At 38.5% G+C, this 115,885-nt stretch overlaps 11 protein-coding genes across 21 annotated transcripts in view; 1 reads left to right on the forward strand and 10 right to left on the reverse strand.

The window, feature by feature from the left end:
* Positions 1-1,677, reverse strand: part of ppp1r14aa (protein phosphatase 1, regulatory (inhibitor) subunit 14Aa) — a 4,063-nt gene extending 2,386 nt beyond the window's left edge. Inside the window, exon 1 of one of the 2 annotated variants that reach the window (XM_039650072.2) lies at positions 1,341-1,677. In XM_039650072.2, the coding sequence (XP_039506006.1) occupies positions 1,341-1,577 (237 nt within the window). In that variant the 5' untranslated portion in view covers positions 1,578-1,677. The remainder of the gene's footprint in view (positions 1-1,340) is intronic. The other variant, XM_039650073.2, reaches the window with a different exon arrangement.
* Positions 1,678-2,282: 605 nt separating this feature from the next.
* dlb (deltaB) lies at positions 2,283-7,384 on the reverse strand. The gene is made up of 7 exons (XM_039650071.2): positions 6,919-7,384; positions 6,488-6,727; positions 6,065-6,131; positions 5,679-5,936; positions 4,933-5,294; positions 4,336-4,552; positions 2,283-3,727 (listed from the first exon to the last, which is right to left on the reverse strand). Exons 1-7 carry the CDS (start codon positions 6,967-6,969, stop codon positions 3,075-3,077), a joined length of 1,848 nt encoding a protein of 615 aa, XP_039506005.1. The 5' UTR covers positions 6,970-7,384; the 3' UTR covers positions 2,283-3,074.
* An 8,935-nt stretch (positions 7,385-16,319) lies between these two features.
* Positions 16,320-21,198, reverse strand: LOC120461816 (uncharacterized). Its single transcript, XM_039650111.2, has 4 exons — positions 21,067-21,198; positions 18,777-18,948; positions 18,129-18,602; positions 16,320-17,122 (listed from the first exon to the last, which is right to left on the reverse strand). Exons 2-4 carry the CDS (start codon positions 18,904-18,906, stop codon positions 16,680-16,682), a joined length of 1,047 nt encoding a protein of 348 aa, XP_039506045.1. The 5' UTR covers positions 18,907-18,948; positions 21,067-21,198; the 3' UTR covers positions 16,320-16,679.
* A 304-nt stretch (positions 21,199-21,502) lies between these two features.
* capns1a (calpain, small subunit 1 a) lies at positions 21,503-29,988 on the reverse strand. 2 transcript variants are annotated; one of them, XM_089130250.1, is made up of 11 exons: positions 29,916-29,988; positions 29,107-29,177; positions 27,428-27,464; positions 26,119-26,211; positions 25,976-26,033; positions 25,828-25,892; positions 25,035-25,103; positions 24,713-24,791; positions 22,777-22,893; positions 22,115-22,173; positions 21,503-21,981 (listed from the first exon to the last, which is right to left on the reverse strand). In XM_089130250.1, the coding sequence occupies exons 2-11, from the start codon at positions 29,151-29,153 to the stop codon at positions 21,955-21,957; spliced, it is 651 nt and encodes a 216-aa protein (XP_088986376.1). In that variant the 5' UTR covers positions 29,154-29,177; positions 29,916-29,988; the 3' UTR covers positions 21,503-21,954. The 2 variants fall into 2 exon arrangements, with proteins under 2 accessions (XP_088986376.1, XP_039506029.1); XM_039650095.2 differs by having other exon boundaries at positions 29,107-29,181; positions 29,916-29,982.
* Positions 29,139-33,430, reverse strand: alkbh6 (alkB homolog 6, nucleotide demethylase). 2 transcript variants are annotated; one of them, XR_016168333.1, is made up of 8 exons: positions 33,137-33,430; positions 32,974-33,042; positions 32,807-32,867; positions 31,106-31,257; positions 30,920-31,018; positions 30,523-30,833; positions 29,916-29,996; positions 29,139-29,181 (listed from the first exon to the last, which is right to left on the reverse strand). XR_016168333.1 is itself a non-coding variant. In XM_039650093.2 (6 exons), exons 1-6 carry the CDS (start codon positions 33,188-33,190, stop codon positions 30,564-30,566), a joined length of 705 nt encoding a protein of 234 aa, XP_039506027.1. In that variant the 5' UTR covers positions 33,191-33,430; the 3' UTR covers positions 30,414-30,563. The 2 variants fall into 2 exon arrangements, 1 of the variants encoding a protein (XP_039506027.1); XM_039650093.2 differs by lacking the exons at positions 29,139-29,181; positions 29,916-29,996 and having other exon boundaries at positions 30,414-30,833.
* A 12,661-nt stretch (positions 33,431-46,091) lies between these two features.
* On the reverse strand, positions 46,092-63,314 carry nova1 (NOVA alternative splicing regulator 1). Of its 2 annotated transcripts, none has more exons than XM_039650060.2 (4): positions 62,642-63,314; positions 55,461-55,604; positions 48,146-48,312; positions 46,092-47,281 (listed from the first exon to the last, which is right to left on the reverse strand). In XM_039650060.2, exons 1-4 carry the CDS (start codon positions 62,796-62,798, stop codon positions 46,262-46,264), a joined length of 1,488 nt encoding a protein of 495 aa, XP_039505994.1. In that variant the 5' UTR covers positions 62,799-63,314; the 3' UTR covers positions 46,092-46,261. The 2 variants fall into 2 exon arrangements, with proteins under 2 accessions (XP_039505994.1, XP_039505995.1); XM_039650061.2 differs by lacking the exon at positions 62,642-63,314 and adding an exon at positions 59,328-59,725.
* A 2,019-nt stretch (positions 63,315-65,333) lies between these two features.
* Positions 65,334-77,194, reverse strand: micu2 (mitochondrial calcium uptake 2). Its single transcript, XM_039650089.2, has 12 exons — positions 76,959-77,194; positions 73,729-73,864; positions 73,126-73,157; positions 72,894-72,969; positions 72,710-72,757; positions 69,895-69,977; positions 69,427-69,480; positions 69,221-69,315; positions 67,039-67,210; positions 65,973-66,081; positions 65,690-65,847; positions 65,334-65,487 (listed from the first exon to the last, which is right to left on the reverse strand). The coding sequence occupies exons 1-12, from the start codon at positions 77,154-77,156 to the stop codon at positions 65,386-65,388; spliced, it is 1,263 nt and encodes a 420-aa protein (XP_039506023.1). The 5' UTR covers positions 77,157-77,194; the 3' UTR covers positions 65,334-65,385.
* A 1,121-nt stretch (positions 77,195-78,315) lies between these two features.
* Positions 78,316-101,316, reverse strand: taf1 (TAF1 RNA polymerase II, TATA box binding protein (TBP)-associated factor). 5 transcript variants are annotated; one of them, XM_039649983.2, is made up of 41 exons: positions 101,015-101,316; positions 100,494-100,608; positions 99,973-100,096; positions 99,745-99,861; positions 99,541-99,663; positions 99,193-99,434; positions 98,599-98,820; positions 98,216-98,497; positions 96,354-96,540; positions 96,104-96,211; positions 95,858-96,025; positions 95,099-95,226; positions 94,895-95,002; positions 94,453-94,626; positions 94,139-94,312; positions 93,845-93,949; positions 93,484-93,684; positions 93,138-93,279; positions 91,843-91,973; positions 91,679-91,759; positions 91,432-91,581; positions 91,201-91,320; positions 90,849-91,024; positions 89,964-90,190; positions 88,861-89,068; positions 88,499-88,664; positions 88,157-88,368; positions 87,493-87,601; positions 87,258-87,356; positions 87,007-87,184; positions 86,851-86,918; positions 86,650-86,772; positions 84,823-84,915; positions 84,628-84,712; positions 84,453-84,520; positions 84,256-84,372; positions 83,703-83,807; positions 82,611-82,709; positions 81,025-81,238; positions 80,781-80,931; positions 78,316-78,756 (listed from the first exon to the last, which is right to left on the reverse strand). In XM_039649983.2, exons 2-41 carry the CDS (start codon positions 100,605-100,607, stop codon positions 78,519-78,521), a joined length of 5,937 nt encoding a protein of 1,978 aa, XP_039505917.1. In that variant the 5' UTR covers position 100,608; positions 101,015-101,316; the 3' UTR covers positions 78,316-78,518. The 5 variants fall into 5 exon arrangements, with proteins under 5 accessions (XP_039505917.1, XP_088986377.1, XP_039505916.1 ...); XM_089130251.1 differs by having other exon boundaries at positions 83,703-83,768; positions 96,354-96,543; XM_039649982.2 differs by having other exon boundaries at positions 96,354-96,543.
* Positions 101,317-104,967: 3,651 nt separating this feature from the next.
* Positions 104,968-108,112, reverse strand: rhogc (ras homolog gene family, member Gc). Of its 2 annotated transcripts, none has more exons than XM_089130252.1 (3): positions 107,778-108,112; positions 106,427-106,607; positions 104,968-106,096 (listed from the first exon to the last, which is right to left on the reverse strand). In XM_089130252.1, the coding sequence occupies exon 3, from the start codon at positions 106,071-106,073 to the stop codon at positions 105,498-105,500; it is 576 nt and encodes a 191-aa protein (XP_088986378.1). In that variant the 5' UTR covers positions 106,074-106,096; positions 106,427-106,607; positions 107,778-108,112; the 3' UTR covers positions 104,968-105,497. The 2 variants fall into 2 exon arrangements, with proteins under 2 accessions (XP_088986378.1, XP_039506046.1); XM_039650112.2 differs by lacking the exon at positions 107,778-108,112 and adding an exon at positions 106,687-106,753.
* Positions 108,113-108,197: 85 nt separating this feature from the next.
* On the forward strand, positions 108,198-110,650 carry LOC120461644 (uncharacterized). The gene is made up of 8 exons (XM_039649851.2): positions 108,198-108,327; positions 108,435-108,540; positions 108,625-108,789; positions 109,016-109,067; positions 109,306-109,382; positions 109,730-109,783; positions 109,936-110,077; positions 110,292-110,650. Exons 1-8 carry the CDS (start codon positions 108,252-108,254, stop codon positions 110,391-110,393), a joined length of 774 nt encoding a protein of 257 aa, XP_039505785.1. The 5' UTR covers positions 108,198-108,251; the 3' UTR covers positions 110,394-110,650.
* A 1,490-nt stretch (positions 110,651-112,140) lies between these two features.
* igbp1 (immunoglobulin (CD79A) binding protein 1) lies at positions 112,141-115,387 on the reverse strand. 2 transcript variants are annotated; one of them, XM_039650152.2, is made up of 6 exons: positions 115,100-115,387; positions 114,330-114,644; positions 113,688-113,883; positions 113,478-113,554; positions 113,290-113,399; positions 112,141-113,041 (listed from the first exon to the last, which is right to left on the reverse strand). In XM_039650152.2, exons 1-6 carry the CDS (start codon positions 115,312-115,314, stop codon positions 112,896-112,898), a joined length of 1,059 nt encoding a protein of 352 aa, XP_039506086.1. In that variant the 5' UTR covers positions 115,315-115,387; the 3' UTR covers positions 112,141-112,895. The 2 variants fall into 2 exon arrangements, with proteins under 2 accessions (XP_039506086.1, XP_039506085.1); XM_039650151.2 differs by having other exon boundaries at positions 112,141-113,044; positions 115,100-115,386.
* Positions 115,388-115,885: the final 498 nt, after the last annotated feature.

The raw sequence follows: 115,885 nt of genomic DNA on the forward strand, positions 1-115,885 counted from the left end.
AAGTAGTAGGCATATGAGAAGCTTAAAACATATAGGCATAGGCCAAGCTGTAAATCTGACATTATAGACATGAAGTCCAATGTAAGACGACATGTAGCTCCAACAATTATAGTATAACAATTATGGCACCGCTGCACTGAACCTCATTTGTTTATTCCACTTCATATCTCCACTGCCTATTATGTCTTATTGTTCCTCAACTTTTCAGCAGCCTACAGTTTCAGTATCAGAATATCTTCAGTCTGAATATTACAAAATCTCAGTGGGAAACTTTTGCGTACACAAAGCAAAAGAACAAATCGAGATAACAGATCGCATAACACAATTCCCGAGAGACATCTCTGTCGTCTCTTACTGTGGGTCCAGGTCTCACAACACACACAGCTTATGTTTAAACTTCCTGCCTGTTGCTGCCGAAGATGGTTTCTCAGGGGTGCCCATGTAAGGTAGCGATAAAACCAAGTTATCCCCTTCTCTAAATGAGGGAGAAAAGGAAGCTCCAGAAGTACCTCCAGAGGCCTGCTCCTCCTCACCTTTTATGGACAGACAACTTATCTTACTTATCTAACATTATCCAACTAAATTAATATTTTTTTTTCACAACACACTTATATTAACAAAGGCTGTTGTTTATAGAAATGAACAAAGTCTCTTCTCAGTCCATTTAAAGGTGCATGAGGAGATAATTGCATACGATCGGATCTGCCTTATACAACCTAATAAAACTGGCTTTAAATATGTATACGCATTTTGTTGGATCTTTGATTGATTGCTTTTGTTTCTCTTGTAGCAAAAGTAGAGCAGTAGCGTAGGATAAAAGCATCTACTAAATGCAAAAAGTGAAATGGAAACATAACATTTTCATTTGGGAAAATGCAAATACGAACAGATAACACAGAACAGTGTTGTCAACATAATCAAAATGAAAATATTTAATGCTGAAGCAGCCTTTCATTTACATTGAGTTGTGTAAAATATTTCAGAAGTATCTTGTTCTTATTATTTTGGTGCTTCTTCTTTCTGAATTCATGTTTATGGACAAAATAGTTAACTGTATACACTACTACTGCATTCAATGGTGCAAAAATCAACACACCTGATTACAATAAGAAACCTGAATTTAAAAGTAGCCTACAAAGTAGGTGAATATGCGTTTTTTTTTTAAACTGACATCAGAGTGTAAAAGTTTGTGGTCAACTTCTTAGAGAAGGAACTGTTACACATTCAACACAAGTCAAACATTTCAAAATAACGCATATGAGGCAGCAGAGTTTGGAAATGCATGTGCGACGCCCTCGTTCACTTTTCCATCAAAATAGACTTATTTTTTCAGAACTTACCAACTTGTAGTTTCCAGCGTCAACACTGCACCTGTGAGGATGAGCATGGACACTCACCTGGCCCTCAAACAGCCTCTCGAGCCCTTCATCGATCCATTTCTCCACGTCCAGTCTTTTCTGAAGCTGTTTGCGGTTGTATTTTACTGTAACGCGCGATTGACGCTTATGCATGTTCAACCCGTGCTCTGGACCAGTGTCTGAATCCGAGGAATGAACGGTATGCATCTCCTCAGCCATGTTTGCATGCGCCTACGGTCTGTGCTTGTCTATGAATGAGCAACAGAGCTAGTGGACAGAACAGAAGCTGGACGCTGAGTGGCGCGCGCTCTCAACTTGATTGGTGGTAACGTCAGACGTTGTGGATTTATGGGGTAGGCCTACATTTAATGTTGTAATATATATAATTAATGTAAACCCCCAGAAGAAAAGTTTAAAAACGAAATTACAGTTTTTTAATTGCTTTTAGGCCTACTCACAATTTCTCAAAAAACTACACGCAAGACCACAAAACACCACTCTTGCAAAATAAAACCCTTCATTCAAAACTATAACTCTTCTAATCTAAAAAATGCTCCTTTTGAACAGAAAGTCTGCACACAACCCATCAAATGATTAACAATAGGTTGAATGCAGATAAAGTGGGCTGTTTCAGGTACATGAGTGAATGGTTTCTTTCTCAAATACCACTTTAAGTGCAAGCAATTCAAATCAAACATTGTAGAAAGAATTGAACAAATGAGTTGTTTTTTCTCATATAATTTACTTCATTTCATTAAAATAACAATACAAAATAAATTAACATAAAATCTTTACAAAGATAAGACAATGATTGAAAGCAAAAGTACAAAAATGCAAAATAGAAACTTAGGCGTAAACTTAGGTTTAAATTAATAGGACACATCTGGCAAAAGAAATAAACATTCATTAGACAAACCCCATTGAAAAATCTGATTTTATGTCATTTAACATAAGAACCACTGACACATATTTCCCCATATAATTCAAGGGAAAAAAATACACTGCTTAATACACAATACAAAACTGGAGCAAAATCTTCCCATTTGGTCTTAAGAATATCGTTTGATATTCCTGACTGTGTTCGTTTTGCTTTCTCTTATTTATACCTTTTTTATTATTATTAAACCTGTTGCTGGTAACATCCTGACAAATGAACAAAGGTGATACTCTCACCCTTATGCAATAAAAAAAGAGTTATTGTTTTCATCAGTCTCATACAGAGCCAAGAGTTTGACAAGAAAGCACCTGACTTCAATGCTCTTCAGTTTAACTGACTTCTTTCTCTTTCAATAGAGGTATTTTCTTACTTAGTTCTCTTTGTATAGAGCTATTTTTCACTTTTTTATCTTTGTATAAAGATATGAGTTCTCTTCATATAGAGATCTAAGTCTGTTTCAGCTTTCAACTCTTGTGTCTGTCTTCATATGGAAACAGATTCACAGAGCCCAGCACACAGTAGTGTGAGTGTTTCTTTTAGTTTTTGGTTTGCAGAGTCTTCCACCTTTACAGATGGCAAAGGTCCAATCCCTTATTCAGACATTCTTCATTCATTCATTCATTCATTCATTCATTTATAAAAATTAAGACAAAAGCAAGTGCTACATCCAAATTCTCATCCCTGCATATGAGTTTGTTTGTCCATGTAAATGCTCATGTGTCTACATCAGTGTATGCATTGTGTTTGGGCATTTACACACATGTACATGTGGATGTGTCTCATCTAAGCCCTCCTCCAGCACTCCACAGAAAGTCCTGCCCAGCAGGCAGTGTGTGAGAGGCGGCCAATGAGATACGGCTCTCAGTGTTGCTGGGTTTCACCTGACTGAAATCTCGATCATAGGGATAGTGCTGCCTGTCGAAATTATTCACTGTCTCCAAATCATTAAACACAGAATCGCACAGCTGCTGTCTGCGCAGTCTATGCCTCCTCCTCCTGATCACCACCAGTCCCACACACACTCCCAAAAACACAGCCAGCACACCTAACACACATGACACCGCCACAGCCGAAGGCGAGGTCCGCCCAACCCGGGGGGCCATCATCTCCAGACCTCCCTGCACAGGAAACTCACAGGTTGAGCCCATGAACCCAGGCACACACTGACACACAGGCCCTGAGAAGTGTGTGTAGCACGTTCCCCCATTAAGGCATGGGTTCATGAGACAAGCGTCTGCTCTGAGGCTGCAGTTTTTACCCATAAAACCTAGTGTACAGGTGCAGGTGTAGTCATTAATGCCATCTTGGCAGGTTCCGGCATTTTGACATGGATAGCGGGCACAGTCGTCAATGTTTGTCTCACAGCGAGAGCCGGTGAAACCAGGGCGGCAGCGACACAGAGCACTAGCACCCAGATCTACACACTCACCACCTACAACAAAAGAGAGAGGAGGTTACATATGAGTAGGTGTAGAATAACTGTAACAGTAGCACATGTGCATGTGTGTGGTTGCATAAAAATGTCTAGAAATATGCACTTTTCTATACAATGAAAGTGAATGAAGACCACAGCTGTCAAGTGAATTAAATGTAAAAAAAAATGTGTTCTATGTGTTCAGAAGACTTAAGGCTCTTGCCCACTGAGTCCCACTGCGTTTTTTCATATTCGTGATTCGGTGGCTCTGAATTGTCAAAACACAATTCAAACACCATTGAAACTGCTTGCTACGGACGCGAAAAATGCAGAAAATCGAACACGAGCTGATTTATTTTTTATGACGGATGAAAGTTTGGAGGCAGTGTGCAAGCTGATTGACACAACGTGAGGTCATGTGAGGGTGAGGGCCTTTAGTCATGTGATTTGTCATATTTAAAAAAAAAAAAACTTTTTTGAGCATGAGATTCTGTAGTTGACATCCACTTTCATTGTATGAATGTATTTCATTAGCATTCTTCAAAACTTCTTTTGTGTTCCACAAATAAAAGATGTTTTGTTCATAATTCTGTTATTGTATTTTTTCAATCAACACAAAAACTCACCATTGGCACAAGGTTTGTGGCTGCAGCGGTCCAGTCTTTTCTCACAGTTGGAGCCGGTAAAGGCTGGGGGGCAGCGGCAGACGTAGCCACCGGTGAATTTCTCCTCACATGTCCCTCCATTAAAGCAGGGGTCATCAGCGCATGTCATCGCAATAATTTCACAGTTCTTCCCATAGAATCCCTGAGGACATGTGCAGGAGTAATCGTTCTCCAAATCCTGCAAGGAAAAATAGCTGTTAAATCATCTTCACAATCCATTGATCTGAGCATATTTATTTATCCTAAATCACATGCAAATAGTTTGGAATTTTTTTACCGTTATTTATTTATTTAGCCTTTATTAATTGTCTTTTTAAATAAAATGCATTAACTCCAAACTAAGAGTTTAAATGTTTGTTTTTGAACAGAAATGTAACATGCTGGATATTGCAAATTGCATGTGACGTAAAATGTGATGATAGATAGATAGATAGATAGATAGATAGATAGATAGATAGATAGATAGATAGATAGATAGATAGATAGATAGATAGATAGATAGATAGATAGATAGATAGATAGATAGATAGATAGATAGATAGGTGAGCTTAGACTTACGTTACAACTGCCACCATTCTTGCAAGGGTTGCAGTCACACTCGTTAATCTCCAGCTCACAGTTTGTGCCCCCATATCCTGGCCGGCAGGTGCAAGTGTAGCTGCCCTGTCCAGTGTTGGTGCAGGTGGCACCATTAGCGCAGGGTTTGTGGTTGGTGCAGTAGTTGAGGTCCTGGTTACAAAAGAGGCCTCCCCATCCCTCCTTACACACACACTGCCACGGCTGCGAGCAGGTCCCATGCAGGCATCCTGGGTAATGCACACACTCGCTGCAGGACGGCCCCTGCCATCCCAGACGACACTTACACTCTCTGGGTGACTCGCAGTAACCGTGCCGCTCGCTGCAGTCCGAAGAGCAGATGGCTGTGGGGGGAGACAGAGAAGGGGGGTAAGCACACCACACCACACACACACCACGCCCCCCGGAGAGGGCAGATGAATGGGTGTGTTAAGTGTAGGGGCCAGCAGCTGGTGAGCTGACAGAGGTAATGAACCCTTTTGTATTTTGAGCTATGGCAAGCGTGCACACACACACACACACAGAACGACCCTCTAGCATGTATCTGTTGGGTTTCTTTGTTATACTGAACAAAAGAAGTGCAGAAGCTCTGAAGGAGCAGCTCAACTTCCATCAGACACACACAATAGGACATAAATACAGTGATCAAGGCAGAAATAGGACTGCTTCTTTAGGACCCAGACTGAACAGACTTCTGACAATCTGACACACACACATAGGCAACTCACGATCGGAGCAGTAGTCTCCCTGCCATCCCTCTTGGCATTCCTTATTCCCGCTCTCGTCGCAGGTGTAGTGTCCCAGTGTGTCATCACGGGGACGGCAGTAATCCGAACATGCCTCACCGTAGTAAAACTCATCACAGAAAACGTGATACGAGTAACGAAGCTCGCTCTGATCACCGAAATGAACATCTTGAGACCAGTCTTCCCCAACCGCCAAACGCCTTCGTGTTGCTAAACGACTGATCAGGTTGTTTTGATTCTCTGTTGGGGGAAATTCAAGGAAAATTGAAGCTTGAAAAAGCAGTGAATTAGTTCATTGAATAAATAAAAACTCGTATGCATCATAAGATCTTTGGTTTGTGCTGAGTTTCTGAAACAGAGCCACTCACCTGTGTAATCATGATGCTCTTTGGGAGACTCTGCATTCCATGCCTCAATAATAAGAGAAAATGTCCCCTGAAAAGAACAAGAAGTTATTCCAGATCCAAGGAAAACTTTCTTCGCTCAAACTGTGAAGCTAACAATCTTTATGTCTTTCTTTCATTTTTATTTTATTTTTTTCTCTCTCTTTTTTTACTATTATAGACCAATTTGTTACATTTTCAGACTTTTGCATGGTCTTGTCTTTTGCACTTAGGGCTATTTAAATGTTTAGTTATACTTAAGGGAACCTGATTAAAAATAATAATTTTGCAGTAGCCTAAAGCAAAACTAATGTAGCCTAGCCTATGCATCATTTGTCGTATTAGTTATTTTTTCAGATCAGCTTAATAATTAAGCAATGAAGTTTGCTATTGCTGGTGTTACTTTACCGGCCACTTGAAGTGGAAAGGCACCCGGATGGCTGCGCTGCTGGCTATGGAGCTCTGGTCCGCTCGCAGGACACTCGTTTGACCGGTTCCGAAGGTGCACGGAGGCTCGGCGGAGATGACGTCCTCGGAATGCTTGAGACAAATCCTGAAAAAGATGTTGCAGTCTCGTGTCCTCCTGCACAAGCGCCGTGTCGTACTGAACGAGTGAACTTTCAATTCAAATACACCCGATGAATCCACCTGTTCAAGAACAGAGAAACCATAGGCTATATCGGACTTCTACACATTTTAATAATAAAAAATAAAATAATAATAATAAAAAAACAGTGCTGCATTACCTAGGAGACAAATATTCATAGGCCTAAAGGCACATTTAAGAGAAAATGAAAATATGAATGAAGTATAGGCAAAGCCTTTTACTGGCTCCTTACCAACTGGAAAAGCGACACAGACAGCAGGCAGTACAAAGACAGATGCGCCATCTCGCTTAGTTAATCCTAAACTTTATTACAATAAAACGCACGTATCTTCATCCGAAGTTTTAAAGTGTTTGAAGCTAAAGAAGAAGAAAAAACAGTCAGATGTCCTGGTAAGAAATCTTTGGCACGTCCATGAAAGTCCACTGTGTTTTCAGAGGAAAAGCGCACTCGTCGTCTCCGTTCTTCTGCGCGTGCGGTTTAACTTCATTGAATGTCTTGATGAATGGGACGCCGTTATATAAGTCTTGCCCCCCCTTCACGTGACGTCAGAGGGGACATCTGCCAAAATATTGGCCTGATTATTGATCTGCTGCTGCGTGTGGCAGTTGTGTTGATGGAGTTGAAGGGTTGGGGTTGAGCTAACCACACTGCTGTAGCCTATATCATTTATTCTTTTTCAATAAAGTGATGTTGGGCAGATGTGCACAGGAGTTCTCAAGTACGAAAACTTGTTTTATAGCTAATAAATCTATATATATATATATATATATATATATATAGGCCTATATATATATATATATATATATATATATATATATATATGTGGCTCCTTTTTTGAGAAATAATACAAGTAAATTCAGCAAATATATAGGCGCGCTTGCGACTTTCAGAATTAGTTTAGCCTATTTATTCGCACAAGGCTACTTGAATTATAAATGAAAACATCTGTGATATAGTGATTTAGATTAGTTTGTTTACTTAAAGTTTGTCCAAGCACATTGAAAGCAAATGCTACTAAGCCTATTCGTTAAACCAAAAAAGGCTTTATGCGGGCCTTTTTAATTAGGATAGCCTATCTTCATAATGCGAGCAGTAGCCTAATAATAAAGGAAGTTTGTGTGAAACTAAAACTTATAGGCTATAGGACAAGAGTCCTAAATCTCTGCAAATATTTTGACAAATCTTCTGACATTGAAAAAAAGGTTTCTTATTAGGCTATTTTTTATATCAATTGGCTAGCCTATACTGAACATAAATTAAGATTTTTTTTAAATATTTTTTTTTATCTTTTATTAAAAATATTAGCCTATGCCATTTAGTAAAAATATATTTTCCACTAGGCCTATAGCCTAGCCTACTGTTGTTTCCACAGTAGGCCTAGTACTGTATAGACTGTGTGGTCGATCTGGCGCGTGCGGGCAGTGGGAGGCCATGCGTGTTTGTTTGTTTGTTTGTTTGTGTTAGTCAAAAGTGTGTGCGTGTGTGTAGGCCTACTACCTGGTAAACACGTTAGGACCAGACTAAGGATAATAGATGATATGTTTAACCTTTTTAAAGCCTTTTTTACCTTTTCTTATAAATCGTAAGTGATGATTTTTTAAAATGTAAAAATGCAGAACGTTTTCTGTGATGTTGATATAGTAGGCTAGGAGATAGAATAGGCCTATTCAGTTTGTACAGTAGGCTATAAATCATTATAAACCTATAGATTGTCCTCATAATGACAGCAATACCGTGTGTGTGTGTCTTTTGTTGTGCAGTAGGCCTATGCAGAGACGCGCAGGCTGCTCTGTCTGGAGGATGGGTGGGGAAATATCATGATGACGCTTTTGTGTGGGTCAACTCCAACAGCTGTATGTTAACATGCGGCACATGGTCACTTTGTCCACCAAAAACCGCCCGAACTCACCCAACCGGCATCTGTTGCGGTCGGTAAACACTTGCAGCCGTTTCACTCATATAACGTAGGCCTCATAGCCTAATATTTTATTAGGCTACATGCCTTTAAATTATTTTCCAAAGTAGGCCTATGCCTAGGTAGGTCTACTACATGATTAATATAAAATAAATTAACATTGAATAGTAAAGAATAATAGGCTACCTACAGGCTTATGTAATTTAGTGTTATGCGAACTGAATGGTTTTCTTTTTTATAGCCTATTAATTTATAGACGAATCCGGCGAAACTACCGGAAGTAAGCGGGGCGCCATTACTGAGCTGTTGCTGGGTAGCGTTGCGCCATTGCCTCCTATTGTTTTAGTTGCAACTTGCGTCCACTGGAATAAACAGCCCGCGATTTACGACTGTCACTAACGTTACAACGTTATCCCTTGTATAATGTCGAGTGGGTAAACAGTTTTCGTTATAAATTGTTTCAATGGTGGCAGTAAAATTTCAATTTTGAAGAGAAAACACTGTGAATACCCCGGGTCGACTGCCCCTGTCTGGTGCCGTACGGTTTACAGATTTCCTGGGCGAGTACAAGACGTGGACATTCGCGTATAATAACAATTATTTAATGACATAAGTAAAAAAAAATATAATAAATATGTGATATAGTGATCAGCAAAATCTCCTCTCTTGCTATTTTTTCTATTAAATTAACATGCTATTGTCATTAAATGGCTTTCCTGAGCTAAATGTAACGTTATGTGACATAATTGTTCTCCCGCTGTTATATTTACCTCTTTCCATGGTTTAAAAACACTAATTGGTCGATATTATGTATACTTTCTAGCTGTAACGTTACCTTACCCTTGCCTGTTGCAATGTGAAAATGAGATAAATAATGGACACAAATGAAAAACATGAATTTGTTTATTTGATTTCATTCATTTATTTATTTATTGTTGCCAAATGGACAGATCTTTTTATAGTTTCCTCGTTAGCAAACGTTAGCCTAGCTAGCTTGCCAAGCTATTTTCATAAATAACGTTAATCTGTAAGATCGTTTGTACCTTCATCTGTGACTGGAGGCCACTGCAGTCACAGATCAAACCAACAAGTCATTCTGCCTGGCTGTAGCTGTCATCGAGGGTGAGTTCGCGTTATCACCGAGGTTTGTTTACATACCGGTGCATATGTCTATATGCCTGTGTAACAGCTCAGTAATGGCGTCGCCACAAGATGGCAGCCTACACAGAACGCTCGTCGGATTCGTCTATAGACGAGAAGAGCAGAAAGTTGTGACGTGTGGTTGCTTTTGTGGTCGTTCTCGCTCACGAGCTGTTGTTATGGTAATGAGTGACGCGTGCCTCAGAATCCTTTCATTAAGCCATAACCACAATGCATCACTTTTAATGTCCTTTAAAAGACCTCATAAATATTGTCTCCAAGACCGCAGATATAGACTAAGCGTAAATAAATCTTGAAAGTGTGTCAAGACAACAGTCAGGAAATATTAACTTGACACTGTAATCTAACAAAATCACTTCATTAAACCAGCTGATTGTCCCCAGCATCACTGACAGGAATCATAAGTTATCAAGTTTAAACAAAGATATTTTATGCCACACAATGTGTTCTACATTTGTATTGACAGAGATAAACACTGTTGTTGTGGGTAAGAGGACAGATGACCAGGGAAAAACAACTAGCATAGTTGCATGCAAGCTTGAGACATGGTCATGTCAATGATATTCTGCACTTGATAGGCTAAGGCTAGTATACAAAACACTTTTCATTAGCCTATGCCATGGTCAAGGAAAGGAACGTAGTATCTAACTTGAAGTATACTCAAGCTGTTGTCGATGAGCAAAAACATAAGCAAAAGAGCAATTCAACTATTAAATATACCTTCCAACATAATGTGCTGTTAGTCACTGTAGAGAAAACACTTGTGCTGAAAAAGCATACAAAAGTATCCATTTTGTGTGTTTTTTAACTACAGTAAAACAACTAAAAACAACAAAAATGTAATTAGTAACTGTTGCTGCTAGGCATGCAAGATGGTTTAATCCTTAAACGAAAGCTTTGCGAGTGCTAACATGTTAAAGTTCAGTTAAAAGCAACTGATCCATGGCATGGTCTGTGCTAAAGGCTGTTAGCTAGATTTAGGTTTTTGAGAGCCCTGACATCTGCACAGAGAGAGAAAGAGAAGCACTTAGCCTGTATAAAGAGAGAATCTCATTATAGCATTCACATGTAGCTGAAAAGGGTAAAGAAGGCCATAAAACAGCAAACACGTTAATCAGACAACAGTGAAATGAAAAAAGTTTTGTTTAACAGTTAGGCCTAGTATTCCATCAAAACAATACTTAAAACTTAAAGGGATAGTTCACCTAAAAAAAGAAAACTCTGGTCATTACTCATTTACTCACCCCTGAGTTGCTTATTGTTATTTGTTTGTTTTTTTATGCCTATATAATGGAAGTCAATGGTCACCAATACTGTTTGGTTCCCTTTACATTATTCAAAATATCTTCTTTTTGTGTTCAGCAGAAGAAAAAGTCATGCAGGTATTTTGTTAAATAATGAGAAAATTGAATGAAATCATAAATCTGTGTTAAGTATATATTAGTGATCATTTCTGATTATTTTCACCATGCAAATGTTGCCGTTTCATAATTAATGGCAAGTAATTGAGGGGCATGTTTTGGGTAACACTTTACAATAAGGTTCATTAGTTAACATTAGTTAACTACATTAGTTAGCATGAACTAATAATGAACAGCACTTATACAGCATTTATTAATCTTTGTAAAGGTTAATTTCAATATTTACTAATACTTTATTAAAATCTTGTTAACATTAGTTAATGCGCTGTGAACTAACATGAACAAACAATGAACAGCTTTATTATCATTAACTAACATCAACGAAGATTAACAAATACTGTAACAAATGTATTGCTCATGGTTAGTTCATGTTAGTTAATACGTTAACTAATGTTAAATAATGAACCTTATTGTAAAGTGTTACCATGTCTTTGTCATATGTCTCAAGAAACAGTGACTAATCAAAATATGCATTATAATATCATAATGCAAATGTTTCTTGAACCTAATTTAATAGTAAGGTATCTGTTAATCTTGTTTTCCGAGTAGAGAATGGTTGTGTGTTTGCAGTGAATTATTGCATGTGTGTGTGAGTGTGTTGACTCATTGTCTGTGTGCTGCTGATGCAGATGGGCAATGACTGATTTGTGTCTTGTAAAATGGGTGTTGGGGGTTGGTGGTCCCTTGAGGTGAGACACAAGCGTGGCAGGAGCATGGGAACCCTAGAACACCCTTCACTCCACATGCATATATACATATTTATTAGCCCACATCCAGACACCTCAAATCTCACATATGTGCAATCAAACAGGCCTGCAAAAAGGGACATACAAAAAGACTTCCCTCTCAGTCATTTGTAGTCATTGTCCAATACCTCAAGCGCTATTGTTTCCATCTCAATTAAGATGATTTCTTTTATTAATTAGTTAATCTAAATGATCTTGCACATTCATACAACTTCAAACAGGCTGTCTTGTCAGACTTGAGGTATTTGACTGTACACACATACAACTGCTGCACACATTCATTCATTCACTTACTCACATCGCCATATCCTTATTCGAGCATAGATGACACCCGACCCAGGATTTCCACACACGTCATGACATCTGCTCGCCCTGGAGACCAGTCCCATAGGACACACACACACACACACACCAACATTAGTGACCCACACCAGACCAGCATCCCTAAGACACACACTCTCTAACTGCATCTGTTGAGCCTTGAGCCTTTTGGGACGGCAGACTGGCGTCACACACACACACACACACACATGCATATACACACGCGTCCAAAATCATCTGGCCTCGAGGAAAGTACAGACCTCTGCCTAAAGGTCAAACTATGTTAATGTGTGTAGGATCGGAGCTGCTGTGTGTGTGTATGCATGTGCAGCTGCTGCTTTAATGTGAAAATGACAGCAATAATCTCACAGAAACAGATCACACTGGAAAACACATTAAAACAGAGCATGGTCTTGTGGTCAATGGAAGTCCTCATGGGAGATTCACTTTTGAGTCTGGCCTGGTTCATGTTCTCAACTTATTCCCTTGTCTCCCTTTCTATATCTGGGCCCATCAAAAAGAAAAAAAAAATGTAATTTTATTTTACAAACCATACATTAATAATTATTTAATATTTATTTCTAGCATTTAATGTTTTATTCAAAGGTGCAGACATCTCATTCAGATTAAAATAATAAGTATTATAATTTTATTAACATACAACATAAACCTAGGTGAAAGTGAAAAAAAATATATATATTAATAATAAGTGTAAGACATTACATGTCAGAACAGGTGCAGAGAACACACCGCAACTACACAGCCACACGCCTGGCTCCTGCAGTTGAATAGGGGGGATTGACACCATGAAGCTCTGAGGAGGAAAACAGGGCCTCACTGCAGAGCTAGCGTTATGTTATTAGAGAACCCAGAGTGACAGATGTAGGATAAAAGAGAGGGCAGGAGAATCAGCAGGGGTGAAAGAAAGAGATGAAAAGGTGAAGAGGTCAGCAGAACGACAGAGGAAGGGGAGGAAAGACAGAGTTGTACTTGAAAAAAGAAGGATCGATAAATCTATCCGCTGTTGCTTCACAGTCTGCTTCTTTTGTTCCAGATGGCAGCTGATGTGTGGCAGGTTCAGAGAAACCACATCCAAATACATATACACTACCGGTAAGATTTAAAAAGAAAAACTCTTATGCTCACTGCATATATGAAGAGTTCAGATGCAAAAGCCTCTAAATGCCATTTGAAATTTTCTTCTTTAATGATGATTTTTGTCGAACTTGTACATTTAAGTTGAGTGATTTCACTTAAATGGCAATGATAATTACCTATTAATTGTAATTTAAGTGAAATTACTGAACTTAAATATACAAGATCGACAAAAATCATCATTAAAGAAGAAAATTTCAAATGGCATTTAGAGGCTTTTGCATCTGAACTCTTCATATCTGAACAGAAATAAAGTAAAAATAGTCAAATTGTTGCATAGAATTTTAATAAAAAATCTAATAAGTGTTTTCTATTTTTTTATATTTTAAATGTTCAGCATCATTACTCATCTTAAGTCACATGATGAAATCATTTTATTATGTTGATTTGCTACTTATTATCAACGATTAAAATAGTTGTACTGATTAATATTTTTTGTGGAAACAAATTTCTAGAAATCTATATTTAAATCTATTTTTCTTTGATAAATAAAGTTCAAAAGAACAGCATTTATTTGAAATGGGAATCATAAATGTCTTTACTACCACCTTCTCACCAAAGTAAATCTCTTTCTGACCATACATTTTTGAACGGTAGTGTATACATACACAAAATCTCGAAAACGGTTATTTACTCCTAGTTCATTGTTTTGTTTTCCTTCCCTCGACCAAAAAATCGAGACCAGCTTTAACATGAACATAAAATTAAAAATCAAGTAATCTATCTTATCTATCTGCCAAATAACAAAATAAAAGCAAGACAACTAAACCCGTTTTCAAATAACCAAATGTTAAAAAAACCCTGCAGGTTAATGTAACCTAAACCAAAGACAAAAGCTGATATCGTGTATCTGGTACGACGACCGGTGAAGATGGCTAATGTGATAAATGACTGATACAGACATATTCACAATCTGCAGACAGCCACAATAAAGTACTTTTTTCTTCAGCAGAGGTCTCTAAACCACACAATAGGGCTACCAGCTGCCGTCTTACACATGCGCAAAGCATTCCCCAACCACAGCTACATCAGCACACACACACACACAGGCAGCTGTTTAAGCAGAGCTCTTCAGCTCTGGAGAATCAGAGAACAATACTTGAGCTCTAAACACTCCTGTCTGAAACTTAGTGAGAAGCTAAGTGTCCATGCCAGTATCTCAGTAAAAGCACGGGCATAAACATGCACGTGCGGAACATAATATCAGCAGAACATGACATAAAACAATAGTCTAACCATTCAGTTAAAATTTATTGAAATATCAGGCTCACTTATGGAGCGGATTTCATTAAAAAACCAAACATACACACATGAAACTCGCACTGCTGGAAAACCCAATGATTTTGAAGAAACACATGCAGTAAAATTATCATCAGAGGAATACACTGCGTGAAAATTAAAATATACACTGCCCCCTAGTGACAAGACAACATCATTAACTTGAAATATGAGCTTGAAGTAAGACAATTGGTTCCTGAAAATGTACATTTGTCCCACTTCTTTTTAAATCAGTGAACACAGCATAAAAAAATAAATTGAAAAGTTCCACTGGAAAAGAATGTCATATTAGACAAAATAAGAGACCTATTTTAATGAGATTCAGATGCCTTCTTTTATACCGTATACTGGTCTCCAAGCTCAGTTGTCCCTGAACACCATTAAATGTGACTACAAGTTAAAAACAGTTAATATTACAGAAGCATCATCACTCTCATAGCTGTAATAAATATGAACGTACGTGAAACACGCTCCTTACAGCAGCATTCAGATGATAAACTTGCAACAAATAAAATAGAAGTCAATGCTCACTAAAACTGTTAGCAACATTCTTAAAAATACCTTTATGAAGAAATAAAGACATAAGATTGGAAAGACATGAAGGTGTAAGTAAATGACAGAATTTTTGTGTAAACTACATAGACGTTGCATAAAACCATGTAATTTACACATTTTAAAATTAGGTCCTGTGATGTTAATCTCAAAATTTCCTATCTGACTATGTTGTGAATGAAGAAAAAAAAAGTAATAATTTGTTGCGGAAGATCATATTATATTACTGTAGGCAAATCATGGGGTTCATGGGGAAATCTCAGTCAAAATAAGATACAGGCCGGTGTTACTATTTTAATTCATTTTATAACTGTATTATTTATCTTTACCTTTTATAACTGCTTGAATTCCCCCTGCTTTTATTTTGTGTCTGTTTTCTATGTAAAGCTATATGACTTGCTATACTGTGATTATTAATATTCCTTTCTATGTAAAGCTTTTGAATAACTGTTTGAATTTTCGTAGCTTTTATTTTGCGATTAACTCCTCTATATAGCCCCTTTCACACAGAGATTCCAGAAAATACACGGATAATGTGACCCAGCATTTGTCCCGGGATTGTTTGATTTCGGTTCATTCACACTGCCAGTGATTTCCCGGGATCTGTGAGTACGTTCACGCACAACCCGTAAAAATCCCGGGAAGACACATGACGTCAGGATGAGACGTATAACGGACGCGTCGAAAACATGTACAGGCTCATACCGTTCCACAAAGCTGGTGAACGATCTCAGCTTCAGTGCGGATAGTGAGGAGCTCCTGGTCTCTGCTTCGCTCCAGTTTGCAGGTATTTGTTCGTCCTTTCTTTGTTGATGACGAACACAAACTTTCTTCTAAGAGCAACAGAGTCGCGCGATGGCACGAGTGTCATCACTATGACACACCCTTTACGGCATTGGTCCTGGCTTTTGTTCACACAGCGCGCGTTCCGGGACTGATCCCGGCAATGTTACTAGGTCCCCAACCCGGGATCAGTCCCGGTATCAATCCCGGGTCGTGTTTGCGTTCACACAGAAGGCGTTCTGGCAATTTCCCGGGATCAACTCGCTGTGTGAAAGGGGCTTATGTAAAGCACTTTGAATTGCTATATAGTGTATGAAATGTGCTGTAGAAATAAACTTGCCTTGGCTTGCGTAGGCACATATAAAATCTCTTTCGTGCACGGTTTCAGCTAACATTTTTGGAGTGGTCGCACTCACATTTTTTCACTTCACTATAAACAAAAACCCTAAGTGTGCCCTATTAGAGAGACCAGATACAAAAGCATCTTCTCAAACCGTTGTCTTTGTCCTTGCACTAAATCACAGTATTTTGACATCTTGACATTGCGCCCTCTAATGGTCACCAACGTTCCAGTGAAACATTGACTACTGACTGCAGTTTATCAACAACGGGTCAAGCTCTGATGCTTGTTGGACATCATCTGAACGCTAAACACACATTTCACAACGCAGGTTTGCCGTTGACCCTTTCGTGTAGTATCGTTAGCGCGCCGGAGGCAAATTCTCGCATCACCTGCACGGTATCCCTCTGTATCTGCAATGATTCGCGCGCAAACTCCTGTTGCGTCTCCGCTAGCTGCTGCACGGACTCTGCAAGAAGCTCAAGTGAGCGTGAGACCGTGGCCAGAAGAGCGTTAGTGGTGTGCTGCTCCTGCACGCTAAGGCTTGCGTTGTGTGCTAATTGCTCACGTGAACTGTCTGGCTCCGCCCCAGAGAAAGACGAGGGTCTTTTAGCAGAGGCGGTGGCTGTGGAGGAGACGTGTCCAATATTGCCTCTAGTTGCAACTCCGTCCTCCTCAGAGTAAGAGTTACTGACGGATGCCATAGAGGATGATGGGAAGAGGTCACGGTTGTCTTCATCTGAGTCTAAGTGGGATTCAGGATCTGTAATCAAACAAGTAAACAGTCATATCATAAGTTAAACATATCATCACAGGTTTACGATACACCATTTTTTTTTCTTGAACACATGACATTTTACACAAATTGTTTTGGGACATTCAGACATTTCACACAGACATTAAATTTACAACTTGGTTGGAACTACTTTATTGTTTCTTAAGGCTTAAGCCTGGTCTCAGACTGAAATGCAAGTTTGTTTTAACTGAGAGCAACTTGTACTTATAATTCTTAAAATATGTCAGTGCCATTGTTTTTATCTCATAATTCAAACAAGTAATGTTTTTTTTCAAAAGCAGTTTAAAATTATTTTATATATATTTTTAAAGATATTAATACTTATTCTCTCAAGATGCATTAAATTGATCAAAAGCTACAGTAAAGACATTTACAATGTTACAAAAATTTGTATCCCAAAATAAATGCTGTTCTTTTGAACTTTTTGTTTCCCAAAGATGTCTGGAAAAAAATGCATCATAGTTTCCACAAAAATATTAAGGAACACAAAGGTTTACATTAATAACACTAATAAATGTTTCTTGAGCAGCAAATCATCATATTATAATAATTTCCTAAGCATCATGTGACACTGAAGACTGGATAATGATGTAATGATGTAAAATCAGTAATGATGCTGAAAATTCAGCTTTGCCTCACATGAATAAATTAATTTTTTGTAACATATTAAAATAGAACTGTCTAATTTTAAAGTTATTCTAAATTGTGATATTATTTCACAATATTACTATTTTTACTGTATTTCTGAGCAAATGCATCATTAGAGAGCTTAAGGAACTACTTTAAAAAAACATTGAAAAATCTTTACTGACCCCAAACATTTGAACAGTAGGTTTTTAAAACATAGCATCTATCTTTATAGTGCATTGAAGTGAACCTTTACAAAAATGGATCCCTATTGTGTAAAAAAAAAAAACACACAGTGCAGTGCTAAATCTAATGAAAATTCTTATGGTATTTTCAGTTTGTTTACCTCCAGCTTTGGATCCGTCGTACTGCATCTCACTAGCGCCACCATCTCCGCTTGTAGTAGCAGGCATTCCTCCCACATCCATTCCTCTGGTTGGGGAACTGTTGACCGACCCCATTCCCACAAACCCCCCATCCTCCTCTTCCTCATCCTCACACACAGGCTCTTGTTCATCACCATGACTGCGAGATCTGGACCTCTGTGTAGCTTCCCATGGTTTCTTGTCCAGTTCAAGTATGGACTCCACAATGACTTCCATCGGGGACAGTTCAATATTGGACCGTGCCAGTCTCAGGGATACCGTAGCACCAGTCCGCAGAGCAGCCACTTTGCGCTTTGTGTCGCATTTGAGGTCGGACCATTTCTTGATCACCTCCATGATCTCTCTGTCACACTCTCCAATCTCATTAACACGCGCCGTGATCTCGGCCCATTTCCTGCGCTTCACGTCAGAGGGAATGCCTGCGTTAAACTTGCCTATGCACAGACACAGGAAAGTATGGGAACATTTATTTTTATGTACAGTTTACCCATGTTATAGGGACATGAAACACAACTGGTGGTTGTCTAATCTGAGCAAACTCATGTAGTTTATAACAGACTGCAAACTTGCTAAGGAAGGTTTTGCCTGTCAAACGGAGGTAAACTCACCCACAACTATGTGGCGATTCTTCCGCACCTCGTCTAGCAGGATGTGCACTTCACTGAAGGAGAAACGTGCTTTTCTCCTCTTGAAGCGCACCATATTGTCTTGTTTGAGGTAGAGCGAAGACACGGACATCTTCGCGGCAGAACGCTTCACTCAGTCCAATTAGGGGGGAGTCTGTAAAGTGTAGAAATTACCATTAAAAAAAAACAATAAGTAATTATTTTGATTTGAATCCGATTAAAAACGTAATTTGTCATTTAGAAATATTTGTTTATACAGAAGCCTGCCATTTAATTAACTTTTATTGCAGCAATATTTGAGTCAAAATGGGCTGCATAAAAGAACTGTTAGATTAATCTGTTCACACAGACGTTTGGGTGAAACCTCCTTAGCTTCTTTCTGTTTCTCACAAAATGTGTATATCCTTGTCACTTAATGAGGCAACCATCAGAAATGAAAATATTTTTATTATAAATATGGACAAATGTTGCATTAATTTCAATAAATGAAGTGGTTTGAAGAGCAGCTATGCTAATTTTCGATTTCCTGTTTCTACCTCAGGATACACAGAATGCAAAAATTTCAGATGACAGCAACACTTGTGAAAGTATTTATAATGCCAACTTCAGATCAACATAGAAAACTGTTAGATATTATCCTCATATTGTAATCATTACAAGCACATGCTGTAATTGCTGCCTAAAAATTTCTTAAACTGAATACATTTTTGCTAAACTGAATACATGATGTCAACTAACCACATAACCTGTATAATCTTATTAGTTGTATATTACAGCCATATGGACTTTATTTAGGCACACTCATCTCTGGCTGATAACAGAATCCTTCAAAATTGTAACACTGAAACAAGCATTTTCTGTAAAGCTGATTTGAAATAATACGTACTGTGAAAAGAGGTATAAAAACTTGAATTCATTTGTAGCTCCATCTATTAGGGTAAGTGCATCTATTAAAGGGATAGTTCACTTTGAAATTAATTTTTAGTTGGTTTTAGCTTACCTCAAGCACATCCAAGATGTAGGTGTCTTTGTTTCCACAGTAGTTTCAATTTTGATATTTTTAGGTCAAACCTTTCATGTCTATCAGTTATTTGGACTTCTCTGTGCATTCTCTTTGAGGTGGTGACCATAGACCTCCATTATATGACTGATAGACACAAATGGTTTGACCTAAAAATATCAAATTTGAAACTACTGTGGAAACAAAGACACTTACATCTTGGATGCCCTTGAGGTAAGCTAAAACATACAAAAATTTATTTCAAAGTGAACAATCCCTTTAAGCTCACCAAAATCTAAGTCTAGTTTTTTTCCTAGACATTGACATGAAAAAGAATTTGTTAAAATGCAATTAATTATTTGATAATTAGTTGATGTACATTTCAGAATATAAAGTCAGAAGTCTGGCATGGACTTAATTAAATATGGAAAGAGGGCTAACTTTCTGTTAGGAAATTGTTGCAAAATATAGACATTTTTGTTTTTCTAAAAGCTCAATACATAATTTTATTAATATGAAGATTTGTGGTCTTGTTTTAGGGATAATTGCATAATTCTGCTCATTTAAATTGTACATTCAAGTAAAATAATTATGTTGATCACCTCTGATTAATGACAAAGTGGAAAGGTTGCCATTTTAAAAACTACTGTCAGGCAAGGTTATGAGGCATGAGACAAAAGACGTCTCGCATACCACGTCAGCGTCACCGTGAGTACGATTTTAATTTACATGCATTGCTCAGATCAACAAATCACTTGATTTTCAATTTTCAACAAGATGATCTTAACTAACAACAGACGATGGATGTCCCGGAAGGAAGAGCAACTAAACGCCGGCTCATTCATTCATCCAGCTATTACCTCCAGAGGAAAGAGCGCATGTTTCCATCGAGGTGTAGTAGCTAGAACTGTAGTTACACAAACACATTAACGTTACCATCACGCGTTCTCTCTCTTTGTGCCGCGAAGAAGCGCCATCGTGTTATTAACGCAACTGAATTAAACCAAACGCATATCCCCAAGCAGCACACAACTGTTGTAAAATGATAAACAGAATATCATTGTTATCATAACGAAACAAAACGCTTGAATGCGGAAGGACATTTGGCCCCCATTTTCTTATCCTACAATCATCACTGACTAGCTGTTTAAGCTAACGTTAGCTATTTTACACGATATATGCGATCACATTCACTTTAACGATCAGTTTGTAAACTCCAGGAAAGCCGTAGGCGTATAAGGTACTTTAAGACTACAAAAGTTTGGAAAATACCTCAGAATGGTGAAATGTAATCAATATTTTGCGTTGCGTCCAGATATCCAGAAACTTCGTAGAAAGCTGCGTATGCGCTGCGCAAGCGCACTTTCCAGCCTGTTCTCCGTGGCGTGGATGGGTGCAGTTACCAGGTCGGACCACTCCTATATCAGTGGCGCTAGTGCTCACCTAACAGTTTCAGCACACACGCTTTAGTTTAGTTTAGCTAAAGCTGACGGCCATAGATATCCATATCTATGCTGACGGTAATGTCCTCCTATTAGCTAACATTTTCGCGTTTTATGAATACGTTTATGCTTCAATTATAGTAATTGGAGTTAACACGCCAGATTCATACATAGTATATAGAAACATAGAAAATATTACTGCATCAAAACATACACCAATGATGGTGGAATTAATCAATAAACAAACTGATGAAGAAAACACAAAGTTTATCACTATATTTTTTTATTCAATGTAAAATTTTATTTGACACCAGATTTTCATGATAAATTCATGGCAATATTTTTATCCCTTGAATCCCCCATTGAATTCATGCAAAATTGGCACCAACTGACAACATCAATATGTAAAACAGTTTTGCATATTTGTGGATGAACCTAAACCCTTCATAAAGGCATATTTGTTCATTTTGACACTTGCTTATAATTTTCTTTCTTTGGTTAGTAATAAAAATAAAATAAAATTGTACAAATAAAACGATAGAGAAAGAGAATGGCATAGTTGAGTGACACTCATAACTCCAGAGGTTGAAAAGCTCCATGCTGGCATTTCTCTAGAATTAGTGCTATAGTGTGTGAAAAACAAGAGAGGGAGCAGTGTAAAGCATAAAGTCATTATTGCATATAACTGATTTGACGTCATCGCAGAGCTTCACATCACTCAGGAGTACATTGTCAGCTGCAGCCACTGTGAACAGAAATAATTTCATTTATAATTATAATATATTACAGAACCTTTTATCCCAAGTAAATTTGATACTATTTTTAAGAGAATGTAAGTTCAATGTCATTAAGTTGTAAAGATGTCAAATTTCTCTTACCTCCTGAATATTGACCTTGATTGTGCCATCATTGTCTTTGTCAAGAGTCTTGAAGGCGCCTGAAGTCAACAACAAAAAACACAGATAAGTATCTTTAACACATTATTAAATAAATAATCTATTTGTTCTGTATAAAATGACTGACACATAGCTTAAAGGGCTTATATAATAAAAAAAAATGCAAACACTAACTATCTGTAACTTTTAGATACCGAGTAAAATAAAACAGCTATTTACTAAGTCAGCTAAAAAATCGTATTTCAAACTTGTTTGCTCTGAGACATCATCTATTATAGATGATCTTAATGTATGTATATATATATATATATATACTGAAGGAATTAACAAAATGGCTTGGCACCACTTGACTTCAAAGCGGACATGTACTAAAGGACACAAAATAACAATAAGAGTAAACACTAAATTTGCCTTGTAGCTGTCATTTATTTAACAACTACTAAACAAAGCCATCTTTCAGAATAGGGAAAACAAGATTAAGTCAGTGTTTACATTTCCAGATCATGTTACTCCCTTGTTTCCTGATTTCCTGTACTCACTCTACTCTGTATACTGTACTCCTAAAGCTATTAAACACTAAGAAAGAAACTATTTCACTCAGCTAAAACCATTTAAAAAGTATTTTTCTTTTATCATCAACTTACGGCACATAGCATCCAGTCTCACAAGGCAGCCGATGTAATTGTCAAAATCCATGTTTCCATTCTCATCGCTATACCTGCGAATAAGCATCTGAAAGAGTTGCTCATTCAATGGGAAACCTAATGGAGACACAAGAGAGATTTTACAGTGGATGAACATACGGTTTAAATGTGAACAGCAGCACAATGCATATATATTAAAGGACAAGTTTGCCAGTTTTTATCCAGTTTCATGTCAGTAGTATATGAAGTGTACTCTTCCATGTTACTAACAACCTAATCTGCTGGTTTATTTGAACGAAAAAGCAGAGTTCTGACAGCTCCAGGGCTATAGTTAAAACTATAGATCGTACTTCGACATTTTGTATTGCTGCTCACGGATGGTCTCGTCGAACCCAGAACGTTGTGGCTGTTGAAGTTTAATGGGAATACCACAGCCCTATTCTCGGTTTTATATAGTAATGTAGCACCATTTTTTTCTACTTCATAGACAGCAAAGTTTTTATTAAAAAACAATCTTGTCAGTGGTGAATTACACCATTAACCTCACTGAAAACAGAGCTATTGTGCCAGCCTTGTTTAGGGACCAGTTCCCACTGGAATGAAACTAGCACAGGACTAATATTGGCCAAGGTCATTATGCACAGCTGCACTACTTCCTGAACTTAAGCCAGCTCCTTGTTTCCTGTCTGCCATTATTGGCCAAACTTGATTAATTCAGGTGTGCCTGATTATTGTTGCCGCGACTGCTGAGGTCAGGCACACCTGGATTAATCAATTTGTCCAAGCAGACAGGAAACAAGGAGCTGGCTTACTTATACTACGCCCTAAAAGTATGTACTCTTTTTGTGAGGAAAAAGTATATACTTTTGAGTGTGTAGCAAAAGAGTAGGCAAGCTTTGGGACGTACTATCACGTCATCTTTAACGGACAGCTTTGTCGCGTGCTGCGTGCATCCTGTCACCGTAAACTGCCCTGTCAATCATCTTGTCACAGATTTAATAGTTCGTCAGGTTAGATACTGATAATTAATCACTCAAAGCTCTTTATCTAAACCTCTCTACACAACCGCGGGGACTCGCGTGTCCTCCGTATCGACTACGTGTCTGTAGTTTAACACTTTCTACTCGTGTTTGTAGTTCTAACCGAATCCTCGTCCAACGCACAATGGTTTGTGGGCAATATCAGCCGTTAGAGTGTGCATCGATCTACACTTCGGATTCTGACCGGAAAAAGTAGACCATCCGGGTATCTTTGAAACACTCATTTCAACATACTACGATTTGGGACGTACTAATACTATTTTCGAATACTATTTAGGACGGATAGTATGCGAATTGGGACGCAGGGAATTGCAAGCAGTCTTATATTTAGGGTTGGGTATCGTTTGAATTTGAACGATTCTGATTCCGATTCCGATTTCTTGTTTCGATTCCGGCTCCTAACAATTCTCGATTCTGATTCTTTTAAGAGGCAGGGTCAAAAAAGTTTAGCTAACCTTGCTAACCAACGGTCTTTCTGAAGGAAATAATCCTTTCTGAAGGAAATACTCGTTCTGTCACAAATACTCCTTTTGTCACAAATTTTGCATTTTGCCGAGATTTCGTTATTTTTAGAAAAGTGAAGCCACACTTTGGACCGCCGACGTAAGCTACTCATGTTCGACTCGCGCGGTTATGCCAAGACTTCCGGTAGACGCTTCTTCGTAGGTGTTGTTCAGCGGTTTCTTCTTCCGCTCGGCGGACTGTGAATATCGAAACTAGGAATCGAAATTTTAACTTTTGAACGATTCCGGGAAAAACGAAAAGTTAGTCCCGATTCCAATCGATACTCGATTCTCGATACCCAACCCTATTATAATCAATAAAACGTACATCCGGAACCCCTAAAGAATCCATTAAATGGGTTTTGTTGATGTAAATCCATAATGTGTGTTTACCTGCAGCTTTGAAGGCACCTGGAAGCTCATCTGCTCCAATAGTTCCTGAGCGATCCCTGTCATAATCCTTATAAACTGCCTATAAAACAGAGAGTAGCTTAGTTGTGTTAACTTTGTTGTCTTATTTTTTGTTAACTGTCTCAATTTTTTATTCTTAATGCAGAGTTTCATTTTCTATACATATATAAGAAAACATGTAAATTCAATCAGCAATACAAATAGATCAAACACAACAACATACAAATATACAGCTTAGTTAAATCAAATCTGGTTTAAAATCAAAAAGACAAATCTTCAAGCTGTTGTTACATTCTCTACTCACCTGCCATTTCTTGATGTTGTTCCAGAGGTGTTTAAACTCATGGAAGCCCAATTTACCTGTGCTGTCACTCTAGAGCACAATGTCAAGATCAAACAGCATTTAAAATCAGCCACAAAGAATAAAAAAAAAAAAATGGTATTGGTTGTCGGAGCCGATAGTCTCGTGGGCAGCACACAAACATGTTGTATGGTTGTACTTCAGGCAACCCGAATTCAACTTTTGTTTTGGTGGCGCGGCTGACTTCTATTGAGAACGCCAGAGCCTGAGCACTAGTTCTCCATTAGTTTATGATCCGTTCAACAGTCATGTCTAATACGTTATTAGATACTGTTATACAAAGAAAGTAGACAGTATATGGAAAAAGTATTAGTGTTTGCCATGTGGTTGATGTCCAGTATCGCTAGCTGAGCAGAAGTACATTATCTTGTTTTGCTTGGTTCAAAATTGCATTGGATTTTCTCCTAAGCGTCAAAGTTAAGAGGGCCATCTACCACCGTTTTCCATGTTTGTACATTACTTTTTTTTTTAAAGGTCGTGTGCTGGTGTTTGGTGTGTTCTTGCCGATTAGCGTACGCTTACTTCACTGGCAGTTGCTATTATGCTGGGTTAGACCCTACTCTGAAAGTAGGAGCTAATTTAGTTCCAAAAGGAGTTCCTAGAACTAAAATCATTCCTAGTCCCTGTGATGAACACACCAAAAAGCGGGTACTTCCCCTTAATTTTGCTTCCTGTCTACCCTGAATAAAATAAAATTGAATAAAAGCAATTGTTCAGATCAAACTAGGAAGGATACATCCATGACAGCCACCATACTTCTACATGACTCGATGGTGAAGCCATCTGTCTTCAGATCAGCATCTGCAATAACATACAGGGCAGAGGGAATCAGTATTACACAGCAGCAAACATCAGACACACACAGACCCAAACATACCACTCACGTTTGGAGATGATTCTGTTGAGGATGTTCATCAGTTCATTGGGGCTTACTTCCATGTCCTGAAACAAAAGGACATTGTTACAACAGCCAGTGTTTATTGTATGTAAAGGTGTATATATGAATATTTGCTTGTGTAATACTAACATCGCCAGCGAGCTGCTGGAACACTTTCCGGAACTGCTTCTCTTCCTCGGACTCGTTGACCTCAGCATAAGCCAGCGGTCTGCGGGGCGGGGGCTGGGGAAGGATCTCAATAGTATCAGCATCTCCAATGCAAATATGCCTTAAAATTACTAAAATATTTTAAATTGTTATATATAGCCTATTATATTGCTCTAGAATGGTCCTAATATAGAACTCTCCATCATTCATGTTTTAACTAAGCTACCAGATACACAATGTACAGTGTATTTTATGATATAGACAACACTTTGATTAATTTTTAGCAGTTGGAGTTTACCAAAGCATTTTGGATTTACCAAAACATAAAAAAGCATTTGACAAAGAATAAATCATATTGGATATAGCTCTTCAAAAGTCTAAAAGTTTTTTTTAAGTTTTTCTAGCCCAGTTTTCCAGGAAGCAACGTAAATAGGTGATGCCATAATGTTTTGGGAAATGGAAAAACAGATCTTTTGATTCAATTTGATTCAAACATAGGCCTAATAAAAGAAAGGTTAAAAAAAATAAAATAAAAATTAATTTAAATCAGTACTTTATTTGACAGTATGTGCACTTAGAAGGAAACTTCATGGGTTAATGTTAGATTTAGGGGTAGCTTCAGGGTTAGTACCTAGTTACCCAGTTATTGCAATTACTAGTAAGTACATAGTATGTTCACGGGGAACAGGACTGTAAAATAAAGTGCTACAATTAAATCTAATTATGAATACATAAATGTAGTAATTACTAATATAATTATAACTAATAAATTATTCAAACAAACAATAGCTATTATTAATATACGATTATGCATATTAATAATTAATTTTTCTCAATTTGTCTATTGCCCTATAATCTGTTCCCCGACAAAACATTTCATTTTTTAATCATTATTGTCCGTAATTGCCAAACTGAATATATATCTAATATTAATATAATATGTATTTTTATGTACTTTAAATTATGTATCTACATTTTTACTAAAGGATTATTTAATCGATTTGTTTTTTTTTTCCAATTAATTTATCAATTTCTTAGTTAATTGATGTATTAATTAACCAAATGATTGAGTGCCACAATTGAGTCCCAAATATATTATTGCTTTCCATTTAAAATTCACTTTTCAAAGACTGTAGAAAATAATACAGATTTTTTTTATTATTATTGAGTGTACACATCAAAAAAGGGCACTACACTACACAACACTGCAGGATTCTTTCTATTGGCTCTTTTTTGAAACCGATCAGAGACACTTCAGAATAACGTCACACTGAGAGCTCCTGTTACTCACAGGATCAGAAGGCACAAACTGGCCGGGGTCGATGTTGCTGTGGAAACAGGATGAGAAGGCATAATTATGATTTCTAATCAACAACACATTCACAAGAAGTCACAGCTGTATAAGTACTCTTTGATACAGTATTGCCATTACAGTATTATTACAGGGTTCCTACAAGTTTCTTCAAGTTAAATTCAAGTCTTTGTAAAAAAATTAATACCTATTTCACGTCCCTACCAGCAAAGAAAAACAAAATCCTTGAACTGGTGTATTTATTTTTCAATTGTGGAATGGTTACAAGATGACAAGCCAAGCAGGTGTGAAAAAAAAAACCCAAAACATTTCAGTAGGCCACAAGAAAGTTTGCCGAACAACTTTAAGTTGTTTTTTAACATCAGCTAGCTACTTGTTACATGCTGGGAATATGGGCAACTGAGACACCCCTGAACAATAAACACCAAAAATAACATGGTTGACAAATGAAACCTTTGAGGGAAAATACAATATGGAGAAGTTACATACAGCACAATTTTTAAGACCCAGACATAAAAATTCAAGTCTTTTTAAGGTATTATTTCCTAATGAATAAATTCAATGCTTTTAAGGCTTTTTAAGATCCCGCAGGAACCCTGTATTAATAAACAAATAATACTACCACGACAGCAGTACTACTGATCCAAATTCTAAAAAAAATAAGATAGAGGATGCAGAACGGTCTGTTTATTTAACATATATTACTGCAAAGTTACAAGACTGTGTACTTATTATAGTTTATAAAGGAATGAACAATCCCACAAAACACTTTAATGAATTAAAATAAATAAATATATATGCTTTTCAGAGTGAGGTACATCATGTATTTCTCCATTTTTTTATACAGTGTATATATATGTTTAATAATCACAAAAAAAAAAAATCATAATTATTATTTTAAATTATCAGTACATTTTGAAATGGTCAAAAACAGAGGGAATGTGTCCTATAAAGACTTTTTTTTTTTAAATTCTGTTCACGGTTTGAGTTGGTTTTTGTAAACCCAAATATGACCAGTTGACCACCCAAGATGTCACATTTTTCAATCTGCAATCAAAATAAATTTTCAGCTCCTTTTTAAAATAATTTTTATTTTCCAAGCAGATGCTTGTGAGCCGCTCTTGTCATTGCAATTGGTATCTGTGGCCCATCTTATCTGGCATTGTAGCTTTGTGAAAGGGCTGTAGAAGAATCTGTCTGTTTATTTTTGATCAAACCCATCCAGATTTTGTTTTTGTTTTTTGAAAATGTAAATGTTTGGTTATTTTAAGCAGTGTTTCTCATCTTCAGCCACCTACCAGAATGTTTTAGGCGTGATGTGATAACAGTGTTAAAAATCAGGGGTATTTAATTTTATAATTGTATGAGTTAAATTTGACATGCATTTTGTAAACTTTCCATCAAAAAATCAATTTCCTTCAGTACTTGAACAAAATGTGTTTCAAAGCACTAATAGGGAAGCTATAAATATGAGCTTGGTCTGTTTTTAAGATAATGTATAATGATATAGTTGTGTTTTCATTTTTAGGATTTTTGTTTTTTCCTGTCTTTGTAGTTTGAAGCATAATAACAATAATAAAGTGAGATTCCAGCCTCAGAGCCTGGTTTACGTAGAGATGAAACGGAGATGGCAGGTTTGTAGTGAAATTTTGCCTCACCTGACCACATCAATAATGCCTCCAAGGAATTTCTTGGCTAGGAACATTTTGTGGCACAAATGGTTCACTCACTTCCTGACAGGAAGAAGAGAGCAAGAATAACGTCTCTGAATTGTTATACATTACATTATAGTCACTAACACAACCACACCAAACTTAAATACATTAGTATACACACATTAAGAATAGCAACACAAATTACATTAAAAAGCACGTTTGTTGAAAGTTTTCACAGACATATGAGCTCACAGGGGGTTTTGTGAATGTCAATCACACAATGCTAAAACAACTGCGAACACACCCACTACAAGTATGTCCTCCATCTATCCACCACCCTAATTAAACCGCAAGAGGAAAAAAAATGTATCAAGCGAAGTATGTTTAAAACGACGTAAAAATAGAGTTTAGATGCAGTCCAGGGGCGTTTTCATCTTGGCAAATTGGATGAAATACGGACGATACGTTTATCGTCTATTCTAATTCTAACGTTAGTGTTTTTTACGTCAGCAGAAAAAACTTATCCCTGTTACAATATACTTTAGTCCTTTACTTTAAAAAATAAGGTAGTTACTTTAAAAAATAAGGCTTGGCAATAAAATAATAATCAAGCATGATTGTGTTTTTAGATGCTCAAACTAATTAGGAAGCTTGTAAAACATGCTAGCACGCTAAACAAGCTAACGTTAGCTGGCATGTATCTGCATTAATCAAGTAAAACCCGCAAATGACTTACATTTACTGGGCAACGTTTTTGCTAGTAAACGTGTATTTTTAGTTAGCTGTTAAGTGCGTAGAAAGAATACACTTACCAGAAAAGAGCGAATGCTGTAAATGTAAACTGTCGCCTGTCACACTGCAGTTCAGTTCGCATCTGACAGGATACGCGGATTCTAAAATAAGTTACGCAAACAGCGTAAATGTTAGCGTGAAAACCAGTCTATGGTGAATTTAACACAACCCACATTCCAAAAGAGCGAAACGCAAACATCGTAGAGAAAGACCATCCCACATTTCCAAGAATTTAAGGAGGGTAAGGCGCAACACTTGAGTGACTAGTTCTAGTTTGCAGGTCAGACGGGTACAGGATTATTCAATGAGAGTAAAATACTACAACAGTTAGAAAATACAGCAATAAACCTCATTTATTTAGTTGTAAAATAGCCATTTGTTTATCTTTTCACTGAAAATGGTCAATGCAGATGTGTTGTACAAGATTAGACAACCCTGTAGGCCTTTCAGGCTTCAGAGGACAAATATTTCAAAGCCAAGGCTGCAGCATAAATGGCACCCAGTAAGATATCCTTATAGACACCTACTAATGCTTTGCATGCCATGGACAATAATATATTATAAGTTGTAGTCACTTTTGTGTATTGCATTTACACACTTTACTTTAAGGGTGTAAAAATGAATAACCTGTTTGTCTAGTTCAAAGTTCAGCCAAGTCTTTGTATGTGTCACTTCTTGCCAAGCAACAGATTGGCCCGGACGACTTTGGGAACGTGACGGATTGTCAGGGAGACTCTGGTGCTTCGGGGCAGGGTGTTGCCCACATGATCACTTGTTGAAGAGATATTTACCACATGTTCTGACAAAATATCCTCAGAAACTCCTTGAATACCATGCAGGTAACACTTGTACATATCATCCTGGAGAATCAGCAGACTTTTTCGTTCTACCAACAGCGATAGTATGTAGCGGCTTTTTTCTGTTTGAGGAACTTCAGACTGCAGGGAGAGGAAGATACCATTAAGAGACTGCTGTTTGATAGTTAGTTTAGATTGTTTGTTTGTGTGAGTCTGTCGGCTGGTACCTGAGTCTCACAAACAGGCTTGTAGAAATCTAGAATCGTATGAGAACCCAGACTGATAGTTGTTACTGTGGGGTGATACAGTGGTCCATCCACATGAGGCTGAGGGACAGAAGGTTGAAATGAAAAAGGGTGGGCTAAAAATGATAACTACAGGAAATTAAAAAGAAATCCATTCGCTCTCCTTACCATAATTCCTTCCCCAGGCTTGTATTCATTTACGAGCACATGATTAGCTGCCTTTCCAGCAAAAGCACCAAGAGCAGATATTTTTTCTGTGTACTTAAGCAGCCAATCAGGGAGCTTTTCCGTGAGCATTCCTTTGGGATTTGGCAATCCACCTGTAAGAGAAAGAAAAAAAAAGATAATTTTTTATAAATATATTCCATAATTTTTTTGATGTCATTTTTTTTTTGCAATATCAAGGTGTTCAGTTTTATTTTGATTTTAGAAAATAAACGTGATTGCTCTCCTCACAAATCATCAGTTTCTTGTTTTTCACTGGCATGTCAAGTCAAGTGCACATTTATTGTCATTCTATATTATAGGCATACATTGAAACGAGATGGCATTTGTTCAGGACCATGGTGCAACACACAATAAATACACATATACACAATAAATAAATAATACACACACACACACATATATATAAAATAAATAGATAGACTGAATATGACTATACATTGTAAAAATGGACTATGATTATTTTATGGCATAGCAGCACAAGTATAGCAGCAAAACTAGTAAAGTGACTGATGCAGCTACATCATGTAAGTGGAGTTTGCAGTAGTACTGAAGCTGCGTTCCAGGGCTGCGTTTTTGAGCACGTAAATCACGATTTCAAACCACAACTCACGACTTTGTAGCGTTCCAGGCCAGTCACGCCAAACTAACTGAGTGCAAGGAATTGTGGTAGCTAGATGTAAAGCAACCAGTAAAGGACCTTATGCACATTTGTAATAATTAGTTTTGCTACTGTTGTTTTGTACGGTTGTGCGGGCTATGTGACATCACTTTAGAGCTCGTAACTGGGAGTACAACGGTCTAGTATGAGTTCACGGGTGGGAAGAACATCTAAACGTAAGAATAACTTTTACACTGTAATATGCAAGTAAAATTTTACTGGACTGAAGCAACTTGTTTACTTGAGTGCCAATACATAATGTTTTAGAAAAATTTTCAAATATATCAAATAAGATACTACTGTTCTTTTTTAGGCATGTTTGTTATCTCTCAATCATCATCATATTGTATTCCCTTATAGGTTTGTCCCCCACAATTTTAACTACAGAGCTGTAAAATAAAAAATAAGCATTTAAATATCATCTTAATAAGACATATTTTTGGGATATATATAGACCATTTCACAAGATGTAAACAACACCGGTCCAGAAGCACTTCCTGTTTCAGTTTTTTTAACACTACATAAAAGCTGGGATAAAATAAAACCAACAGAACATATAAAACTGAATCAAAAAGTTAAACAAACATCTTTAAGATTTTTTCTTTACATGTGAAATAAAGAAAACAGTTACAAACTGAAACAGGAAGTTTTTCTGGACCAGTGTTGTTTACATCTTGTGAAATGGTCTATAGTAAGTGACAACTGATATTAATATGTGTTTTATGTAGTAGTCTGCTATTCTGATGTAAAAATCTCATTGATTTACATTACAATCAATCAGAATTTGATCTTAGTTTTTGGACATACAAATAACATCTGCACCAAATTGCATAGTTTGGGCATCTGAAGAAAACTGACTCCATATTATCTCTATATCATACTATATAAGAGTCACATAAGCACTTATATATAATCTACAGGTTCAATAAAACTGTCCCATTAAAAAGTGAGTATGTAGCGTGTGTCAAACAGCCTGTACTGACCCCAGTTCTGTAGTCTCCTTCCTGACAACTGTGTCCACTTGGGCTTGGGAGCTCTGTATACCTTACAAAAGAGAGACAGGCCAGAGTGTAAACTGACGTGTTATGTAGGTGTAGAAAGTAACGTTAGGATTGTAGGCAGTCCAAACCATTTAAAAGTCCTAACTTACCTGCTGCAACAGATACTCCTCCTCAGTCTCCGTTATAAAGTTTGGGATATAATAAATAGTTGGAGGAGCCTAAATATCAACATTGAGTAAAATATTAAGTAAAAAACAATAATGTGTTCATTTAAACATTACATTCATGACAAATCGCAACGCGTAACGTTACCTCTTTCACAATGAATTTGCCCAGGTCAGTAGCAATGTTACATGGATTTGCCATCGTTCTTGTGGATATTTAACCATCGCAGATTTATTGGCAATGCAAGCAAATGACTGTCATTACACGAATATCCAAACAAACGTTCTTCAAAATCAACTACGTCTAAACATTAAGACATGATGTAAAACATGAAAAAAATCCATTAATGTTTACAGTGGATCTAAGTTTTAAATCACTGAACTGTTGCTGAATGAGCCATAGGAATGAGCACAGGATGTATGAAGTTCCCTCGCGTACTCTCGTGACTAAAACACGTGACTTCACTGTCGCCGCCTGGAGGTTCGGAGCAGTAGTGCGCATTCCGAGGAGGGCGCTGTGACCATTGAAATGAATCGCCAAGAATGAAGGCTACGCAGAAAGCATAAATCTTCTCTATAGAAGACCATGATGTTTTAGTGAAGGAAGTACACGACAGCTCCAAGACACTAAAGACAAAAATTATATATTTTTATTTACTAAAACAAATCAGAATCAGAAAGAGCTTTATTAAGAGTGCTTGCACACACAATATTTTTTTCTGGGTACTGTAGCTTCCAGAGCACAAATTAAAAAACAACAGGAAACATAATAATATAAATTCTAAGAATAAAAATAGTATAAAGTCACATTTGGGTTTAGTCAGAATAATACTGTACATAGGCCTACTATGAACATATTTACAGTATTTTTAATAGTATGAATACATATAAATATCACATGACTTTAGAAGACTTTGCACTAAACAGTGGGAGTGTTCAGAACTGTTCAGAAGGGAAATGCCCTGAAGAAACTGTTCCTGTGCCGAGATGTTCTTGTGGCCAGTGATATGAGTCGTAGTCTTGACTCAGTTCAAATAGGTTGTGGCCAGGGTGAGAGGAGTCTGTGATGATTTTAGCTGCCCTCTTCCTCTCTCTGGAAGAGTACAGGTCCTTGAGGGTGGGCAGGGGAGTACCAATAATCCTCTCCGCAGTCCTGACTGTCTGTTGTCTGCCTGAACCAAACCAGACAGTGATGGAAGTGCATAAAACAGACTCAATGACGGCTGAGTGGAACAGAACCAGCAGTTTTGATTTTAAATAAAACCATTTTAAATACATTCATTAATAAAATTAAATAGCCAGCAGAGATGTTTTGCTTGTAAGTAAAGTGATAAAAGGATCATTAAACATGTGTGTTTGTAACTAAAGACACTATACCTTTCTCCCCCATTCCAGCTGAAATACCCCCTCCTTCTTTATCGCTTTTTTCCTCTCTTTTTCTCCCAACTCCCAATTTGAGCCTGCAGTGCTGCAGCTCTGGTTTCCATGGCAACGGCAGAGCAAGAGCCACATCTTGAATCAGCCATGGTTTCCTTCATTAATAGTTATTGATCAGGTGTGATAATGCTAACAACATCAACTCCAGGAGCACTGCATAAGCCTTCATCACTCTTGACCACTGCAAGCGAAGAGAGGAACAGACCAGCATGTAAATGGGAAAACCGGCCACTGCAGTGTGTGCTGCATAAACTGAGCGAGACCAACAACTGTGAAACACATCATAAAAATCTGAAGCATAATAAACATCATGTAGCGCCTACTCCTTGTCTTTTACCCAAGTCCATTGGTGTTTTTAACGGATTGTGTTGCTCAGAGCTTCATGCAGCATCATAGAAATGCTTACAGTACACGACTGTTCTGATGTTATGAACCATTATGGTTGAATGTTGTAACGTACTTACTTGGTTGTAGTATTGCGGTTTTTGGGGAGTTATGGGTTGCCAGGGTTACGCAGAAATAGTGATGAATTCGTGACAGGAATACGCCTGCGTTCTTATGACATGCACACTCTCCTCAAAGCCACGCTCCACACAAAGTTGTCGCCTTGACAACATGATTTAATGATGAGATCCTCCCCTACAACTATCTTTGAAAAACAGACACATCTATAGGAGAAAGCAGCAAAGCTATAGTAATCCCACAGATTATATCCCTCTCCTATGATCTGGCGAGACGCTGCCATTTGAAATGGGGAAGGCTCGAATGTATTGCTCACATTTTTCCATAACGGTCTGTTTTCATGCAATTCTGATGTCCTTGAATGTCAGTAAAGGTGACAGAGCATTACATTTGTTTATTTAAATAAATTGCATTTACAGCTGAGCTCTCAATATGAAACTGGACCGTTATGGCACTAATGTAATAAATAATAAATTTCCTATTATTATTGTGGTCTTAGATGCTTAATCGATGTTGCATAACAATATTTTATTACTCACAAATATTTAATAATGATGTCTTTGAGATTTGAAGATGCTGTACACTGTAAAAAATATTGTTGGTTATGGTTTAACTTTAAAAAAATAAGTAAGGCTGCCTTAAAATTTTAAGTTCATTGAAATGGAAAAAATTGAGTTAATACAATGAAGGAGATTGATTTAATCATCAGAACCACAAAAAATATTTAAGTTGATTTGACAAAAGAATAAATGTGTTTACAAATGATGAAAATATTTTTTTACAGTCTGTAAAAACAAAATTGCTGCAAAATGATTTTTTTAAATACAATCAACTTGGACGTTTAAGTCATTTCAACTTAATATAGGCTACAATAAATTGACTTAAAAATGTGTTAAATCTTGTATAACTTGTACTTTAACGAATCATTACCGTGCACCTCTCATGTTAAAACCATTTCAACTTTTTAAAAAACCTCATCCCAAAATAAATTGCATTTTTTCCCCATTTTCTGACCACGTCTGTCGTTTTTCAAAGCAAAAACACATTCTGTGACAGAGCCCTAATGCTGCACTGAGAATGGTTGCTGCTACAACGTACACACTTTATATCCCAATGTGTGTAATGAAGTACTGACATAAAATAGTATGTGACATGTTCAGTATTGACTGAGATGTGTAAAAAAAATGTAAATGTTTTGTACTGGCAATAATCACGTCTTATCTGCAATGCTGCCAATATTCTGGGCCCTCTTTATTTGTGTTTGTGTAAGCATATGTGGAACAGTGGTACATTTTAAAAACTGCCACAATGCAGACAGCACACTGAATTAAGGCGAGAGTGTGAGTGCTTGGAAAAGGGATCATATATACCCTCAAAGGCTTTACCCATCAGAGCTTTGGAGGGTTCAACACTTTTTAAAGTCATCTTAGTGACCCCATATTGGCTGCCATGATTGTTCTCCCTTCGAGGTGCCCTATAAGGCATCATTTATGGCGTTTGTAATGGCTGCAAGAGAGACTGATAAAGAGAGACACAATAAGACTGTATATGACAGATGGTTGTGGTTGATGGTTAGAATCAACATAATGATAATTTGCTGCTGTTTCCAGTTTCCAAAAATCATAGAATTTTTTTTTTTTATAAAAAATTCTTAACACAGATATGCAGAATGAAAATAATTCATCTTCTTGAACAAAACACACCTTGACACCTAACCAATTAACAGTCTTCCAATACAACAGGTTTTGAAATATCAACAAGTTTAAAAATTCATGTCTGCAAAACATTACACTCTCTAGGCCACTTTTCTGTCTCAGATAGCAGATGCCTGATTTATCGGGTGAATAAGACATGATTTTAATGAGGGATTGTGTGCAGAGAAAAGATGTACTTGTCTCCTGTGGGACCTATGAAGTCATTGTACAAGACATTGTAAAATAACACATCGGTATATGTGAGTTTGAGCCCTCACACTTTGGCATTAAGGATACCAACCCTTTACATTCGTTTTGTCTGCATCATTGACATTTCTTCATGTAGAAAAATATTGAATTAACAGTGCATGTCTTATCACACAAAAAAAAAATGTTGCTGTGAGAGCAACTGTCGCTTATCTAAAAGTATTAATGACTGAAGTCTAAAGTTCTGAAGGACTGGAAACACTGGGATCCTTAACTAAATTTCATCATGACAAAGAACACATCATACATTGGATTTAATAAGTTGTCATGAGCCTTGTGCAAAGAAAATGAGCTCTTGGGTCTGTTGTAATGAAATGTGCCTCTACTAAACACCAAAAAAAGAAAAGAAAAAAAATTGATTTTATGACCCACAGAGTTAGTAGGCTACCTCTGGGCCTCTAAATTAAGTTTAGTTGTCCATCCCACTAGATGCCAATTGCCTATGCCTATTTGGTTAGTAGCCTAACTAACTATGATAATAATTATTATAAAAAAATGCAGCATACAGCAGTTATAAAAGTCATTAATTCAAGTCTTAACTGATAAAACCTTAAAGAAAAAGAAAGAAATCAGGATTCCATTACATGAGAGTATAGATGTTACAACTTCTTGCTGATTTGTACTCGCCTTTCGCCAAGATAAGCACAAACTAAGACGTAGCTTTACAGTAACCTATACGCTTTTCCATCCATTTTAGCTTCTTTCCATATGGTGGTGTGACTCCCCTTCTGTCCGGCATTAATGGCTGCAGTTTACTTGGCGTGTCAGCCCACACGACGGCTGCAACTATACTGTGGTCTCCCCAGTCTCCCCACCTCTACATCCCTCCTGCTGCTGAGGTTGCTCCTTCCTAGTTCACATGTGACCTAACCACAATGTCTCCGCAACCCAACCATATACACGCCAACCTGTTTGACTAAGGCTGTCGAGTCTCACTGTCTTCTTTAAAGCAGGTTCAGTGTCAACGGTTCCTTTATGGCAAAGCCTACCACCTATCGCAAAACACAATATCTGCCCAAACACCAACCCTCATTCACACAATATACACAGGAACGTAATACCTGTAGTTGGAATGCAAACTATACAAATAAACCAATACACTCTTCGAGTTTTTTTTAGGAATTCTACTAGCGTGGCGGCCTGTACACACACTGTCAGAAAAAAAGGTACAAAAGCTGTCACTGGGGCGGTACCTTTTCAAAAAGGTACACTTTTGTACCTAAAGGGTGCATATTGGTACCATAATTGTACAAATATGTACCATGAAGGTACCAATATGCACCCTTAAGTGTACCATGAAGGTACCAATATGCACCCTTTAGGTACAAAATTGTACCTTTTGAAAAGGTACCGGCCCAGTGACAGCTTTCGTACCTTTTTTTCTGAGAATTTTTCCGTCTCAACCACAGCCAGTTGTTGCTCCCCTCTGCTTCTTCAGATAAGTTCTTTACTGTGCGACGCAACTCTTGGCCACTGAATCCGACGTCTCTGAGGAACCGGGTTGTAGAGTGTGCCACAAAACCTTGACAACCCACTTCCACTGTGTAACTTGGACTCTCCATCCTCGCGGCTGATCTGCTTCAGTGGCCAGATGAGCATACCGCAGTTTCTTCCTCTCATATGCCTCATCTACAGCATTCTCCCATTAAGTGACAATTTAATTATTATATCAGGAATTCACATTTTTACTAGTAACAATGTATTTATTAATGTCACAAATGATATTTCTACTAGTAAAAAAAATTATTCTTGATATCAACAATTTATTTTGAATGGCAGCCTATAGTGAAATTTCACTAGTGAAAATACAATTACAGTAGCAGCAATTAAATTGTTGATATCAAAAAATGTAATTGTTGATATGAAGAATTCATACCCTGGAAATGAATAAAAGCTAAAACGGCTTGCTATATACCCATTTATTTATAAATCATTTATTTATAAGGCTTAATTTCAGCTATAGCTATTATTTTTGTAGCGATGTAGCGTATCTACTGTATTTGCAAAACAGTAGCTTGTCTGAACTATAGCTTAACTAATACAAATTATAAGTTTAGCAATAGTCTACAATTTCAATGCCTCCCTCCCCAACACTGCAGAATATACACAATCTGAGATGTGTGTTCATCATAGGATTAAATATAGCAGGCTGGCACACTGCAATCCACTTTACAATCTAACCACTGGGGTCTAGAATTAACAGCATTCTGGGAACCATTCTTTTGATTCGTTATTTACAGGCATAATCAAGGAAACATACCACGTATGAGGATCCACAGCAATTTACAGCGGACTCACTGCCATGGCAACTGCTGGGCGGTCGAGAACAAGTGATCACCTTAAATTCTTACCTCACGGATATCTCTTCATTATTACAGATGTGGTAAAGCTCAAATAGATCAGAAAATGTAATTAATAATAATAATAATAGAGAAATTGAGGGACACTTTTACTGGTTTCTTTTATTATCATATTACGAATAAAATAAAAAATCCCTTTACAAACTTTAATCTTGATATTTATTTTCAATATCTTACTACATATTTACTATTAAGTGTTTATGTGTAATTACACTAATACACTAATAATACTAATAACACGAGAAGATCTGGGAATAGTTTGGCATTGAGCAGATATGTGTGTGTTGAAGAGGGGGGGTTTGTTAGAGAGGAAACAGGACATTTGAGGTTTGGCTGTATAAGAGGTATCCAAGGTAACCAGGTAGCCACTTCAGCTCACCAGTAGGCTAATACTCTATATAACACTTACATCATTCATAGTGATGAAACTGCGTATTGCCATAGTTGTTTTCTGAGCTATAATTTGTTTGTTAGTTCATTACATAATGTTGTTTATGCATTTCTTAATCTTTATGAGTCTCAAGCACACGTTTTGGCTTTTAGCGACCTAACAGCGTCACAAGCAGGCGTTATGATTCATACTGATCTTGCCATTCATCATAATGACACTTCAACCATGCCGTCAAACTGCTGCACTGCAGGGCCGTATACTGCTTCCACAGCATCACTACAAACAACTGTGTGCGCGTGAGAGCGTTAAAAAGCAGGTTTTGGCTTCGCTGCGCATGCAGTAGGCTATGCTGATGTGAGATTTAAATGGATAAATTATTTGTTTGCGTGCAATATATTGGTTGAATATGCAACTATTCTCCACTCCATTGATGAATATTATTGCTACAAAATTATATATAATTGTATATATAATTAAACAATTTATTTAAATGGACAACAAAAAACATTATTCAGTCATTTCAAACCAGTTACAATTGTTTTTTAGAACCGAACAGGCTGTTTAAAGACAACTAAAAGCATTATAAATTAAAAAAATATTATTTTTTATTAAAAACTACTACTAACTACTAAGAAGTCTGTTCAAAACACGAATAAAATACCCCTATTTTCTCGAGAGAAAATTACGTGTGAAATGTAAGTTTTATACATTTAGATGACAGAATATGCTGCTTGGTGTGGCTATTTAATTGTTCCTTTTTTTAACTTGAATAATATCAGTGACCTTAGTAAATATTAAAAGGATAGTGCACCGAAAAAGGAAATCCTGTCTTTGTTTATTCACTCTTCATTCCAAACCTTTATTTTGTTTCTCTGCAGAACACACACACACACACACACACATACACACACACACACACACACACACACACACACACACACACACACACACACACAAAAGATATTTTGAAGAATGTTTTAAAATAATATAATATATATATATATATATATATAATATATATAATATAATATACATGAGGGAGAGAACATTATGACAGAATTAAAAATGTTCTTAACTATCACTTTGATGATAATACTAAATGAAATCGATGCGGGATACTTGAATCTGTGGAGTACCTAAGACAGAAACTGTTAGGAAACACTGTTTCAATTAATTGAGAACACAAACTTTTCAGAGGTTTCTGCAATTTATTTTCCATTCCTCTTAACTGAACAGAACGTACAGTTTTGAAAATCAAAAATAACACCTTTCACTTTCAAAGCACTTCAGTTTCACACACAGTTGGCAATTACAATGGTAACAAGTGTCTGTGTCATTATCTAGACACTCACAAACAAACACCCATGCAAAGGCTCTCACGCATAAGCACACACACACACACACACACACACACACACACACACACACACACGCACGCTCGCAAGCTCACACACACTGAAGGGAATGTAGTAGGAATGCAGGACAGATATCATACACACACACACACACACACACACACATATACACACTCTCTCTCTCTCCTTCTGACCTCTTCTCCCCAAAATGAACAGAAATACAAAAATAAACACACTTTAAAAAATTACAACTCATTTACAAACACCAAAGGAGGAAAAGAATAAAAACACAACAACAGGAAAAACAACAATATATCTGTCAAAGTTTTCCATGTTAAAAACAGGTTGCTTGGTTCAGGTTTGCATCCAGTAGAAGGTTACACTGTGTGTGTTTGTGATGGGACCTAATGCTCAGTAAAGTGCATTTGATGCATCAGCAGACAGGAAGAGAGAGAAATGAATTTGGGTGCTAATGTGGCTCTGGGCCTTCCTAACACTGACAGATATGATCGAGCTACATGAACTTTACAACCTCCGCCGTAAACATCACACCTAAAAGACATTTAACATTGAAATAACATTTTGTTTCAGTTTATGCAAATGTAAATACATTCATAAATTACATGTGGGGTTAGGAGAATCAAGCTGAGAAGAGACTAGAGAAGTCTGAAAGCGATGAACGCAACTCCTCGCATATAAATAAACAGGACCGTATAGCCAAAAAACTGAACTCATATGACGCTTCCATGCATGGGTATGTTCCCCTGAAATTAGAGGCCGGGAGATGGAGTCTCACACATAAGTGCGAACACATTCCACCGCCGTAAACTGGAATCCTCTCGCTTTTATGAATTCCTGATTGACTCCAGTTCCCATGGTTATGCTGCAGTTCTTAGGCCTATAATATGTGTACAGGCCTTTAGAAGACCACACCCATCTGACCGAGAAAAACAGTTGCGGTACAAACCAGAGGAAAAACAAATAAAGTGGTAGAAAGAAAGAGCGCTCCGTTTGTGACACATGCAGAAGTGTGTCTCGGAGCGACGCAAGACGTTTCTTTTAAAAAAAATGTTTGTCTGTTTTGATTTCCCACCCCTCAATAATTCACTTGGATATCATGCAATAGAGACGTGCAAAAAGATAACACCTAAATCCACAAAACACACTTTCATAAATGGCTGTGTTATGAATGCGTATAACATGTGTATGCCTACTCCATGCCGACCTACAGAGACAATATGACTTAAAAGCAGTGCGGAAGCCACAGGTCAAACGAATGCACAGGATGCCTCTACTGAGTGCATTAAAACCATATGGATGCATAAAACAATTTTTTCTCTTAGTCTATGCAGCTATGGGGTCAAAACAATGCTAACGTTGCGCTATGTTTTCTTTTGTTCCTTCGCTGATTATCTTTTCATTGGAACTAAAAGATATTGATTAATTGGCACTTGTTCAATGCTTCTAAATAAGTTATCGATATCTAATGTTTCATCACACACCTACATGTCGAGAAGCTGTGAAAGTCTAGTTTGGCACAGGTTGACTATTATTACTGCGTCTATGTAATTAATATTGATACACCTCGTTTATACCCCTGTCGAAAAAACGAGCACAATCCTAATCAACAGACCAGACGTGTTTTTTTTTTCTCAACTAAAATATTTCTGTATATTTCACTTATCAAATAGCAGCATTTTTTACTTTTTTTTTTTAAACTTACGGTATTACAAAAAAGTACATGTAAACCTATTAATTCAAAATTCGTAGTAAATCCAAAGGCTCATACAACAGACATAACAAAACACAAAACTTGACAACATGCTACAATATTGCTTCCAATAGTTCTTTACATTTTAAGTCGATCTAAAATTATCAATGACGTAGATATGGACACCAGCACTCCAAAGAGAGCAACTCTAATGCACAAACAAATTGCAAAGCTAATCTTAACCAGGCTTGATTGGCACTTTCATCATCCACACGAGTATAACGGATAATCACACACTGAAACCAACAGCGCAAGACTGCATTTAGACCACAAACTAGAGGAACTACACCAAAATACACAAAGAACATGAGACGCGACGGATTCCACAGTTTCATTTTTTTTTTAAAAATGAAGGAAAAATGCAGAAATGCAGATCTTCGATAGTTCTCAGAGAGAGGAAAGAGAACGCAGAGCACAAACGATGGTGACACCATCGTCTGAATTGAGGTGGCTATCACATCCATCTCCCTTAGGTTATTGTTTTTTTTTTTTGTCTTGTTTTTTTTTTTTAACCAGAGTTCTTTTCTCTGGGTTGACACTATGTTCTCACAGAGCACAGATTCCCTGTTCTAGCTAGTTTAAGGTAGAATACTGAATCAATCAGGCAGAGAGCATGAGAATCTGATCACATGTAGTAATGTTAGACTATGCCGTGTATTAGTCCAGAGGTACGGTGTTCGCAACATGGCAGAATACCCATCAGCCACTGTGGAGACACGCACACACCCTCTGTGATAAACACACACACACACACAACACATCCGTGGCGACCGGCAGCCTGGAGGGGAAGAAAGTGAAAGGGGAAAGGAGAGACAACAGAAAGTGGGAAAAGTGGTGACAGAGCAAGACATGTGGGGGTCTTAAGTCAGAGCACAGAAAAAGGAAGAAAAAGAGGTAGTGCAAAGACAGAGGGAGGACACGGAGAGAGTGAGAGACAGAATTTTACTACAAATATAAATGACATCTTTGACTATAATCATATTACCCTCATATTGCTGCACCAAGTGCTTGTGCTTCTGAAATCAGGTACAGTTTGATCACCAAACAGTATTGAACATCAATTTATACTTTGAGAACTTGATATCTCACGGCTGGTACCGAAATACAGTAACTAGTAGTTTGGAAGAAGATTAACTGAGTGTATGGCATGTTAAACTTTGAATGGCATTTAAACAGCAATCATGAGAGATGTGGAAATGTTAATATTCCTCACAATTATGCAATGGATATAAATAGGTTACTCTCTCACCCCCTCTCTCTCTCCCTCTCTCTCTCTCTTTCCTTCTTTTTCTACGTTTCCGCTTCGCCTCTAGCGAGTAGATTAGAGGCCTGGTAGTTGGAGGGAGATGATGAATGACTTTTAGAGTGTGCATGTAGGTCAGCAGTAGATTGGGCTGTGCAGTGTTGTTATATATGGAAGTCCAGGGTTCAAATGCAGATCTGCTAATTAATGACAGGTCTGGGCGCCGCGGGGGGAGAGGGAATCGGACCCTCGATGACCTCGATGATTTGGCGAAAGAGCAAGGTAAACTACAGGTAGACGTCCCTACAGCGGAGCCTCGTGGCCCGTGTTCTTGTGCTCGCTTGGTTTCATTGCTTAATTCCGTCATGCCGTGTCTCAGTGGACGCACTCTCGATGGTGTGAAATATGTACAGTACATTCCGTAGTTGCGATGGCGTCAGGCCACTGGATTCACAGTGTGGTTCAGAGACGATTGCTCGCCCTGTACGGGAGCTCCTGCTCACTCTCCATGCAAGAGCCAATTGCTGGCAAGACCGAAAATGCTGTTAGCAGCAAACGTTTTGATGCAGTGTACAACTGTGGAATTAACTAGTAATGAGTAACTATCACCGCGCTCTGTGCAACTGATGACCCGTTGATCAGTGAAAAAGGTGGAGGGCTCGTGAAACTCTGCAGCAATGGTTTAGAAATGTTGGGCAAGCGGAGCTGTGCGTCTGACGCTGCGGCCTGCAGTTTGGTTTCTCAACGGAAGCAGAATTACGATCAGTTAGCCTGCAAGAGTTTGCCTCGCAGTGACGCCGCTTTACAGAAGAAGGCTGAACAGTAGTATCCTCCGGCCTTCAAATAAGTTCAGACAGGTTACAAAAACTGTGTGTCATTTTATTCTCTCGTTCACTACCTCAAGCGCACCTCTGCTGCCATCCTGCCAAACTGCGATGTGAACGAGGTGGAATCTGTAATGCACCCAAGACTTTGCTGCACTGCATACAAACTGGAAATCTTTCTCCTTCACAAACATGAGGTATGACAACCTGAGCTCCTTTCAAACAAAACAGGCACAGACATTGCCTGGCTCCTCCAATCAGGGGAAGAGGAGGAGTTAAGAGGTACATCTGTCTAAACAGGTCCAATTCTTTTTCAAGTTCAGGATTCTAAGGACTTCAATTCCTTGGTAGTGTGTCCAAAGTTTTTCTGTAGTAAGAGTTAAAAGTCAGTGAGACGAAACAAACAGGCTTCTAAGATCCTACTGTCTCTTCTCTAGCAGGATCTTTTGAATATGCACTCGCTCTCAGTCTCGTGGGTAAATTGCAAAACGCCCCCTAATAATTCACAAGGGCTCCCGAGAAACTCTCCCATAAATACTAAAATCAGTGTATATGACAACAAAATCTCTTCAAATGTGTTTTCTTATAGCACCAAAATGGGATCCTGTGACTAAACTGCACTTGTATGTATGTGTTACATTCCAGTTCTGGACTTTGACGTATGATGTCTGTCTCTGTCTGTCTGTGGCTGAAAATTAGCTATCTACTTTTGCCAGCATCTCAATTTGATACTCTGTTTACATATAAAAAACGCCAACAATATCAGGAAGTCTTTACATTCAGGTCAACCTGGAATCACAGGTTTGAGTAAATCTAAAAGAGATTGAGTGTGAACTGACCATAATGGAGAATAATCACAGAGATATTAGTAATGTAATGCAGATCAAAAGCTTTCAGCGAGTGTTTTGGATTAAGTCTCAGTTGAAGACAACAAGGGGGGAACCAAGAGTACCTATGGAAATGGTTCATGGATATCTTTGTTTTCATTTCAGGCCTACACTTGTGGAGACTGAATTTACTGATATCAAAAGGGGGGCCGCTTCAAACTCCAATTCTCCTTGCTCAGGGTGTGGATCAGGTATGAACTAAACTGGGGTTTAGCAATGGAAGCCAAAAACAGAACATAGAATTCAAAAGACCCTGGCTTAGAGAGAGGAAGTGAGGTTTGAGCTCCTCCTCCTCTGAGTGCCCCAGGGCACATTTCTCTGACCTACACAACGTAACAACTTTAAAAATACAGCAGAATTTCACAAAATATCTCTTCCCAAACAGATAATCTATCCACAGTTCCATCAGATCATTTTTTTTTTATTTGTTTTATAATTGTCCTTATTTTGTGTTTAAATATTTGGACACGTTTCTTGCACCAGCTCATCCCGTTTGACCATCGATTTGATTCATTCAGTTATCTATCCATTCTCTCTGGTTTCCTTCACTTTCGTCGTTCCCCTCCCCACTCCTGTCCATCCCTAGCCCACCTTCTGAGGGTTGGTGGCACGGACGCCTTGCTCGTACGTGATTCGCTGGCTGATGAGATACTGGGCGGCCTGTGTCGCTGCCGGCGACCCCGTAATGGTCACCTTGCGATTTCGTGTGCCTGGAATGAACTCTCCCTTTTTGGAGATCTGAATTCGTGCCCCAGTCAGCTCCTGATACTCCACCAAAGTCTTGCCGCCTTTTCCCAAGATGGCACCGACCAAGTTCTCGGGCACAGCAATCTCCACCACCTCTTTTCCGCCTTCTGCCAGCTTCTCTGTGCCCAGCAGAGATGATGCCACCAGCGGTGATGAGGGATTCAGGTACCCATTAGAAGCCCCTGTGGCGGCCGCTAGAGACCCAAGCGTGAAGCCTCCTAAACTAGGTCCGACAGGGTGACCGCCCCCTCCAGAGGCCTCGCTGGCATATGTGGCAAGTAGATTGGCGGCAGCTGCGGCCGCTGGATTGGCGCTAGCCGCAACGGCAGCGAGCACCCCAGATGCCGCGGCCGGGTTAAGGCCAAGCCCCAGTGTATTGGTATTGTAGCCGTAACTGGCCAAAGTGTTCAGGGCAGACGTAATGGCAAGCAGATCATTACCGGAAAGACTTGACATAGCCGTAGGGAACCCACCCATGCCCGCAAGACCCGCCTGGCCAAGGAGTGTGGAGGCTGTAGCTGCTGCGGCGGCGTTGGGTAACACCTCTGTAGAGTTGGCAAAGGGGGATCCCGTCGGGTTGGAGTTGGCCACAGGGCCGGTGATGTTGGAGTAACTGATATTCAGACAACTGCTGCTCTGTGGGTCCTCCTGGATCTTCTGGACAATGATCTCCACTGCTTTGCGGTTCTGCTCTGGCTCCCCACTCACTGTCACAACTCGCTCCTGCAGATTGATGCCCTCAGGCTTCTGAGAAAGCTGTACCCAGGCTCCTGACTGCTCCATCACAGCCTTAACTGTTGCCCCACCCTTACCGATGATGAGTCCTGCTGTGCTGTTGGGCACGATCAGTTTAGCCTGTGGAGGAGGGGAAGTGTCACTTTGATTGAGGAACAGAATTACATTCATGAGACTGCATAGAGCCCCAAAAATAGAAGCTGCAATAAGCTCAAATGCATCCGTGCTGGTTATATAGATGTTTGTTTTCTGTCCACACTTTCACAGTAAAAAATGTTCGCAATATACTAAAGAGAGTTGCATTTACAATATCTAACCCTGTGTGCTTGTAAATGTTTAAGAGTGTATAATAGTGTATGTGTGTGTGTGACTGTGTGAGGTCTGGCTTATAAGTCAGTGCTTATTTCAGCCATTTGTTGATCCCCGGTCTTACATTGCAGCTGCTCGCTCTCACTCCCTCTCTGTTTCTCATTCTGCAAAGATCAAGCAGGTAAAAATAACCCACAGCTCTCACACTTTGCTGCCCCTCTTAGCCACTCTTTCCCTGGGGAACAACCACCAGTCTGCCCTGCCCTCTGCCTCCTCAGGGCAGGTATATTTTCCTATCTTCATTGCTTATCACTGTCAGATAACTAACAGTAAGTACATTTGAAGGCACCGTAGAAATTGATTTCAGTTAGACTAATAATTCACCCTTTTAAAATGTCATGTAAATGCTCTTGTACACATCCAAACTGCTTGCCTAATTATCACTGCACATGTAAGAAGTACTCACTGTCTTTGCTGTCATTCTATTAGCAAAATAATCACAATAATACAAATATTATGAACTAAGCTATGGTTAAGGGGAATAGCTTATTTTCATGTTTAATTCCTAAACTACAAAGTCTGATATGCTCAACTCTTCATCACACCCATTTAATAACAAGGAATTCTGGCGTGGATTTGGTGTGGTGTAGTAGTAAAGCAACTTCCCAAACTAACCTGTTTAACACGGTCAGGGTTAACAGTCGTCTGTGGCTGGAGAATGCTGACAGGTTCGGTCTTCTGACTGCTCTGAGGCATCTCACGAACTTTTTCAGCGATGAAGTTATGTACTCCATTCAGAGCTTCCACTGTACCCTGAATCAAACAAACACGCTCTGTTGTACCTGATCACACACACACACACACACACACACACACACACACAAAAACACAATGTTAGCATATAGGCAAAATACACATGTAACATTTTAGGGCTGGGTATTGATCTAAATTTCACGATTTGATTTCGATTCACAAGCTTGCAGTTCAATTTGAAATTGATTCATATCAGATACAGTACATGGCAAATTTTGTTTTGGGGAAATAAATAAATAAATTTGTTTAGAAGGGAAATAAATCTCATCTAATGCAATAAACCAGTGTTTCTCTAATGGTCGGTCACAACCCAAAAGTGGGTCGCAACTGAAAAACAAACAAACAAAAAAACAATTCTAAATGTTTTTCTGAAGCAAGACGTTTATTTTGAAAGATGTGCTTGAAAGCTGTTGACTCTTCTGTCAGACACAGTTTAAGTGACGAGTGCCAAAGAAAAACGCGTTGTCCTAATTCAGTATCTGTTGTCAGATGAGATGTTGTCAGGCTATATGTCAGTGTCATTATTCTAACATTATTTATCTTGCTATAAAATAAAAAGTCTCTCACCTCAAAAACCAAACAAACTGTCCTGTCCTATCAGACATTAGGGTTCGCCATGAAGAAGTAAGTTCAACACTATTACAAAATGTATTATTACACATTTAAGGCTGATTTATACTTCTGCATCAGACCTACGGCAGAGCCTCTACACTATAGACGCTTGCGATACGCGTAGAATTGATGCGTGGTTACATTTTTGGAGAGGTGCACGTCAGGGTACGCGCACTACATACAGCCCACGACGTAGCTACGGCGTGAGTTTGACAGTATAAATTGGGCTTTAGTCTAAATATACAGTAAGCCAGGGGTCTGCATATTGTGTATTGCTGCGTCCCAATTCGCATACCATCCGTCGTAAATAGTATTCTAAAATAGAATTAATCCCAAATCGTAGTATGTTGAAATGAGTGTTTCAAAGATACCCGGATGGTCTACTATATCCGGTCAGAATCCGAAGTGTAGATCGATGCACACTCTAACGGCTGATATTGCCCACAAACCATTGCACGGTGGACGAGCATTCGGTTAGAACTACTACAACTACTACAAAACTACAGACGGAGGACGCGCAAGTCCCGCGGCTGTATAGAGAGGTTTAGATAAAGAGCTTTGAGTGATTAATTATCAGTATCTAACCTAACGAAAATGAATTTATTCAATGTTGTCCACATTATATTGCATATGCAGAAGCATTGCGAACTTTTGTAAAGATACGTTTAGTCATTACTTTTTAAATGCATTTTTAAATGCAATATATTTTCGAATTGCAAACACGAGGAGAGTCTCCGCATGAAAGACACGACTGGCAGATGAACGTGCTCCGAAACGGTAGGAAGTCAAATTAGATAGAATGGAGGATTTTAACTGTGACAAGATGATTGACAGGGCAGTTTACGGTGACAGGATGCACGCAGCACGCGACAGAGCTGTCCGTTAAAGATGACGTGATAGTATGTCCCAAAGCTTAACTACTGTTTTGCTACACACTCATCTTTCTATACAAAAAGAGTACATACTTTTAGGGCGTAGTATAAGTAAGTGAATTGGGACGCAGCATATGTCTCCCATATTTAACACACCTGATTCAGATCCTCAGCTCGTTAGGATAGACATATGTAACCCCTCCACCCGGGTCCTACTCGCCCCGCTCCGAGCGGGCCTCGAACCTGGGTCTCCTGCGTGAGAGTCGGGCGCTCTAGCAAGGAGGCTAAAGACTGCAGCCTCTAGCGTCTGTCGCTAGAGCGCCTATTGAGATCGGGGAGTGAGGTTTACTCGCACAGCAACTACTAGCTGGCCTCCGTTACACTCACCCCCCTAAACCTCACTCTCATCCGGGTCACGGCACCAATGTAACCCCTCCACCCGTGTCCTACTCGCCCCGCTCCGAGCGGGCCTCGAACCTGGGTCTCCGGCGTGAGAGTCGGGCCTACGTAAAATTCGATCATTCTTTAAAGAAGGCACAGCATGTATTATGGGAATACTAGATTCTAAAAAACAAAGAAATCCCACAATTTATCAAGACCTTGAAGGAGATAGGAGGGATAATAATATGTGCCGTTCCCAAGTATAAGGGCCTTTCCTTGCCATACGTCTCATTTGATTAAAAAATAATGAAGTGGCTGTGATGTACATAAGCTTACCAACATCCGTTGGCAGGATTTTTGGAATGACTTATCACAAGAGGAAAAATTACGTTGTGAAAGGAGGCTAAAGACTGCAGCCTCTAGCGTCTGTCGCTAGAGCGCCTATTGAGATCGGGGAGTGAGGTTTACTCGCACAGCAACTACTAGCTGGCCTCCGTTACACTTAGAGTCTATCCCAATGAGCTGAGGATCTGAATCAGGTGAGGATCTGAATCAGGTGATTCGGGGTCTGAATCCCTTATTTAATCAGGTTAAATGAATCCCTTATTTAATCAGGTTAAATAAGGGAGACATTCACAATATGCAGAGCAGTGGGTCGCGAGGACTGGAGTTGAGAACCCCTGCAGTAAGCATCATGTTTACCCAGTGGACACGTCTCTGCACTTACGATTTCTCTCAACATGGGGTCAAGAGAGGTGTCAGTCAATAAATGTGAAAACAAAGTAACTTACATTGCAAAAAAATAAATAAATAATATAATAATATTTTGTTTTAAATTTTAAAGTAATGCATCACTACTAGTTACTTGGAAAAAAGTAGTCTGATTGCAAAACTTGCAATGCCTGTAATGCGTTACTCCCAACACTGGTCATGATGTTACATTTAACATATCAACTGTAGTTTCCAAAATACTCCTTTTTTACTGTTATTTTCTATATTTTTTGTAATGACTGTGACTCATACCAATTACTTTATTGTTTTATCAAAAACTAGTTATGGACTTAATAGCCTTACCTTATGCTGTTTATTCATCAGTAACCACATTTCCATTACAGATTTGTGCAAAACTTATGCAATATTTTCTAAATGTCGATAAAATTTGTGAAATGACATCGTTTTCACAACGTAATTTTTCCTCTTGTGATAAGTCATTCCAAAAATCCTGCCAACGGATGTTGGTAAGCTTATGTACATCACAGCCACTGCCACTGCATTATTTTTTAATCAAATGAGACGTATGGCAAGGAAAGGCCCTTATACTTGGGAACGGCACATATTATTATCCCTCCGATCTCCTTCAAGGTCTTGATAAATTGTGGGATTTCTTTGTTTTTTAGAATCTAGTATTCCCATAATACATGCTGTGCCTTCTTTAAAGAATGATCGAATTTTACGTAGGCCAGATGACCTGTAAATGCGAAAAAAAAACTGTTTCCATTGCAGTTTCGCAAAATATTCCTTTTTCGAATTGTCTGAAAAAACACCTCATGCGAACGTAAAAACTTTCTGCGATGGGCGTATTTTCAATTCGCAATTTCAATGTGCGCAATTTGAAGGTGTATATATATATACCTCAGAAAATCTATTTTCTGTATAAACTTTGATCAGCTATAAAAATGTTGTCCTTTATATTTCCAAATGAACTTTTGATGTTCAATCAATGTTTTTTTTTTCTGCTGTAACTACTAGTAAAGAGGAAGAGATTATCAGTTCTTGTGCCGCTTGATCTGAGGCAGCAACAGCAATCTGTCACACCACATTAAAGTGCACCAAAATGTTTTTATTGTTTGAATTTCACAATAAAATGGACAGATTTTGAAATCTGAAACTTTGTTTTATATCAAAAGTAACAAAGCACAGTGCTTTTTGGATTTATTCGATGGGAGGCAACGTTACAAAGTTTTGTTTTTCATCAACTGAAAACAGCTTAGACTAAAAGATTTATTATTGGGATTTAAGAATTGATAACGGTTCATTCAATTAAAAATCGAGAAGTACATAGTTTTACCCAGCCCTAGAAATTATGCATGCATAGTACACTACCATTAAAAAATTGGGGTTGGTAAGATTTTCTAATGTTTTTGAAAATAACTGCTTATGCACACCAAGGCTGCATTTATAGCAAAACAGTATTGTGAAATATTGTAACAATTTCAACTGTTTATATTTTAAAATGTAATTTATTCACGTGATGACAATGCTGATTTTTCAGCATCATCACTCCAGTCTTCAGTGTCACATGATCCTTCAGAAATCATTCTAATATGATTATTTGATGCTCAAGAAATATTTCCAATTATTATCAATGTTGAAATCAGTTGTGAATTTTTGGGGGATTCTTTGATGCATAAAAATCTTTTGTAACATTATAAATGTCTTTTCACTTTTGATCTATTTAAGTATTCATTTCTTTTTTTTTAAAACTCACTGACACCAAATTTTTGAACGATAGTGTATATGCATCAAATCTGGACATATATCAATACAGTACAAAGATTTATTAGAAAAGCTTAACATCAATCAAGTAAATAGAAATAAAATAGATACTGTACTGTGATATTGTACTGTTTTTAAATTAAATGTATGCATTTGGAAGACACTTTTATCCAAAGCAACTTGCACTGCATTTTAGCCAAGATGTACATTCGATCAGTTCATCAATTTCCTGGGAGCTTAAACAATGAACCTGGAGTTAATTGGAAGCGTCACCATACTCACCAAACACACATAACATTTTCAAAGAAGCAATTTCTCATTTCAGTTTGAATGCATTATAAGAAAGAATAAAAAAGGGCTGTTGTAACACGGGGTAAAAGAGAGATAAACGTACGGCTACATGCTATATTTAATTCAGAATGCATTAAATTCTGAACCTGTCCTCTCTAACCACATAACTCCACTGGGACACCCCACACAAATGTCTAGGACACACATACAATCTTCTAATCTCTGGCAACTCACTGCCCTGAAGTGCATGGACTGTCTGAAATACTGTTGTAACTGTGAGAAACCAAAGAGCTCACATTGGACTGAACCCTGTTCACCATAACCAGAGAGATTATGTCTACAATGAGTTATTGTTACACGTTCATCTGCGTATTTTGTCAACCTGAATTCAAGTTTGGATTTGTTCAGTATTGTGGTGGAAAGTATCATTCAATGTCCTAAATATACTGTCATGATCATCTTCTATTTTTTTTTTTTTTGGAGGGAGAGAGATGTGGGAAGCGGGGGCATGTAGGTTGTTGGTAGCGTGTGTTTGTTTCTGGGCAACAGTGCCTTGCATATGTGTGTGTGTGTGTGTGTGTGTGTGTGTGTGTGTGTGTGTGAGAGAGACAGAGAGAGAGAGAGAGAGAGAGAGAGAGCTCCAACACTGTGCTTGTTCCTCGGCTGTGTTTTTTTTTACCACTAGATTGAGTATCACACACTTATTCGTATCTGATGCACAGCGCAACACACACACAAACAAGCAGTTTCAACATTCACTCTTCAAGATGTTGAAGGCTTACAAATAAATCATGCCTGAATATAGCACACACTAGTGTGTGTGCAGTGTTCATTTCAGTCTGGCCCTCTTTGAGGAGGTTTGGTTTTTGGTAAGAATCTGCGTTTAAACCAGTTTTAAGAAAGACTGAATTGTAATTTACAGTACATGTGACAGACTACGTACGGTGTGTGTTAAAGCACTACTGGCTGGAGTGAAACCGCTCAGCTGTAGGTGAATTCTTTTTATAGCTCTCTTGTGAGCCAGAGAGAGTTTAAATGTTTCCCTTTCAACGTCTCATAAGATAAATGAGATTTGGAAGAGAAGCTGCTATTATATCAGAGACCAGAATGATTGAGGATGTGCTGGTGTTTGTGCCAGAGCAGCACTACTTGTTATACACAGGGTTTGGAAAATATCAGTATTTTATGAATTAACTAGAATTTGAATTGAATCGGTCACAGTAAACAGGAAGTTGAATTTGAATGGGAATTACAGGAAGAGGAATTTATTAATGATTAATTTATCTATCCATCCATGTAGTGTGAACTTTCAAACTTTCAAATTTCAAAACATTTTTTTTGTTTTTAAAATGAAACAAAACAAACAAAAAAACTTTAAGACATCTTTGCATTAAATTCAAATTTCAATTCTGCATTCAGCTTGCTACCTCAATTTAAATTTAATTTAGGATTAAATCCATACAAATAAATCTGAACAAAGTAATTCTCATTCTTCATTTCTGGTTGGTAAATAACTGTGGTTGTATCATAGTGTGTGGTACTACGCCATTGTGCAGTTATAATAAAAAGTGAAAAGAAATTATTTGAAAACTATAAAATATTTTAAAATTGGTGGGATGATGAAAGGTGAATTTGAAAGATAAAAAAACTGCAAAAGCGAGTGAGAAGGCAAATGAGAGCGAGAATGTGTGTTTGTGTGTGTTAGTAGAAGGGTGAAAGGCAGAACAGGTGGTCTCAGGATAGTTTGTAACGAGTGTGTTTAATGAATGAAAACATAGCGATTCACAGACAAATTATGTTCACAATATTCAGCTGTACGCTTCACAGCTGCGAAACACACACACACACACACACACACACACACACACACACACACTTTCTCACATACTTCCTCTCCCTATGGGCACATTTTCCACCGTCATTCTCAGCCATTTTTATTTTTCACGCTACAACATGAAGCAGCTTCTTAATGACACATGGTGGAAAAGACACTAGTTTTTGACACAAACGGGCCAACATCTGCAAACGTCCTCGTATACATTAATCTACCTCCATCATCCTTTTGCATAACATTCAAACACTTCCAAGACTGCTGTTTTCTAAAATTCTAGAAATTTTAGCTTGCAAAGCTCTGCTAGTGTAAGAAAAAATCTTTATCAGTGAAAGTAAAGATTGTTTAGTCTAAAAAAAAAGCACAACTTTAATCCTTCATTCCTAAAAATAAAGACTCCTCCAATTAATACAAAAATGGTTTTACAGCTTGATGCCTTAGAAGAACTTTAAGTACCTTAGAACCATTTATTCATTAAAAGAATACCCATGTGCTTTAAAGAACACAGGGTTTGAAGCAAAAACATTGAAGGACCTTTATTTTCAAGAGTGTTTAGTCTATGCATGGCACTATTAACTCCACCATCTGTTACACAGTAAATAAAATGATTTAACTGTGAGGATTTATAAAACAGATCTAATCATAGACTATTTTTGTATTTAATAAAATAAAAGTAATGTAATGTGATGCATACCTGGGTAGAAGTCTTTAGATTTGGACAGTTTGATGGTGGCTCCAGTCTCTTTCTGAAGCTGGACGATGGTTTGACCCCCTTTACCGATGATTGAACCAGCAGCATAGCTGGGAATCAACACCTTCAAGAAATATTCACCCTCCTCTGCACACGTACACAAAAGAGATAAAGAGTTTGAGTAAATTAACAGCATCACTGTATATGTAATAGTAAAATAATTTATAATTGTACCACAATAACAATAATACTTTTGTTTAAAATATCATAATATGTCTTTTTGTTGTTAGTTATGTGCTATCTATTTAGTACAAAGTATTTTTGGGATTTGTTGCACATTTCTTTAAAACTGTAGTAAGATTATATAACAAACCAACCAGAGACTTTTCAAACAATATACAAACAAAACATGAAGAGAGACACATCTGTTTCTTTTGTTCACTTCCCCTCCTATTCCATTTATATTTCTTTCTTCACTTTTTCCTCGCTCTCTTTCTCTCCCTGATGAGTTCCTACTGATTCTGCCTCTGTCCCACTTTTTCCCCATGCAGAGATAAAGTGACCTGCTTTGGGTTGGTAGAGGTCTAAATTTAACCAAACTATCTCTGTGTTTTCTGTCCTTCAATATTTTTTTTTGCCATCTCTCTCTCTCTTTCACACACACACACACACACACACACACACAAAGGGTCGGCCAGCCGACAAACAGCTCAGATCCTCAGCATGGAGGTTCTGTGTCACAGTCAGAAGTTGAGGTTTAAGTGAGAATATGTGGCGGGTGTTGTGTAGGCAGTAGCACTTCACTATACTAAGGCTGTGGGCTTGTGGGTAATTGCCTGGAAGGCTGTTCAGGCAGGAGCATATGGATGCTAAATCCTCAGATTTGTCCAGAAGAACCCAGCCAACAGCGCATAAGTCAGTCAGAGGTTCCCAGGGGGACAAGGCTTCCCTCTCCCACCACAATATTACACATCCTAAACACAACATATGGACCAAAGTCCATTGCTAAAGCAAGGACCAGAAGGTGACATCACAGTGACATTATATAGCTCAAGTAATGTTGGATACTTAATATACCCTTCTAAATGTTATTGTTGGCACAGCTAAAACAATTCAAAAACTATTTTGATTTGTAGCAGAAAAGGTCATTATATTTATGTATTGTGTGACAAAATGGAAGCAGGTACAAAAGTGCATTGTATTTGTGTACTATATCAGTGTATTTCAGAGACTGTAGTAAATCCGAAAGATAAGATGGATTTCGCAGACTCAAATGCCCCCAATCTCTTGCAGCTGACCCTTTACCACTGCAGAGAGGAGGAGAGAGAGAGTCAGACATACATGGGGAGAGAGAAAGACTGCAGAATAAGTGCAAACACACTAATAATAAATAAAAAAAACATGCAAATAATGAAAAAAGATATGGAAGCATCAGCTCAGATGCAAACGATTTGAATAAAGAAAGGAGTATTCTACAGTAAGGAAAAGACAGGGAGTGTTAAAGGGAAAAAAAAGGACAGATAAGGGGAAGAGGAGATGGGAGGGGCAGCAAGGAGAAGGTGAAAATATTATGGTCTCTAAGCAACTCTGATTGACTCTCCTATGGGAAGGCTTGATGCATTCCAAATCACACCAAACGTCACCTGTACACTAATGCTGGCGTGAAGCGTTTGTGCAGTTCTTCCAAATTTCCAAAAGTACAGCACACACTCTCACAACTGGAAGGCCAGTCTGGTCGATATATGTGATCAATCGTCCTATCCAGACAATCCCATTAATACCAGAAAATCTAGGAAATCCAATGAAATGTAATTGTCAGCCCAGGCATATATAATCAAGCCACGAATGGGAGGTCCAGTTAGTAGATGGCACCAGTATCAAAGCAAACATTAGCTTCAATTGTAATACATCATCTCATCTGACAGAAAGAAAGAAAGAAAGAAAGAAAGAAAGAAAGGAAGAAAGAAAGAAAGAAAGAAAGAAAGAAAGAAAGAAAGAAAGAAAGAAAGAAAGAAAGAATGGAAGAAAGAAAGAAAGAAAGAAAGAAAGAAAGAAAGAAAGAAAGAAAGAAAGAATGAAAGAAAGAAAGAAAGAAAGAAAGAAAGAAAGAAAGAAAGAAAGAAAGAAAGAAAGAAGTATAAGTCGCTTAAGCGCAGTTGAACGTGCAATGCACAGTTAGAAAGATACCCGAGCAGAATTTCAATTGAAAAGACAATTCGAGAAAAACACAGTGCAACCCAATCACTCACATTCCTATAGAAACGCATGAAACTCTGGAAAAGGGAAAATAAAAACTGCATTCCCATCTCACTTATACAGATCTAAAAGCGGTTATCTGCAGCATTACTATTCTTTTGTTCATCCCTCTCTTTTTTCTCTATCTCTCCCTCAGTCACTCCAGAGAAAATAATTTGTTAAATGAATGTGTGCAAATGTCAGGGGGTGAGAGATTTTTTTTAATTCTCTGCACTGGACTGGCATCAGGGTTTCTCACATGCAGCGTCCGACAAATACTTCATCTTGTGACGACGTCATACACAAACGCTCACACAAGGACACCAGCTCCCTACGTAGGGCCCTCGAGAGGGGCTAGTAGACACGACTGAGATCTGAAAAGAGCAGTGCAGAGTGGTTCAATCTGTACCTGTCCTCTGCAGCGCTCCAGGTGCGCAGTGGGATATGCATTACATCATTGCCTCACCCGACTCAATGCTCTCTGCCACACACACACACACACATGACTGACAGGTAATGATAGGATTCCAGTCCATGATGCTCGCTGCAGCCGAGCAAACACACACACACACACACACTCAGCTAGGCAGATCCCGATCTTATCAATGACCGGTCTGTTGAACGGGAGGGTGCGAGTGTGAATGGAATGAATGCAGACACTGTTAGAGGGACTGTTTAATGAGGGCACTTTGCAGTGAACGGAGGAAGAGGACAGGACACAGTGGACACACGCTCAGGAATCCATGATGGAGGTTTTTGAAGAGTGCAGCCGGAGGAGAGATAAGCAAAGAGTGAGTGCGTTCACATGAACGGAAAGGATATAGAAAGGGCAATCAGAGCTCTCGCAATCATTGAAGTACGTCGCACCAGCACGCCACAGCTTCGCGGAAAAGCCAACCTCCGGCAGCCGTTTTTTACAGAGCGGCAGTGTCGGCGTGTGGACCGTTTGACCTTGGCAGGCGAGGAATGAAACTTCGCTCTCTCCATCGCGACCGCCTCACAATCCATTCCAAGATGACTTGGAGGTGACATTCTGAAGGCTCAAAGAGCCAACGGGAAGGTCTGCTGTCGCTTACCTGTTGTTAAATGGAAAACCTAGAGCACACTCTCATGCAGTGATTTGAGAATGACGAGCGCTTTGGGAGCGCTCCTCACCCATGCGCTCCTGCTTGCGGTGATGATGTAAGGAAAGCTGGTGTAACAGGTTTTCAGCAGTGAGTGTCTGAGTAAATAATACAATCTGTTGCTGCTGTTTGCCAGTGAGCCATACTTACACAGCCGCTAACACAGGCAGACGGTTACGGGCTCAAACCTATGATTACACACAGCACATAGAGTGTGAACAGAGTGTCATGCAAACACACAGAAGGAGTGGGTCAAGAGGGATTGCATTGTTAACCCCCCCTCCACCCCCAAGCAACACACACACACACACACTCTGCATGTGAAAAGGAGGGCCTGTCCTAGGCACACTGCAAGGACAAGCAAGCCTCTCCTTCCCACAGAATGAATGAAGAGACGCCAACGAAGGACGGGAGAAGAAAGGGCGAAAGAACAAAAGACGCAAAGCGAAACGGTCAACTCATCCGCACACACGCATTCAACAAGTCAACAAAAGGGGACAGAATTTCTTACCCATTCTGCTGTAGCGTGCTGGAGGTGGGGTTCAGATAGCCATGGACGCCGAGAGGCTGGACCTGTGAGCGATGCCCGATTGCAGGCTGATCATAGAAGCTCTGCCGCCGTCAAGGAATGTGGCCAGTCAACCTTTTTCCCCAGGTTCGTATCCGAGAGGGGGACAACGTCAGCGCATCCTCCCCTCCATACCCGCAGTCAGCCCCCGTCTCTCTCTCTTGCTCTCTTTCCCTCAATTTCCCTCTCTCTCTTTCTCTGATTGTGTGTGATGCCAATGCAATTGCTGTGTGCTGTGTGTATGTGTGTGTGTGTGTTTGAAGCAGAGAGGTTTGGTATTGTTCAGGCAGAGGCGGACTGACGGGGGGAATCTTCCTACTGCATCACCCTCTGCTTTCCTTCTCATCCATATTCAGCGAGAGCTCCAGCCCTGTGCTGCATTCTACAGAGAGGCACCTAGCGTGTCCAATCACCCCGCACCCCTCCCCAGCGTCACACACACACACACCAAGGCTTTCTTTCCCATCGCCCCCCCACCACCACTTTGACGCAGCACTATAAAAGACGTAGCGCCTCGCTCACGTTTGGGTGAAATATGAAAAGGTACGATCGAGGGAGGTTTCAGAGGGAGAGAAAGAAACAAAAAATAAAGACAAAAAGAAAGTGCGAGGGAGTGACCTTGCATGAGCGGAGAGGAGGTATAGAGCGAAAGCGGGGAGGCAGTGGGCTCCTTGGACGGCCATGTTGGAAACACAGCGAGAAAAAGAGAGAGAGAGAGAGAGAGAGAGAGAGAGATTTTTGAAAATGGCAGAAAGGATCTGCCGCAGAGCGCCAAGGGGCCGGCCAAGTAAATTACTGCCTATAAATCCAGTGACGCTATACCCAACCAGCGCAAGCGTACAGGTGCGCACACATACGGTGGGGGGGTCTGAGCTCAGTCCCAGGGTCATACTTAATTTGCATGGTAGCTTTTTTCAGCTGAGCTTGATAAATTCCTTACATATCCATACTAGGTATATCGATGTGCTCTGCAGGGTATCACGGATGCAGCATGCAGAGGTATAGATGCCTCTGTTCAGGCAAACTGATCACGTTCAACACATCCACTGGACATTCTAGAATACATGAGCCCCCTCTCTCTCTCTCTCTCTCTCTCTCACTCGCCCCTCCTTTCTCCACCACCTGCCCAATTCACAGTCAACTCACGTCACCACACACTGCAAGGGCACCTGTGTCCTTCTCTCGGTTCGCTCTCTCTCACTCACTCTCTCTCTCGCTCGCACCTTTTGATCTAATACCGAACTGCACAAAAACCCACCAACATAAATAGCTCTGCCAAAACCTCCATTAGCAACATTAACATGCCATTTCAATTGCAACTGGTAAGAGGCCACACACACTCTAACTGTGTGTGCACTGGTGAAATTAGCATCAGCAATCAATGGCTGTTTACAGAAGGGAGGGCATAAAGGAGATCTCAATCACTGACCATCCTCTCCATCACACTCTTCAGGTCAAAGGTCATGTAAGGGGGAAGGGTGCGTCCATTGATAGGATTTTGTTTTAATTAACAAAGTCAGACAGGTGGACAGAATTAAAGATGGTCTGATATGCCAGTGAACAAAGACATAACTAACTCACTGACTAAATAAAAGACGGATCGTTAAACCGAGCTTAATGAGATGCGTTTACAAAAGCTGTCAAACACACGAATCAAAAATGTTCATCATTATAAAACTCTCTTTCTTTGTATAGCTTTAATTTGCCTTTTCTGTCATTTCATCAAACTCAACGTTTTCTAAATTTTAGCTAGATTTCTGACATCATTTGTAATTAAATAAAAAAAAATCATTAAATAAATAAATAAAAATCGATGAACTTCTCACTGCAGGTTGTAACTTTTATTTCAATTTTTTTTAAAGTATTTAATTTGTGTGTTTTACAGTGCATAATAGGCCTTCAGCTTGCTATCCTTCAATTTATTTACTCTTAGAAGATTATAACATGTACGGTAACATGTATTGAAATTATAGAAACAGTTTTGGATCATGTGTATTAAAGTATCTTATTTAACATAATGATTATAAAAAAATGTGTTTAATAAAATACAATGTGAAAAGTAATACAATGTTAATTGTCCTACTGCATTACTATGAAGCATATTGTCACTAAGAAAAGAATCAAAATTAAATAGGCCTAGTGTAAATTATTCACACAAATATTGAGCACTAATGATCAAATTCGTTAGGTAATAACGTTTGTGTAATGTAAAGTTTAGATGCTTTTCAAGATTCAGAAGTTGCTGTCTCAACGAATTTATAAACACATTAGCTCTGAACACTGAAAACCATGTGCATAATCTAAAAAACGCGCGTGGCAGTCAGTGAGTGTGTGAGTGTGTGTGTGTCCCTAATGCGGGGTGATGTAGTTAAAACACTCGCTGGACAGCTGCACCGGGTCTCCACAGCGGGAACCCGTGCGCAACACTCACATAAATGTAGTAATGTTCACACACCACGTTGCTGAGATTTTCTTTTCGCTTCCTCCCAATCTAACATGCCCAAACACTCACGTCTATAGTAAAAGAACCGCTCTGGAACATAATTGTTTGTATCACGTGACCTTCACAGCTATTATTAAAGAGCAATGACTCAGACCACCGTCTCAAGAAAAAGAAATCTAAATCTACTAGCACAATCCAACCTAGAAACTCACTTGTAAATTATGTGAATTTAAAACAAATAATAATTCTTGTGTAATGCGCACAAGTGATTTACATTATCAGCAACACCTGAAGGAAACTAAATCCAAATGGATCCTAATGTTCTTTTGAATATGTATTATGAGCTTCAAAAGAAGCTATATAGAGGGGAATTCAATCTTTTGTTTCCATTGGAGTCTGTTACTGCATATGAATAGAGATTAAACTACAGCAGCATGTGTTCTCTCCCCCTTTCATTCATTTTATGCTCAATTTAGCATCGGATTCAGAGGGGCGACCACCACCTTCACACATCATCACCATGGGGTCATACAGGGTCAGGGCCCTTTTAATTGTAGCCTATTAATTATTTGTAGCGTTGCTGTAGTATTTAATTTCACGTGCTTAAAACAGTCTACACGAACTAATAAAAATAAGGGCAATTCTTTCTAATTTTACCATCTAAACTCGTAGAGTAGACTAATAAAGCAGTTATTTAGAAAAACAAACAAGTGAGCTAGGCACGCGACTTGAGCGTCTCGTTTGACATGACTTTATTTAGAGCAGAAGGCCCGAGTGCTGCCTGAACACCCGCGAACTGTCGATCGGATCTTACCCCCGGTGTTGGAGCGCTTGGTATTGCTCGCCTCGGTCGGCGTTTCCAATGGTCTCTTTCGGGAATCGGAGAGATCCTGGTCCATGTGTGGCGACTGAGAAAGGTGCTGAGGACTGGATAAGACCCCGTTCTGCTGAACTGCTCCGCCAACCATCATTTTGTAACCGGCAGGAGTTTACACAGCGTTAGCGCAACGAAAATCGTTAGAAAGCACATACACTTATATATTATCCAGTCAGCGTCTCCTCTCCGAGCTGTCCGTATGTTTGCTGGAGCTTTTAATGTCATAAAAATGCCATGCTGCAGGGTCGCTGCGTGCGTCCGTTTCTGCCGCGCTGTCCACTAGTTTCCGTTAGGAGAAGAGGCGCATTAAAGCTCTAAATATAAAAATCAATTCAGTGAAGTCTATTCATTAGCGCGCACCCGACACTTGAGACGTCTGTGTGTTTAACGAGCCCTCATACACGCGCAGCGCCCTCTCCAAAAAGATACTCGCGACCATTGCCTCGCGCGGACAAACTACTTCAAGATAAACAAATCAAGATTCAAGCTCAGACAAAAACGTCACCGTCGGTCCTATTTTTGCGGTCCCCGCGCAGCGGCGCTTGGTTTCGGAAGTAGTGTATTGCTGTTGACGCTGTCAGTCCGTTTGTTTTGGGAGTGTAAAAGAGAAGATTTTGTTTAGTAGATGCGAGTCTTGGCTAGCGCGCGGCTGCTCGGGTGACTAGAGCTCTCGCGCAGCATCCCTGGACCAATTGTGAGCCAGAGCGCGCGAGCCTTCCTGACGTCACGAGCCGCATCTTCCAAAAGAGTTTTCAAATGCAGCAAGTTTCAGAGACACCAGACTCACTCACTAGTTTAACAACTTGAACCTTAAAACTGTCCATGTATAGTTAACTGTGAATATAATAGCAGAATTTTACATATGGTAATTATTATACAAGTTACTTTCAAAGTGCTTCAATGTGTAATAAATTGCATTTTGCAGAAGTCGATTAAAAGGCAAGCGTATTTACGTTTACAAAACAAACAAAAAGTTAAGAGCACAATTACTCAGACAATTACTTAAAATATCAATGGAAAATTGCAGCATATTTTCTTTTTAAGAACATTTCTGAAATAAAAATAACATTGAAGAACTGGGAAAACACACACACACACACACACACACACACACACACACACACACACACACACACACACACACACACACACACACACACACACACAGATTAAACAGTTAAACAGATTGTCATCACAGATACCACATGGGCTCTTACACAGAGACTTTAAATTTAAAAGACGAGATTTGTATTTATAGTCTAATTTTTTTATTTCACAAATGAAAATCAAAAAGGACAAAACTCTGTTAACAAAATTTATACAATGTGCTCACTTTAAATTCAACTGCTCATTTCTTCAGTCACAAAACAGCCCCAAAGGAACTAATTCCAGTACAAAAATGTTCTAGACTGGAGTTTTGGGGTAATAATTGCCAAACTCTCAAACTCTGAATAAAAGTCAAACTCTGTATTAGATGATTAGATTATAATCGTATATAACAGAAAAGATTTACATTGAGGTTATATGTAAACAATACCACATCCCAAGTAAAATAAAGTCTAAATATAATTAAACAAATTAACTATTAAATAGTTACCAATCCATATAAGAAAAATCTCAAACAGACAGTGTAATCTTGTTGGAGTCTACACAGTCCATTTCACAAATCCAAGGCCGAAGAACACATCACAGATTTTCAATAAAACAAAAACAGAAAACGAACCAATCATGAAACCAATTTTTATATAAAAGATTGTTTATAATCTTAATTGTAAGTATCTAATATGTTTTGGGTCAAGGGTAATATCACTTTAAAAGCAGTATTCTCTGGACCCATGTAAACTTTTTAAAGGGTTAGTTCACCCAAAAATGAAAATTAAGTCATTAATTACTCATCCCCATGCTGTACCAACCCCGTAAGACCTTCGTTCGTCTTCGGAACACAAATGAAGATATTTTTGATTAAATTTGAGAGCTGTATAACTACCACATTGGCTGCCTATGGGACTGGCTCTTGACGGCCCAGAAAGTCAATGAAGAAAATGTTTCAATATCCCAAGTGACTACCGTGGCTCAACTATAAGTTTATCAAGCGACGAGAATACTTTTTGTGCGAAAAAACAAACAAAAATAACGACTTTATTCGACTATTCCTTTTCTTCCTTGTTGGCCTGAAACGAGACTTCCTTAGATTTCCACGACGCAGTCTCGTTTCAGGCCAACAAGGAAGAAAAGGAATAGTCAAATAAAGTCATTATTTTTGTTTGTTTTTTCGCACAAAAAGTATTCTCGTCGCTTGATAAACTTATAGTTGAGCCACGGTAGTCACTTGGGATATTGAAACATTTTCTTCATTGACTTTCTGGGCCGTCAAGAGCCAGTCCCATAGGCAGCCAATGTGGTAGTTATACAGCTCTCAAATTTAATCAAAAATATCTTCATTTGTGTTCCGAAGACGAACGAAGGTCTTACGGGGTTGGTACAGCATGGGGGTGAGTAATTAATGACTTGATTTTCATTTTTGGGTGAACTAACCCTTTAAAGGACACGATTATGATTTAACTGACAGTACAACTAACAAGCCCTGGTGCTTGTGAGGAATTAATTATGTACCATTTTCCTCCCCAGAAGTAAATGGAATTGCAAATATTAGCACATATGGCTAGCCACACACTCCTGTGTCAGACAGGGCTGCCAGTTTCACGGAGTGCTTCTTGAGCTCCTTGCAGTGTCTCTCTCTTCACACATTTCCAATAACCAGAAATACCCAGCTGGGGCTGAACCTACACAGGTGCAATCTACAGTAAGTCTACCGGTTGCTGCTTTGAGCCACTTGCACACATTCAGAAAGATTAACAACTACTGTCACAAGATTGGGCTATAATTCTTTTAACACTAATAATTTTTATTAAAAATTATAAATTTTAGTGCAACATTGTAAATTAAATAAATAAAATTCAACTAAAGGGCTAAATGGTTTCTCACCCTGAGTCCACGTAGTACTCTGTCTTTCATCACAGCGAGGAACTCTTTATCACTCAGACAGTTGTCCCCATCCAGGTCAAAGATCTTAAAAACGGTGTCCAAAACGTTCTCTGAAAGGTCGTGGCCTGTCGCTATCTTCACCGCTCGCTTAAACTGAGCTATAGAGCAACATAGTGAGGGAGATTGCTATGCATTTTAATGGCTCAATCAACACAACTTGAAAAGGACAATCAGTTATGTATTATTAAAAGTTAAAACTATTTGGCATCCAGATCAGTCTTACCCATTCCTATTGGCTTGTTGGCATCATTAATCATTTTTACTGAGAAGGCGAAGTCTTCCAGATTATTGGTAAAGAGACAGAATGCTTTAAATTCATCAAAGGTGATACTCTGACAAAGACAAAATATAGACACTATTTCACACTATAGACACAAAATATAGACACTATATTTTGTATATATTTCACACAAAATATAGACACTATTTCAAGATAATTTAACATATCCTGATGGAATTATAATGTTACAGGATGCTACAAATGCTACATAAGGTCTTTATTTTCTGTCAAACAACGCTTCTTATGTTATAAATATCATTTTTTTTAAATTGATATTTCAATTTAAATGAAATGTATAATGTAATGACCATGTTTTTCACAAGATATTTCAGCCAGTTGATGGTTTTATTATAAATGGCAGTTGGCATTCAAGTAAACAGGTTCTAGAGTTCTCTAAATCTGACTCGAAAGCACCTCCCATTGAGAAGCAACCCCACACATGGATGGTCTCAGGATGTGGATTTACTGTTTACATGACAAAGAATCAACCTTTTCTTCTTAGGAAAATCGTTTTTTATGATCGTTATCATGGGCATTGTAATGTTTGAAGCTGATGTCATAACAAATGTCAGTAGAGCGTAGAAGATTTTTTTTTTTTGAGTGGTTAATTAATTCATAAGATCATGTTGTGGAATTAAAAACTGGAAGACAGAACACAACTAGCAAAATGCTATAAAGGGGCAGGGCTACATAAGGTCTATATAGCAATCAGTGTGCTCTTTTAATCCACACTTTCCCATGTGCTGATGATATGACTAGTGAAATGACGTTAGCTGGTCATTTTGTGCCAGGGCCAAAAAACTGCAGAATTGTGATAAAGTTTTTTTTTTTTTTTTGGTCAATTAAGCTTTTTGCAATTATTTCAAATGCATCTGAAAGTAAATCAACACCACAACTGAAGCAGAAAACTTTATGAAACACTAAATTAATGTCACTGCCAATTCTTTTCACCAAGGCTGTATCTTAATAATATTCAGGACTATTAGTATTAGAGTTTAAAACATGTCACCTGTCCAGTGGGGATCCTCTTCCTCATGTTGTCCCAGTATGCCTCATTGTTCTCTTCATTGGTGTAGTGAAGCAGCCATTCAGCAAAGTCCTCCCGCCTCATGGTCTTCATCCCTTTAGAAAACCGCATGAACTCAACTTCTTGAACCTCCGCCTGCAGATCTTCCATAAAACTACACAAAACCAAAGCAAAATCCTTAAAATATCTCTTAAGGCTAAAAAAACTTAAAACACAGGATAGTTGGTAGACAGGAGATGAGTTAACCGGCTTACTTTGAACAATGTTTGTTTTAAATTTACACTACTGTTTAAAAGAAAATGTATACTATTATTCATCAAGGATGCATTAATGATGTTCTTTTGAACTTTCCATAAAATATATAATTCAGAAAAAAACAACAAAATTTAAATAGTTTCCTCAAAAATATTATGGGGCAGATATGCCAAACCAGTCAAATTAGCGTGAGAGCACAATCCAATAAAAGCGGAGTGAAAGGGAGTGATTTACTGACAACGTGCAAATTAAAGAACACATACGCAGCCAGATCATTTCCATAAGGACCAACGCAATCTAGAGAGCAGCTCAAATTAGCGTTTGGTTTAAGACATGCTTTTTGGGGCAATAAATAATGGTGCAAACCAGTAGCACAAACTTTAGCAAATCATGTTGTGTAAGTTGCAGATTGTTGAATCGAGGGGAGATGTCTGTTGACTGTGCTCACTGGCAGTTGTGGATCGGCCCCCTGATCTAGAGTTTAGAGCAAATGTATGGTGACATTATTGACTGAGCTAAATGTATTGTTATTGGTACTATTGTTGCTGTTGTTGTGGATTGCTAGAGCTAATGCTACTATTGTTGTCATGAGTGTTGTCATTGATATTACCACCACTAATACTAATGTTAATATATTATTATTGTTGTTGTGATTGTTGGGGTGATTATTACCTTCACTAGAACTATACTGATACTACCGGATTGCCCCTATCTATATTTGCGTCACAGAAAGGATCTGGTGTGCCTACATACACCACTTTTTCGATGACTGTGTTGGGCTGTTTTGTATTACGCTGTTGTACGGTATAGACCATTTTGCAAGATGTAAACAACACTGGTCCAGAAACACTTCCTGTTTCAGTTTGTAACTGTTTTCTTTTATTTCACATGTAAAGAAAAAATCTTAAATATGTTTGTTTAACTTTTTGATTCAGTTGTATATGTTCTGTTGGTTGTATTTTATCCCAGCTTTTATGTAGTGTTAAAAAACTGAAACAGGAAGTGCTTCTGGACCAGTTTTGTTTACATCTTACAAAATGGTCTATACTGTCCTTGTCCAGAAAGGAAATAAAGACATCATCTAAGTAGTCAATGTGAAATCAGTAGGTTAGATAGAATGTTTTGAAGCATCGCAAATACATTTTGGTCCAAAAATAACAAAAACCTAAAACTTTATCTCTTCCGGTTCTGTTGTCAATCCGTATTCAGTGACACTGCTGAAGTGTATATGGTGCGGCCGAGTTTCATTTACACTCTGAGGGAGACGCACGTTGTAAACAAAAAAAATCTTCACAAACATGTCTAAGGATTTCAACAGAGTGGAAGACTTGCATTTTTTTGCCCAGCCATATCGGAAGACAATACAATGCTAAATAAAATCGTAGTTTCCGTTATTTTTGGTCCAAAATGTATTTTTGATGCTTCAAAACATTCTACGTAACTCACTGATGTCACATGGACTACTTTGATGATGTCTTTATTTCCTTTCTGGACAAGGACCGTATACCGTGAAAACTCGCGGAGTAAATCTAAAATATCCTAAACTGTGTTCCGAAGATGAACGGAGGTCTTACGGGCTTGGAACGACATGAGGGTGAGTCATTAATGCCAATTTTCATTTTTGGATGAACTAACCCTTTAACAGTATTCAGAATCAATTACGTTATTTTTGTAGCATACATAAAGGAAATAAGTGAGTGGAAACATCATAGTAAAGGCAACAAATAATTTCTGATTATAACTGATCATCACTAGTGAGAAGTTTACAGATTTATAGTATAATGCAAATTTAAGATCAAATAGCCTAACACTGCAGAAACCACACAATTATAATTTTACTAATCACACAGACACTTAAACATGCTAAAGTAACCAGAGGTAGTGTGCATTTTAAGTAATGCTGCTTTACCTGCAAAAATCTGTGTAGTGGAGTTTTTCCTTGCCATTTTTTCCAAAAAAGAAAACCTGTAGTGTAGTGTTGACGTCATAATCACTGTCTGAAATCTGTAGAGAAACAGACAATGCTGTTTGCCTAAAAATCACTGTTTTTTATCACTGTAAAATCTAAATCTCCCATATAACATGCAAAGTTGCTGAACTTAAACATGTACCCACCTCTGTCCCACCCTCCATCAGCAGCTCTTTCCTCGGTCGAATAACTTTCTTCAGCTTCAAAAAGAGAGTAAAGTTAGTAAAAGAAATCATGCACATTCAAATAACCGACTTCTGTACCACATGGCAGGCACACTGATCCATGTTTTTGAATACACCAAACATATTAAATCAAACTAAATTCAATAAATTCATTTATTTTTCTGATGCTCCTATCATGCACCAATCATGCAACAACCATTCCCACATACCTGGTGCACATTGGTCTCATCTCATGCCAGCATTAACAGAAACACAAAGCAGACAGGCCCTAATGACCACACTACTTACATTCCATAATGTATAAATGCAGTGAGGAGAACTTTCTCAGTTAAAATCCCTTTTTTATCCAAGTTGTGGGTTTTTTTTTTCACATTTGCACTTATTATCAATTTGAGTATGAGAAAACAAGTGTGACAAGACATGCCATACCTTCTGAAATTCCTTCTTGTCCACATGCTCATTGCCATCAATGTCAAGCATTTTGAAAGCAATATGAAATCCTGTTTGAGGTTCTGGAATCACAATGCAGTTAAATGGAGTAAAGCAATGGATACTGGCTACAATGAGGAAAAAACTAATGGGTATATCCTGCCCCATTATCAGTAAATATCACAAATACAACTGGAATATAGTGATGTTATTGCAAATACAGTATATTCCAGTATAGTTTCACAGCAAGCACTGAGTGAAGATGCAGTATTTTTGGCTTTGCCAGCAAATTAGCAAAACTTTATATCAAAAACAAAAATAGGGCTATAGGCACATAGCACCAAATGTGCATCTATTCAAGTACAGACCAACTGCAAACTCACCAAAAAGGATTGAAAGATTTTTAGACAATATTCTGATTGCACTCAAGTAGTTAAAAAATAATGGGTCTCAATCACTAATAGCTGCGTGAATTATTCGTTTTTATACGCACAGGAAAATTTCTCACCAAAAATGTTCACCTAATTCATTGCGTGCATGCACAAGAATTTGTTCTTAACCTTACTGTAAAATGAATAAATTCAGAGTATTCTAAATCAGTGGCCTTGTGCCTGAGTAATTTGCATAAAACCCCCTAATCATGTCCATATAAGGGCTTTCCACACACCATTTTCTTTCGTAGCGCTTAGCAAACATGACGCTCATGCTCTCGCCTGAGCACACACAGCAAGATAGCAAGATCCTCGAGCAATGCCAAGTGTGGCACCATCAAAACAAGTGCAAACGCAATAAAAAACTTTTATACAAACCCAGATCACAGATCTCTGATGAGCCAGTTGTACATATGCGAATCTGCATCTTTATGTAAAGGAACCTCGTAGCTCAAGCTATAGCTTTTAATATGTCGAGTCACCAGGAATTCCAACCTCACTTCCGTGACCTGCATACGTAACGTAGTAATACATTCGCATAATGTCAGACTATGGTCTTCATTGGCTGCCTACGAACAACATCTAGTTTGACCCCCGTCTCAAACAGTGTTAGTGTTGTGTACATGACAAGAAGACGCTGTTTTCTGCCCTGCAAAAGCAAATTCTCTTTTTAAAATCCTTCCAAAGGATGAGGATGTGAATGTCAGTGGTTAAATTTACCTCATCGATACAACAGCAGTATAGCCTTTTGACGATTGGTTCTCAAATCTCTGAGATCTAAATGGGATTTACAAACTCTTGTCCATTAAAGAGGGGACAGTACCCACATTATTTGGACCAGCTTACTTCTCAGAATCACAACCTGTAAATAATGTAAATATAAATGTATATTTTCTACCAGGTGTTAACATTTTTGTGTTTTTATATTGTGTAGGTCTCTGGTTAACCGGCAACTCACATCTTACTGAAATACTTCTGCTTATCAGCTGTGGGCACACAATTAGCTAAAATTTATTTTAATGCAGATTGTCTGTTGTTCTTACTACTTTAAGTAATGATAAATGATGTTTATTATGAGCCAGATTTGTTCTACAAACTTTAATGTTACATCCGTCATTCATGTTAGTGCTCAGCTCAGCTACACAGTTCCCACATGTGCAGCACAATAAATTAGAAATATGCACATCAGTTTGTTGATGGAGATACTCTTGTTAATGCTGATGGTGAGGAATTACACTGACATCATCTCATAATGTACACCAAACTGAGTAGCGCATCATTGAGAAACGTCCTGCTCAGTTGTCCATGCGATGGAGGTTCGGGTTGAATAACTAGTTTCTCCAATGTTTCATCATCGGACTCGCAGAGATCCGATGCGATCCAGATCCAACTCCTCCCACCTTACATATAACCTACCCAGCTTCACCCCCTGATCCCTAAACCCACTGCCCAACTCCACCCTCAGATCTGGATCTGACTCCACCTCCTGGATCTTGTGTACTGCACTGAGGTGCTACTGGAAAAATGTGGTGATGTGCAATATATAATAATGAGAATCTTCGTGTTTTTGACCTTTGATGCATGTAAAGGCCTCCATAACAATTAGGAACCTTTAAAATAGCATAATAGGGGCAATTCAAGGCCTTTATCTATGTATAAAATTTTATCTTAACATTTACAAGGCCACCAGGCATATGTGATTTTTGCGAACGAGTGTTTTCAGCTGTTCGTAAATTTGGAATCAATTTTAGAACGAAAGTTATTGATGAATCATGATTTGTTCATCAAAACATTCATATGCAGATTTCAAAGCACAGCACAAGTTAGTGAATAAGATCCAGTAAATGTTGGTGCCGAACCAGAAAGTGATTAAACAGTGATTAAATTGTCTTTCTACCCATCTTCTGTGACTTTTGAGACTAAGAATGAGAATCAAGGAAATATTTTGGCTTTGAGTCCACTTAATGATTTTGTCTCCCTCATTTTTTTTTCTAGTAACAAAACGAAGTCATCAAATCTCTCAAATTATTTTTGTTCCAAAGTTGGACTATTTTTTTCATTCTGTATGTGTAATATGGCATGCAACCAGCAAGGACAATGATGCATTGTCTAATTATTGTGCTTGCGTTATTTCACAAAGGCCAGCCTCTCTTTCTTATTGCGTTCAAATAATACTGCAAGCTCAGCTAAAATTAATTTTGCCATGATGCTGTGAATTCATCAGCAGTGCAGGATGGTGCAGACAAATTTTTATAATCAGACTTCAAGAACATCACAAAAATAATTGCTTCCAAGGACTGGAAACTGATGTAGCTTATAGAAAACTCTTTATGAAAATTATGTAACAAAAAAAAAAGAGAGAAGAAAAGGCCAGGAATACTTACTTGTAAGAATAGTGAGGAGAAACAGGTACTCTGTGTAAGAGATCAGCCCTGAAAATAATTGTTCAGAAAAGGATATAATTTTGTCAATTAAAACACTCAATTATGTAAACAGAAACAGCATATTCAAAATTACATTTTAATCGTGACATTTCCTCAATGAGGCATGCGTTCGCTCAACATATACCTTTGTCTCCGATTCCCCTTAACAGGAAATTTCCTGCCTCAGCCCTGGAAGCCACCCGTATCATTTCGTCCATATCCTGTGAGTTGACCAATCAGATAACAAGGCAAAGCTTTAATTGTGTGGGTAAGACTTTCAGACTTCCACACATGATCATATATTAATGATATTCGTTTAGAGCTAGTCTATTTTGTCTTCAGAGCAACATTCATGTGAACTAACAATATGAACTTACTGCTTTGGTCAGGATCTTTTTCTTAAGTTTACCTATAAGAGAAAGATCAAAAACTGTTGTAACAACAATCTTTTGCAGCATAGTGAAAATCGTCCGTAGTGATGTATGGAGAGATCCTAGAGTACATTACGCTTACTTTATGAATACAAGGCCTAATACGAGGCCTATGAATACAAGGCCTAATACAAGTGAAAACGCTGTTTATCTGGAAGTAATCACCCCTGCATGTTGCAGGGGTGATTACTTCCAGATAAACAGCGTTTTCACTCAGATGTACACAAACCAGAAACATGTTAATATAAATGAGAGTGTAAGTAAAAGAGAGGGGAAGGCTGCATGTGTCAGCAATTTGGGGTCTTGGTGTATTTTGGTAGTAGTCCACTTAAAGAGATACATTTAAACAGAGAAATATTTAAGTATACACTTTTCATAAAGGTAAACACTGTCATCCTAATGTAAATGTAAAAGCTATTCTATTTAGTCCAAGAGAATAGGAATGCACAATATCACACAATAATTTATACATAATAGTGACTCCCTCGCCTAGTGCATGTCTCTTTTTGAGTGTTTGCACAGTCATTCATATGATGAAATGTCACTTACAATCCACCTTCTCCATCAAGATTGAATGGAGGAAGTCTCTGGGTGTCATGTATGGTTCCTCTTCATAGATCATGGAGGCAAACTGGTTAAACCGCCGTCGTCTCATTGACTCTTGTGGTACTCTGATCTCCTCTTTCTTTACAGACATACCAAAAGAAAGCGTAAAAGTTGCATTCATGAACTTTGCCCTTGCATTGTATAGAGTTTAACCTGGCCTCTAGAATAGTTTGAGACATTAGAATTATTAGGCCTTATCTTTACTTGAATAACTTGAGTAGTGTTAAAATAATGGCTAACTGGAAAATTCAGGTTCATTTTACATAAAGAGCAAGAGGCAATTGTATGACTTTTTAAAGAAAGGACCACAGTGGGACAGTGTTGTGATTGTTAATTAAAACTAAAACTATTAAAATAGTTGTTGACTATTTAACTGAAATAAGTTGAAGTTGAAGTAATACAAATAAATTAAAGTTAAATGGAAATATAAAAAATAATAGAAAAGACATGCATGTAAATAATACTAAAACATAACATGTAAACCTCATGGAATTATAAAAAAAACTTAAAAAAATAAAAGCTAAGTTAAAATATTAATAAATATTGTACTATATATTATAGCATACAAATAATACTAAAATAACTGCGGGGGGGGGGGGGGGGGAATTTGCACAGTGGTATGTTTTTTAAATCTGAACTCATTTATTATTTCTCTTTAACCAATGTAAACACTGTTAAGGTGATGATACACAGGGACTCTTTTTGAGCAATGTTGCTGGGCAATCTTGCCGAGGGATTGTTGTTTGGGACAACAACATTGAAAATGGGGAATACATTTCTATCTGGATTATTTAGATATGGTCGTGGGCTCTGTGTCTCATCTGGTTACCCGTTGACCGCAACATTGCCCAGCAACATTGCTCAAAAGGTTGCCATGTGTATCATCATTATTTATATTATGTACATAAAAATGCTGGCTCTGATTATAACATTGTACTATATTTCAATAATTCTGTAAATTTTCCAAATAATACTAACTCAATGAGTTACTAACCAAGCATTAAGATTATGTAACCTGGCTGACACGTACACTCATGGTCAGAATTTTTGGCACCCTTGGTAAATATAATCAAAGTAGTCTAAAAATAACTCTGCAGTGTTTATTCTTTTGATCTTGCTTTAAACAAGTCACAAAAATCTGACCTTTTATTAAGGTAAAACAATTGAAGGGGGGAGGGATCATATTATGATATAAATGTTTTTCTCCAAAACACGTTGGCCACAATTATTGGCACCCCACGAAATTCGTGGTCCCATTAGTCCCATTCATATTTGCATTTTCTGAGCACAGCAGGGTGACTACGAACATGAAAATGTCTAGCCATGATTTATGACATACGAATATAAACATGAGGAAATACAAAGGCCAAATTCCCTTAATTGCCCATCTCAATGAGTAAAACGAAAGAATATAGTTCTAATGTGCAGCTAAAGATTGTTGAGCTCACAAAATAGAAAGTGGCTGTAAGAAAATAGCTAAAACACTGAAAATACCCATTTCCATCATCAGGGCAATACAGTTCCTCTTCCAATCAACTAAAAATATTACAAATCTGCCTGAAAAAGGATGTGTCTATATACTGTCTTAATGCACGGTGATGAGGAATATTTGAGTGGCCAAAGACTCTCCAAGTATCACAGCTGGAGAATTCACAGCTATATCACCCAGTAGCCCAAGACTGGTTGACCACTGTAGTTAAGTAAGGTTGAGCCTTGTCAGAATCTGGATGAGAGAGCTCATGAGAAAACTCCTGCTGAAAGAAGTGTTAGTGAGGCCAGCAGGGGCGCTCACCCTATGGTCTGTGTAGGTCTATCGTGAAAGATTAGGGGTTTAACAGGGGTGTCCTGGCCAAATTCTAAATATTGGCCTTTATCAATCATGCCCTCCTAATAATAATCCACATACTTTCAATTGAATAAATCACTCTCTCTTCTCTCCACTTTAGCTGGTGTGTGGTGACTGGTGAGCGCACTGCCATTGTTTTGTGGCTACCGTCGCATCGTCCAAGTGGATGCGAGCAAAGACCCCTGATATGACTATATAAAGCGCTTTGGATGTACAGTAGTACATAGTAAAGCACTATATAAATACCTCATTCATTTATTCAATTGCAGAAATTAGTTTAATTAATTTTTTATTATTTTTTTAAGCAGAGCGCCTAAAAATAAAATAGCACCTACATCACCACATATTGTTTGGGAGGTTTTCAAGAAAAACCCTTCTCTCTCATCCAAGAACAAACTCCAAGCATATTCAGTTTGGTACTTCAAACGGGACCAGTTTCTGTGGTCAGATGAAACTAAAATAGAGCTGCTTGGTGCACACATCAAAAGTACCCCATGACCACAATTAAACATACAAAGGAAGGATCTGTGAAATTTTGGGCCTATTTTTCTGCTGGTGGTCCTGGACTTCTTGTTCAGATACATGGCATCATGGATTCTATCAAATACCAACAGATAAAATATCTAAACCTGACCACGCAGCGACCACGGCACCTCTGCTAGAAATCTTATAATGGGCTTTGTTAGGAAATCTCATCAGGACAATGATCCAAAACAAACATCAAAACCAACAAAAAATGAAGCTTCAGCCATGGCCATTCCAGTACCCTGACCTGAACCCTATAGAAAAATGAAAATCAGGTTGCAAAAAGTATTGAATAAAAGGGTGTCATTATTTGTGGCCAAAGTATTTTTTTTTTGTGAGTTTTAAATTAAAGATCAAGGATTAACAATGCAAATTTATTTTTAAAGGCTACTTTGTTCATAATAGGTAATAGTGACCATGACTAGCTACAGTTTGCTGTGACAGCATACAGACAGAACTCCACCTACAACGTGATGGCAACAGACAGTGTAACTTTAACTATCCAAACTATTCAAAAAAATGTGTACATACATTTGCAGAAGAAATGTTAGGCTTTTACTGTCTCTCCGTGTTCAAATTACCATACTGCAATCAAATAATAATAGTAGGCTAATTATTGGTTGGTCCCATTTGAATACGCTAACCATAAAAAAGATACATCAAAAAGATACAGACTCTACGAACAAAAAGACGGCATGACAGTGAGTGAGTCTGTTAAGTTTTTAACTTCTCGGACAACACGAATTTTAAAAAGTTAAGAGGTTGTTTTAAAAGTTGTCTGTGATTAGGGAAGTTTGTTTACCTTCGCTACCTCCTCCGCGTACACGATGTGTGGCCAAAGGGTCCATCTGGGTTCATTGTTATAGTGAATAAATCCGCCAGTTACAACAGAACCCAGCAAACCCGCTCCAACAGCACGACTATACCATACACTTCTAAGAGGCCACAAACCTCTCACTGCGTTCCGCCAACTAGCGCCTAACTTGGCCCAAGTCGCCATTATTCTACTACGGGAAGTTTTTTTTTTTATCAGTCTTCTTTGGTCGATAGTGTAGTTAGTGATAAGAGGCGGTGATTTGTCGCCCCCATCAGGCGCACATCATAACTACATTTTGCTCGCGAGCTCTTGGAAAGTTGATATAATGGAAGATGCACTGATCAGGACAAACAAGGGACTCATAAAAAGCATGTCAGCAAGCAATTTTACGTGCTTGACCGCATTGTGCCAACTGTAAAGTTTGGTGGAGGAGGGATAATAAAATATAGGGTTGTTTTTCAGGGGTTGGGCCAACTCCCTTATTTCCAGTCAAGGTAAATCTTAATACTTAGCATACCAAGACATTTTGGACGATCCTATGCTTCCAACTTTGTGGGAACAGTTTGGGGAAGGCCCTGGAATAGTGCACAAAGCAAGGTCCATAAAGACATGATTGGACGGGCTTGGTGTGGAAGAGCTTGACTGGAACCGAGATTGTGAGTCAAGCCTTCTCATCCAAAAACATTGCCTGACCTCACAAATGCTCTGCTGAATGAATGGGCAAAAACTCCACCAGAAACACTTCAGAATCTTGTTAAAGTCTTCTCAGAAAAGTGGAAGTGCAAAAGTGGGCTCCATAATAACTTCTTTGTATTTACAATGCTATTACATTACAGTCCCTGTTGGTATAAGGTTTGTACATACTGTAAAAAGACATTCCAGGACTTTTCAAGCACTACTTTTTTGGTTTTCAAGGACTACAATCAGAGCTTATCAAACAATATCTTTAAAACTCAAATGACAGGTAAAATGTCTGTTTTCAAGGGTTTTTCCAGGACTTCAATTTTAAAGCATTGTATAACAGTCAGGTATCCCGATACTTGACCATTTAGTGTATTTCTGCATTGCACGTTTCACAATGACAGTCTCATTGCAGGACAGATTTAAACATTTTCTTGAAACTGATTTTTTTTTTTTAAAGATATTTTTGTTTACTGATCAAATCTACATGCTTTAATTCCAGTTAAGTAATAACATAGGAGGAGCTTTTTATATCCAAATAATAATAATTAAAAAAAAATGTCAACTGTCCTTATGAGTCTGAGTTCAGTGTTTTAAAACTGATTTTGGAATGATGTATCGTAGTTAAAAACGGTTTAGGATGGACAAAACTCAGAATGTGTATATTTCAGATACATACAAATTTATTTCTCACATTCTTCATCACAAACATTGATTCACTTGAACAAGCTCAATTAAGCCATATAAAAATAACATGTAAACACAACCATTAGAAAAGTACAAAATATACAGTTATGTGCAAAACCATCATCACCACCAGGACAGTTACACAGCACATATGACGATAAGAGGAAGAAGCATGTGTTAGTTGTCAGAATCCATGTCACTGTCTCCTCCAACAGATCTGAATTCTTCACTGTCTTCCTCCTCATCACTGAGCTGTGCCTGTGTGAGAACACTAGGCCCTCGCCTCCGCTCATCCTCCTCCTCGTCTTCCTCCTCTTCACTTATCCCGTACATCTCCTCTACGTCCAGTTCTCCTGTCCTGGGGCTCGACACCTGCCTTTGCATCTGACTGTCTCCGTCATAGTAGCTGCCATAACTATAACACACAAGAAGTGTAAGTGAAAGAGTCTATTCAGAAATGTATGAGGAAGATAGGCCATTTGTTAAAAAATACGAGAGAACACAAAACTCAATATGGTGACTGTAGGAAAAGAAGGTGATTCCTTTCAAATACATCTGTATTTGACGATTTATTTTAGTAATTTCAGTTATTCGCCGAATTGTCAACTTTACATGATTTGTGCCTCTGCATTCTCAAAACAGCACAGTGCGGATGAATCCAATGTTTTGAGGAGGATGTGCGGGCTGTCAGTCACTGCGCCGATGTGGATACTGCCATTCAGAATCACAGATCATTCATTTTGGAAGTATGACCATAATAATTTTCACCAGAAAATGTCATCTGAACTAGTAAGTAACATCCACTTTTTGTTCTGACCAACTAAGGGAAAAGAAGCATTGCAGTGAATCACGCTGATTAAATCTAACAATCGCTTATCATATCACGTAAAACAGTGCAAATTATACTTTTTCAAATTAATGTCAACAACATTGTGACTACATTTAACGCCCTTTAGATAGTCTTTTGCATTTTACAGCGGGTGAATCTGTTGTCACTGGTGATTGTCGTTTGAACCTTTCTGGATCCGCCAACAAATTAATAAGTTTGATTATATCAAGTGCTGTGAGAAAAGGCTATAAATCTCCACCTCCAACATCCTCACACGCAATATAGCCGACTAGCCAAGACTCCTCCTTTATGTGTACAGATGTGACGTAATGACGCAAAGATGCTCGAATCTCCCGTGGAAATCCACCACTACCTCTGGAACTAAAAACATTATTACAAGCTTACCGCTTTGAATCGAGCTACGGCAAGCAGAGAGTTTTAAACATCGGCTGGTTATGTACTTGCTCAAAAATTTATTTTGGATCATTTTAACCTAAAAAAAGTTACAGACTGGAGCCTAAGAAATCCTAAGAAAATCCTGTAGATGTTGCAGGTTAAGTGGGCTGATCCCGCAGACAACTCGTGGTCTAAACTGGATGCGCTATACAGATGCCCGTTTAATTTTTGACATTGCATATGCTTAAATCTTGACAACAGTAAAAATGGAAATGCAAAAGAACGTTCACTTTGACGTGTCCAGTTTTAACAGCTAATTTGCGTTTCTGTGCAGACTTCAGAAGGATCCTAACGTCAGAAAAAATTGGATGGTTTATTTTAATAGCCTTGGATCACGTGGAATGATTATATGTTTGTTTGGAGCATTAGACTGCAGATTCTTTTTGAGGCAAAGTGTAATGAAGATAGCAAAAGAGAACTTTTGTTGAAATAGGAGTGGGTGATTATTGGTTAGACATGATAAACTGGTAAAAAATTGTCAACTGGTAGAGATTTTGTACTATCATCTCTATTGCATCACAAAAGCTTACAATTTGAAAGAGTTTCAAAAGGAGACCTATTCTGGATAAAAATGATACAATATAAAGAACAATTTACAGAAATTGAATAAAGTTATCAAACAGTCTGCATGGCATAACTTATAGATTAATATAGACTCATATATTTAGTCAAGAGCAGTGAGTGATTTTCTCTGTTCACTTTGTTCTTTGATTAACTTTACTGACAGAAAGCTTTATTGGCTGCTGTCCCTTTAAGACCAGCCGCTGCTGACAGAGACGCGGATCTCACACACATCTTATTCTCTCACAACTCTTCAGGTTCATTCAAGACTGTATTTAACTCAAGTTTGCTCTTATGTTATGAGGATACTCGACAAAACTGACATTTTGGCATAATTGTGTTACTGTTTGTTCAAGCCAAGTTCAGGTTCAAAGTATTTGCACGAATAAAAGCAGGATCATAATGTAAAGCTTGCCAAAGGATGACAAAAATTAACGGACGCTGCGTTAATCGTTAATCGTAAATATCCACTTCTAATGGAATTTGCACTTTCCCATTTTTCTGGTCTAGTTTTATTCATGTCCACCGGTGTACAAAATGCGTCACCTCCACATCACGGCAACAAGAATATGTTTGTGTGCATGTATTCTGACCTGACGTTGCTGTCCTCCATGTGAGTTACCCCATCATGCCCCTCCCCCTCATAAGACATCATACTCTCGTCCTGCTCTATTCCAATCCGGGTGCTCTCCTGATGGCCCAGTTCAGCATCACTGTCACTGCCACTCTCTGACAGTTGGATTGCTTCAAATTTAGAGCAGAGAGAATCAATGTTACATACAGCAAAATTCTCTCTCTCTCTCTCTCTCTCTCTCACACACACACACACACACTTACAGGAGAATGGATTATCGCCTTCCTCCTCACTGGCATCGTCTTCTGCATCTGACATCAACAGATCCTGGTAAAGTACACTGGCCTGTGCTGGCCGCCTGGAGCCTTCATCATCCTCATATTCCTCTTCATCTCCATGCATACGCCTCTGTGGCCGCATGAGGAGATCGTCTTCATCATCCTCCTCATCCTCATCGTCCATATCTCCCTCTTCAGCCTGAAAATACAAACAACATCCAAGTTTCTGGCACTGAAAAATTCAGTTAAGCCATTGCATTTGATTTGATTTAAGTTAAGCAACACTTTACAATTAGGTTTCATTTGTTAACATTAGTTATGTTAGATAACGAACTAACAATGTACAATACATCTACAGCACTTATTAATCTTAATTAAATGTTAATCTCAACATTTACTAGAGCATTAAGACCCAAGTTGTATCTTTCAACATTAATGCACTGTGAACCAACATTACATTTTTTTATTAACTAACATTAACAAAGACTAATAAATGCTATATTGCTCACAGTTAAGTTCATGCATTAACTATTGTTAAAGCTGCAGTCCGTAGATTTTTTGGGGTTAAAAATGATCCAAAATACATATTTGAGAAAATACACAACCAGCGTTCAAAACTCTCTGCTTGCCTTAGCTCGATTCAAAACGGTAAGCTTGTAATACTGTTTTTAGTTCCAGATTTCCACGGGAGATTCGAGCATGTCTTTGCGTCATTACATCACATCTGTACACATAAAGGAGTCTCGGCTAGTAGACTATATTGCGAGTGAGGATGTTGGAGGTGAAGATTTATAGCTTTTTCTCACAGCACTTGATATAATTAAACTTATTAATTTGATGGCGTACCCAGAAAGGATCCAGGAAACGACAATCACCAGTGACAACAGATTCACCCGCTGTAAAATGCAAAAGACTTCATTCAGACTTCGGAGTGGCTACAGAAAAAAAAGAGACCGGACCAATGCGAAAACAAGGATACAAGTCGGAAGGACATTACATGTAATCACACAATGCTTACGTTGTTAATATTAACAATTTGACAACAAAGTATGATTTTCACGGTTTTATGTGATATGATAACTTATAAGCGATTGTTAGATTTAATCATTTGCTGCAATGTCAGAACCAAAACAAAAGTGGATACTTCTTACTAGTTCAGATAATATTTTGCGGTCAAAATTATTATGGTCATACTTTCAAAAAATAATAATTTGTGATTCTGAATGCCAGTATCCACATCGGTACGGTGACTGACAGCTGCACACTCTCAAACATTGTGTTCATCCGCGCTGTGCCGTGTCGAAGCACAAATCACGTAAAGTTGATAATTCCGCAAATATCTGCAATTGCAGATTTCGAATAGAGATGGCGACAAAGAGGAAAAACGCGGGACTGCAGCTTTAACAAACAAGAACTTATTGAAAATTGTTACTATAACATGCATATTTTAATGCATATTTTTATTTTGTTCACAATAATTAATTAAATCAAACAGTAAGGGATAAAAAAGGGACAGAAAATCCCCTGTGGAAAAACCCTGGTTTGAAGGGTTTTGTGCGCAGGTTTATTACCGGAGCAGGTGTTTTAGGTTTGCCATCATCATCTTCCTCAAATCCTTCTATGTCCACATCTGACTCCTCCTCACCCATTCTGCCTCTGCTGTGACGACCCTAAGGAACGTACACACAACAATGTAATTAAGGACAGTGTAGAGGCACACAGAAGGAGAGGACCAATCAGAAAATGCATGCAGCGGAGGATGGAAAGGTGGAGAGATAGATCGATGGAATCAAGTATTTTTTAGCTTAAAACCGCTCTAAGGTTTTAATGAACAAAAAATGTAATGGCTGATACTCTGGAGAAACCACTGTAAGCAGGATTTCAGCTACATTCATTGTTCTTGGCTGGTAAGAGTCTCATTATATAATATATATGTAAGCAATAAGGTATGAGAGGCTGTGCTGAATCATGAATAAGTAAAATGTAATGACTGAACAAGTAACGGCTGAATTTTTATTGCACAATTTTTATTGTGTGGTAACAGTTTTATAAAAGCAATAAGGTACTCGAGGCAAGTGCTATATATATATATCAAATGCTATATCACTTTGCGTCGTGCCTGCAACCCCTTCAGCCGTTACTTATTCACGGTACAGCACTTGCCTCGAGTACCTTATTGCTTTTATAAAACTGTTACCACACAATAAAAATATTAAAGTAAAAAAAAAAGATGTATTAGTGTAACTTTCATGAATTAAAATCACTAAAAGCCTTCCTTCCGCTAGAAAAATAGTCCCTGACCGTAAACAACAACAACATTCCAATGTGTAATATGCATTACAGCTCAAATAAAAACACCATAGGAACTGCAGTGTTGCGCAGTGATAAATGTGATGATAATATATATATATATATATATATATATATATATATATATAAATTATATCAATCCACCCTAAACATACTAAGTTGAAGATAGATAAGAAAGCAAATCAAGTAGCAAAACCATCACAGTAAAGGGGAGGGTGACCACAAAATGGATGAATGTGGGGGTGGAAGGACATATTCAAAGGGTAAAACAAGCAAGCCAATAAAATGGATGAAGAGATGGATGGACAGAGGAATGGATGGATGGATGGATGCAGAGAGGGAGAGAGGAATACCTGCCCCCCTCTTTTCTCAGGGGTGGAAGGGATTAGCGTAGCCTCGGCTAACAGACTAGAATCTCCCTGCAAACTCACAGACACACTGTTCTCACACACATCAGGCTGAAAGAAAGAAAGAAAGAAAGACAAAGAAAGAAAGAAAGACAAGGAAAGAAAGAAAGAAAAAGAAAGAAAGGCAAGAAAGGCAAGAAAGAAAGAAATGCAAGAAAGAAAAATTTAAATAGAAAGAAAATATATAAAAAGAAAAAGCCCCAGACACAAAAAGACAAAGTTGTAAGGGAGGAGGAAAAGACAAGAACAGTAAGGAAATGTGAATCAAACAGCTGTGCAGTACAGAATGTTCAGACTATGATCGAAGGAGAGAGAGAGAGAGAGAGAGAGAAAGAGAGAGAGAGAGAGAGAGAGAGAGAGAGAGAATACAAGCCTTCTGTTCTGTATCTGGCAGTCTCTTATGATGACATGCTTCATTTAACCTGTTATAAAATACACTTGGACACAGAGCACTTGAGACACCTGAGATCTTGCCCTCGGTGTGATGAGTGCATTGTACCTGCGGTGTGTACGGTCCAGGGGTCAACGGGTCTAAGCTCTCAAGGTCTGCAGCGTCCAGAGCAGCTTCTTTAGCAGTAGAGATGTCCTTCTCCAGTTGAGTAAGGTGTTCGTCATACTAACAGATACACATTAAACACAAAGTCAAACAGAGCACACGAAACAGCAAAGAACTCCTTCCTTCTCGCACAGAAGTACCTCTGCTAAAGTCTGCTTGCAGACATTCACAATTTCCAGAGCTGTTTTGGTATAAGGACTATCAGGACCTGAGAAGCAAAATAAAAAATAAAAGAATGCATTCAGATGTGAAATCATGATTTTATTCAAGATGAAACAGCATTTTCATGACTAAAAATATTCATTTGTTTCTCACCATTGTACTTAACACTGTTGGTGTGAATGAGACCAACATCAGAAAGAAACACCTCCCGGTTCTGATACTTGTGTTTGGAGATGTTCTACACACAGACACACACACACACACACACACACACACAGTTCAGAGATTCTGAAATAAACTACATTCCTACATACATTTATTGCGTCCACACAAACTGATCTTCCTGACCTTACGGAGACTTTCCAGATCCATGGGGTTGATGATGACTTTGTAATAATCAGGAACAAATTTCTTGTTAACAGGATGATGGAAGGGCCAGGACTACAGAGAGAAAAAGAGATATTAACCAATTAAGAAAGAGCAATTCACTTAATTTTTGCTAACTAAACATCCTATATGGAACCATCAAATATGACAGTGTTTCAGTGTTAAAGCTGCAGAGCAAATTTATTACTAAAATTACTTCAAAATACGTTCATAATTTAATGTAAAAATGAAAATAGCCCTAACTTTGATATGTGGATTTATGAGGGATTTACTCTAAGCTAAAAAACAACAACAAAAAATTGATTCTCACTTTGATTAAGTATGGAGTCCCATAATGCACTGGCTGACAGTATAGACATTGAAGATTTTATTTTATTTTCATGTATTTTATTTTCCTGCTTCAGTTTGTTTATTGGTTTTGGTAATTGGGGTAATACAATTGCTTAATTTTAACTTGTGCACTTGTTATTCAACATAGGAAAATCCAATAAAGAATTATAAAGAAAAATATCCAACTAGGTTAATATTCCTTTTAAGATGAACTTGACTTGCAGTTACTGGACAGGAATTAAATAAGAATTATTAAAATACATGTAAAGTCCTTAAATACAAGTATCATTAAAGCTGCAAGCAGCGACTATTACTGAATATGAGCATGGACATGTGTTTAGGAGATAACTCTTATCAAATGTGTGAAGTTTGGCGCAGATTGGACATTGGCTTTTTGAGTATCAAATTATAATTGGTTCATTGAATTAGCATGCTTTAGCTAAGTTTTGCTAGCATGTTTTAACACGTTTCTTGCGAGTTTAGAACACAATGGCATTTTTAACATGTTGTTAGGACGGCATCAACGTGTAAAACATATCACTTCCTGTTGCCTGTAGGTGGCGCTATTACAATAACTGAATATTCTCATGTAGATGTGTTCAGGCCATGAATCTTAACAAACGTGTGAAGTTTGGGGCAGATTGGACATTTCATGCCTGAGTTACAGCAAATTCTCATTTAATTGCAGTAATAGCATGCTTTAACAATTAGCTAAGTGTTTGCTAGCATGTTTTAACATATTCCAAGTATGTTGTTGGCACGTTTAGCACTTGCTTGCACTTTTTAATATGCTATTAGGAGTTCACAACAGTGTTAAACATGTCACTTCCTGTTGCCAGCAGGTGGCGCTGTAACTGAATATGAGCATGGGCATGTGTTCAGGACAGAACTGTTATCAAACTTGTGATGTTTGGGGCCGATTGGACACTGTTTGCCTGAGTTACAGCAACTTCCTGTTTCATGGCGAAACATCGAAATTTGTCAGGCCACCGAGGACACGCCCCCGAAAACTCAGGATTTTCGCAATTTAACGTCACAAAGGCCTTAAGATTACACTCACCAAATTTGAAAATGATCAGATTAAAACTGTAGGAGGAGTTTGTTAAAGTACAAGGCCTGAAAATGGCAAAAACTGCACAAAAATCGGAGAGAAAGTTCAAAATGGCTGACTTCCTGTTGTATTTAGGGATACGCACTCCTTTGAACTTTTATAGGTGGTGCTATCGAGCCATTTTGCCCCGCCCAATTCTGAAACACATATCAGATGTAAATTTTCGCCAGATCTGACATGTGTGCAAATTTTCGTGAGTTTTCGTGCATGTTTAGGCCCTCAAAACTACGATTCATTTTGGAGAATAATAATAATAAATAGAGCAATTCCAAGAGGGTCCTCTCACCATCGGTGCTCGGGCCCTAAATATAAAACATAGTAGGGTATAACAGTAAGTGATCGCTCACATCAGGAACAGCCATCATCTTCTGTGTGACAATGTTGTCGAGGATGAAGGAGAAAGCGACCTGATCATCATCGTCCAGAAGAGGATTAATTGCTTTTTCCAAACGAACCAAACGCTCCTCTTTCTGCAAAGAGAGCCACAATAATTACTCCTCAATCTCTCTACAAGTGTTTTTGAGTCCTAGTGAAACATTTAAATCTACCTCTTTCAGTTTCTCATCACACAGACTCAGCATCGCTTGACCGACAAGGGTTAAAGGATGCTTTACACCTGAAAAATACATATATTAATACATATACACAGATCATGTGAACGTGTAGTCTGAGTAAATACCTTAAGTTCCAATATGTAAAAGTACCATTGTACGTAGCGCTATTTTTGAAGATGAGTTCGACGCTCTCTCTGAACTCTTCTCGTGAAGGGTACATGCGCTTGCGAACATTTTCACGTAACGTCTGCAGATCCATCGGTCGTGTGATGATCTTGTAATAATCCTTAACTACTTTGCCATTCACAGGAGTGTGAAAGGGGTACGTCTGAGAGACAAACAAAATATTCAATCTGTGTGTCAGAGAATGTGTTTGTCTAGTATATAACGTTGAATCTTACATTAGGAAGGTCCCTTATGTCATTAATGATGCTCTCCAGGACTGAAGAGAGTGTGACCATGGGGTCTGTCCTTCTGCGATGGATGGACTTATGAGGACGCTGAGAGAAAGACAGAGAGATAGTACAACAAATGATGATGGCACACTGAGATGCTGCCATGTGCTGATTACTCATTCAGGGTCTACAGGAATCTGTAAACAACTACTGCACAAACAAACTTAAAACATACTCTTACATTGAGGTAGTCACAGTGTACTGTTGTCCCCACACGTCTCTTCTTTTTAGGAGGAAGCTGCTGTTTAGGGAACTTCAGAACCAGAGATTTCCTCCGCACTTCATCAGCGCTATAAACATATTACATCATGTCTCATACTACAAATACTAACACAGCTAAGGATACAAAACAAGTGAGTAGCTGACAATACTTTTGGGGAAGTTGACATGCCAGAAATACATAATCTAAAACTATTTTGAACAGTATTTGGTAAATATTTTTAATGTGATTATGCATACAGCATATTCATTCCTAGACAGAACATTTTAAAATTCATGTCACACAACCTGTGATATTCAATTAGTGTTTCAGTTAATCTTTAGTTTCTAATTTCCGCTAAGTTTGTGATCGTCATCTAATTTATATTTTATTTCAGCTTTATTTCAATTAACAAAAATAATTTTCAATGGTTTTAGTTAACAATAACTACTCTGACCACAGGCCCATTTTAAAAGTGAAGGCAGTTAATAGAAACTTAACATGGAATTTAAATGGCAAGCAATTAAATGATTTACACTTGCTCTTATACTTTTATCAATTTTAACCTCTTAAAAATGTTTGTCGTTGATTTAAAACAAGGAAAGTTCTCATTCATGTTATGCATCTAGTACCATGTCTGCATTACCTCTCAATGAGCTGCTTTCCAAGAACAATCTTGGTTCCTTCTACTTTAATAAGTTCTTCATTGTCATTGTGGATGACAGTCTTCTCAAGCTCCTCTTCCTGCTCCTCTGTCATAGCCACTGGATTAGAAGGTGGGGCATTGGTTTGGTAGTACAATGGGCAAAACTTATTGGTTCTCATGTGTCCAATTGCCCCACAAGCGCCACATTTCAGCTGTAGACAAAACCAAAAACATCAGTCTGCGCAGAAAAATATGTGCTTGTTTCATTCACAGCAAAACACTTTCAGAAGGATTGATCAGCGCACATCAGTGGCGAGTAAGAGTATATTTCTAATTTAGTACCTTCAAGTCTGGACGTTCTTTGGCCTTTTTGGTCTTTTTCTCAGGTGGACCTTTAAATTTGTCTTTCTCCTGGTTTCGTTTAAGGCGCCGCAGCTGCTCCTGAATTCGTCGCCGTTCCTTTCTCATCTCCTCCCTGTGCTGTTCATCGAACAATGCAAACTTGCGACTGCAGACAAATGAGGAACACACAGGCATTTTTATTAATGATAAAAATAAGGAATTTTACATATGTTAATAATTATTTTTAACTTTTTACATAAAAGTGTGCGTTCAATACTAAACTAGTTTTGCTGTGTACTACTACTGACTACTGAACTTTTGGTATCACGACAACCCAACTAAGTACACAAACAGATACTTACATGAAGTCATCATCCTTTGTGGTGCGTATACGCAAATAGGCGTCGATGACAGCCGGTTTGCGCACAGTCTCACAGCGCACATACTCTTTACCATCCTCGTCACGGAATGTGCGATAAATTTTCAGCCTTCTCCCTGTTGCTGAAGAGTTCAGGCTAGTGACGGAAGAAGCGTCATCATCTTTGTGAGAGCTGGTGGAGAGGGCGCTCGCTAAAATGCACAAACAGATGATGTTATTAGATACAAAGAACGACAAAGATCTGATATTAGACAATGGCTGGATTAAAAAATATTGATTTTAATCAATACTCATTTTGATAAACTGACATTGATTCTTAAAACCCAAGAATTAAACTTATATGGCGTTTTGGTGTGTAAAGAAACCTTAAGATGCAACGTAAGCTTGTGTATATTTCATTTCCCTATTAGTCAACGACATTATTTAACAACCATGCGTAAGGGACATATGCGCTATCACGCAGCAGTAAGTCATGAAGCGCGGTAACAGATGATGTCATATCTAGCGCGATTCCAATAACTACACAGAACCCAACTATTCGCCAGTGCAATGTTTCAATTCATGCAAACTTTATGGACAAATATACATAACGAAAAGATGATACTAAAACCTTGAAAAAAGGCATTTAAGACTTTTTAATACTTTTTTAAGGGCCTTACTTCTCTCTAAATTGATATATCAACTTTTAATACTTTTTAAGACCCCGCGGACACCCTGGAATAAATCTGCCATGTTTTTATGACAGCCAATATTTAAATACTTACATCGCAAAAAACGAGTAAAAACATAATCATGTCATTAAAAAGCTATAATGATAATTTTTATAATAACTTCTTAATGTGCAATTTAAATGCAAGTAGCCTATACAAATCATTTAATTTAATCTTTAATATTATAGTAATGTACCAACTGTTGTTCCAGATTTTTTTCCGCTTAGGTATTGTACCTGATGCATACCTCGAAAAATCAATATTGAATCGAAATTGGAATTGAATCGAGCCGTTAGCTTGTGAATCAAATCAAATTGTGAAATGTTTGTCAATACCCAGCCCTAGCATAGACAATCTCAATTTCATACACACGTACAGCCTTTGCGTCGTTCCTTGCGACCCCTCTCTCTCTCATTGTCCTCTCCCATCAGCATCCGCTGCAGTTCTTTTCTCTCCTGTTCTTCTCTCTCTCTGCTCAGCTGAGAGCTGGTCTTCTTATTCTGCAACATGTTTTCTATGTTCTTTCCCATCTCCTCAAAATCACTGTCCTCTGCTGAGCTGCTGTCTGTGTCCGTCGATAACACCTCTGTGGACTCCAGTACTCTAAAAAAACAAAAACATTAACAGTTTACATGCACATGGTAATATTAATCACAATTGTCATATTTCAATGCTGTCACAACCTTGTTAGGGTGAGCATTATCAGTGTTACGGCTAGAGATGCAAACTCATAAGGGCTGAAAAAGGTGACAAAAATGCATCCCACCCAAAATCAATTTAGCTTGTAACACACTCGCTTTAACCTTTAAGTGCCTATTTGACATCAGCTTGTCAGATGTTGTGTGCTACTTTCGGTTAATTAATGTCAATCATAGCAATTTCAAGAGTGATTTAAAGAACAATTTAACATTCTACTCGCATAATTAAATATGTTTGTCACGGTTCCGAGGGGACCGATGTCCATGTAAGTTTCAGGAGTGACAAACAAAACATTTCTTTCAATTTTTAATGGATTATATACTGAGAGCGAGCAAAGAGCACTCCCTCTATAGCAGGACTGACTTAGTACACTCACTCGAGAGAAAACTCACGTCATAATCAATGAATCTAACTACATACTGAACAATGAATTTCTTATTTACATCGTGTCTAAGCTTTGGTGCTATAATGAAAGGATTTGCTAGTTTGTAGAACGCAGTTGCGTTAAACAAAAACTAATTTAGAGTGGATTCTGACTACCCAACTACTTTCAGGATCTCACTTGTTCTGCAGGTCAAAGATCCTCTGGCATTCCTCTTTGTAACGTTCTTGATGTTCCGCTACAGAGAATCGAGACCCACGAGCAAATTTGCTCATAGGCCCCTCCCCAGAACGAGCCTGTTCAGTAGACATGGTCCTCACAACATCGATCACCTCCCACCGGGAAAGTTTCTTTATCTAAATATACACATACATACATAGAGACGAATATGAAGACAAGAGACTACAAAATGACCACCGATAAACATTATCATTAGGGGATACACACAGAGGATTCTATGATAACTACGATCAGCTTAATCTGGTGTCATTCAGAGACTGTATCTTTCATTAATTGATTAGTTTAACGTCACCTCTTCCTCAGGAACTCCAAACTTGCGGAGCAACTGTTTGGCATTTTTGAGCGACAAGCGTCTCAGATCCGCATCAGTCCCTGTCACAGTCTTTTTCACTGGCTGGGGCTCTCGATCATCCTGAGCAAAAACAGGAAACAGTGTTTGATAATCAGGGTGTGTGGACATTCTCATATATCTGAAGCATTCTTAATTTCCAGGAGTTGTGCTAAATGGTCAGAAAGCATGTACCTTCTGCTGTGTAGGTTTGTTAGGGACTTTAACATATGAAAAACCTTCTCCACATCCGGTGGGGTCAGCGACCCCTGTGACCTCCAGGAGACACTTCCCCTTCATGGCTGCGATGAACGCCCGAGTTGTATTCCATGGCGCAGTGCGTACCTAACCACACCACCACATTAATATAATCAAACCATGAAAAAGACAAACACTATCCAGCATAAATACAATATTCAAATGTACTCATTAAACTGCTGACCTCATCATCAATCTTCATCTGGAATTCCTCCTCATTCTCTTCCTCAGGTGCAAAAAAAGACTTTTCACCATAACCAGCATCCTGGTAGACAGAAGTGTACATTAGCTGGTGTGGCTCTGTAAGAAAATTGCGCACATCGGTATAGGAAGGGCTCATGTGTTAACCTTTAGTCTCTGCTCCGCCACCAGCATACTGTAGTACGAACAACACTGCTCTGGGGAAACCATTGCTCTGATCTCCTCTTCGGTTGGAAGCCGGAAATCAGGTTTCAGCACCCACCAGTTGGAATCCATACCTGATATAGTAGGAATGAAAGAGCTTCAGTACAAAACAGAAACTGTATCTGCTACGCAAGAACTGATGATTTTTCTCCACACAATGGACTTTCCACCAATGTTTTGAAGTCCAAATCACTTCAGTTTCAAAGGCCTTTAACGTGCTTCAAACGGCTCTGCACGTTCCCAGCTGAGTAATAGGCTCTTAAACGATCGGTCATTTTCTTAAAAAAAAAAATCACTTTGAGGTGAACTAATCCTTTAAAATATAACAGATAATTGCTGAAACTGGCATTTTTTGATGTAATTTTGTGTGAATATGTAGAGCTCAATTCAGCATTCACAAGCTGTCTGAGAAGGGCATGAGCTTTGGATGTGTGCAAACACAAAACTTCTCATTCTACTGAATTGAGTCAACTGTCCCAAGCTACGCTTATACTGGCCCCGGGCCTTCGGGCAGTCCTTATTGTCGAGCACTTAGAAATTTAGTATGTTTGGATCCCCGTTATCTGCAAAATCCCTGTAAACCTTGCAGACGTCTTTTTTTGTAGAGGGCCCTGTAACCCAGAGCCATTTTTAGGCATAGGTAAACTAGGAGGTCGCCTAGGGCGCCATCAGCGCATGTCTGGCACTTTTGCAGGGGTGTGTAAAGGGTGTCACAGCCACCCTGAAATGTGATTGCCACCCCCCACTGCTTCTCCCAACACTATTGGGCTAGAGTACTGTCAATCTGATGATTCCTATATGCCAAGTTTATACAAGTAGACTTGAAATGAATACCAGAAATACTAATGTTGCTTTTTAAGATTTGACTGGGGGGCGCCAATAAGTATTTCGCCTAGAGAGTCAAAATGTCTAGAAACGGCCCTGCGTAACCAATTAGCATGGGCACAGTATGTGTAAAATGAGGCAGAATTATGTGATCTGGTGTATTTCCTTAGCTTTCTGTTCCTGTCCTACCTTCCCAGTACCAGGAAAAGTACTTGTTGCATCTGTCAATTCTCCTGTCTGACAAAACACACACACAGTGACTGAAAACATTTTTAATTTCTCTGAGTTCCTCCTGTTTTCTATTACCTGTGCATTTCAAACATTTTTAGTGAAAATGACAGAAGGTAATCTTGTGCTAAAGGTTGATTTTAGAATTTAATTTAAGATGGATGTGTGCATGAGAGCAAGTGCACCTGTGCGTTTGAAGTCAGCACAGAGTTTGAGGCGTTTACGGATGCTGCTTTCAGAGTGAGAGGGAAAAGCTTTCTTTATGTCCTCCATACGTATACGGCGAGGGCGATCTTTACTCTTCCAGAACAGACGATAGATGAACACCTACAGAGAGAGAAACCATTTAAATACACTCCAAGAAACTGAAGATGTTAAATACACCAAGTAGTCTGCTCATATTAGTACTGTCCTATCTATGTATTCAGCCATTAGATATTCAAAACTTTACTCATCCATGCATCACTTCTTATCAATCATTAACATGCATTTAGAATAAAACAGGAGGAAAGAGATGGGTGCTGTTGCTACCTGTAAGAAATCTCGAATGTGTGTGTTAGCTCGTTTAGAGTTAGGCCCTGGCACCTCATAGAGAGGGCACTCCTGACCGACTACAAATATGTCCACAAGCTCTCGGATGAAGTAGCCCTGCCTTGTCCGGATAATCAGGAAATCAGTCTCAGGCATCTTATGTAGATAGATGGGAGCTCTGAACAAGTTATTTTCAAAGGCCTGTGACACACACAAACAAAAGATCAACATAATTCAGAAGAATGAAAATTTAAGGGATTGTACAATGTGATAAAAAAATAAAAAATAAAATAAAAAAATAACATGAACTTGAAGGTGCCAGGAGGTGACAGGATTGTATAAGTGGTGTCCATGATGTTACCTGCAGTAGTTGTCCAGGATGCAATGATCCCAGGAATGGAGAAGTGTGACAATAAACAGTCTCTCCGTATTTACAGTCAGGAGCTCCTGGGTCTTTACCTGGTTTCTACAGATATAGACATTGACAATGCCATTATCAGTAGTGACCAGACTTGTAGACACAGATCCAAAACAAAACCTCACATTATTGAGACTCAGATCTCAGACTTGATCTAATTCTGAGTCCGAGACCTACATTAAGATCACGTTTATGTCTTAAGTATTGTGGCCTGTATGAAGTTGTGAGTCGACTTACTCTTTTGTAGTAGTTCTTGATCTTGGTCGCCATGCCAACTTGCATGAGAAGAGGAGGATACTCCTCACTATATTCAGCCAAAATTAGGTCTCCATCTTTGCCCGTTAGATCTTGAGCTGTGCGCATAAAGAACATGTCTCCTCCACCCGATGCTTGGCGCTCCTGTTCTCGCATCTGAGAGAGATTTTAAAATATGAAAGAACAAATGAAGGACAAGTAAAAACTTCACCAGGTCAGTATACAATACACACACAAACACACTCACTGTCACATTCACAAACACATAAATTAATTCTCATGCTGTGTCAGTCTACCTTAGCCTTCTTCTTGATGTGTTTGAGGAGAGACTGGGTTGGGTGCGGGCCGGGCTGGGACAGTGCTCCAAATGAGTACTTCTTCAGGGAGGGTCGATGAAACTGCCGTAGTTTCATGGGTCCCATGTGAGTTGGGAAGAATGGCTGCCTCAACTCAACAGCAGGAATGGAATGCTGAGGAAAGAAACGTTCACGGAAGAACTAAATAAAGAAAACTGGCAAAACAAAACCAGGAAGTCAATCAAGTGATTGAATTAAATCATTGTATTATTCTGTTCTAGTGTTTTGGACAATGGCACTAAATAAATATTACACTGTTTTTAGATGGTCTTTTTACAGTAAGCCTGTGCACATGCTCAAAAATATAATGGGCTGCTGTCTCACAGAGACCATATTATTCAGATTTGACTCTGGGTCCCTATTCACATCCCTAATCCCCCACCTGGATGATGTTTCCTCCAAAGCTGCCCCTCAGCCCCTGCTGTTTAGGGTAGTAGAACTCATCGTTCGACAGATTCCAGGGATCTTTAATCTCCGGTTGGGACATATTCTAGATCAGAGTAAAACAAAGTGTCACAAATCATCTACATTTTTTACATCCCAGCATTCTTTTCCTCACTCAACATTTTGTTTTTCTTCGTCTCACCTGTTGAGGTTCATCTTTGATGACGCCCGTCTTTCCCAGCAGAATGCGACTTTTTTTCAGTGCCGTCTCTTTTTTGTTTTCTTTAGAAGGAGAGTGAGAGGCTCTCTCCTCTTTTTCATCTGGGATCTCTGTAATTATAGATCCAGGTCAAGGTTCCATGTACACTTGCAAAGAATTTTGTAAAGCAATGGTTCTCAACCAGGGCCCAATAAGGGGCCCCAAGATGACTTTCATTGCTGACAAATTATTTAAAATTAGAAAAAACAACAAGCATTATGATAAACTAAAACGACTAAAAATTAACGACATATTATCCTGGATCCATGAAATAACTGGCTTTTAAAAATAAAAATCTGCCTGACTATGGGAATTTAACATAGGGGGGCAATGACTTATGCACCCTGTATTTTAAGGAAAAACATTTATTTATTTATGATACATTCTTCATTCACAAAGAAAATTTGTGTCCTTAAAGGTTGGAGTTTTCCTCATTTTTCTAATTAAGGCTTTAAGATCAATATCCAAAAGATGATTTTTTTATTCCTCTTTTTAGGCAACTTTAGCATGGGGGCCAAAACTTATTCACACCACTGTAAGAGACCTTGGAGTTATAAAGGTTCAGAAACACTTTTGTAAAGACAGATCACTACCAAAGTAATTGTTGTTAAGTATGTTTGATTAAAATAATAACTATAAATGACTGACTAGAAGTGAACTTTCTCAAGGTTTAAAATTAAGTATAAAAATATTAAACAATACCAAGAATGATGTTTTCATCATTGGGGTTGAGGGTGAGAATGGGAGGAGAAGGGAGGCAGTCCATGCTCTGGTCATCCCAGATTATGTTGTCTTCCCATCGTCCATAAACAAGCTCCTCATTATCAATTGGGAATATGGAGAACCAAGGGTTGTCATCCTCATGAGCAACTGTAAGAAAAGAAAAATTCAGTTTCTTCCATATAAGCCCTAAAGAGAAAATATGCTTCATTAAACTCAGGACAATACCTTGAAGATCATGATTATGTTTGTCTCTTTTGGAACCTGTTATGGATGGAGTTTTGACCAAAGGAGGAGGGGTCGGGGGCACCAACTGCGAATTACTGCGACTTAGACCTGGAAAACGTTCATGCCACAAACCAATAATCCATCAGGACATAAAAATATTTGTTTTTGATGTGATGCACTGTCAGTGTTGTGAATGTACATGTGTGACCTTCTCTGTTTATTTGTTGCATTTATGGCTGTGTTCTCTCACCCTGCTGAGCATTATAAGCATTGGCGTTACGGGTCATGCTAGTAGGAAGCCACCCGGCCAGACTGGCACGCTGAGTTTTAGTGCCCTTGTGTTTCACATCATCTCCATTCCAGATGATATCTTCCTCCCACTGCAGCTGGGTCACCATTAAAAACAACTCATCCTGCATCGGAGACACCTCATCCCCCTGCTAACACACACAGATGAAAGTCCAGATACAAGTAATTGAGCTGTCTGTAACTATATGTCATTTTATTGTGAATGAAAAACAACCCCTGATTTACCAAATGTTTCTATTCCCCTTTTTTGCAACACGGAAGTGCGGTATTTTCTAAAAATGTGCAAGCAAACAAGAAAGTATTGACGTTGGTCGTGGGGAATATTCCCTTCGTAAACAAAACTCAGCCACTGCGTATTCAGCGGTTCAAATTTAAGAACATCAGAATGATTTCTGTGTTTGTTATTGCACCCAAGAACAGAGCAACACAATCACTTAAGACGCCATTCTGCTCCAATGTATCAACAATGACGGACTATAGTCTATAGCCCCTTTCACACAGCACGTTGATCCTGGAAAATTGCCGGGGAATTGCCAGAACAACACCTTCTGTGTGAACACAAACACGACCCGGGATTGATACCGGGACTGATGCCGGGTTGGGGACCTAGTTACATTGCCGGAATCAGTCCCTTAATGCACGCTGTGTGAACAAAAGCCAGGATCAATGCAGTAAGGGGTTTGTCATAGTGTGTGTTCATCATCAACAAAGAAAGGACGAACAAATGTCTGCAAACTGGAATGAAGCAGAGACCAGGAGCCCCTCACTATCCGTGCTGATGCTGAAATCGTTTACCAGCGCTGTGGAACAGTATGCGCGTGTACATGTTTTCGACGCCTCCGTTACACGTCTCATTCTGACATCACGTGCCTTTCCGAGATCTTTTGTGTGAACGCACTCCCAGATCCTGGCAAATCACTGGCAGTGTGAATGAACCGAAATTAAACAATCCCGGGACAAATGCCGGGTCACATTATCCATGTATTTTCTGGAATCTCTGTGTGAAAGGGGCTTATGACGACAGCTCGCTCAGGGCGGGTCTGTGTTGAAATACTGCTGTCAATCAACAACCGCGGGAGGGGCGTGCGACGTCACACGGTCGAATGGCTCGATTTGAGGCAGGGGAAAACATATAAGGAGATTAAAACAAAACCACTGGATGGATTGTTATCATTAAATGATGCTTGAGTACAGGCACTGATAACACACATTGCAGTACAATCAACTTGTAAAAGTGCATGTACCATTATATGACCCCTTTAAGCGTATGACACAGGAAGCCATGCACATTCAAGTTCCAAATGGCTGCAACCAGTGTTATATATGAAGAGTTCAGACGCAAAAGCCTCTAAATGCCATTTGAAATTTTCGTCTTTAATGATGATTTTTATCAAACTTGTATATTTAAGTTCAGTGATTTCACTTAAATGGCAATGATAATTACCTATTAATTGTTGTTTAAGTGAAATTACTGAACTTAAATATACAAGTTTGATAAAAATCATCATTAAAGAAGAAAATTTCAAATGGCATTTAGAGGCTTTTGCATCTGAACTCTTCATATTTACTAATATACTATTCAAGTATTTATTAATATTTTGAATTATTTATTCAAATTTTCGTTTAAAATGTAGTAATTTTGTGTTTTTTCCAATTTGTTTTTTATTTAGATTTCATTTATTATTAGTTTAATTTATTTTTGAGTTATCTGCAAAAGCAACATTTCTCATTCTTATTTAGGTTAAAAAAAAATGTTCTCATATTTCAAACTAACAAGCTTTATTTACCAATAACAACACTGACCTCAGCTTGTGCTTCTTGGGGTGGTTCCTGCTCACTGACTGGTTCAGAAGCTGGTGGATTTGCAGTTTTTTCTGCTGCATCTGTACAGTCTTGCTGTTGGTCATCTCTGAGTTTAAATCCATAATGAAAGCCGCTCCCATCCTCCGGGACGCCAAGCATGTCATACCAAAGCTGTGCTGGACCATAACGCCACTCTGCCACCTTTGGCCTCACCTCAGACACCTTATCACCTTCACCAGACACTTGCAGGAACTTGGACTCCACCGGAGCCATCATGGTGATCTACAAAGAGACAGACACGAAGAGTGTTTTCTTCTTGATCTCATCATAACATGGGTCCTTTTTCTGAAGCGTCCAAAATTAAATGTTGTCTCTCTGGTTACCTCATCATCAGACAAACACTGCTCCGGTGGTGGAGGTGGTGCATACTCATAGTCCCATCCTGATTTTTTCTTAGCCCCTGGCTCAGGTGGTTGCGATTCGTTGTCACCTGTAGCAGTCTCTGACTGTGGCTCTCTCTGCTTTCGTTTGCGTTTCCTGCGAGCACTTCGCCATACAGATGGCATGTTCTTACCAGGACCAAACAACCGCAAGAAACGCAACACCTGGTAGATCAAAAATTAACACACTATAAAACTGCAAAATACTATTGGAGTGCAAATGAGTTAGCAATCTGATGAAGTGTGTAATCGAATTTTTGGATTATTTCTAAGACATATTCCCCCAGTTTCACAGACAACCATTGTGTGTGGTAAAATGTAAAAGTAAAATGCATGTTTGAACTGTTTTAAATGACTTTTTGTTTGCTTAAACAAAACCATTGTTTTTTTTTCAGGATGCATGTTATTTGAAATATGTCATTTCCTGACTAAGGCATGTTTATAAAAGCTACTTAAATGTCCCAATTGAACTAAGGCCTAATGTTGGCTTAATCAAAGTCCTGTCTATAAAACCAGGTCATTGTGTGCTACAGTCACCTTTCCAGGTCTGAACTCAGGGAAAAGCTGTGTGACTCCAGGCAGGGCTTTAGCAGCATCTTTCTGCATAATGCCTGCAAGAGGGAGGGTGAGACATCCTGCCTGTCCTCCTGTCCCTGAACCTTGAGAAGGTCGATCGCTCTCACTCTCACTGTCTGATGAACTGCTGAAATCCACTTTATCACCCACAGATGATGGAGCAATAATGGAAGGTAGGATGATACCATCAGCCTCATCAGTCACTACAAAGAAAAAAAGAGTGAAAAAGGCAAGAACCACAAAGAGGTGTTAAAAAAAGATTCACACAAAATTGACTGATTCATCTATCAATCATGCCGTCTCATTTACCACTGCTGTTCTGAGTGGGTGTCTCTTCTTTCTTGGTAGGGATTGACAGACTAGGGGGAGGGGGAGGAGGCATGAGTTTGGCATCAACATCCTCACAATCAGCATCATAATCATCCTCTTCATCTGCACACCAAAAAACACACGTCAGTAATACATTTGTGCATATACATCAGTGTTTTCTGCACCAGTTGTGCCTGTGTGTACCCATTTTCCGTGATGGCTGCAGATTGCCCATGGCTTGTTTGTATTTGCGGGTTTCATCTTCGGCAACTTCACTGATATCCGAGTAATCAACTGCATCGTCTGTGCTCCTTACCCATCCTAGATCAACAAACACAAATATTGCACAAAGTTAGGTTATTCTGTCACATTTCTCCTCTAATGTACAACTACTCGGAGTGACATTTTTCTAATAATTAGACAGAAACAGACCCTCTGCATCAGTGTTGCTCTGATCTTGCTCTTGCTCAGCGGTTTCCTCCTCGCTGGCTGTGATCTCTGTAATGAGCGAACCCAAACCCAGAGAGCCCAGACCAGCCAGGTGCTTCTTTGACTCCTGATAAAGAGAAAGAGACAATTGACAGGCTATATGAACCTACCATATGAAGATCATCATTCCTTAAGCCTCACTCCACTAAGGGCATTCAGACTGACAACGATTTGCAACAACTAAAAGACCTTAAAGTTGCTATACTGGAAGTATAAGATCTTTTCTTCCCTATTGTGATGTGCATCTGAGTGATACGGATAATAGAGGAGAAAAAAATTAGAGAACTTGGGTCTATTCATTAGTTGTTGATTAGATGGAGTCATTTCACCAGACGTCAGAATAGTATTTTAAATAACAAAAAACTAAAACATGTTAAATATATGCATGTATAAATTTCAATAACATGCATTCAAAAAATAGCAGGGTGGAAAAAATGGGATGGTGATGAATTTCCAACTCTTACTGTATCCAGCACACTGTCATCTTCCAGCTGTCCATTCTCATTGATGTTTCCAAACAGAAACCCTGTCAAGTGGAAGGGCCGGTCCTGGTCCTCATCGCTGTCGGAGTCTGACATTCTACACATACAAACACTAGCATTCATCAGCCCACCAAATGTAATGCATCCATAAAGATTCAATATCTGGTAGCTAAGCCAGCAATCATTTAGAAGTTACTTTTAAAATCTCCCTTCGAAGTTGCAACTTTTCTGACCACCACACCACCCTCTGACTATTACACTAAGTTACTAATTAAATAAAACAAATACATTTACACAAATACACCGCTAAACAGTGTATACCAGAATTAATGGAATAAGTTATAACTTGACAAGAGAATGGAGAAAGGAGATGTTGACACGTTAACGTTAACCATACTTTTTCATTCGCCTCCCTCTATGTTCCAACTAGGTATTATTTTAATTTTATCCTGCTTTTTAGACACTGTTATGGCTTCAACATACGAATCTTTGAGACCATGTACCTTGTCCTCTGTTGCTGTTATCCGGCTCGACGGCCTCTGGATCCTCGGGCTCGAGTAAAAATCGGACCGAAGGAGGAGCTCACTGTCCCCGGTCGATTAGCTGTTAGCAGCCAGCCACAGGGAGCGCGTAAAGGCATACGCGGAAAAAAAAAATACGTTAAAGAGTATTATATGCAAGCTTAGTTTATTTAATATGCGGTTATAAATCCATCAAACATATTTGGCAATGAATGAGCTGCTGCTGCTGCTACATGCGCGGGTAGGTAGAAACGTAGTAGCAGCAGCTGTGTGTGCTTCTGTTGTTGTGTTAGTTAGGAGATGATTGACTCCCCCTGCAGGTCTAAAGATGCAGCTCCCCACCGGAGAGTAGAGCACACGCCATTGTTCTCTGTTCCGTTTAATTATTTTACTGTCTATGGTTCAATTTGGTAAGAGGAGGATAATTTGCTTAGTTAACTGAATTAAAATTGAACAAAGAAAAATAAAAAAAAACCTTGAGACCCAGTCCGTTTCATTGAATTATAGAATAGGCCTATCAATTGCTATACTGATTGTTGGCTATAATAATGTTCATTCTTTATTAAATGTCTTAATGTTCTTGAGCAAAAACAAACACATTCATATTTCCTAAATTACAATTAAAATCTATCATCATTTAGGCCTACTTACCTTGTCGTTCTAGACCTGTTACCTTGTTTCTTCTGTCAAAAAAAAAAGGTCAGGTCACCTTAATTTATAGCGCTTTTAACAAGATTGTTTCAAAGCAGCTTTACAGTGATAATAGGAAATTACAGTAACATAGATTGTTTTGGCTTTACAACAGCGCTAGAATAAAGTTATTGTCCAACTAAAGTTAGTTTTGATTGATTGATTCACTTGAGTTGCAGAAATCATTAACTTAGGGGCCGCACAGAAAAAACTTAACACGCTCCGTCCAGCTCATCCGCACAAAACAGTGCCTGGTGGCTCAAGAACGCAAACCCTGAAATAGATTCCAAGGTGCAAGCCTTGAAATTTTTGAAAAAAAAAAAGGTTATCTCTGCGCAGAAAACGCAAACTTAAAACGCAAACTCGCGAAAACGAAGACGGGATGCACATGCGCATCACGTTTATAATAAAGAATTATTTATCGCTTCCGTGTAGCCCGTGTACCAGAATTATCCCGGCAAAGTTTATCTGTAGAGGTAAAGGGAAGGGAAGGAGACCTTCACATGGGAGAAACTACTTGACACGTCGACTCAGGGCCACGTTGTCGTCGTGTCCAGGCGCAGGTCCTTCATCAGATCTGGACTGTGGTAAACCTCGGGATAAGCAGAGAGACTAACAGCGTAGACACCAGTGGCGGCTGGTGATATTTATTTTTGGGGGGGCGCATTTTTTATTTGTATTTTTTTTTTATTGAGGAGGGCAAATAAATACAAAGCAGTACCAAAAACCATGTTGACTACTACTTAAATATAAATGTATGATCTTTATTTACATTTAATACCAATAAAGATGTACCAGAAAGCATGTTTCCTACTTGAACATATTGCTCTCTTTTATATACATTTCATACTAATAAAGAAGTACGTTTGCATTTTTCAGAGAGATGTTTGAGGTCTCTTACCCCCGTTGTTGTCCACAAAACTTCAGTGCCGACACTTTGAAATAAAAGGCAGGGAAAACAAAACAGAGAATTGCTAATATCACATCCAGCCAGCCACCTCCGTTTCTCATAACACGCGCGGGTGAAGCTTCGTGTGTAGCTTCGTCCCCTGTCACTGGCCTGCTGCTGAATTTGTAAATCGGGTTGGTCCGGTCCGAGATCCTTTATCTTTTTTTTTCTTCCAGCGAAAGCCTTGTGAAAGGGTTTTTTTGTAAAAAAAAAAATCACAGAATTTGGATGAACTGCTGCCATTATTTATACAAAAAATGTCGAAATGGTGTCGTCTGCGCGCTCGAAATAGTATAGTAACGGCTCTGGTAGTGGCCCAGAGCGTGAAGTTGAATGACAGGTGACGAGACCAATCATATTGGATAAAATAACGTGAATCAAATTCTGATTGGCCAGGGACGCAACGACTTGCGCCCTGAGGTGAATCTTTAAGAAACCAATTAGAGGCCAGCTTCAGGTCACATGTTGCACGAAAATTTAAAGCCTCACATAGACACCCATTAGTCCGGCGTCCCAATGAAACACATTGAAAAACATAGAAAATAGTTGACCGATTAAAGCCAGTTTTTATTAAATGCTGATGCTTTTCTTACTACCAGCCGGTACATCGTATGAAAAAAATATTTTATTGTTGTATTTTTATATAATTTTTGTATATGTATATTTCTTGATGGGGGCGGCGCCCCAGCGCCCCCTATTGACAAGCCGCCACTGGTAGACACATAATGTAGACGCCATCCTTCTTATGATGTAACAAGTGCATCAGGATTTATGGGAAGTGTTCCTGGTTCCAGCTGACCTATGCAGCCTAACATTAAATTATATAAATCTATAATGTGGTAGGCCTGTGTGATATAGAGTGAACAGCAAAGGTCCACAGAGTCTTGTGGTACGCCATACTGAACTTTTGAATGATAAAACATCTCTTAATTTACTGCTACAAAAGAAAAAAAGGAAGAAATCAAATTATATTTTGAATATTGTTAATAACCAAACTCCATTGTATGGATACCGTCCAAACCCCACTTCACTTTCTACTTCAGTCTTTTAATTGCATTTTCCACATATAAGGATTTATTAATTATTTGTGTATCACACATGTACTACTAACCAACCAACATTTTCTGTAAAGGATAGTGGAACAATTTTTAACAAATGGAATAATTAGAAATAATTTTAACAAATTGGAATAATGGGTCTTGTTGGAATCAATTGTGGGTTAAGATAACACTGAAATGTTACATCATTCATGTATGAGAAATTAACCGTGTGCCAACCAACCCTGGTCTCTCCTACTTTTCTGTACAGTAAAAGACAACCTGTCCCAAAATAAATTAAGCATTCAGGCCTCAACATTAGATCATTACTCTAAGAACAATGCCTCAACACAAATTACACATCCACAGCTGACGGTTTTGTTCATCTGTGAAAGCATTGTGAAGAACGTCAGAGAGATGCAGCTGTTCTTACTTTCTCCCACTTGTTCTCTCATTCCCTCTTTCTCTCTGCATTTATATAAAGTGTTACGAACAAATCTGAGGTCAAAGAACCATTCTGTTATTTTAAAACTGGTTTATTTTCTCATGCAAGTGGAGGTATATTCTTAAACAATAATGACAGTTTCAAGAAATAAAAACAAAAAAATTAGTGTGGTATTGAATATCCTAAAACAAAATCATTGACAAAGCAGCCTTTGGCTAAAAAAGAAACAGCTGGTGTTTATTATACAAAAGGTAGACATTCAATATATAAAATGTAAATGTTGACCCAAATAGAAGCCTAAACCTGAATGTTTGGAGTGTTTGTGTACATAAACCACAGTCTGGATGTTTCTTGTATAACAAAGATGTAAGACAAAGAGTATATCTCCACCAATATGTCTTATTAGGGCACTTCATTGGAGTGTCAACATTCATGATAAAATACAAAATAATACAAATATTAGTGGCACTTCAGATTCAACAACAGGGTTGTAAATTGTGAGGATTCAGGCACAACAAGCCAAATACAAAAATCTTCATTTTTACCCCAAGGGTGTTATAAAACAGCAATATATCCCTTCATTTACAGCTCTAGTAGGAGGCAGGTGAGCTACAGCAGCTCTCAGTACATGTTTAGCAGCCCTTTCAAGCAATAAATGTCAACCGGCACCCAAAGTAGCACCCTAAATGAAATGAGCAGAGGAAGGAGTTTGTGAGCTGTACGGGCTGAGCTGTTAAAGGCACGATGGGATTACACAGCACTTCCTGAGCTGTCAATCGACCCTACAAAGGTCAGAGATCATTAACAGGTAACAATATAGGAAAAATGGCATGTTGTGATGATAAGCATAGGCCATCAAACCTACAGTCCTTTGGGTCTCACATTAACATAGCACGCAAATTAGGAGGATCGCCAGCCCTCATAATTGTGTTACTCATGCGGTAAGGGAAAGACAGCACCTTCATAAGACCTTCGGTAACATTAGATTGAATTTAAACTTTGGTGCATGAAATATCCTCTGAGTGATTAAAATATGCTGGGGGTTTAAGGCATTATGGGAAGGCAGGAGTTGCCAATGCCTGTAGTCCTTTAGACAAATCCACTACAATCCGTTTGCCTGAATCTAGATTACAACACCGTATTTATGTCTTAGGTGATATGTATGTAAAGTTGAAACACACACAAGCACGCAGTGTCTGATTCTTCCTCATTATCAGCCTGTGCACCTATTGCTAACTGTAGTGCAGACAGAGATACAAACAAAAAATGGTAGCAACACACGATCACATGACTAACTTACATTCCACCCTTCATAAAATCTTTCACGCACACATCCTCATGTAGTTATAACAGCACACATTTCTTGGTGTGCTTCTTGGCATTGGGGTAGAGAACAGCCCTGACTGCTTCGTTGAAGACCTCTCTGACTCCCTCCTGCAGAAGGGCTGAGCACTCCAGATATCGCACAGCACCTATGCTTCGGGCCAGAGCGCTGCCCTGCTGCGGAGTGGTGGGACTCATGCCCTGCTCCTTTAGCTTCTCCAGGGTCTCCTTGTCCCCCCGCAGGTCTCTCTTAGTGCCCACCAGCAGCACGGGCACGCCGGGACAATGGTGGCACACCTCCGGGTGCCATTTATGCCTGACGTTGGCATGAGAAGAAGGACTTGCCACAGAGAAACAGATGATGAACACGTGTGTTTGGGGGTAAGAGAGGGTTCGCAGGCGGTCATACTCCTCCTGACCGGCCGTGTCCCACAGGTTAAGACTGACGGCGCGGCCATCCACACAGGTCTGAGTGCTGTAGTTGTCGAACACCGTAGGAATGTACTCGTCTGGGAAGGCATTGGTGGTGTAGGAGATCAACAGGCAGGTCTTTCCCACTGCACCATCACCAACAACAACACACTTTATGGTCTGCATCTTGTTGCCTGGTGCAGGGGTCCCTGAAAGAGAGAGATTTTATACCTATACCTATACATGTACAAGACTTGGCAGATAACAGCTCAGAGTGTAAAACAGCAGATAATGTTAAGATAACTACACAACAGGGAATTCTAAATAGCAGTTTGTCTGTTTAAGTTGACTTCATATTAGCTATTTTTCCAGGTTAACGTTACACCTCTGCAAGCAACAAAGACCCAAAACAAAGTAAAAAATCTGCTCAGCTAGTACGTTAGCAGCTGATCTGTTAAATAAACCCAGCCAAATCTGGGATTTATTAAGGCAGAATCACATAACCGTTGTTAAAAGTATATTTTTAAAGTAAAACTCACTGTGTTTGGGTGGTCTGGAGAGCTGGATGAGTGTTTGCTTTGAGCTGCTCAAGTTTCCATCATCGCAGCGGCAAAGGCGCTTTGCTAACCGACTAGCGGATGAGCCTCACATTAATCAGTTATTAAACATTAGCAAACAATTCCTGAAGGTCTGTATCCACCCGTGACCACCGCTCAAAACCTGAAACACATTGAAAGCCTCGAAATACTTTCATATGAACACCATTTATTGTAATTAAAGCAAATTGTTCTGTGAGTACCGCAGTCCTTTTCTCTCACTGGCTCATTCTTCAACTAAACGGAGACGACATAGAGGAACACGCCCATGTCGCAAGGAATATGGGAAATGTAGTTTCAGAGTAAATTTATGTAGTCAAAAATGCTTATGATTAATAATAAAAATATGAATACAATTTATATTTACACAAGTATTGTTTATGGTAGCCTATTACTTAACTAAATTTAACTAACTTGTATAATGGTTTCAACCAGGTTTCAACACGTTATTTTTTATGACATTATCCACATAGGTGGTCACATAGGCTATGTAATTAAATCAAATCTTAATATGAATGCAGTCCTTTTCTCTCACTCATTATTAACTTATGGCATATATTGCAAAGGCTAATTGAAAATTTTAGAGTAATAACTACACAACATTAGCTAAGTTTAGGTTTTGTCTTTCATTTTGATAAATGCTTTGAATCAACGAAACTGCCTGTAAATGTACTGTATACGTATTACATCAAGAGCAATGTATAATTTTGACGGTTCACCACAAATTAGCTAAATCTCATTTTGTTACAATTTATTTAAGGTTCCTTGTTATAGTTTATTTAAATACTCAAATTAATCAACTACACATAGCCTAGGATTAAGGTTTGGTTAATTGTGTGTAATTATGCATAATTTACTGTTATTAGTATAAGTGGGCTACATATAGCATGTGTTAACAGATACATGGAACATAACATGTTACAAGGACATAAATTAAACACTTTATAATAAAAAAGTGTTACTGCTACTATTCAAAGTGTGATCAGAGGGCTATGTGAACTTTAACCCATCCCTTCCTTTCCTCATTTTCATCTCCCATCATGGCTATCAATAGCCAGGCTATATAGTCATACAATTTCTATTTATATAACAGCAGCCTCTTATCTCATGAGCCACATTTTTTATTTTTATATATATATATTTCATTAAACCTCAGCAAGTAGCCTAGCCTGACCATTTATAAGCTGATCTTCTGAAGCCTACAGTAGCCTATCATGTCCCGTAAAAATGTACACAGGGTGGCTAAGCTGACTATGAGTAAAAATGACTAAAACATCATCAATGTTTAATTTACCTGTACGACTCGTTTGCACTGCAAGGTGGCAGCCCTGCTCTTCAGAAAATCTTCCAGGTTCCTCACATTGTTTGGGTTTCTTGCCTCTTCTGCATATTTGAACCCTTTTCAACAGTGATTTTGAGGACAATTGAGGGGACAACCGTTAGTTCAAGTTTTTCCCATTTAGCACTGCCCTTTAGAATCTACATGAGATATTTACATTTCCCCAAAGACAAAATAAATGTAATTTATCCTGATACTCTATAAAAAGGAGTTAATGCATATTGTAAAAAAATAAATAAAATAGTTACACCAAAGTTCACGTCCACCCCTGCACATACCTGCAAGAGTTTCATATCCAAAATGTGAGTGTTTGCGCATACTCCAGCTCTCACTGTGTTGGGTGTGTGTCAATAAATAACCGAGTCGAGTGCAAAGAGCCTATTATGCAAGTGGCACTGGTGGAATTCAGATGTGTGTGGGAACTAAAAGATGAAGATCTTACTTTATGTGTTTTTCATCTTATTTTTTACTGAAGAGGCAACTGGACAGACTCCAGGTGAACACCGTAAGTGTGTGTTCAAAAGAAGGCTCAAAAGTGGTTGTGTTGTATCTTTTTAAAATGTAATCATGATACATTAGTTGTAAGCTAATACTATAGTTTGTGTTCTTCAGCTGTCTGTCTGAATGTCGAAGACTTCGATTCATGTTTGCGCAATGATCTGCAGTGTGATCTGAAAATTAGCAGATGTAGCTGTGTCGAGAAACAGCCATTCTGTCGGTAATTTACCTTTAGTACTCTAGTCTGCTCTGCAGTTTAAACTTTTGCTTGTTTTGAGATTCACCCCTTCTGTTTTCTGTGTAGGTGCAACAGTAAAGAAGGTGAGTTTTACATTGATGAAAACTGTTCTCAGAGATGGACAGTAGTGACCTTTGCCCTGGTGGCATCTCTGCCCGGCCTCACACTTGCTGTGTTGGTGGGGGTGATTGTTTATGTGATGATGCTGCAATCAAAGAAGAGCCACACAGGGTGAGAATGAAAAACACAACTCTAGCTTTAATGGAGATAATAATTGCTTTATTGATTTTGAAAAGCATATGGTACATGTCTGTCTAACTTACATATAGTCTGACTTTATAAGGTTAATTAAGAAATATGACCTACAGCCCATGATGCTCTAAAGTAATTATTTTGTGTTACGCCTAACAAGTAATTCATTCTGTCATTTTGTGCATGTGTGTGTGTTTGTGTCCAGTGGAAAAATGAAGACACCCTTCCCTGGAATGAATTCAGCTTCTGATATGAATGTGAGTAGGCTTAATGTGTCTTGTGGTGAAAAACAGTTAATGATTAATAGTAACACTAGGCTACCATAATCTTAATCAGAAATGTGAAACCATCTGGTAATACCTTTGAACGTCATAAAATCAGCACAACAAATCATAAACAGAGCATCACACAGATATATCAACTTCCTGAATGGTCTGCCAACTATTAAGAATGCATATTTACCTTTTTTTTCTGCCTTTTGTCTTGCTTTCAAAGGGTCAACCTCCCCCTAACATGAGACCTGTACAACAAAATCCCATTCCCATGACAGCCTTGTCCAACAGGCCCAATAGGTGAATTTTAACCCTTCTGATGAGGATTATTATTATTTCAAGGCAATACACTAAACCATTGTTTTTGCACTGTTAATGCATTTTTATTCCATAACAATCCATTTCGGTGAAAAGAAAACTACAAATCCAAAATACACATTTAAGTGATTATTTTGTTGGCAGCATGACTGCATTTTGGCATTTTTATGTGTTGTTGTTCTCCATTGATACAACACTAACTCTCAGATAATCTGGCACATTTAGCATATAATTAGAATCAAATAACATTGTTGCATGTACTGTAAATGCTTATGAGACTGAAGAATTAAATAATTTGTTGATTCATGAAATTTACATTGCCTCCACAGTATGTACAATGGTATGCGTGATCCTACAATGGGAGGTCCTCAACAGCCCTACAGGTAATTCTATTATTAATTATAATATAAGCTCATACAGTTTCACAACAGACTCTCTGGCAAAATATGCTGTCTGTGTGTCTCTGTGGACCAAAAGGGAATTTCATTTGCATGTCATGTCCTTGTGTTTAATTCAGTGATTTTTGTGATTGTAGCAATGGAGCAGGTCGGGGTCAGATTGTTAAAAACCCTTATGCAAGAGATTCATCCAGCCGAAATCCCTATGAAGACCACAGCCCTTCGGCAGAGCACAACCATTACAGGCCACATGCCCCTTCAAACACATATGAAGACCTGGTATGGTTCACAAATGTACCAAACATTTTAATTTCAGGAAGAGATTGGTAAACGTTTATAATCTTCTTTTTCTTTTTTTTCCATGGCACCAGAGAGCCTATTATGGTGCATTATACAACACATGAGCAATTTAGAAGCTTGTTCTGATAAGAGAATATGAGCTCACTGTGAATGATCAAAGGTCTAATTCTCCTGCTCTTAATTGCTCCGACAGACACAGAACCGGACCTATTCTCCTGCTCCACTCTACGGTTCTTCCGATCAAGGAAACCTCCGCAATGGATTCCCACGACCCCAATTAAACCTACAATTATAGAGCTATTTTTTATTTATTTACATCTAATCATTATTGGATCTGATCAATTTTGTCATTATTTCTCAAGGTTAAATTTAATTTGTGGCTCTTTTTATAGTAATCATTAACATTTATTCATTTAGCAGAAGCTTTTATCCAAAGTGACTAACAAATGAGGAACGCAACAAGCGATTCATCTCAAGTTTCAAACATCATCCAGAATTGAACATGCAGGAACCGGTTGAGAAACGGTGAAAGCACAGCAGAGTGTATTTATTGTCTAATGAAATAAAAATAAAAAAAGCTTAAAAGTGTTGCCAACGTGTGCTCTATACTCGAATAGTATTTATGTTTGTCCTGTAATATAAGGTTTAGATATACAGCGGTGTGCAAAACTATAAAATTACTTTGGAAAAAGAAAACCCTTGACTTTCATTTAAACATGCAAATAAAGTTTTAAGATTTTGAACATGAAAAATAAAAAAGTTATACAATTATACTATGTGCCACACAGGATATTGAACGGGAAGATGAGCATGAAGAGTTTGCTGAACTGCGATTCACAAAAAAAATCAAGCAATCAGACTCCTGAGGTGAGCCTCATGTGACCTGGGCTGAGTTATTGCAATAACAGACAGTATTTATAATATGGAATAACTATACACTTAAGTGCAAAAATTTGAATTTATATGCCAATTACCAGGAGCAATTAGCCTGACTTCGCCATATCAGAATATCTGGTCAGATTATGAGTCTGAGACCGCTCGGGTAGGGCTTTGATCATGAGGCGTGAAAAAAAAAAAAACCTCTGCACTCAATTGGATAGTCGGACAGACCTACAACCAATCAGAGCAACTCATTAAGTCAAATACTTTGCATAACATAGTTGTCAACAACAGAACTTACTTATTTTAGAAGAAGTACAAAAACGAGTTGCTTCTTTCACTTGGTCCTTCATAAGTGCGACCAAAGGAGAAACCTCAACGACCACATGCTTTTCATTACGTCCCATCTTCTTAACTTGCGGCCGTCAGAGCCAGCTGATAAGTTACACTTTTGCCGAATATCTTTCCGATCGACAAATGCCTTGATTGCAGTTTTCTGTTTGTCTATTAAAATGAATGACCTGTCGATTAATTTTAAAAACAGACGAGAAACCAGTTAGCGCTCTTTGATAACGTGATGATTACGTCCCTGCAGATCACCTGTCCATCATCGTATAAAGCCCGCCCTGGCAATCTGATTGGCCCGATCATTTTTTGCCTGATCATTACTCCTCAATGGATCGAGTCCAGACCATAGACTGTAAAAAAATCCAGACCGAACTTCCCGAACAAAAAATGTTGTGGTCGGAGTTCGGGCTGGCATCCAGGCTAAAGTGCAATATCATTATGCTGCGATCAAACTCTTCAGTGCTGTATTTTAATGCACATTGTAGCATTTTTCTTATATTTTTATGAGCCAGTTAAATGACAGTAAAAAGCTGTCTAAAAAATCACACCCGCAGACGTTCACCACCCGAACATTTTTTTTAAAGATGTCTAGCTTTAAAACATTGATTGCAACATGATTATGGTTAATTGGCCAAAATTATGGTTAAAATTCAGGAATTTAAGTGAAATTCATTTTTCAATTCAATACATTTCTCAAATTGTTATGCTGACACTAAACTTATACTGAAATGTTTCGTATTAAACTACAAAACAAATGCATCAGTAGACGTGGCAGATATATAATGTGACAGGAATAAGATAAGACTGTTAACAGATGATTTTTCTTTATGTTTACTCAAGAACAGGAGGTCGACCGTACAAAGATTTTTCCTAAAGAAAAGCAAAATTGCCTGATACAGCAATAAATAAATGTCAGAATAAAAAGGCAGTCTAAACAATTTGTTCCAATGTCCTGCAGTTTCTTCAGCAATTCTGATCCACATATTAAACAGTGTCACAGATCCATGCAAGTGCTGACACTGGTTCTAATTGCTCTTGTGGAAACTTCTTCGCTGAAGTAGCTCATCTGAACCAGACAACGAGGCCTAGCAATATCTGCAAATGGTTAAAGAACATGCAGTCTTAACCGACTCCGAATCAAACAGCACATAAGGTGTAATTACGTGGGTGAAGACATCTTTCGGAGTCGACCGATTTTGACTTTAAAAGCTAACATGTACAGGGAACACTTCTGTAGAAATCTTGCACTCAAAACAACATCCATGAAAAGGCAAACATTTAATCGTGTGGGAAAGAGTGATGTGGAGCGATGCAAGGACGCCCAAACTTCCATCTCTACAGATGCCCAGGGGCTTAAGGTCTCATTTAAGATTTCTTTAAAGACATTTAAAAGAATGTCAGCTATGCTAAATCGGTTTAGAAAAAAAAGTAACCAAATGAACGAACCACTACCGCGCCACTCTCTGTTGTGTGTCCATGTCACATTGGCAGCATTGGGATGTTTATTTGTGGGAACCGAAAGGATGCGTGTGTGTGTGTGTGTGTGTCTGTGTGCGTGCGTGAGATTAAATCAGCCCATGTTCTTGCGGTTGCCATATCCTCTCCGGTGAGTGTCCTTCCAGTTGTCCCAGTCACGTGCCTTCTGCAGTGCCTCTTCGTCATCGTTCTCTTCCTTCCTCTCTCTTTCAGCTCTCTCATCCTCATCTGCCTCGCCATCTGCTGTGGAGAAAAGACAGAGGTGCTGAACTGAGTAAAAAGGCAAATCTCTCCTCAGTTTTAGTCCTATAAACTGAACACTAGGCCTGTCAGGGTTATGGATTGTTGATCTAATTGCAATTATTTGAGATGGTTTTGACAGGCCTACGGAACACTTCTAATTGAATTTAAATTAAAGACATTGATTCTATTTATAATTTTAAATAAAAGATGATGTCCTGCAAAAGCACTCATGTGTGTGTAAGCACCTGCCCTGCGTGGTATGCCCTGGTCAGGTAAACATCCTTGCCGTCGGTGTTGGTCATACCATTCATCCACTGTCATGGTGGGAAGACTGGGATATCCCTCACCAAACACTCTGCAATACAGTCAAAAAAACACACACACTAGTACTAAAGCACTGAACTCCACAGGCACACTCCAAATGCACACGTACTTCGCCTGCATAGCATCCTTAGTCAGGATAAAAGGCTTCATGGGCGGTCTTTTGGGTGGGGATGGCTGGGGGTTGCTCTACAGAGACAAACAATTATTAGTAAGGCTGTCAATCAATTCAAATTTTAAATTGTGATTAATCTTCTATGATTTTTCGCAGTAATTCAGAAGCGGATTTGCATAAACACATTAGACCGTGGCAATGAAATACCTGCTTGAAAAGCTCCATCCGTTTGAGGATCTCGATCTCCTGGTTGATGGAGTCGATCTCCTCGAGGGCTAGTGTCACCCACCTGCGCACGTGCAGCAGGTAAAAATCTCTCACCACCTCTTCATCGGCTGAACCCGATTCAACTACTCCCCTGATCTCACTCAGCTTGGCTTCTGTCTCCTTACGCTGATTAAACCTGGAAACAACTTAGTGTAAACATGCCACATGTTTCCACAAAAATATTAAGCAGCACAACTAGTTTACGACATTGATGATAATAATAAAGTGTTTCTTGTGCAGCAAATCAGCATATTGATTTCTGAAAGATCATGTGACACTGAAGCCTGGAGCAACATTTGCTGAAAATTCAGCTTTACCATCAGAGAAATAAAATATATTTAAAAAAAAACAACAACATAAAATGACATGTTAAATTTAAAATTACATAATTAAAAGAATATTTCATTTTCTTTTACATTTTTTTCCAATCAAATAAATGCCTTGGTGAGCATAAGAGACATTTAAAATGATCTTACCGACCCCAAGCTTTTCAACAGTAGTGTATATAATATTAATAAAAAATGTTATTGGTGTACCCTGGACATAAATACATGCATGTTACCAAATTCAATCCCAACCAACCTCTCGATTTTGGCCTGTCTTTGTGTTGCCATGGCGATAAGGTCTGGCTGTGACATTGGCAATGGCACTGATGGATTTGTGCACTCCTCAGTAGGAGTATCTGTTGTGTTCTCACTGGCTCTGGGCAGCTGAAAGCTACATACGTCATAGTCCTTGCACCTCTGGAGGAAGTCCCTGAAGTAGACGTGGGCTGCCTGCACATGATCCAGCCGCTTGCTGGGGTTCACTTGTTTCATGGTGAGCGCTCCCAGTAGAGCCGGCAACAGAAGATACTTCAGGTCGGTTGTAGAGATCTCCTCCAGGGCCTCATTATGACTACCAAAAAATAAAATTCAATTAATACAGCACTTCAGAAAGTTTTACATGGGCTGTTTCATAGGGACCAATTTATTTATTTGAGCATTAGAGCAATACATTAACATTACTTGCTTGTAATATCTCATGTGACGTATCAGTGATATCATGAATATCTCAATCCAAATAAGAAAACCAATGTCGTCTTTTCAGAGTATAACGGAGCACACAGCCGAGTAATACAGTAGGAATTGGGCAACAATACAACTAGTTTTGCAGATTAATGTACTTTTCTGTTTACCACTATAAGTTACAGTAAAACTAAAACGCACATTGATGACTAGACGAAAAAAAAAAGCTCCCATCATAATCAGCACTTCGCTCGCTTGTAGTGCTTTGACCTCAACATTTATTATAAAATAAGCATTTGAAATAATCGTTTCGAGTGCGTGTGTGTGTGTGTTGTTCTATCTAACCTGAACAGGTTCAGCTGATTGACCATCCTCGTCGCCTCCTCCAGTTGCCCGATGGCGCGCTTCACTTTCACCTGCACCGCGGTGGAGCTGCTCGACTCGTTCGTGGTGTCCACCTCATCATACAGCTTCCAGCCTCGATCCAATAAATCCGACAGCTTAGGAGCATCTGAACCACTGGGGTTTTGTGTACTGTTTGTGTCTTCAGCAGCCGCCATTTCTCAAAGCGTTTTTAAGACCCAACTCGGCTTCCGTCTTTTCCTGTTCTCAGCGTTTGTATCCGGTCGGTTTCTAGATGCCGCAGTTCTGACGACTGACTGTGGATGTCAGCAGAGATCAGTGCTTATAATAGCCTAAGTTACCTCTTTAGATAACAAACAGATGTGATCATCATTAGCATTGCAATAAATAAATGTGAAATTTGTATAAAATAATATAAAATGTAATTCAACTTAACTTAATAGCATATTAGTTGCATATAATTTACAGTTTTAAGGCATTCATTTATAGATAGGCTAGTTTAAAATAAGAAGTGCCACAAAAATTTGGAGCAACTTACATATGTTTGTGTAAATAAAACTTACCTATAATGAAAATATTATTAAAGATTCACAAAATTCAGCCTTTTTTGCATAGAAATACCAAACTTTACAATGTGAAATAAAAAAATCAGCTATTTATAACAAACCACGCATACATTCTGTCCCAAAGTGCCTAAGAAAATCAATTAACTAAAAAGATGATCCTGAGATCTTTTTGAAAAATGTTCAAAATTACTCTTAAAAGTTC

This window comes from Pimephales promelas, chromosome 4, assembly GCF_988280905.1.
Source record: "Pimephales promelas chromosome 4, fPimPro1.hap1.1, whole genome shotgun sequence".
Taxonomy (NCBI): Eukaryota; Metazoa; Chordata; class Actinopteri; order Cypriniformes; family Leuciscidae; genus Pimephales; species Pimephales promelas.

Coding starts and splice junctions, on each gene's coding strand:
- LOC120461644 (XM_039649851.2), top strand. CDS start 108,252: ATGAAGATCTTACTTTATGTGTTTTTCATCTTATTTTTTACTGAAGAG. Junction 109,068..109,305: donor ATTCAGCTTCTGATATGAAT/GTGAGTAGGCTT, acceptor TTGCTTTCAAAG/GGTCAACCTCCCCCTAACAT. Junction 110,078..110,291: donor CAAACACATATGAAGACCTG/GTATGGTTCACA, acceptor TTGCTCCGACAG/ACACAGAACCGGACCTATTC.
- micu2 (XM_039650089.2), bottom strand. CDS start 77,156: ATGGCGACTTGGGCCAAGTTAGGCGCTAGTTGGCGGAACGCAGTGAGA. Junction 72,970..73,125: donor AAAAGATCCTGACCAAAGCA/GTAAGTTCATAT, acceptor GTCAACTCACAG/GATATGGACGAAATGATACG. Junction 69,978..72,709: donor TCTCCTCACTATTCTTACAA/GTAAGTATTCCT, acceptor TTGTGATTCCAG/AACCTCAAACAGGATTTCAT.
- taf1 (XM_039649982.2), bottom strand. CDS start 100,607: ATGTCAGACTCCGACAGCGATGAGGACCAGGACCGGCCCTTCCACTTG. Junction 99,664..99,744: donor GCAGCCATCACGGAAAATGG/GTACACACAGGC, acceptor TTTGGTGTGCAG/ATGAAGAGGATGATTATGAT. Junction 95,003..95,098: donor TCAAAGATGAACCTCAACAG/GTGAGACGAAGA, acceptor ACTCTGATCTAG/AATATGTCCCAACCGGAGAT.
- dlb (XM_039650071.2), bottom strand. CDS start 6,969: ATGGCGCATCTGTCTTTGTACTGCCTGCTGTCTGTGTCGCTTTTCCAG. Junction 6,728..6,918: donor CTGTGTCGCTTTTCCAGTTG/GTAAGGAGCCAG, acceptor GTTCTTGAACAG/GTGGATTCATCGGGTGTATT. Junction 5,295..5,678: donor GGGAGACTACTGCTCCGATC/GTGAGTTGCCTA, acceptor CTCCCCCCACAG/CCATCTGCTCTTCGGACTGC.
- rhogc (XM_089130252.1), bottom strand. CDS start 106,073: ATGCAGACCATAAAGTGTGTTGTTGTTGGTGATGGTGCAGTGGGAAAG.
- capns1a (XM_089130250.1), bottom strand. CDS start 29,153: ATGTTCCTAGCCAAGAAATTCCTTGGAGGCATTATTGATGTGGTCAG. Junction 25,104..25,827: donor GTATGGTGGCTGTCATGGAT/GTATCCTTCCTA, acceptor ATTGTGCTCTAG/AGTGACAGCACAGGTAAATT. Junction 21,982..22,114: donor TCAAGGTCAATATTCAGGAG/GTAAGAGAAATT, acceptor TTCTGTTCACAG/TGGCTGCAGCTGACAATGTA.
- igbp1 (XM_039650151.2), bottom strand. CDS start 115,314: ATGGCGGCTGCTGAAGACACAAACAGTACACAAAACCCCAGTGGTTCA. Junction 113,884..114,329: donor AGACAGGCCAAAATCGAGAG/GTTGGTTGGGAT, acceptor AGTTGTTTCCAG/GTTTAATCAGCGTAAGGAGA. Junction 113,555..113,687: donor GGATGGAGCTTTTCAAGCAG/GTATTTCATTGC, acceptor TTGTCTCTGTAG/AGCAACCCCCAGCCATCCCC.
- nova1 (XM_039650060.2), bottom strand. CDS start 62,798: ATGATGGTTGGCGGAGCAGTTCAGCAGAACGGGGTCTTATCCAGTCCT. Junction 55,605..62,641: donor CAAGCGCTCCAACACCGGGG/GTAAGATCCGAT, acceptor GTACGTGTGCAG/AGGAGGGTGAATATTTCTTG. Junction 47,282..48,145: donor ACCCTGACCGTGTTAAACAG/GTTAGTTTGGGA, acceptor CCTCCTCCACAG/GCTAAACTGATCGTGCCCAA.
- LOC120461816 (XM_039650111.2), bottom strand. CDS start 18,906: ATGTCCGTGTCTTCGCTCTACCTCAAACAAGACAATATGGTGCGCTTC. Junction 18,603..18,776: donor GAATCGCCACATAGTTGTGG/GTGAGTTTACCT, acceptor GTCTGTGCATAG/GCAAGTTTAACGCAGGCATT. Junction 17,123..18,128: donor CGACGGATCCAAAGCTGGAG/GTAAACAAACTG, acceptor GTTTGATTACAG/ATCCTGAATCCCACTTAGAC.
- alkbh6 (XM_039650093.2), bottom strand. CDS start 33,190: ATGGCAAATCCATGTAACATTGCTACTGACCTGGGCAAATTCATTGTG. Junction 33,043..33,136: donor GCAAATTCATTGTGAAAGAG/GTAACGTTACGC, acceptor GTTGATATTTAG/GCTCCTCCAACTATTTATTA. Junction 31,258..32,806: donor AAGGAGACTACAGAACTGGG/GTCAGTACAGGC, acceptor TTTCTCTTACAG/GTGGATTGCCAAATCCCAAA.